Source organism: Orcinus orca, chromosome 6 (assembly GCF_937001465.1).
Source record: "Orcinus orca chromosome 6, mOrcOrc1.1, whole genome shotgun sequence".
Lineage (NCBI taxonomy): Eukaryota > Metazoa > Chordata > Mammalia > Artiodactyla > Delphinidae > Orcinus > Orcinus orca.
Genome location: NC_064564.1, coordinates 115,039,022 through 115,151,749, shown reverse-complemented (window position 1 = coordinate 115,151,749; position 112,728 = coordinate 115,039,022). Strand labels below are relative to the sequence as shown.

The 112,728-nt window shown below is 50.2% G+C and overlaps 2 protein-coding genes across 7 annotated transcripts; both read right to left on the bottom strand.

Annotated features, from left to right (window-relative positions):
• Positions 1–7,554: 7,554 nt before the first annotated feature.
• On the bottom strand, positions 7,555–22,277 carry PRDM12 (PR/SET domain 12). The gene is made up of 5 exons (XM_004269370.2): positions 22,055–22,277; positions 20,090–20,280; positions 18,464–18,619; positions 10,597–10,708; positions 7,555–9,207 (listed from the first exon to the last, which is right to left on the bottom strand). The coding sequence occupies exons 1-5, from the start codon at positions 22,275–22,277 to the stop codon at positions 8,801–8,803; spliced, it is 1,089 nt and encodes a 362-aa protein (XP_004269418.2). The 3' UTR covers positions 7,555–8,800.
• A 19,465-nt stretch (positions 22,278–41,742) lies between these two features.
• Positions 41,743–91,361, bottom strand: FUBP3 (far upstream element binding protein 3). Of its 6 annotated transcripts, XM_049711424.1 has the most exons (20): positions 91,191–91,318; positions 89,499–90,266; positions 79,304–79,409; positions 68,264–68,297; positions 65,840–65,889; positions 65,414–65,485; positions 64,072–64,129; positions 61,775–61,937; positions 60,393–60,491; positions 57,588–57,692; positions 56,409–56,511; positions 55,489–55,589; positions 53,329–53,470; positions 49,381–49,541; positions 48,549–48,622; positions 48,135–48,215; positions 47,927–48,003; positions 45,514–45,585; positions 44,141–44,268; positions 41,743–43,099 (listed from the first exon to the last, which is right to left on the bottom strand). In XM_049711424.1, exons 2-20 carry the CDS (start codon positions 89,559–89,561, stop codon positions 43,091–43,093), a joined length of 1,698 nt encoding a protein of 565 aa, XP_049567381.1. In that variant the 5' UTR covers positions 89,562–90,266; positions 91,191–91,318; the 3' UTR covers positions 41,743–43,090. The 6 variants fall into 6 exon arrangements, with proteins under 6 accessions (XP_049567381.1, XP_004269139.1, XP_033282836.1 ...); XM_004269091.3 differs by lacking the exon at positions 89,499–90,266 and having other exon boundaries at positions 91,191–91,361; XM_033426945.2 differs by lacking the exon at positions 89,499–90,266 and having other exon boundaries at positions 68,264–68,294; positions 91,191–91,361.
• Between the last annotated feature and the right edge of the window lie 21,367 nt (positions 91,362–112,728).

The window sequence follows — 112,728 nt, the reverse complement described above, 5'->3', positions numbered from 1 at the left end:
CACAGTGTTAGAGATAATTGAGAAATGGGCCTCAGAGTTTCCTTCCAACTCTAAGCTGCTAAAATCTAATTTTGGGAGGACTTCCCTGGTGGTACAGTGGTTAAGAATCCACCTGCCTAATGCAGGGGGATGCAGGTTTGAGCCCTCGTCCTGGAAGATCCCACATGCCGCAGAGCATTGACTGTGAGACAGTCAACGTCACAAGCCCATGTGTCACAACTACTGAGCCCGTGTGTTGCAATTACTGAAGCCCGTGAACCTAGAGCCTGTGCTCCACAACAAAGAGAAGCCGCCGCAAGGAGAAGCCCATGCACAACAATGAAGCTTGTTGCAATTAGAGAAAGCCCGCGGGCAGCAACGAAGACCCAACAAGGTCAAAAATAAATAAATTAATTAATTTTTTAAAAGTCCTTATCTTTAAACGAAGACCCAACGCGGCCACAAATAAATTAATTAATTTTTAAGAAGTCCTTATCTTAAAAAAAAAAAATCTAAATTTTTGGGCATGAGATTGCCCAGAGGATTAGGAGGGGGGATATACAGAAAACACCATTTGGACAGAGAGAAGAGCCCCTTTTCATACTGTTACTAGTGGCCCCTGTGTTCTACATACTGCTGCCTCGTGGGCGCTGGTTCAGCACCAACTATCACCTACAACCCCAGACAACGCTCCAGGTGCTGTTTCCATTCTTTCTCAAGTGAGCTGATTTCCCTAGTATTTCTTTTGAAAGAACAAGGAACCATCTAAGACATTCAAACCTTGCCAGAAGGATGTATTTGGCAGGGAGAACAAATGCACACATGATACGAAGATCTTCACTTGTATTTACTCATACAGTGAATTGAGCCAGGAGCTGTTCTAAGGGTTCCGTGATGAACAGATAGATGGTTGTGTGGCTTTACCTATGGGCCAGGAGCATTTCCCTCATTTCTCTCCCTGCTTCCCACTACCCTCTCCCTCACCTTTCCCCTGCATGGTTTATAGCATCCACAACAGACTGAGTTTCAACCTCAGGGAACTGGAGATGATAATTCTTCATGCACAGAGACTCTAAAGGGGATTCAATGAAGTAACTTGTGTCAGCACCACACATTGAGCCCAGTAAATCAGGTCTGCTGCCTCCTGACGGTCCAACAGACCAACAGATTGATAAATCTTCAAAAGGACAGCATTTCTTTCACCTAAGCACGCTCACAAACTACACTTGTCAAGAAAGCCAACCCTGTGAGACAGTCAATGATATAAATTCTAATGTCCCACAGGTCATGGGTAAGTGGACAGGCCAGACACTTGCCCTCCTCCTTGCCTGGAGGAAGGGGCTAGAGCCAAGAAAGCATGAGAAGGGCCCATATGTGGAGTCTGGCCTCAGCCAGAAGAGGGCGGTGCTGTCCTTTGAACCAGCATAGCTCCGTCCGCCAGGCAGCTAGGCCTGGGAGTGCCCCTAGACCAAGGCTGGGGTATAGTCTTGACATCATTCAGTTTCCAGGAGGGATGGACATAACGTGAACCCCTCCCATTCTCACAGCACTTACATTTAGGGAGCTTGTCACAACGTTGGGATTCTGGATCTGTCTTTGTGTAGTGGCGGATTCAGTGTCTGGTGAGAGCTCACTTCCTGGTTCAGATAGCTGTCTTCTCCCTGTGTCCCCACATGGTGGGCGGGGCTGGGGACTCTCTGGGGTCTCTTTTATAAGGCACTAATCCAATTCATGGAGGCTCCACCCTCATGACCTAATCACCTCCCAAAGGTCCCACCTCCTACTACCATCACCTTGGGGTTAGGATTTCAGTATATGAACTTGGGGGGGGACATAAACATTCAGTCCACTGTAGGTACCTTTTTAAAGAGGAGGAAACCGAGGCCCAGAAAGGACTAGAATTCATACAGCAGTTGGTAGCGGGGCCATGTTCCTTCAGACTGCACCTGCTTTATCCTAGAGCCCGCACGTCCTGAGGGACGGGTCCTTGGCTGGATGCTTTGCAAACATTACGTTACGAACTCCTTATACTCAACCCATCTTGGACGTAGGCATTGCTATCCTCGATGGACGTTTGGGACCACTGAGTGCACATCCTTAAGGGGCTTGTTAGAAATACAGATTCCTGAGCCCAGATTTAGGCACTGGGGCTCTGCAAAGTGGGGTCCACAAGTCTGTGAGGGTGTCTTAACTCCCAGTGTGATTTTTTTTTTTTTTTTGCGATACGCGGGCCTCTCACTGTTGTGGCCTCTCCTGTTGCAGAGCACAGGCTCCGGACGCGCAGGTTCAGCGGCCATGGCTCACGGGCCCAGCCGCTCTGCGGCATGTGGGATCTTCCCGGACCGGGGCATGAACTCATGTCCCCTGCATCGGCAGGCGGACTCCCAACCACTGCGCCACCAGGGAAGCCCCTCCCAGTGTGATTTTAATTGCTGATCAGGTCTAACATTCACCACTTCTTCCCATATCCTTCTACCTCCCCATCTGTGCATGTCCAGGGCCATCTCCCCAAGCCGATCAATGTCATCTCTCACCTGGGCGTCACCACCTAACTCAGCTCCCTAATTCTGTGTCTGCCCCTCCTACCACCCAATGTCCATACAGCAGCCAGAGGGAGCTGAACTTATCTATGGAACAGAAAGAAATCCACAGACATAGAGAACAGACTTGTGGTTGCCAAAGGGGAGGGGGAGAGTAGGAGAAGGATGGGTTGAGATTTGGGGATTAGCAGATGCAAACTATTATATATAGAATGGATAGACAACAAGGTCCCGCTGTATAGCACAGGGAACTACATTCAATATCCTGTAATAAACCATAATGGAAAAGAATAAAAATTAATAAATAAGTCTTTTAGGATACTCATAAATAAATAAATAAATAAAAACAGATCAGATTAAACCACTTCCTTGCTTAGAACACTTCTGGCAGCTTCCCTGTACACAAGAATGAAATCCAAACTCGCATTTCCCTGGCTCTGCCCATCTCTGACCTAACCTGCTCTATTACTCACCACAGACAATGCAGCCAGAGGCGCTGGCCCCAGGACCTGCGTGCTTTCGGTGCTCTCTGCCTGGAATGCTCTTCTCCCAGTCTTTGTGTAGCTGGCTGCTCTTCCTCACTTAGATCTCCGCTGAGATATCACCTCCTCAGAGAGGCCTTCCCTGACTACCTTATCTGGAATAATCCTCAGTCCCTCTTTTACCACTTGATCCTGTTTTATTTCTTGTCACTGAATTTTCTTTTTTTTGTTGTTTGTTTGTTTATGGCAGTCTTCCTCCACTAGAATGGGAATACTCTGAGAATAGGGCCGTTATCTATTTTGTTCATCTGGTACCTAGAGGGCAACCGTAAAACATTTGTCGAAAAAATGACATATATTTACTCACCATGTATCTTCCCCACAGGGTATAAGCCCCGCAAATGCCCAAACTTTTTGTTCACTGTCCAGTCCCTAGCATTGTCTGGGTACAGAGTAGGCTCTTTTATTAACCATATCTTCGATGGTAGTCTGATGTTTGGACATTTTGGGGCTTCCCAGAGCCTGGAAGGACCGCCCCTTCCAGGGTTAGCTGATCCCTAGAAATGGTAAACAACTGGCCCAGGAGTGTGCCTTTTGAATGCAAACCAATCAGTCCAGAGCCCATGCCCTCCACCACCTCTTTTACGGGGCTCTCAGACTCTGGACCCCTATGCGCCTGCCCTAATCCCCCCAGGGCCCCGTACCAGACAACTAGGGACAGGCCCTGTGCCTCAGAGCCTACTGAGATTATTCAAACCAGCCAATCCTAAACCTGCTTCCCCTGCTTCCCCTGGTCCTTCCTTTTGGAAACCCTAGCAAAGGCTCTTTCCCACGTTTTCTCCTCATTCCCGCTGCCTTCTGATCGGCCCCCCATGTGCTTCCCCATGGGCTCTGCGTGGTGCGCCGTGCCTCCTGTTTCTAGGCAATCTTAAGTACGATGAACTTCTCCCTTCAGGACAGTCATTTCCATGTTTGCATGTCTTACCATCCTTGATTAAAACACATCCCGGGTACCCTTAGAACAGCACTCAATAAATGTTTGCGGAACGAATGAATAAACTTATTCGGCAAGCATTTCTGGAGCATTTTCTGCCCCGGGCATCAAGGTGCTCGGTCAGGAGCTCAGGTTTAGGGGGGGGGGGCGGGCGGGGAGGACAGCAAAGACCTCCTGACAGAAGCGGCAGATGAGTGAGCCTTGAAGGAAAGGAACTACTGACACTGGGGAGTGGGTTGAGAGGGACAGATGAACTTCAAGTGAAAGTAAACAACAAGGAAATCTTGAAAAGTGTGAAAACAGAGGCAGCAGGAATGCTCTGGCCCTGAGCTCTTGCCCGATCCTGATCTACCCACTGGCTTCACCTTGTGTTCCATGAAATGGTAAAAGTAACTGCAGAAGTTTTCTCTTTTTTTTTTTTTGGCCGTGCCACGCGGCCTGTGGGATCTTAGTTCCCCGACCGGAGATCGAACCCATGCCCCTGGCAGTGGAAGCATGGAGTCCTAACCACTGGACCGCCAGGGAAGTCCCTTTTTTTTTTTCTTCAGAAAATTTCTATTCAGAGATGTGCACAAAGATTCCTGCCCAAGGACCCTCATCAGAGTATTTCCTTTTCCTGAAAACATAGAAATAGCCTTGATGTCTGCGACAGTTTTTATACATGCCCACAGAATTTTTGCTAAGTCTTCAATTAAGAAGTGCAGTCAGAGCCTCCTCGTCTTGCATCTGGGCAGGCTTGTGACTGCTTCGATAGCTGGCGCATGTCAGAAGTGCCTCTACGGGACTCCAAGGACTGGTCAGAATAGACCATGCAGTTTCCACCTGGTTCTCCTGCAAACACCTGCCCCTGAAGCCCTGAGACAACATGCGCGAAGTCTGACTTCCCTGAGGCAGCCATGTTGTAGGAAGCAGTCAGGATGGGTGCTAACCAGCTACCATCCATAACCTTTCCCACCCCTCACGGCCACACATCCCAGCAGACCAGATCCAAGGTGGGGAGGAAGCTGAAAGCTTAGGATATCTGTTCTTCCGCTTCAAGAGATCTGAGGATAATGGCTATAGGAAAGGGCAGGAGAAGAGGAGATGGACAGCTGCCTTAGATGCCCTCTGGGGGATGTCCAGTGAGGTAGGCGATAGAAGCAGCTACAACCCTTCTTACCCACCAAAGGCATCCATATGCTAACAACAGCTCCCATTTATTGAGCACTTACTACGTGCCAGATACCAAGCCATGTACTTTATTCATTAATTTATATTATCCCACCTAATCCTCACAGTATCCTGAGGAGCTAAGTAGCACCCCATTTTTCATTTGAGGAACTTGAGACACAGAGCCATTAATTGACTTGCCCAAGGTCACACAGCTAGTGAATGGCCGAGCAGGGTTTCAAACACAGACCAGTGGCCTCTATCTAGACTCCTCTACACGTGGAGGTCCTGAACCATGCAATAAAAAAGGCATCTTGATTGAAAAGGAAGAAATAAAACTGCCTTTATTCACAGACAACATGATCATGTACATAGAAGTCCTAAGGAATCTACCCCAAAAACCTACGAGAATGAATAAGTGAGTTTTGCAAGCTTGAAATATACAAGGACAATTTACAGTGCTGGTCTACACTGCATCCCTATGGGATACGCAGCAAGCCCTTCTGGCCGAATCTGCAGGCTGACTGGGCGGTGGTGTGGCCTGCTGGTCATGAGCATCGCTTCTAAGGTCAGTTGCCATGGTGAAACCTGCTCTGCCACTCATTGGCTGAGTGACACGGGCAAATGACTTCCTCTCTGCCACAGTTTTCTCATACTTCAAATGGACTTTAATAGAGCATGGGGGAGAAACAAGAAAAAAGAGTACCAAGCTCATGGGTTCACGGGGAGGATTCCTGGAAAGCACGCATGTAAATCTCTAAACCCCAAAATGACTGTGGCTGTGTTTGCATGCCTTTGTGGGGAGGAGGGGGCGTGCACTCTTGGGAAAGGGGCCCGAAGCCTCTTCTGGGAATGGGAGCAAGGTAGATTAGGCTTTGAGTACCAGGCCTCCCACCAGCGTGCAATTCTTCAGAATGATGATTCCTATCTGCTCATCCTAGCATCTCCAGCGCCAGCACACTTCTGGAGGAGAAACAGGTCAGCAGCCGGCAGAGCACATGCACTTTCGTCTGCAATTACAGCCTTCTGCCACCAGGCGGGTTCTGGAGCCCGCCCTGTGAACTGTAGCTGAAACTTCACAGAATTACCTACAGAGAGCGATTTAGATTTTTGATCAAGGGCCCCACTGACTTCTCTGAAGTCTGACACCTGCACTGCAGTGAGAGAAGGGTAAGGCCAGGGGCCGCCAGGGGCCACCAGAGGCATCTGAAGCCTCATGGTGAAGAATCAAAGGAGAGGCAAGATTTGTAATGGGAGGAGGGGTAGTACCACGGGTGACATCCCCCACTAGCCCAAGGAGGAAACCCCAGACCCTAGATGGGACCTACCAGTGAACACATCAAGTGTACATCTCTGCCTGTGCCCCCATCTGCCAGGGTGCAAGACCAGTCCCCCAAAGTGTGCGGTCTTTGGGAATACCTGAAGCTCCAAATGGGGATGGTCTGTGTGTACAAGTGTGAATTCCAGTGTCTTCAGGTGTGTGTGTGTGTGTGTGTGTGTGTGTGTGTGTGTGTGTGTACAGCTAGATGAGGGTGCACAGAGAGGTGTGCCTGAGGGATGTCAGTGGGTTGGAAGAGTGACAGCCTCACAGCCTTACATGCCGGAGCACAGGTGAGAACTCACACTTCCCAGTTTGTACACCTCCTCCTGGTCAGGAGGTCCTGGAGAGGAGAGCCAGGGCCTGGCCCTACATTGATGGCCTCCTTGCTCTTTGGTCTTCCTCAAGGAGGGACCGGAAATGGGTGCCCAGAGCATTTGGAAATTCTAGGCTTTGGGAGTGCACTTGGCGCCCATCGTGGTCCACCCACACTGGCTGCTTGGATTCCTCAAGTTGTCCATGAAAATGAAAAAAAAAAAAAAGTAAGTAAAGATTTGGGGCAGTAACAAAGCAAGACACTGATATTTGAGAGTCAGCTGGAAACCACGAGGAATCTGCCAGCCCCTTGGGGGATTTCTGATTGCTCTGTGCTGTGGTCATCTCTCTGGGAGCTGACACCCAGCTGTGCCAAGGGTGACTTTCAAAACCAGTAAGTGGGGCTTCCCACTTACTGTGGGAAGTGGCGCAGTGGTTGAGAGTCCGCCTGCCGATGCAGGGGACGTGGGTTCGTGCCCCGGTCCGGGAAGATCCCACATGCCGCGGAGCGGCTGGGTCCGTGAGCCATGGCCGCTGAGCCTGCGCGTCTGGATCCTGTGCTCCGCAACGGAAGAGGCCACAACAGTGAGAGGCCTGCGTACCGCAAACAAACAAACAAAAAAACAGTAAGTGGAACAACTCTTCCTGCCCCCTCTCCAACTTCTAGACATTTTTCCTTTTCCATATTTCCTTTTCCTTTTCCATATTTCCTTTTCATGCAGACAAAAGTGTCAATCCATTCAGATGCTAAGTGATAAATGTTCCAAGTAATTTTTATTTTAGAATACAAGAGAGGTACAAATGTATTTACAGTTGTACATATACAATCAAATAATATATATCACAGTTTCGTAAATATCATTTTAGATAAATATTTACAAAGTTAAAGTGACCATTTTCTGGAAGTAGAACACAAGTTTTTGAAAATTCTATACATTTTGTACTTTTCATTAATATTATAATAGTTTATTTTACAAAATGCCCTACAGGAATTCTAGTAAATGACTGCAAGGTGGGAAAGGCGACACCAGAGGGCGCCCACGGCCGGAGCTTGGGGAAACTTGGGACAGAACAAGGGCAGAACCTCCCGGGATCCCGCACAGCTCGGAGATGCTTTCCGGGCTGAGAAGCCAGTCTTGGCCTCCTCGGGTCGGAGAGTGGCGAGCAGGGGCAGGAAACTTCCTCTTTCCAAGCTTGATGTCAGAGCTGAAGGGGAGGAGGCATTGGTCCAACTCTCTCATTTTACAGACGGGGAAATGGTAAACGGAGGCCCAAAGAAGGGCTAGGCCTTTCCCGGGGTCCCCATAGTGGATTTCCGTTTTGCCTTCATTCTCAGCCTACCTGGCACATTTGTGCCTCGTCCATCCCCAAGGAGCCGACTTTCGGGGGAAGGTGGCCCGAAGGAGAGAAGGGCCCGCTTGGCAGGGAAGGGCAGGTCTCTCCGGCCTCTTCTGGCTGCCCCTGAACCCCTTCAGTCCCCAGATTTCAAGGTCGCGTCCTTGAGTTCTGACATTGCAAGATACCAGTCTCAGAGGGGGGAGGAAGAGACAGATGCGCGTAGTGCCCGGGCCCGCTGCCCACACTGGGACAGGGAGCTCCATCCCAACACGCAGCTCTCTGTGGGGGTGGTGAGGGCCCCCTTTCCCCGCTGAGGGCCCTCGGAGACTTTCGGTCCCCTCTCCTGGCACCCACCAGGGGGCTATCAGCCTGGACAGCCGACTCCACAAGAGAAGGGAGACTCAGGGGTGAGGCCGAGCATGGGGATCCCCTGAAGAGGAGGCGGCCGAGCAGCTGCACCAGCTGCGCGGCCCGCGAAAAGGACGTCGCCTCTCAGTGTCCTCATCTGCGAAACGGGGCGAAGAGTGTATGCCTGGGCGTCATTTCTGGGGCGCACCTACAGCGCCGGGTCCGGCGGCCGCGTGCCGCAGGGAGTGCGAGTCGCGAGGGAGAGCAGCCCCGCCGCGCGCCCCGGCGGGCTGGCCGGCGGAGGCGCGCGCGGGCGGGAGCGGGCGCGCCGCGGCGCTCACAGCACCATGGCCGGCAGGTGGTGCGCGGCGGCGGCGGCGGCGGCGAGCGCGGGCGCGTGCGCGTGCGGCGCGGGCAGCGCGGGCGAGTGGGCCTGCAGCGCGGCGCTGGGCGGCCGGTGGCGCGCGCTCTTCTGGTGGGCGCGCAGGCCGGCCAGCTGCGAGTAGGCGCTCTGGCACACCTGGCACTTGTAGGGGCGTTCGCCCGTGTGCAGGCGCACGTGGTTGCGCAACGTGGACGACTGGCTGAAGCGGCGGTTGCAGAAGCGGCACACGAAGGGCTTGTCCAGCGTGTGGATGCGCATGTGCGAGCGCAGGTTGCTGCGCGAGTTGAAGCCGCGGTGGCAGATGACGCAGCGCATGCGGCCCGAGGTGCCAGCCGCCGGGTCCGCCGGGTGGAAGTCCTCTGGCCGCGCGGGCGGGGCCCGGGGGGGTCAGGCGGGGAGGGGGAGAGAGAGAGCAGCCTCGTTAGAACCCGCGCGGCCGCGGCCTGGTCTCCCCGTACTCCTCCCCCACGTGCGCCCCTCCCAGGGCCCAACCGCCTCCGATCGTTGCTGGCGCTGGCAGAGGGGTGGTAGGGGCAGCAAGAGACCTGGCCTGGGATCACATAGGAGCTGGACTCCAGACCATGCTGCGAGATCTCAGGGACTTAGTGACTTCGCTTGCGGAAACCTCAACCTTCTCATCCGTAAAATGGGAAGCTACTACGACCTCACGGGGCTATGCACGACTACACGAGATGATCACAGAAAACTGACGTCTTTGAAGATTACTCTGTATTGATCACTTTACCTGCCTGAGGCCGGATATGGGGAAGTACCAGGTTTATAGTAACCTTCCATCAATGGTAGTCACTGTTATAACTCCTCCTCTCCCCCCAAAACCTTTCATTTATTCATCCCACAAATATTTACTGAATGCCAACTATGTACCAGTGAACTGCACCTCACTTTTCTCATCCCTGAAATGGAAGTAATAATAGCATCACGCCCAAAAGGTTGCTGTAAGGATCAGAGAAATGGTTTGTGAAACATTAGCTGCAGAGCAAGCTCTGGATAAACAGTAGCTCCTGAGCCTCAGGTTCATCCTCTAAAAATAAGGATAACCAAATATCACAAGGGTTTTATGAGGACCCATGTGGGATGACACCTGTAGAAGGTTTAGCCCAATACTTGGCAGGAAATAGGTCTTGAGCAAATGGTCTCTACCGTGATACCAGCGCCCCACCCCACCCCGCTGCAGCACACACACAGGCACACTCTGCTCTGCCTTCATTCAACAGGTTTATACTGAGCACCTACTCTGGGCCAGGCTCAGCACCAGGGACAGGGCAGGGAAATGTGGACTGTGAAGGCTGGAAGGGAGCTTAGAGATCATCTCGCCCAACATCCTTCCTTTACAGGTGGGTAAACTGAGCCATTTCCTAAGATTGCACAGCAGAACTGGGACTCAATCCAGTCTCCTACTGCCTGGCCCGTTGCTTCTCCACCACACGCTGCTGCTGCCTCCCCCCAATCTGCCCCCAGACAGTCTGTCTTGTCCAGAATCAGAACTGTCTTCCGTCTATGCCTGGACCATGGCAGCGGCTCCAGGGCCATTGGCCTCCTTGAACCAGTAAGTCCCATGTGCTTGATGCTGCTGGACGAGGAACCAGGGTCCCCAGAGGCCAGGAGCCTCCCTGCCAAACACACACACACACACACACACACTCACACACACACACTCACACTCACTGTCTCTCTCTCTCTGGCTTCTGTGGCTCCCTTGTCATTGTGGCCTCATGGGGACTACCTACCATGCTTGTTCTTTTTCTGCTCCTCCCCCAGCCCGGGCACACCAGGGATCCCCAGGAAGGTGTTGTGTGAGTTTCCATACCACACCAGCAGCTCCTGGTCTGGAGGGATCATCTGTAGGGAAGGAGGCAAAAGGAGATCAGGAAGGCAGCAGCCCGGGGGCGGGGGGGGGGGTTCCCTCACAGCCAGGAGGGGCTGTCCTGGTGCCCACCTTGGAGATGTGGATACAGTCTCAGCCCCAAGAAAGGCACACTTGGGTCCCTTTCCTCCAAGCTATCCCCGGCAAGCTTCACAGACGTGGAAGGCCTTGAGTTGCTCTGCCCCTCTGCCCCCCTCTGCCAGGACTTCTCACTGTCGCTGTCCTGGCTCTGCTGCTGGGACCAGAGCTGTCTCCTGGCCACACAGGAGCTCCCAAACTGACAGCAATGGAACAGAAACCTTGCCGCAAGCAGAAGTAAAGGAAGAAGGAAAGCTAGAAAACTTTTCATTTCTCTCCGAGGGGAAGCAGAGTCAGCCAGCCCTCAGGTCTGTGGGGCTGAGCCAGACGTTCCCAAGGAGAGTGGCCTGTGGGGCACCCTGTGGTTCTCGGTTACACCCTGCCTGATGATGTTCTGGAAATATCTCTTATCCAGAGCAACCACGAGGCAGCGCCACGTCACATACCCTTCTCTCCCCATCACAGGGCTCTGCCTGACTCCCTGTACGCAGCTAAAAAAGAAGCATTCAGTTCAGTGAACACCTCCACCTCCGGAAACACTGGGGCACACAGCCTTAAACAAGATGCGTTTGCCATGTCCTAGGTCTATGGCAGAGAACTCCACAAATGGTGACAGGGCTCTGCTGCTCCCAGGGGAGGACTGCCCCAGGGACACGGTGCCCGCGGTCAGGAGACAGGGCTTTGCAGTGACAATCCAGGGAGGCAGTGGAAGCCCTGCTCCTGAGGTGAGGCTGACCCCGCCCTCTGGGACAGCCCAGGGGCCCGCCACACCTTTGGTGGAAGCCAGTTATTCCTCAAAGCAAAGAACCTTCAGGCTCCAGCCAGCTAGAGCAAATGAGAGAGGGGAAGGCCCATCGCCTCCCAAGGCCTGGACCCCGGAGGAGCTAGCTGTGGCACCCACCCTGGGGGTCACTCTCTGATCTGCCCAGAGAAAGGTGGATGCCGCCCCCCCCCCCGGGCAATGGTTGGATTGTTTTCCTGGGGGGTCTTCTTTTAGTTGAAGTACAAAAGGTCACACAGGACTCCATCTAGGGCTGTCTGAAATCACACCAGAATAGGGCCCTTCTCCTTGGCCTCCACGGTCACAGAGAAAGCCCCCGCCCCTTCCCTTTTGTTCTGGCCTGAAGACCCCCGATCTGCTCGCCACACCTTCCCTCCTCTGGTCAGAGCCAGGAAGAGCCTCAGAGCATCACAGCCAGCCAGCCCTGCTGGACTCTGAAAGGAGAGGGAAGCAGAGACAGGAGGGGGCGGGAGAAGTGAAGCTCCAGGGGGCCTAGGCAACGTCCATCCTCCTAAGACTCGGCCAGGGGTCACTGTGCCCCTTCCCAACAGACCCTGCAGCCCACGGGGTGTCACATGAAGCCTCAGGGACAGTGAGTGACGAAGAGCCGGGCGGAGGGTGCCACACCAGCTCGGACTGACGGGGTTTAAATATGGAAAAACCAAATGCAGCCCCGGAACCCAAGGAAAATCAGGCAGTGCGTCAGAGAAAGCAGGCAGGTTAGAATCTGGCCCCACAGCGAGAGTCCTCGAGGCCTCTCTGGTCATTCATAGTCACGGCCGCTGTAAAGGAGGCCAGCGGGGGTCAGAGCTGGAGGCCCTGCTGGAGAAAGGGTGGAGCTGAGAGAGTTTTGTGAACCCCTTAGAAAAGAGGGTGATGGAGCTAAAATATTCAAGCTAAATTCACCGTGAAGGAAGCTGCTGAGAGATGGTGCCGGTGGGCCCTCGGTCGCCAGGTCCCTGGGTGACCCTAGGCAAACACTCTGTCTCTCTAAGCTTGTCTCCAGAAGTGAAGGGGGTGGAGAGCATGATCCCTGAGGCTCCCCCAACTCTAAGACTCTGATTATGTCACCTCTGACATTGTCCCAACCCCTGGCTTCAATTCTCAGACGACACCAGATGTTTATACGTCACGGTTCTTCTAAAGCAACCAACCCCTTGTCCAACTGTCTGTACACTCCCCTTCCTTCCGGAGACGGTACTGCTGAGGTTCCTGGCTCAGGGCCTGGGCTCACACACGTCGGGGTCCACTTGGGCTCCCCACCTGCTGAGCGTGTCACTTTGGGCAAGGTGCCTTCTGCCACTGGTCCTCAGTTTCCTCAACTGCAGAACAGGGACAGCCCCTTCTATAGCCTCACAGGGCGCTTGTCCGGGCTCAACGGGGCCACGCACTTAAAGCTGTTTGTACTATTTTCTGAGAGCTCATCAACCATTCAGAGAAGCTGGCGGCCATCTCTGGGACATGGGGTCCTTCAGTGACCATCAAGAGCGCAGGCTGGGGACTTCCCTGGTGGTCCAGCGGTGAGGACCCAGCGCTTTCACTGCTGAGGGCCTGGGTGCAATCGCTGGTCGGGGAATTAAGATCCCACAAGCCGCGCGGCGAAAAAAGAAGAAAGAAGAACAGGCTGGGCCCACATGCTCCCAGGACACCAGTGCCCCTCCGGTGCCACCTCTTCCCTGGCCCATCTGCCCGGGGGGCGGGGAGCACAGTTGTGGGATGACAGGTTCAGCAAGTCGCCAGTGGGAGCTGCATCTCCACCCCCAGACATGCAGTCTGGGAATCAAGTATCTAAGTCAACACCGGCCTTTTCATTTGAATTGACTAACAATTATTATTAAATATAAAACAGATATAACAGCAACAACAATCATGGTGGTGAATGAGAAGCCAAGAACGAACTCTGAATATTATTATTGAAAGTGGTGGTTGGGAATCATATCTTTAAAAGAAGAGCTTTAATACTGACTGCTTCAATATAGGCTGAGTCATGTATTTACTAACACATTTTTCAAATGTACTAAAAATTTTACTAGTGCATTTTTTTGTTGTTGTTGTTTGCAGTACGCGGGCCTCTTGTGGCCTCTCCCGTTGCAGAGCACAGGCTCCGGACGCGCAGGCTCAGCAGCCATGGCTCACGGGCCCAGCCGCTCCGCGGCACGTGGGATCTTCCCGGACCGGGGCACGAACCCGCGTCCCCTGCATCAGCAGGCGGACTCGCAACCACTGCGCCACCAGGGAAGCCCACTAGTGCATTTTAAACATTAAAACAGTGATACAGACACAAAGCAGTATATAAGGAAAAGTAACTCTCTCTCCCACTCAGGGCACCCAGCCACTGTGGCCGGTTTTCTGCGCACCTTTCCTCAGAAGGGTTTGTCGTTTTGAGACCAGTTTTTTTTTTAATGCTGATTTAAGATGCATGAGGAACAGCATGACGGAGCGGAGTGACTTTCATTTTCTACAAGATGCATCTGATTTTTTAAGAATTAATGAGCACATATTACGTTTGTACAAAAAAATATTTTTTAAAGAGAGAAAATCTATTAAAAAGAACCTACTAGAATTGAGAATGACACACACCCCCAGACAACAAGAAGCCTCCGGCTGTAAGGCAGCGCTGGGGAAGGCGGCCTCACCCGCACAGAGGCCGGGCACGAGAGTCTCTCTCTGCCCTTCAGAGCTCTGGGAAACCAGCAGCAGCTCCTGGCCTGGACCTCTGGCATCTGCTTGCTCCCAGACACCCCTCATGCAATGACCCCAGAGATGGAGACCAGGAGTGCCGGGGAGACCCACAGCCTCTTCCCTGAGATCTTAGTACCGTTGTCCAGAGGCTGCCAGGGTCCCATCAGCCAATCACCTAAGAGCAAAGAACGGCCACGGTCCCGTGCAGGCCTCCTCAGTAGCCCTGTTTCTTTATGGCCAACACTCTGGCCTGGCCCAGCCAGGGCTTTCCACGGGGGCTCGGAGAAGGAGAATCAGCTGCTCATCTACTTTTCTGGGGATCCAAGACTGGCTCAGGGTACACAATAAACACAGCAATTCCCAAAGAAATGAAGCCTGTCGCATAAAATCCACATCATCAAGACACGGGGTGAGTATCAGCGCCTGACTCCTTGGTTGACAAATTATATAATCTCCCAACTGGTGCCTCTTCACCTTCCCTGTTGGCCCAGAAGTTCTGTCCTGACCCATTTCTGAATTTTTATTATCAGTTGAAAACGTTTGGGGGTTTTGGTTTGTTTTCCTAATACAAATTCATGTCACAGTATTGAACGTGCTCCCAGGAGGCTCTGATGTCCTCCCCGTCCTCCCGGTGGTACAGAAGCCCTTGATTAGAAGGACCTCAGTGTCATCTGGACGAATATCAATTTCCATTGTACCACAGATGTCCCAACACACCAATTAATAGAGTTCCAGCAAAGAGATATTGGCCAGGGAGGTCCCACGGCGTGGTGACCAAGGGCTCCATCGTGGGGTCCCACAGGTCTGGATTCAAATCACAGCTCAACAATCTCCCAAGATCTCCCTGAACCTTAGTTTCAACGTCATTAAAACAGGGATAGTGATAGCACCAGACTGAGTGGATTCGATTTTTTCAAAGTCGCTAAGACCCTTAGCACAGGGCTGGCACGTGGTAACTGCTCCGCAGACGGTAGCATCATTAATTATGCTTATTATTAAAAACCAAAGTGCCTAACTGCACCCATCGGTGAGTAAGATCAAAAGGAAAATGGTGCTTTGCCCTCATAGAGCTAAGAAAAAGAGAGATGGGGCTATGAGGCTCCAGGGGAAAAAAAAACCCAAAAGAAACCTCAGTTGCCTGAAATGAGAAGCAAAGCAGCTGAAAGACAAAGCCCACGCTTCAGGACACAGTCATTTGCCAAAACCTCGGGAGGGGAAAAGCCTGGGAATTCTCTTCCCAGTTCCAAAATGCAAAATTTTCATAGTTTATTCCTAAATCGTTTTCTTGTGTTGAGTTTTGGGGTCAAAGTTCTTGCTTCCCTGGGGCAGCTGGTTTCTTTGCCGGTTTTGTTTTCTTGGGAGAAAAGGGTCCGTGTGTCCATTTTCAACCCAGCCCCCATCACCTGGAGAAAGACTTATTCATTCAACATTTAGTGCCCATTCGCTACGTGCTGGGCACTTTCTAGAAATGTCATTTTAGGCACCTGAGGTTGAAGATAGCGAGGGGAGAGCCTGGGATAACATGTTGGTAGATCTGCCTAGGAATTCTGCACAGACTGGCCGGCCTGGAGACCCATCACCCTCGTCTCCCTTTGGACGGCTGTTAATTTTGTATTTGTGGGAAATTTTAGAGCAGCCGTAGTATATTCTGCTTACTGAATGAAGATGTTTCTTCTCACTTTTTTTTGGCAAGTAATGGGTTACTGTTATGAAATATACACAGTGGTTCTGAGTGACGGAAAGATTAAGAAAACAGGTCATGGCACAGACCCTTCTTGGCTCACACACACGCACAGAACAAACAGCCCACGAATTCGAGAGGCGTCCGGGGAGTGGCCTGGAGCAGCAGAAATGTCTTCTGGACAAGCCCTGCTGCACGGTGCTCACACACACCTGGACACACAGCTGGTCCGGTAAGTGGCGTCTGACATTTTGACACACGGCTTTAAGAAAGTTGCCACCACGAAAAATGTACCTAACTTCACTTATTAAAAGTAAAGTGGGCGGTATTTTGTGTTTCCTTATTCGTCACTCTGGCACTCGGCTTGCTAACTCTGTGAAAGCATGAAGAGCTAAACCGGTGGTATCTACTTATCTTGATCATATACGGTAGATTTTCCCAATCCTCTTTTTTCAACTTAAATTCCTGGTCAGATGTCGATGACTTTTAAAAAAATCTTATAAACTTAGATTCCTCCATGGAGATGCACTTCAGCCACCTTGTCCTCCGACTCTGAATCTCTGTATAAACGTCTATTAATATTTCCTGACTCTGTTCAGCTCTCCTCAGCCAGTGTGACCTGAACAGCAAGATGAGACTCAGGCCTCCGTATCTGACGCCGTGGGGAGTCCTTTTGCCAGAATCATCCCAGCATCCTTACCCTCTCTCCTGTGTGTAAGCACGTGTGTGTGTGAGCGTGCGTGTGTCTGCGTGGAGGGATGGAATGATCGGGTGTCCCCCATCTCATCTGTTTCAGGGGGGCCGGGAAGCAGTGTGCAGATGTGAGGACGTGTGTGAGGTGGAGCGGGTAAAGGGGGGCGTTCTCTACCAGGGGTAAGGTTCAGCCACACATGAGGCTGACCCTAGGATGTCTAAGGGGAGGCCCTTGCTCCCATAGGGTGGCAGCCCAGCCAACAGTCTCAGGAAACACCTCTGTCCTCAGCCTGGGCCACCGTCAGTCCTATCCTCGCACTGTCCCATCTCACCTGAACCCCAGTCCAAGAACGGCTCACCTTTCTTTTTTTTTTCTTTTGTGCCGCACAGCTTTCGGGATCTTAGTTCCCTGACCAGGGATTGAACCCAGGCCCCAGCAGGGGAAGCACCGAGTCCTAACCACTGGACCGCCAGGGAAGTCCCAACCTTTCTTTACCCCTCTTGGTTCTCCTGAGGTCCAGCCCTTGGCTGGACCACACCAGGGCCCAGGCAAAGGCCATTCTGTTGTCACTCCTGGAAGATTCCCAGGGGCCTGGTTATTGAGGGACAACTGTCCAGTGCCCCTCGGGGCCTTAGAAAGACATGGGGCTCTGAGTTACAGGAAGAAAACGGACTAAAGGAAAGGAGAGTCATTCTCTGGCCTGGGGCGGGGGGCTCCTTCAGAACACCCCCAAACTCAGCCAAGCCTAGCCGCACCCCAAGGGGCACCGTGCTTCTCCCTCCACAGAGGAGCAGAAGTGTGGGGTCCAGAGGACTACTGGGGGAAGAGCCCCACCACCCGTGCAGAGCGCTCGCCACCAACCCGCCACAGGGAAGCTGGGCTGCCTGCCCCGTCCTGGGCTGGACGCTGAGCAAATGTCCTGCCAAGAGACAACGTGCAGGGAGAGTCCTAACAGCATGGCTGCCTCGGCTACCGCCTCCCGGCTACCACCACTCGGCCTGCTCTGTGCTCTCATCATCTCCCCGAACACTGTGAGCCTGTCTGCCTCTGCCCAAGCGTTTCCTCACTGGGGACACCTCCTTTTCCCATCCCGCCTGAACCTCTCCCTGCCCTGGGCCTGGCCAGCTCCTCTGGCAGCCCCTCCCACCCACCCCGGGATATGCTATTTAATCTCTCCCTCTCTCTCTCGTCTGAGAAGCTTCGCCCAGCTCAGACATTAGTGTTAGCGTCCCTCACAAATGCCCATGGAAGCCGCTGAGTCTGCCACTCATCAAGTGAGACCCAGCACACTGGAGGTAATCACAGAATCCTCCCTTGTGGATTCAACACGTGAGGATTAGATACGATAATGCACATACAGTGTCTAGGAAAAGCCTGACAAGTGATCAGGATGCGATAGATGAGATTAGAGCCGCACGTGGTCCACCCGTCACCGGTGATGGGCAACGCACAGCCAAAATGCTGCCGACACAACGCCCTCTCTCCCCCCCAGATGCTTTCCCTGGGCCGCCTTCTGGTGTCTTTCCCTCTGTATTTCTATGGCTTCTCAACCCCAGCACCCCCTCAGCAGTTATCCGGGGACCCCAGTGGAGGTGCACATGAGATCCACGATGGCATAAAGTGGAAAGTTCTGTCCTTTCTGATCTACGGCAGAAAGCTTGCCCTGGAGGTCGTGCTCCCAGAGACAGTGATGCATGGGCCTCAGTCCTCCAGCCTGGGCAGGGCCAACTGGGCCAGCGCGTACGCCCCTCTCTCCACCTCAGTCCCCCCGCCAGCTGCACGCGCCGCCCCCACATAGCAGCGCACACACTCACCTCAGCGGCTTTGTAGAAGATGCTGGTGCCGATCTGGACCACCTCCAGGTTCTGCTCTTGTTCGTTACGTGCGCACTTGATGTAGGTCATCCAGCTTCTGTGGTCCTCCTGGCTGGCGTCAATGAAGTAGCGCACCGTGCCATCCTCGTTGAACACCTGCGCGCAGGTGAATCGGGGGCCAGGTGAGGCGGGGCTGTGTCCTGTGTGCCGCCCGTGGCTAGGGCTATAGGCCCCAGGCTGGGCACAACCACACGCTCTCTCTCTCCATCCTCACAACAGCCCCAAGAAGTGGACGCAGCTATTATTGTCTTGGTTTTCCAGCCAGTGAAAGGGAGGCTCAGAGCAGTACAGTGACTCGCCTGAGGCCAGCTGGCTAGAAGTCGCCAACAGGGAGTCAGTCTCCAGGGCCCCACAGGCTCCTGCTGCCACGTCCTCCCCATCCCCAGACGCAAAGCATCTCCAAGAGATCACTGAGCACACAAAGTGACGTCCACTCCAGCTAGTTCTCCGGGGATGCAGAGGTGCTCCCCAAAGCCGCGGAGAGCACTGGCCAGGACCTCAGCGGGGGACACAGAAGAGCCTAGAAAGGGAAGGCTGGCTCACTGTGTCACCCTGGCCTGGCCCAGGCCCCCTTTGTGGGAGCTACCAATAGTACTCAGAAACCAAACTGGACCCCAACTTCCTAACCCAGCAACAACTGGAGATGGGAACCACGGCCCAGGCCTCCAGAGGTGGGAGGAGGTGAGGTTAGGGGAGGCCTCATGGCCCTCTGCTCTCTTCCTCTGATCCTGTGACCAGGTGCAGGATTTGGCCCATTCATCTCCTTAGTGGTCTGCCCGGTGGTGAGGAGCCATGGAGCAAGGAGGAGAAATGACATTAGGGAGAGGGTGCCTCAGCCTGGCCTCCTCAAGGTGAGACCCCCCAAGAGGAGGAAGTGCTCTGGGAGGGGCTTTGTCCCAGGGTGGGCCGTCCCTGGCATCTGGCACCGTTGTGGGGGAGGAGGGTCAGAAGAGCCTGGATGGAAGGTCAGTTTCCTTCTGTAAAATGGGAATAATAACTCGTGGGGCTGCTGAGAACATCTGGTGGAATGCAGGCCCCGCGCTCAGAAAGCTGCTTGCCAGTTAATCAATGCTCATTTCCAATGCCGTTATTCTGCTTGGCTTGGGAAGCCCGACTGCCAAGGAGCACAGGCTCCCTTCATCCTTCCTTCCAACCACCCTCACCCCAAGGCCAGGGCTGGCTTTGAGGGGCTTTCCTTGCTGCTTCTGGAGTGAGGGAAAGAATGCAGGTGGCTGGGCGGTGGCTCCCAGGAGTGGCTTGCCAGCTCTCCGTGGGACCCTGGGCAAAGGACATGGCCTCTCTGGGTCTCCGTGCCCTCCTCTAAGAAGCGGACCTAACAACGGATGTGATCCCTAGGGCCGGCCAGAGGAGAGCGCCTTCGCTTCGCGATTTGGGGAGGAACCTCCAGGCATCAGGCGGTAAGATCCGGCCTCAGGGAGCGTCAAGGCCTGGCCCAAGGCGCCCGCAGCTTCCAGCGAGGGCGGAAGTAGCGGCCAGACGCCAGGGCCCCACCCGCAGCCCGCAGCCCGCAGCCCCGCAGCCCGCAGCCCCGCAGCCCGTGCGTACCTCCCACATGAGGTTGTTGTTCTTGCAGATGTCCACGTGCTCCGGGGCGATGACGCGGCCGGTGAAGGGGCCCATCTCTGTGCCCGCCTTGATCCACGTCTTGGAGAAGATGCCGAGGCCCTCGCCGGGGATGGAGCTCTGCGCGATGATCACCTCGGCCGGCAGCACCAGGCTGGACAGCTTCTGAACCTCTGTGGCCGCCGGGCATGGGGACTGGGTCAGAGCCTGAGGCAGGGGAGGCCCGGCTCTTCCCCGGGGGTGGAGGCTCAGCGACCCGAGTCTCCTCTGATTGCAACCCGGGGACCCTCCGAAAGCAAGAGGTGCTTTGGGACTCATTCCGAGGAGAGCTTTTTGTTTGTTTGTTTGCGTTTGTTTTTGTTTTTATTCTCTCCACGAATTCTCAAAGCATCCACAACCTCCCCTGCCCTCCACCCCGGCAAAGTTTAAGAACTACTGAGCCGACCGCAGTGCGTGGCTTTACCAATGGGTAAACTGAGGCCCGCTCCCACGAGGGGGTGACGGCCCAGCCAAGACTCCTTCGCCCTGTCTGGTTCTGGGCCGATCGTGCGTCGCACGGCGCTCACTGCGCGTCGCGGCACCGAGCACAGGGCACTGTCGGAGGACCCAGGACGCGGTCAGGGCTTCTGACTCCTTTCGCGGTGCGGGGTGGGGCGGGCCTCGCGCCCGGGGCGGGCTGGCAGCGCCCGGAAGGGAAGTCTAGTTTCGAGGCGGCGGAAGCTCAAAAGAAACGCGGGCGACGGCGGGCCGTGTCTCGCGCTCTCTGGGTGACCCCGGGCGCGCCTGGATCCCTCGCTGCCGCCAGGATCCGGGGTGCCAGGAAGGGCAGTGCCCGGATCGAGGCGAGCCGCGCAGTCGCCTGTCTGGGCGGACAAGAGCCGGTGCGGCCCGCAACCTCCGGGGGTCCCCCCCGCCTGGTCGCGCAGCCGGAGTGGGAGCGGCGAGGCGCACAGGGGCGGCCTCCGTGTCTTACAAGGTCCCCCTCTAAGCTACCTGGGAAAATGCCCGGCCAGCGGGCCAGCTGAAAGGGGGGGTTAAACGGTGTCCATTGCGGCGCGGCCGGCAATTTGTCACGCTGTTAAAGTGATCGCATTCATTCGGCTCCATTCGAAAGAAATTGCTAATTCTAAATTCATTAGCCCTGGAAGAATGCTGTAGCAGTAAATTGTAGCTCAATGCGGAGGGGACTTGTTTAAAAGGGGCCGAGGAATTCCCCTTACAAAAAGGGGGGATTAGATGGTTGACATAGCGTGAATGGAAGTGGAATTAGTCTGCACGGTAAATTAAGAGAGGAACAGAAATCGTAAAGGGGGAAAAGGGGGCGACGCGCAGAGATGCCAGCGCCGGGGAAAGATATTGTTTGCGGGTTGATGAATGAGGAGTAAGAACTTGAGACATCTTAAAGAAAAGAAACTTTTCTTACTCTCTCTTTCTCTCCGTCGCTCTCTCCGCGGCTTTCTCTCCCGTCCGCCCGCCCTCCGCCCCCTCCCCAGCCCCCGCTGCCTTTTAAAGTTCTTGGTTTAAGTGGGAACTTTCGCGGGTCAAGCCCAAGTTAACTAAATGAATTTAAAACCCCTTCTTTTTGAGTCAACTGCTATTACACGCCTAGTAAGGCTTTAAATGCCGGGAACCCGCCGGCTCTAAGGGGTGAGGGGCGGATGGGGAAGCGCGGGGGCGGCGCGCCCGGCCGCCTGGACGCCGAGATCTCTTCACCGTGCCGCGCGGGGTGGAGGTGCTCCCCGCCCCCGGCCCCTCCCCGCCCGGGCTTGGCTGCTCGCTCCCTGGTTCGGCTCGCGGGAAACTGAGTCACACGCAGCATCTGGAACGCCCAGATTGGCGCGAGCTGCTGCGACGCCCCGTGTCCCCGCCGCGTCCTGCGCGTGTGGGCCCGGGAATCAGGGGCCGCAGGGAGGAGGGGACGCGATCGGCCTCGACGGCGCGACTCACCGCCCGAGAAGGACTGCGCCAGGACCTCGGCGGTGAAGGCTGTCTTGGGGCTGGCGTGGTGGCTCTTGTCTTCGAAGAGCTGCTCGCCCAGCACGTTGCGCCAGCGGCCGTACAGGAAGCTGTGCAGGATGTCGGAGGTGATGACCTCTGCCAGCGCCAGCCCCGGCGCCTTCAGCCCTGTCTTGAGCACCAGGGCCTCAGCCGGGAGCACGGAGCCCATCATGGGCGGCCCGGGGCTCGCCGGCGCCGGGGACGGACGGCCGGACGGCCGGGCCGAGGCGGGTATGTGGTGGGCGAGTGGGGAGCACAGGGGCGAGAGAAGAGGGCTGTGATGGGGGAGGACGAGGACGCTGGAGGTAGTGGGAGGCGGGGGGCGGGGTGGCTGGGAGGAAAGTGAACGAGGGGGAGCGAGGCAGAAATGAAGAGAGAGATGGAGAAATCTGCGGAGATGGCAGAGGCGGCGCGGAGGGCTGGAGAGCCAGGGGTGGAGGCGGAGGCGGGTGCGAGGAGGGGGGCGGTGCGGGGTGGGTGGGAGGCGGGTGGCTTCAGAGAAACGGCGGCCAGGGGCTCTCGGCCGCGCGCTCGCCTCTCGCACACCCGGCCCGGACGGTCTTCCCCTTGGCAAAATCTCAGCGCCTTTATAGGAGCCGCAGTGACCCTCCTAATTGGTTATTAATGACCCCCTGACGTCGGAGGACAGACTTGTTGTACCCGGCCCGGCTCGAGGAGCCTCCGCCGCGAGAGCTCAAGGGGCGGGGGCGCTCGGGCCGCTCGGAACGTTCCCCCCTGCGTCCTCCCGCCCCGCCCCGGCCCTTCCACCCCCCTCCTCTTCCTCCTCCTCTCCCCGTGGGAAGTGCCGGGCAGGGAGGGAGGCTCAGCCCGGGGCGAGGAGAGGAGGGGACAGAGCAGGGCAGGGGGAGCAGCGAGGATCGCTCGGACTCCGGGGACCAGACTAGGCCGGAGGGGACGCCTGGCCTCGGGCCCCGCGCTCAGCCGCTATCCTAGGCCGGCTCTGCGCTCAGCATCCCTGGCCGGCCGGGCCGGCATTCACCTCCCCTACGCTCCCTGGCCCGCCCGGCCCGCCGGGTCCCGCGCTCTCCCGGGCTCCACGCCCCAGACTGCGGTAGTCGCCCTGGAGCCAGCAGGCCCGGCGCAGGCCGCGCTGAACTCCTTCGCAGCAGGCGCTGCGGAGGCCTGCTCTTCGCTTCAAACGGGCCGCTGCAGCCGCCCTGCTCTCTGCCCGTGGCCGGCTGTCAAACTCCTCCCTGGGCGGACAGGGCTGCGGGGCGGGGCTGCCGTCGGGGCTGAGCTCGGCCTGAGACGGCTTCGTAGGCGACCGTCTCCCGGTCCTAGGGGGCTAGGTCGGGGTCGGGAAGGGCAGACCGAAATCCGAGATAGCCGCGGGTCGCTTGGAAAAGGCTTTCCTTACGGAGGCAGGGGGACCGAAAGGGGTCTCCGGACCGTCGTGAATGGGAGCAGCGGCTGTGCCCTGGAGCGAACGCCCTCCGAATCTGCAGGCAGCCCCGGACCAGGCCGCTGTGCGCCCTCGGCTTAAGGCTCGAGCCTCCAGGCTCGGAGGCTCCTTCGCTCAGCTGCGACCTAGGGAGGCCCGCTGCGCCCTGCACTCCTTCCTTCTTGCCTCCTAGCTCTCACCCTGTCTCTTCTGGCCTCCCTCTTCCTCTCTCCCCTCTTCCTTACTCGCTTCCGCACCCCACCCCACCTCAACCTCGTCCCACCGGTAGACTTTCTTCGTGGAGGTTCCGAGGTACCCAGAGTGCCAGCGCGGTCTTTCCCCGGAGACAGGGAGCTGCTGGGCCCGGAGCCAAAGCGGGAAAGGTCACCACTTCCTGCGGGCTTTGCCGCCTCCCAGGGTTAGCCTCATCCCCACCTCAGCCCCAGACAAGGGATGGGGAGCACAGGGACATCTCCATCTGCTGAACTCCTCAGCCCTCCCCCACGCCACCCCCCACCTCCCTGCAACGTCAGATTCCGATAATGGAGCCGGGTTTTCTGGACGTTCAGGGCAGTGCGTTGGGCTCACGGTTAGCTGGAGGATTCGGACTCCCCAGGCCTTGTCCTCAGAGAGGGGACTTGGGTGGAGGGGCAGGGGGCCTGGCCTTCCTACAAGGACTACCGTCCTCAGGTGCCTTGGCCAAGTGCTCCCTCCATCGCGGGCTCCTGCCTTTGCTAAGCCAGCCTCACACCTGGTGGCCGCAGACACCCGGGCTCTGCGTACCCCGTTCCGGCCAGTGGTCTCCTGGCATCCCGGGGTCTGCATCGGGGCATAGAGTAAGGAAGGCAGCAACCACTGGCCTTCAGACCCAGAGCCCGGGTCACCTCGAGTCTGATGCCCAGGAGAAGCCGCACTGGGCAGCAGGGACGACCGTCGGGCCCGGCGCCAGCAGAGGGCAGAGCTGCAGAGGAGCGAGGGCAGCCCACGGGTTAGGGTCCCGGAACCTCAACTTTCTTCCAGACGTCGCCGGAGAGTCACACTGGCTCTGGCTTGGGCCCAGAGTTCGCGTCTGAGGAGGGCGGATGGACTCCGGGCATGGGAGCCTCACCCGCGCCTGGGCCTCGGCTTCTACAAAGACTTGATGGAGGGGAAGAGAGTCACCAGGAGCCGCAACCAACCTCAGCGCCTCCGGGAGACCAAGGAGGGATGAGGACTGCTGTGCGTCCTTGGGTCGGCCCTTCCCCTCTCTGAGCCTCACTGTCCTGATGTGTGCAATGGTTTGGGTTGGACTTTGTGAACTGAGGTTTCTTCCCGCCTTGTCTCTCTGGGTCAGGTCACTTTCCTCTGAAAGCCCCGAGGATTCCCAGCCCACACCCCACTGAGAAAAAGTCCTCAGCTCTGTGCGGTCCCTCCGTCCTGCGGGTGCAGCCTGTGGGTCCTGGACGCTAGCTCGGGGTCAGAAGATGAGAGGATCGAGGGTCCGGACTGAGGCCAGGGAGCCCTCTTCTTTCCCCTGGACCCGCAAACCCCGGGAGAGGTGCTGGGGGCGGGGCAGAAGCGGAGCCGGCCGCGAGCGTCTCCTCTGCGCCCTCAAGTTTTGTGCTTCTGTTTTAGCCGCAGACCCACCCGACCGCGCCCCAGGGAAAAGGGGACCTGTAGGGAGCGCCCCAGTCTCAGGGCCCATTGGAATTGGGGAGCAAGGCCCCCCGCGCTGGCATCTCCCCTCGCTGAGATCGCGAGGGAAAACACCGCACGTTCTGGGGTTTCTCCGCGGATGAGCCGTGTAGATCTCCGCGGGGCCCGGGCGCGGAGTGTACCCGCGCCAAGCCCCCTCCCCTAGCCCCGGCGGCCTGAACTCGCAGGCGCCGCCCCCCTCGCGGCCGCGGGCTGCCGCTCCGAGCTCTCTTCAATATTCATGGACGTTAATAGAGAGGCCCCCAGTATATCGGTCCATTGTGGGCGGCTCGTAGGGCTTGAATAGGCCCCGGCCCCCTTTCTTCGGCGCGGCTTCCCGAGGGGCCAGGCCAGGAGTGAATGGCCCCGCTTCCCGCCCCGCGCCCCCTCCCCCTTGCGGGAAGAACATCTTTATCCCCGCCGCCGCCGCCGCCGCCCGGGCCCCCATTCACGCGGCCCGGGCTCCGGGCGGAACGAATCAATCGGCCGCGGCTCTTCGGAGGTCAGCCTCATAGCCCTGGCACCCCCGTCTCCTCGCGCCCACGGGAGTGGAGCGAGGGAGGCGGCGGCAGGCCGACGGACCCACGGGCTGAGGGGCATTGGGTGGGTGGGGAGGTGGCAAGGGCACGGGGACATCGGGAGGGGTGGCCGGGCCGGGGCAGGTGAAGAGGGCCTCAGTGCCCCGCGGCCGCTGGAAGCCGGCTGACCTCTCCTTGTTGCCCTGCGCAGGGCGGATCGCGGAGAGAACCGGGGCCGCTGCCCAAGCCCGGAGACCTGTCCTACCTCCCCTCGAGGCACCCGCACTGGCCCCTTCGGGTCCGGCGGCCGCACCCGCAAGGCCCAGGGCACGGGGTGGGGGGCAGCCTAGGACTCCCCAGGCCACGCTTCTCGGCCCGCAGGGCACTTCCGTTCTCGCCTGTGCGCCCAGGTCCGGACAGCGCTCTTCCAGGGGCGTTCGGAGGGGAGGCCGGGTTCCTGGCTTCCGCGCCCTCGCTCGGCGTCCCGGCCCAGGTGGAGGGGGCGCTCGTCGGTCAGGCGGGGCCAAGGCGCACGGGTCCCCGCCCCTCCCGCCCCGCCGGCCCTAGGAGGCGCAGAAAGGAGCCCATTGTCCGCCGGGAAATACTTTTTGGGGGGCCGAGTGAAAGCCCGTCTTTCTTTTGAACTTTAGAAGAAAGTCTTCTGCCTCGCCCCTCGGAGGGAAAGATTTGTTCCCACCTCCCGGGGGCCCCGCGCGCCTCCTCCTCCCGAAACATCTGCCAGGGGAAAATCCACCCTGGAGGGCAGATCGCGCTCGCTTTAAGCCCCTCGAACTCATTAAAAAGTTATTAGCGGCGGGGGCAGGTCCCGCGCAGGTATCGATCGGCCAGAATGAGCCAGAGGAAGAAAAGGCGAAGAATGTGGACGAGCGGCGCCCCGACCCCCTGCCCCGGTCCCCCGGCCTCCGGCGCTTCAGCCCCAAGGTGGGAGTGGGGCCCCTGCGCCGTCCGCGCGTCTCGCGGTCCGCGTGTCCGGCTGCCTCCGGCGGCTACTCGCCCCTCCCCTGCCCGGCGCCCCCGCCCCTCCTCCCGCACGCGAGTTCCCGTCTCCTCCCGCCACTTCCCTCCCCCGCTTCTCGCGCCGCCGTCGCGCGTCCCCCATCCACTTCTCTCCTCCTCTCCCTCCTTCCTCTGCGCCTCTCCTTTTTCGCGGGCACTCCGGCTCCCGCTCCGGCTTTCTCACACCCTCTGGGCTTCCTCCTCCCATTTCTCTGTGTTGCTGTCTGAGCCTCAAAATCTGTCTGGTCCCCACGCCCGCGTGGCCTAGGGAAATTCCTTCCCTGCGTGGGGCCCGTGTGCCCCCTCCCGCCTTCCCGCGGGACGATTCGGGGCTCCGGGGGCGCCCCGGCTCGCGCGTACAAAGGAGCGAGCGCTGCCGAGGTGGGGTGGGAGGCGCGGGCCGCAGAGACAGTTTCAGTCGACGTGACTCCGGCCGGCCAGCGCAGGGCCGCCGGGTGGAGTGGCGGCCGCAGCGCCGTGAAGGGGGACAGCGCCCCTTCCTCAATCTAATTAGCCTCCGCGGCCGCGGAGAGACAAAGGCGCGCCTCGGAGCGCCCACGTCGAGCGCGTAGGCGCGGAGCCGGCGCCCCGGCCGGCAGGTGACTGCCACGCGAGCCTCTCTGGGCGCTGAGGCCCGAGTGCCCCCTCTCCTGAGCCTCCGGGAACCTCCTCCAGCGTCTCCCAAGCCCGGACCCCCAGGCCCACCTTTGCCACCGCTAGAGTCCTGGCCGATCAAGGCGGCGGGACGGAGGGGTGAGGCATTTCGGGAGGCTGGACCTCCAGGGGGACGCGGCACGGCTTCGGGAGGCATAGTGGGGCCGAGGTGGAGGGAGACTGAGGCAGAGACGCCGAGATGGAAGGATCCAGATAAAAATCAGTCTGAGACCTGGAGACACAAGGACACAGAGAAATGAAGGAAGTGGAGGCAGGCATTCCAAAGGAGCCCGAGGCTTGGGGAGATTTCTTTGAGAGTTAGAGAGGCAGGAATGGGGAGGAATGGGGGTGCCTCAGACAGAGACTGGGGGAGGGTGTGGGAGTGGGGGAGGGGCCGATGAAAACAGGCAGGAAAGATGAAGGGGGGCGTCGGGTGGGGTAGGTGGGAGACGGGCGGGCCCCTTCCCTGCCCGTCTTTCTCCAGGCCCTCTCGCCTGGCCCCTCACCCTCACCAGCTCTCTGCCCCTCCTGTGAGTCTAGGGGCAGCCAGAAGGAACCATCCCTGACTCACTCATGCCCCTTCCTTTCTCCAGAGGCCCTTCCTACCCCACACTCAGCCTGCTGGCCTTCCTCCTCCATCTCCGGGCCCTTGCACTGGCTCACCCTACCCCTGGGATGTCCCCAGAGCAGAGAGGGTTGGCACAGGGAGTTGAGCCCTAAAGGCGCAGCTCCCTGCCACCACCACTGCCACCCACACCATCTCCGGCCTCATGGGGAATCCTGGAGGCCCTGGTCATTCCTTTGTTCCAGAAATATTTATTGAGTGCCTATGTGTGCCAGGCTCTGGGCAAGCCCTGGGGGGAGCAGGTGACCAAGGCAGACCCAGTCCTTGCTTTCTCTGACCAGCTTCCGGGGTGGGGCACACTCTGGTGGGGCCAGAGGTGGTGGCAGCCTCTCCCAGGCACCTCTCTGGCTCTGATGCCTCTGTCCAAGTGGCCTCATCTGTAAAGTGGGGACAATCACCTGCCTGTCTCATGCAGCCTGATGTGCCCGGTGTGGAGCTGACACTGAGGAGATGCCTGTGGCTGTCGTCTCCATTCTCGTCCCCTCTCCAAAGACCACTTGGCCCATGTACGGGTTCACTGACCCCATCAGGAGATGCCCCAGGCACCAGAGACCTGAGGATGCGAGTCCAATTCTGACTCCAGCAGGTACTGTCCGGGAGCCAAGGCACTCACTTTCCCTCTCTGAGCCTCAGTTTATCTGCAAAATGGGGATAAGAATAGAAACTCCATTGGGAGAGCTGTCATGAGAGAGAAAAGACATCATGCGTGAAAAGCTCATAGGATAGAGAATGTACTTGATATATCGAAAACATTAGCAACTTATTACATTTAAAAGTAACGGGCTTCTCTGGTGGTCCAGTGGCTAGGAATTGGCCTGCCAATGCAGGGGACACGGGTTTGAGCCCTGGTCCGGGAAGATCCCACGTGCCTCGGAGCAACTAAGTCCGTGCGCCACAACTACTGAGCCTGAGCTCTAGAGCCCGCGAGCCACAGCTACTGAAGACCGCGCACCTAGAGCCCGTGCTCTGCAATAAGAGAAGCCACCGCAATAAGAAACCCACACACCGCGACGAAGAGTAGCCCCCGCTCACCGCAACTAAAGAAAGCACGCGCGCAGCAACGAAGACACAAGACAACCAAAAATAAATAAATTAATTAATTAAAAAAAAAAGTAACACATGTCCATGCTTGAAATTTTGGGAAATATAAAAGTACAAAAGTGGGTACCAAATACCGCCTACAAAGGGACATTGGAAACCATATGCTAAGGAAGTTGATCACTATGCTAAGGAGTCTGTGTTCCAGTCCATGTCTTACAAAAAGCAGTTGGAATGAAAACCACAACCACCACCACCACAATAATATAATTAACATTTGCTGGGCACTCACTAAGTATCAGTACTTTTAAGTATTTCACATGGATGTTTCTCAATCCATCCTCACCCCAACACACTGAGGTAGCTGCTATAATTATCTCCATTTACCAGAAGGGCAAACAGGCACAGAGAAGTTTTAGGTGTCTTAGGAACACTTCTGGTCCCATCCACAGTGGACCTGACCTCAATGGCTCCTGTAGGAAGTGGGTTATTTTCTCACAAAACAGATTGCAGAGGTAAGTAGGCATAAGTTTGCTTAGCATGTCAAGGATGAGAGGCCCGAGGTTCCCTCTGTTCTCATGGTCACAAGGTGGCTGCTGCAGCCCTACCATCACAGGTGAAGGTGAAGGGGGCAGTGTCACTGACATGCCCATGGTCACACACAGTGAGCAAAGAGCAGAGCTGAGACTCAAACTCAGGCAACCTGACTCTAGGGCTGGGCCTCCACCACTGTCCCGTAGAGCCTCCTGGCTGGTGCAGCTAAATCACAGTCGTGACTTAGGGGACCCGTGCACTGTCTGCCAATGCCGAGAGGCTGTTCCCGTGGTCAGGGAAGCACCTTTCACTTGCTGCGGAGGAACTAGGCATGAAGTGTACAGAGGTGAATAGGCCTGCTTCCAGGCAGGATGGTGTGAACAAGCTTGAAGGACAATGAGGCCTCTGGACTTGCTTACCTTCTCTGGGCGGCATGAAGGAGCTTCTGTGTCCCAGCAAAGTGACATCTGGGGACAGCCAGCCCCTGTCAAGCTGGCACAGCCAACAAGCTAGGGGAGCTCGGATCCTCTGAACCCTGGGGCCCGGTTAGGATGTGGGAAGAGAGGCCGAGGCCCAGCCACAGATGCTCCCACCTGAGTAGACATGAGCCAGTGGGACTGGTGTCCTCAGGCCTGAGAGGCTGAGCCAGAGGGACCCACTGCTGGGGACCAGGCCCGCCCAAGGCTTTTCTTTTCCTCCCATTCGTCCCAGCCAGGGCCCCAGACTCCCTGGGCCTCCCTGCTTCCAGCCCGTATCCTGTCCACAGAGAGATGCCTCTCCCGTAGCACCTGATCACCACTGCTGTCCTAGTTCCAAAACCATCGGCAGCACTGAGGATAAAGTGGCTCTGGCTCCCGCTGAGAGCTCCTTTTGCTCCTCTGCTGCACTGGACCAGGCACACACACACGAGACTATGAACAGCTCATACAGCAACTCTGCAAGAGAGGTCCCAACATTCACCCCATTTTACAGCAGAGGAAATGGAGGCTACGCAAGTAATGGATGCTCTCCAAGCCTGGGCCCTTCCCTTCTATGCCTTCCCTGCTCTCTACAGCCAGAGAAGAAAGCCCTCGGGGTCGTATCATCATATCCGTGCGCCCCATGCAAGCCAGACAAGAAAGCCCTCCACGTGCCCCCATGCAAGACTCTAGAGGTGTCAGGAAATGAATGTTAAACTGGGTTGGATGGAGATTTTTTTTTTAATTAACTAATTTTATTTTTGGCTGCGTTGGGTCTTCATTGCTGTGGGCGGGCTTTCCCTAGGTGCTGTGAGCAGGGGCTACTCTTCGTTGCGGTGCGCGGGCTTCTCATTGCGGTGGCTTCTCTTGTTGTGGAGCACGGGCTCAAGGCGTGCGGGCTTCAGTAGTTGTGGCACGAGGGCTCAGTAGCTGTGGCTTGCTGGCTTAGTTGCTCGGCAGCATGTGGGATCTTCCCGGACCAGGGATCGAACCGATGTCCCCTGCATCGGCAGGTGGTTTCTTAACCACTGCGCCACCAGGGAAGGCCAAGATTTTTCAACGTTAGACTCATTTACATCCTCCCACCTCTTCCCTCCTCTTTGTCCAATGGCAGACGTTGGGCAATCAGGGAGGACAAACTCACCTGAAGACCAGTTAAATAAGGTATAGTTACAATGAAAGGGAAATGTGCTGCTCCAGGTGTCCAGTAAGTCACAAATTGTATTTATTCTGGAGGCTTCTGGACACCCCAGACTCTCAGAACATCATGTATTTATTTTAATTATGCAAATATTTAATGCACACCCACAGGGTGCCGGGCTGGACCTGGAGGCTGGAGCATCAAGAAAGGGAGTGTCGTGTCCTGCAGCGTCAGTCCAACCCTGGTAGCTTCCAGTCCCAGAGACGTTAGTTAAAGGTTGTTTAGTTCAACCAGTATCCACGAAGAACTTGCACTGTGCCAGCCCTGTCTGAGCATTGAGAGACTGAAAAGGACCCAGCTGGTCTCCACCCTCAAGATATTGATGTTTTCTGAGCAAGCCAGGCATATCCTCGTGCCCAGGCTGAGAGATACTAGCTGGAGTTGTAGAATTCTTCTCCATGGAATTTCAAGGAGAAAAGTCTCGCCTCCTTGATCTCCAGCTGCTTGGAATGTCCTCTTCTCTACAGCTCTCATGAAGCGGGTGCTCGGAGACACCAGCCAACTGTGCCCGGCTCTGTGACAGCTCTGTGTCCCCACCGTGAAGTGAGAAGGTGCACTTTCACATTCCTGGACGGGGGCGCTTCAGATGCTGGGTGAGCGGTGAAATGCTTTCTTCGGATGAGATCTTAGGAAGGAATCTAATTAGAAAACAGCTATAGGACTTCCAGGTACAGCTCCGCCATGTAGTAAACTTGGAAGTCATCACCCTCACCTTTACAAATGGAAAACCAGCAGTTTTTCTTGGACCCGTCAGAGAACGGAGGTTGCAAGGCAAACTGTCACGCTGCCATCTGGAGGGAAGGGGGACTCTGGAGGATCACAGCTGAGATCTGTTCGCCTGGAGCAGAATCCCTGGAGTCACAAACTGGTAGGAACACTGAATGGCATTTTTTTTTTTTTTTTGCATACGCGGGCCTCTCACTGCTGTGGCCTCTCCCGTTGTGGAGCACAGGCTCCGGACGCGCAGGCTCAGCGGCCATGGCTCACGGGCCCAGCCGCTCCGCGGCATGTAGGATCTTCCCGGACCGGGGCACAAACCCACGTCCCCTGCATCGGCAGGCGGACTCTCAACCACTCGCCACCAGGGAAGCCCCTGAATGGCAATTTTGATGAATTGCTGGAAGGCAGAGTATGGACTGGCATCAGGGTGAGAAACTCCTGGGGTGCCCAGTCTTGGGGGAGAAGGCTTTTGCACTTTCATGGGTTTTACCACCAGGAACCCCACCAGGTTCTCCAGGAGAAGATCTGAGAAGACCTCCTAGTGTCCTTGGTAGGGGGACAGGAGAGAAATCCTGGTGAAGTTCACCCAGAGCCTCATCCCACATGGGGGAAGGGAATTATCTCCTTCCAGCCCCCTCCAGACTTCCTGTCTCACCTAAGGGAGAAACAAACAAACAAACAAACAGGGAACAGGAATTTGCTTGGAATTACTGCAGCCAGAGAAGGGAGGGGGAGGCAGAGGGAAAAGCTCTACCACTGGAGAAGCAGCCCTGAGACACAGGCGCACTTAAAAGACTGACATTTAATTGGAAGATGATAGGATACTCCCCATCTCCTGCCCACCACCACAGCAGCAGCAGGGCCCCAGCATACTAATGGTGCATTACAGCTGAAAGAGCTGCAGGTCTTAGACTCTATCTGAGGAGGAGCACGTAGGGAAACCCAAAGTCAAGGGAGGAGACAAAAAAAGACCCTCGAGAATTTGAAGCTTCGGACACCTACAGCTACAAACTCCTAGGCAGGTTAACATGCATCTAAAAGCCTATTAACCTCATTTCCTCTCATCTCATACAACGTGTGCAGCTTCCAACAAAAAATGACAAGGCATTCCAAAAGGCAAGGAAAAATACGATCTGAAGAGGCAAAGCAATGATCAGAACCAGACTCAGATAGGACACCAAGCCTGGAATTATCAAAAGGGAATTTAAAATAACTATAATTAATATGTGAAGCGCTGTAATAGAAAAAGTGGGCACCATGCAAGAACAGATGGGTAATACAGGCAGAGAGATGGAAACTCTAAGAAACAATCGAATGGAAATGCTAGAGATTGAAAACACTGTTACAGAAATGAGGGATCCTTTTGATGGGCTCATCAGTGGACTGGACACGGCTGAGGAAAGAATCACTGAGCTTGAAAAAACGTCAATAGAAACTTCTCAAACTGAAGTGCAAAGAGAAAAAAGAATGAAAGAAACAACAGGTTAGGTGACCAAGAACTGTGGGACAATCTCCAAGGGTATAATGTTTGTGAAGTTGGGAAACCAGGAGGAGGGGAAGGAAGAGATGGAACAGAATATTTGAAGTAATGATGGCTGAGAATTTTCAAAAATTAGTGAGAGGCACCTTATTTATCCCTCCTAATTTAGGAGCTTGGGATAAACAACTACTCACTATTGTATATAAAATAGATAAATAACAAGGTCGGGGACTTCCCTGGTGGCGCAATGGTTAAGAATCCGCCTGCCAATGCAGGGGACACGGTTTTGAGCCCCAGTCCAGGAAGATCCCACATGCCGCAGAGCAGCTAAGCCATGAGCCACAACTGCTGAGCCTGTGCTCTAGAGCCCGCATGCCACAACTACTGAAGCCTGCACGCCTAGAGCCCGTGCTTTGCAACAAGAGAAGCCACCGCAATGAGAAGCCCGCGCACCACAATGAAGAGTAGCCCCCGCTCGCCGCAACTAGAGAAAGTCCGCGCACAGCCACGAAGACCCAATGCAGCCAAAAATCAATAAATAAAAATTAAAACAAAACCCCAAAACAAAGCAAACAAAAAGAAACAAAACATTTATAAAGAAATGAATGAAATAAATTTAAAAAAAAAACCAAGAGACGAAACAAACAACTACAAAAAAACAAACACACAAAAGACGCCACACTTTGGCATAACATATTCAAACTGCAGAAAACCAAAGAAAACAGATACAAGTGACATTTAAATAGCAAGAGATGAATAAGGTCACATCTACATCTTACTTGCCAGTCAGTCCACGACATCAGTGAGGCTGGTGATAGAATCAAAACAAGGAGTTTGGGGATGAGTTTCACGTGAGCCACAGCACCCACGTTATTTCTGAATCGGTTGCACCCTGTGGGTGTGACCTCGATTCAGACAAATAAGCAGTTGCTAAGGACAACAGTATTAAAACTGCTTTTACCTTGTTTGGTTTTTTTTGCGGTACGCGGTCCTCTCACTGTTGTGATTCTCCCGTTGCGGAGCACAGGCTCCGGACGCGCAGGCTCAGTGGCCATGGCTCACGGGCCCAGCCGCTCCGCGGCATGTGGGATCCTCCCGGACCGGGGCACGAACCCGTGTCCCCTGCATCGGCAGGTGGACTCTCAACCACTGCGCCACCAGGGGAGCCCTACCTCGTTATTTTAAATAGTCTTTAATAAATTCAGAAGATTCAAAGGGAAGGTGTAGGAAGAACTTTTTGTCTCAAAGCTGAGTTGCTAAGTAGCCACTGCCAGCTTTCCTGGATGGCAAGCTCCGTAAGGGGAGAAGTGGCTTTGCTTTACTCCCCAGGGCCAAGCACAGTGCCTTGAGTACGGCTGGTGCTCTAGCGATATTAGTTGTGGGTGTTAACTGCACAATGACCACTGGCCATGGTGAGATGATCTGCCTCGCTTCTAGCTGAGCATGGAACTCAGTAATAAACGGAGCGATGAACTTTTTGGTACGATTGTGCTGGAGCAGATACCTGCAGGCCTGAATTCAAAAAGCAGCCCAGAGCGAGAACGTTCCTCATCAGGAATGTGAACGGTGGTGGCATCACCCAAATGGAAATGGGTTAAGCTAGGAGCATGAGTGGGCATGTCTCAGGTCTTCAGTGGGTTAAATTATGGTGTCGATTATAGACCGATTGTTCTCATGAATATACATGCAAAAATCCTAAACAAAAATATTGGCAAATCAGTCCGATGATACACGAGAAGGATAGGTAACACATTACAACCAAGTGAAGTTTATTCTAGGAGTGCAAGGCTGGTTTAACATTTGAAAATCCATCAATGTGATTCACTATATTAAAATTAAAAAGGAGATTATTCACGGGATGCTGTCTATAGATGCAGAAAAAGCACTTGAAAAATTCCACACCCATTCATGATGAAACTTTTGGCAAACTAGAAACAGAAGGGAATTTCCTTACCCGATAAAAGGTATATACGACAAATGTACAACATATAATTAATGGTGAGTTATTGAAAGTGTTCCCTTAGAATGCAAACGAGACCAGGATGTCCACTCTCACTGTTTTCAGTCGACAATGTACTGGCAGTCTTGGCCTTGCGAGGAAGCAATAAAAAGAAACAAATGGCATAAAAGTTGGAATGCAAAAAAATGACACCATCATTATTTATAAATGACATGATTCTGAAATAGAAAAGCCAAATGAATCTACAAGTTGTTAGAATTAACAAGGAATTTAAGTATGGTCATTGGAATCAAGGTCAATGTGTAGACGTAAATTATATTTCTATCACCAGCAACAAAGAAATTAAAAATGAAATTTAAAAATACCATTTTCTTTTTTTTTAACATCTTTATTGGAGTATAATTGCTTTACAATGGTGTGTTAGTTTCTGCTTTATAACAAAGTGAATAAGCTATACATATACATATGTTCCCATATCTCTTCCCTCTTGCGTCTCCCTCCCTCCCACCCTTCCAGGCAGTCACAAAGCACCAAGCTGATCTCCCTGTGTTATGCCGCTGCTTCCCACTAGCTATCCACCTTACGTTTGGTAGTGTATATATGTCCATGCCTCTCTCTTGCTTTGTCACAACCTACCCTTCCCCCTCCCCATATCCTCAAGTCCATTCTCTAGTAGGTCTGTGTCTTTATTCCCATCTTACCCCTAGGTTCTTCATGACCTTTTTTTTTTTAAATTTTATTTATTTATTTATTTTTGACTGTGTTGGGGCTTCGTTTCTGTGCGTGGGCTTTCTCTAGTTGCGGCGAGCGGGGGCCACTCTTCATCGCGGTGCGCGGGCCTCTCACTGTCGCGGCCTCTCTTGTTGCGGAGCACAGGCTCCAGACGCGCAGGCTCCAGACGCGCAGGCTCAGTAGTTGTGGCTCACGGGCCTAGTTGCTCCGCGGCATGTGGGACCTTCCCAGACCAGGGCTCGAACCCGTGTCCCCTGCATTGTCAGGCAGATTCTCAACCACTGTGCCAGCAGGGAAGCCCCATGACTTTTTTTTTTTTTTTAAATACCATTTTCGATAACAGCAAAATATCAAAAAACCTGGGAGTCAATGGAAAGAAAGGTGTGTAAGACCTCTATACCGAATACTACTAAAATTATAGAGAGAAATCAAAGAACTAAACAAGAGATAGGGATATACCACATACATGGATAGGAAGACTCAATATTTTTAGGTTGTCAGTTCTTCCCATAGATTCAGTGCAATCCCAGTCAGAATCCCAGTAGCTTTAAAGTCATTTGTGTGGGGAGTAGGGGATTGATAAACTGCTCCTCAAATTTTTATGGAAATGCAAAGAGCTGAGAATAGCCAGGGCAATATTGAAGAACAAGAAAGTTGAAGGACTCACTATAAATGTACAGTAATTAAGACAGCATCTCATTGACACAAAGATAGACAAGCAGATTGAACAAATGGAAATTCAGCATATAACATACTTGAGTGCATGGTGTTTCAAAACATTATAATGGAAAATGTTTAAAGACATTTAATGCATTTTATTGGAATTGGAATTGAACAACTGGGGGACACTAACACAATTTGGAAACCACTGGTGTGGTCTGGTTCCCGAAGACAAACTGAGATGAAGAGACGTGATCTGCTCGTCACAGAGCAAGTGAGACATCCAAGCAGGGAACAAAAGCCAGGACTGTGGATGCCGCAGCTGCTCGCTGTCTCCCCTTGACTGAGGAAAAGGCAGGTCTGGGGAAGAACCTTTCAGTAAATACGCTCAGACAGGTGACCTCGTGGCATGACATCAAGCCCCAGGACAGAACTATGATCCCTGTCCTGTCCACACCCAATCTTGATCGTCAACCTTCTCTTAAACACAGAGCTGCAGCTGCAAGCATCTGACCACACCCCAGTGAATGGAAGGTACGGGGACGTTGGGGGCTTGGTCTGAATGCAGCAGAGTGGCTGGCAGTGAGTGACAGCTGGGACAGGTGGGGGGCTCAGGTCCCTGCTCAGGGGCCTAGGTACCTGCTTCCCAGCTAAGTCAGGATTAGAGAATCTGATGCAAGAGGGAGAGACCGAAGGATCACATATTCCTTTTTGATGTGCTTGAAAAGGTTTTCCTTGTTATTATTTTTAATTTTTTTGGCCGCGCCGTGCAGCTTGAGGGATCTTAGTCCCCCGACCAGGGATTGAACCCAGGCCTGGCAGTGGCACCGCCGAGTCGTAACCGCTGGACCACCAGGGCATTCCCGTAGAGGGTTTCCTTAAACGGCATCTTGTGGGCCAATACTGAGCAGCCTGGAATCACTGAACAACTGGCCCAAGCCGTCACCCACCCACCTGTGTGTTGGGGTCAGGGGTGGGCCTGGTCCTCAACCACCCCTCGGGGGCAGCTCCTTTCTAATGGCCTAGCTGCCCGGACCTCAGGGGACCAGCGAGCTGGACCTGAGATCATGTGCTCTGGGGGGACCAAGGGAGCCCAGGAGAAGCTTAGAGGGTTCGTGCTGAGGCTGACGTTTGTTTCAGGTCACACGGTCTGTCCTGGTGCTCAGAGGGGAGCAGAAGAAGCCATCAAAGCAGTCAGAAGCCCTGGACTCAGTTACTACTACGAGCTACCACTGTGTGAGAGCTTATGATAAGCCAGGTGTCAAGGGCTTTACATACGCGTCATTGTGATCGAGGAGGTAGTTATTATTCCCGCTGCAGATAAGGAAACTGTTGAGTAGTGGAGCTTGGGTTTGTACCTTTAAATCTTCCAGTCTGTGCCCCCCCCGTGGGCTGAACCCGTTAGGTCCCTCTAGAACCAACTTAGGTGTCCCTCGCATACGTGTCCGTTTCTGTCCTCGGGAGTGGCAAAGTGGGCCGGTTTTGCAGTCCGACGGAGGGCTGAGCCCTGCTCTGTCGCCTCCATAGCCAGGACTCTGGCAAGAACCTGTTCAAACCTGTTTCCTCATCTCCCAGGTGGGTCCCCAGGGCCATGAGGCTCTTACGGGAAAGTAAGGTGTTGGCCGTTCTTGTTACTTGCTGTGTGATGCTCTATAAAGTTGCAGAGAAACTGGACCAGCGAATACTGAACCCTTGCTCCTCAGGGAAATACAGGCTCACCGCATTTTTTCACCAACCAACCAGCACATAACTTTGCTTTATGTGTGTTTCTGTTTAAAGCCATCTTATTTAATATATATTGTCGATTCATTAATGTTGAACTCTCAGCCAGCAGCATTATAACTCACGCTTGAGCAAAGCTTGTCTAACACCTGTATCTTCTCTGTAAAGGACATCATTAGACAGCACTAGGCTTAGGGGTCATTTTAAACGCAAAATAACCAAGGGAAAGCACAAAAATGCAAAACACACGGCACTAAAGAGACTGCCGGGAGGACCCTTGCTTGGAACAGGAGCTGGAACGGGAAGGCAGACCGTTTGCCTGGTTCATTTCAGCTGGGAATGCGAGCAGCAGGCGACTCAATTTTTTTTTTTCTTTTCTTTTCTGGGAATGACCACAAAAGTGTGGTGAGTGTTGATTTTAAGGTTATAAATAAATTTTAGTGAGTAGGTGAATTTGCAAATACGGAATCAGAGATGATGATTGACTGCAATGCAGTGACAGGGCCTGACCCGTGGTTGGCACACGGCACTAACTTTTAGGGCTGTGTCCTCATCCTATCAACTGTCTCACTTGGTGGCGATGGCCGTGTCCCCCTGCTTGGCCATGAGCCCCCTGTGGGCAATCGTGATGCTCTCTGTTGAAGTCCTAGGTGAAGGGCAGCACTGAACTTGGCCCAGAACCCCACGTACTTGTGTGGATAAGGGCAATTGACTTAGCTTTGGACTCTGAGCCCTCGTCTGTGAAACGGGAAGAACAGACCTGCCTACCACCCTACCACCCTAGAACCTGCCTACCACCCTACCACCCTAGAACCTGCCTACCACCCTACCACCCTAGAACCCTAGCAAAGGAGATGCCTGGGAAGGGCCAGAACTTTCTTGGTAGATGCTACTAAAAGGCCCTCAAGACAAAGGCCAGCAAAGATTCCCATTGTTTCAGGGCTGTCTTCACTTGCCCTTCCACCCACCCAAGATGCGGACCCAGGACCGGCACGCCCCGCGGAATTGAGCGTCAACCCACTTTCTGGCCATTAATCTCGAAGAGTCTATCAGGGCCATTTGCATTAGCCCATCTTAAAAACCCCAGCTGGGCCCCAGTGGGCCAGAAGTGGGCTCGGGAAACAGTGCTGCCGTAGCCAGCTAGAGGCTGAGGCCCCGTGGCGTCCAAACTCCCTCTTGGACCAAGCCCTGCAACACGCCATCTGTACCCCAGCCAACCTGACTGTGGGGGCTGCAGGAGGACATCGTGGAGGGTCACCACTTGAGAGGGACACTGGGAAGACTGTACCTCCTACCTGAGACCAGGGTTAGTCTCTGGTTTCACACTGACTGGCGGACTCCCCGCCCTCAGCCCAAACTCTTGGGTGGGTTGGGAACAGCCCAGCTGGGTCTTTGGATCCAGAGCTTGGGCGGCTAGCAGAGCCCGAGCATGCAAGTGTGATGGAGTACGGGAGGTGGGGCGAGAGTTCTGCAGACAGACTGGGCACCCGCCCTCCTCCCCTGCCTCCCCCAACACACACACTGTCCCTTCCGTGATGACCATGCAGCTTTCTTAATGGAACACAATCGCTGAACTTGGTACATTTCAAGCACTTCAGCCTTCCAGGACACCAGACTGCTGATGAAAACCATCTTCCGTGGGCGCCATGTTAATGAGAGGCCAAATTTCATATGCTTGCAAACTTTCCCCCAGCCTCCTGCTGGACTGCACCCCGCCTCTCCTCCCCCGTGCCTCAATAAAAGGCTGCATCAGAGAGGGAGAGAGAGAGAGAGAGACAGACAGACAGAGAGAGAGAGAGAGAGAGAGAGAGAGACTTCCATAATTTATAGTATGGGCATTTCACTGGGGACAAGCGCTAATCTGTACTCACCGATACATTTAAGAAAATGCGTCCTCCTGCAAGCCTGCACCATTTATGACTCTTGGCACAAACCGCAATGCTCAGTCTTCAATTAAGGGACACCTTAGGGTTCATTATCACACAGTCGCTCCCTGTGAACCATGCCAAATGCTGTTTTGGCACAGAGCTTGGAAGATGAATTAGAAGGAAGCCTTCTCTGTAATGCCCTCTCCCTAATTCCCTTTCCCATCATCAGCGTTTATGCCCTCCTCTGGCTCGACCCCTCCTTCCTTCCAAGTGGCTTTTACTATTCAATTTCTCAACGTCAAACTCGATTCTCTAGAGGTGTAGTTAAAGATGCCACATCTCCTTTTTATCTTCCGGCTCTCAACAGGCCTCAGAATGGGCTGCAGATGGGCCGCTCTCCATACCCCTTTTTGGCCTAAAGAAGCCACAGATGCTTTTTTTCCCCTCCTCTTAGAGCCTGGGGTAGAGAAAAGAAAAGGGACCAGAACTGGAAACACACACATGAGAATGAGCCATAAGGAGGGTTCTAACAGGATCCTCCTAGCAGCACTGTGTCTGAATGAAGAGAGGCCTCCGTGTACAGCGAGCGGCAGAGGCAGGGCACATTCACAGTCAAGGGGAGAGCTGTGCTCAAAGCCGGTTGCTTCCATCAACGGGCAAGGAAGCAGGAAAAAAAGGAGTTGAAGGCCGATCTCCTTTGCTCCTCAATAACCCTGCAGTCCAGGGCCCACACTGTCCCCGTGTGCCCTGAAACCACAGGACCCTCCACGGTGGTTTCAACCTATGGGTAAGGACACCCCCTTTTTGTTTCCTTAATGAAAACAGTGAAACAAAATGAGCACAGTCGCCAGCACTTTCCAGCTCTCTCAGCAGCTCAGGGTCCCACAGCCGGTCCAGGGCTGAGAGTAAACAGCACCCACACAGGGAGGGAGCAGGCTGCGGGCCAGACTGACCGCTTCGGTCCCCACTCCTCAGGCGCACGTGTGGGGAGGTGTGTGGAAGGGACAGGGCGAGCCGCGCTGACCCCCTTCAATGAATCTTCCAGCTCCACTTGGGATGGCAGCACCTCTGCGCAAGGAACCTCGTGGTTGACTTCTTGGTGTCACACCCACATCAAGAGATGAGCAGATGTGACAGGTAAGGGGGGCTGAGGTAACCAAGGCTCTCAAGTTAAACCGTTAGATTATACAAAGCCATGAAGATAAAATTAACTTAACGAAGTAGCTACAGACGTAGGCTGTGCACCAGCTGGGTCGGGCCGACATAGCGCAAGACGATCGGCCAAGAGCGGCCAGAATCCTCGCCTTTATCTCGGGGGGCGGCGGGCAGGGGCAGCGGGAGGGACAAGCAAACGGAGAGCAAACAGACTAAAAGTACTTTGCCCACAAGATGTCTTGTGGAAATTTTATTATGTAGAGTGTAAAATGAATTGTCAGTCCAATAAAAACAACACTTTTTTTAAAAAACAACATGCATAACATTTTCCAATTGCCTTTTTTAATAGTTAGACATTTCAAGCATTATAAGGAAAATAAGGAGAAAAACCCCAGACACTGTAACTTCAGTATATCTCAAACGGAATGTCCCCCAGGTCAATTGAAAAACGCAAGAAAAAATAGCTTCAATTCCGTTTTTCTTTCCTTTAAAAATACATGTTATCTGTACAAGATACGCTACAGTAAACACTGGAAATCATATTATCCCTTTTATTAAATCAAAATTATTTAATTCATATTGTGGTTAATGCTAGATTTATTTATTCATCTAGTTAATTTGACAAATATTAAGAAAATATTTAAAAGAAAAAAGCAAAAAACACCTTGGAATTAAAAAATAGTTACTACATTTTTATGCGGTTTAATGTTCCACAGTGTTTGTTAAAAGTTATATTGAATTTATTTTTAATATTAAAAATAACAGTATTTATATTTCTGAGAGAATAGAGAAAGGTTTTTTTGTTTTGTTTTTAAAACAAGCTTGGAGGTCTTAGATACACAATTGCAATCGGTAGGTCATGGAGACATGAAAAAACGTCTGCTAAACACACAAACACATTTTTATATTATTACCCCTTTAGAACTCTAGAAATTATACAAACCCTATAAAATGCCCCCTCCCGAGCCCTGTTGGACAGCAATACAATTATCTGTCTCAATTCAGAATTCACATAATTAATTACAATACATAATAGTTCAGTTTTTTAAAAAATGCAATAAAACCAGACAGCCAAGATACAAGAAATTAGAAGTAAAACATTTAATGAATTTACACATTTAAGAATATTTAAATACTGTTTAAAAATTTGTTTAAAGAATTTGTTACAAGCCACCTAAGACTTCCAAGCCACTTTCTGTTGCAACAGAAAAAACTGTAAATAAAAAGACATGCAAACAAAACAAAACAAAAACACACCATGTTGAAATGTCACTGCTCTGCGGCACATTCTGGTGCCCGAATTTGCAGGTATTGCTCCAAAAAGAATCCCAGAGCTTACACATTTGAAGTAACAAACAAAAATAACAAAACAAAAATTATCAGCAATTTTTAGTAACTGATTTTCCCGATTTTTAGAAAAATTCTGTTAATCTAAATATAGTGTTTCACAGAACAAAACAAAGGTTCTTCATCAAAAGGTTTGCACATCTAAAAACCTCTGTTACAAATAGGTTTTGCTCACAATGGTTTCGGGGGCGGCGGGGAAAAGGGGCTGCAGGCCACTGTCCTACTGTTCCTGTGGAAGGAAGGGGGAGAGCAGTTAGTCTGACGGCGAGTTCTCAAGTGCTGGCCTGAGGTCGGGGGCTGTCTGCAGGGAGGTGACAGGAGCTGACACACATGCACGCACACACGCCTGCGGGCACGCGCCATCCTTCCGGGCCTTGTCATGGGATCTGGCCCAGACAAAACCTCTCTCGTACAGGAGGCCCCGGGGCACCTCCTTCCACAGGGGATGCTGGGCGGGGAGAGGGGAGTAAGCGAGTGATGCCTCTTCTCAGTCACCTACCACCCTGCCACCTGTTCCCACCAGGCCCAGAGGGCCATTTGGGCAGTGAGGTGAACGACTGGCCTTGGGTCCAGGGCCTGTGGTAACTGACACACTGTCCATAGGGACCAGATTGGCATCAGTCAGCACTGATGGCCTGAAAAATGCACCTGAGATGTGACCTGCGGGAGCAGTTGGTCCTCTTCCGTGCATTTATAAGAAAACCATTCTGGGCCTCTGATTAGACAGAGCCCTCCAGGCTTCCAGACAGGGCGCAGCCTTCAGAGGGTGTGGACTAGCCCTACTCCTGTTGCCCCTCTCTGCTGCCCGGGGACAAGCGTGACGGCCTGGCCACACCACCCTTTTCAAGAGCAGGCCTGGGGAGTGGCCCCAGCGCTGGTCTTACTCCCTAGCTGGTGCCACGCTTGCCCAGGGTCAGCTAAGTTCGGCACGCTCCTTTATAGCTGGGGGACCTGGGGCCCAGAGGAGGAAACTGAGTGCCACTCAGCACCGCGCTCTGGGTCTGGATTTGAGGGAAGATCAGGCTCGTCCTGGTAGGGGCTCTGCCCAAACAGTTCTCCCACTTGGCTCAAACCTGTCCTGTCTGGGGCGAGGAGGGGGCCAGGGAGGCTGCCGCGGGGTGCTGTGCAGACGGCGGCCGTGCTGAGCAGTGCCGGGGCCCACGCGGTTCCCCCTGTGCTCGGGCCCCAGGGTCAGGCACACGCAGAAGGCTTGCGGGGGGGGGTCGGGGTTGGTCTGGGAAGTCTTGGCAGTGCTGGACCGGCTACAGACCTGGCTGTGGGCCTGAGCCTGCCCTAATGTCTGCCCGTAGAACGCGACCTGCTGTCTGTAATACTCCGCCCAGGCCATTGTGTAGTCCGGCGGGGAGCTGGCCTGAGGAGCGGCGCTGGCGGCGTGACCTGATGGACAAAGCAAAGCACGGGTTACTGGGAGCAGGGACGCGCCTGTGGGAGGCAAGGACACCGTCAGCCTGGAAGGATCCCTTCCCAAAGCCTCGGGGGCATCCGGGACAAGCGCCCGATGCTCACGCTCTCCCTCCAGACCCCTCAGCGAGCTGCGCCAGGACTGCTCTGCCCGAGCACTGCTGCAGAAAGCGCGGTTATCAGCCTCTCCTCAGCCGGCCCCTGCTCCACTCCTACAAGACCTTCATGTCTGTCTTCTCTCTCCAGAATCACATTCTCTGCATCTGTCTGCCTGTCCTGCCGGCTCCCAGTCAGTGCCCTGGGCCGGAGGGGGAGAAGGGAGGGCGAGAAAGCGGGTGCCCCGCACGGGGGTGTGTGCACCTGCTGGGAATCTGGATGGGGGGCTCTGGGAAGACTTTCACCAGGTGCTCCAGGTGACGGTGACCTCCCTGACCCCCACCCTGGCCCCCAGAAGGGTACTGACCTGGTAATGATCCCAAACACAGGGTGAACATTTCTTTGACGGCCTATGACCTGAGCTCTTCCAACTAGCAAGTAACACCCTTCAGACTCAAGATACGTGAGACACCTCCTTCCAACAATACCCAAACATTCTGGTTCAGCAGTTTTGGGATTCACACCAGAGACCTTAGTACTAATTTTAAATGATTCACTTAGGGTATTTTTTTTTTGTTTTTGGTTGTGATTAGGTTTCCTCCTCTTTTTAAAAAGACTGGCTTAGTTAAGAAAACTGGCACAGTTAGGAAAAGAGCTTACTTTGGAAGAAAAGCAACTCAGCACCCGCTCCGACCCTGGACTCCCTGCTCTGAGTCTCACCGCGCCCTTCCTCTTCACCTGTCCTGAAGCGGCCTTAGAGCCGGGCAGCGGCAAGACCGCAAGGCAGTCACGAAACGGCTCCCGGCTGGTCTGAGTCCTAACCAGGTGGTTCTCAAGTGGACGGCCAAGGCCGGGACTGTCCCTGAGGGTAGGTGCCATGCCCTTCCGGGCCCTTTAGAGTCCAGGAGAGAAGCGCGAGGACTGGAGGACGGCAAAGGACGACCGCGCGTCTCCCCTCACAGGCACACGTGGGGAGAGGGTGGCAAAGGTGGACGCGGAGATCCAACTCACACAGGGAAAGCGGGAAAGAGAAAAAGGGGTCAGGGAGCCACGGCCTCTGAGGTCTACAGTCCTGGGGGCTGTGTGGCCGGGGAGCCGCTTGTTAAGAAGGACCAGCGCACTCACTCTGTTTTCTGTAATAGTCTTCCCAGGCCTTGCTGTAGTCGGGCTGGCTGCTCTGCGGCTGGCTCTGCTGGCCTGGGCGAAGAACACAAAAGCAGTCAGGCCTCCGGGCTCCCGGGGCCTCGGCCCCCAGCCCGCAGGCTCCAGGCTCTGCTCTCTGCACTCACTCCCTTGCCCCTGTGGCCCGGGGTGGGGGGGCTGGGGGAGGAGCCAGGCCGACCCCCAAGAGGGCCTCCACCCAGGCCAGCGAGGCTGGGGCTGGCAGACAGCTGCCCCGCAAGGCGACCAGCAGGCAGGGCCTCAACTCTCTTCAGTCGGGGACTCTGGGCTGCCACGAGCAGAGCCCCCGGGGCCAGAGTGCTGTCTGCGGCTCCCTGGATTGGCCTGCAAACCGACAAAGAGTCCGAATGGCGCTGACCACTCCCTTTCCCTGGCCCTTCTGTTCAAGGACTGATGGCTTTGCCTTTCCACGACGAGAACTACAGGGGACACACAGAGGAAGTGTCCAGAGACTGCGCTCAAGGTGACGACAGAAGACGGGGTACACACCTGACCCCCAGCCTCGCGCCTGTCCGGGGTGAGGGCGAGGACGTGTTGGGGGTCGTCCCCGCCCTCCTCTCCACATCACTGGGGGCAGAAAGGCTGGGCTGGGGGGAGCAGAGCAGCAGCCTGCCCAGGGGCACGGGGGGCGGGTAGTGTTTAAAAGACTTGACCACAGCTGGAAGTCGGGACCCTCCTTCTGCCAAGGGCACCCCCCGCCGGCACGTCCTTTTTTTCGGTTAGAATCACAGCCTGCAGCAGGCAGGAAGGACGTGCTCAAAAACACATTTCACGGCACAATGCTTTCCCCAAGAGTTAATTTCCTCAAGGCTGAGGAGGGGTGCAGGCACGAGGACAGTCGGTGTGTGTGGGGACCCCTCCTCCCCGCGCTGCGGCAGGACGGGACTCGGAGCTGGACGCTGGCACCAGGAGAAGGCAAGGCCTGGGCAACGCGGCAGCAGGAACTGCCCCCTCAGACACGGAGGCTGTGGGCAAGTGGGATTTTTCTTCGGACCCAAACCAATTCTCCATTCCCGAGTGAACCAAGCGACACCACAGGTGAAGGCTGGTGCGTGGTGCACGGCGCAGGCGCTAGCTGCGTTTTCTCTCGCTCAGCCCACATACCTTTGCCAACTCCTCGCCCGCCTAGCCTGAGGAGGCAGCGGGGCGGGCTCTGCGGGAACTGCCCCCTGCACGGAGGTGGACGTGTCCCCTGCAGCTTCAACGCAAAGCCTCCCCACAGTCTAGGGCTTCTCCCAGGTCCTCTGTCCTGGGCGATGGGCACTGGGGAACCCTATCTGGGTCGCCTCCCACCCTGGGGGTGCTCTCTGATGGAACAGGAGGAAGCGAAACACGCCCGGGCTGCGGGCTAAGTGAGCACAGTGAAATGGGGAGGGTGGAATCTGGGTGGTGTGTAGGTGTTCGTGGTGAAGTTCTTTAAGATATTCTGCACGTTTAAGGTATTTCGTAAGAAAGTAAGAAAGGGGGAAGAGAGGGAACAAACACAACCATGCAATTTCAGAGCTCACAAGTACTTTAGAAATCAAATCCAAACCCTTCATTTCACAGATGACAGAACTGGAGCCCTAGAGAAGCGGGGACATGCCTCAGGCTGCCCAGCACTGCTCCAGACGTGTGGGGGGGCTTCTCCAGCTGTGAACCTGACCAAGCGCCCCGGGGCAGGGTCTCACACCCAGCACTCTGCTCAAGGGGAAAGAGGTAGAACCCCGGGCCCAGCCCCTTGTGGGCAAAGCTGCAGCACGTGTCCTGCAGCCTGGCACTCCGAGGGGAGCCTGCAGATGTGCTGAACAGCGCTTTCCAAACACCACCAGGCTGGCCCTTCAGACGTCAAAAGAACCTAAGGTAAGTAAGGTTTTTGTTTTTGGTTGGAAGGCTGTGCAAGATGGGCTCTACCAGCAGTAAAACTCAAGGATGACTCCTGAAGCTGACGTGGGGGCCAGAGTGGGAGTGGGTTTAATTCCAACTAGAACCTTCTCTTTTACAATCAGTTTTCTTAGAGAGCAGATTCTCTAATCATGCGCTTTCTGGAAGTTCGGGAGATAGAGAATCCTTTTCTAAGATGGTGCTGGGGAGGAGAGAGGGAGAAGACCACCTTGAGGCCAGAGGAGGGGAGCAGGCGGGGCATCCATTAGGCGGGGCTGCTTGAAGAGGCTGCAGCGGTGGAAGGGGCTCAGGTCAAACCACACTCTCAGGGCCCACAGGCCTTTCGGACCCGTTTCTGGGGGACCAGAGTGACGGAAGGCTGCTGCTGAGAAGGTGGGCCAGGAGAGAGGTGGGCCCCCTGTCCCCGCCCAGCTGGAGATGAGCCCAGCAGGCCTGTCCCCGGGGGCATCCCACCTCCTCCCGAGTCACTTACTTGGAACCTGCTGTGTGGGCTGCTGCCACGCCTGGTAGGTGCTGCCCCAGCCCTGGGTCAGGAAGGCCGGAGGACCACTGCGGAGGACAAGAGGACTCATTCCAGGGCAGGCCGCACCCCACCCCCCAGCCCCTGCGCCCGCCCCCGCGGTAAGCACAGCGCCCTCTGCTGGAGACGCGGCAGGGCGGAGTAAAGGCGGCCCACCCACCTCACAGGCGCGCTGTGAGGGCTTCCGTTCACTTTAGCGGCCATGTTTGGGAAGCACCCTGAGCTCCTCGGAGGAAAGGTGCTAAAAGAAAGTGGAAAACAAATAAAGACGATACAACGGCTTTTGCAAAAACAAACAAACAAACAAAAACCCTCCCGCCACCCAGCCCCAGGGCGGTGAGCTCTCCTACGGGATGCTGGCGGGACCACAAGACCCTCCGCCCTCTGGGAAGGCTCTCGCCCCAGCACTGGTCACTGAGCAACAGACAGGCCAGAGGGACCACCAGTAAGACAGAAGGAGAGGAGTCCTGCCCACGCCCAGAACTTGCGGCTTTCGGCTGGCACTCCCTGGAAGTAGCTGGAAAAGGAGGACCCCTTGGGGGCAGTGAGTTCTTCCAGTCAAGAAAAGACTCACTTCTGATGCGGCGCGGCAGGTGGCTGGCTGAAGGGGCCCTGTGCGAAGGCTCCGGGCGCTCCGAGACTGGCACCCTGTCAGGACACAGAGGGAACTCTCACCTCCTGTCGGCTGCGCCTGCACCCTCTGCCCAGGCCCACCCCGAGGCAAACCACAGCTTTCGGGGAGAGAGACAAGTGAAGTGAAGATGCCCTGTGGCACTCGCACTAGCCTTCCTTGCCCACAGTGGGCTTTACTTGCAGAAACAGCTTCTGCCCCTTGAGCAACCGATACCACCACACAGCCAATACCGGCACCACCACAACTGCCCTAGCGTGTCGCCCTGGGGGTAGGGACCGACCTGCTGACTGTCCCGTCAATTCAGGCTGGCCCACGGCTTTCTGCCCTTCTACGTCCCCTTTGAGGTGAGCAGTGGCCAATCTGTCCTCCATCAACACTCCCTTTCTTTATCTGCTTTGAGGTGCCTGAAACTAAAGCCAGAGTCAATGAACGCTGCCTGCAGGGCTGGCCGCCGGGGCGATGCCAGTGGGAGTCCGGGGGCAGTGCTGGGGGAAGGCTGCCGGCCCTGGCTGCTCATCTACGCCTGCAGGGCCAACGGCTCGGGGCCTGAGCTGCGGTGGCCTGGGCGAGCTCTGCGCGTCTGGGCCTGGCCCTGGTGTCCCTGCGCCCCGACCTTCCCCCTCAGCAACGTGGGAGGGGGCTGTTGCCCTCACATCACGTGAGGACCAAGAGCCACAGGAAGTACAAGGTTCTGGGGAGAAACAGGCGCCTTGGACATCCAAATGAAAGCCCAGCTCCTATCTCCCAGGTGGGGAAAGGACCTTGTACGTACGCCCACTTTCTCGTCGATGAGGTGTCTGGCCAGCTCGATCTGCTGAGGAAGGCCCCTGATGGTGAACATCCGCAGGCTGGGGTCCGTGCTGGGAGGCGGGTTCCGCTGAAGCTCCACGTGCGCTCCTGAATGCTGGTTTATGCTTTTGATGTTCTCGCCCCCTGCGGGCAGGACACAGAAGAGTAGGTGACTACAGTTCCCTCCTCCGGAGGAGGAATGGGTATTTTCTGCACACCAGTGCTCGTCCTAAGAGTAGACAAGGACTTCCCATTTATACTTTAAAACAGCTCTTGTAAAAACCAGAGCTGTCTCATTTGTGAAGCCAGACTTGTGAAGCAAAGCTGAGGCGCAATGACACCACGTGGCACCAGCTGGTCTCCATCTCAGTGTCCTATGCAGAGGCCTGGAGTGGCCCAGAAACCAGGTCTGGGCCTTGGCCCACAGATCTGCACACAGTGAGCTCAGCTCCGGAGAAGGCACTCCATCCTTCTCAGCATGAGAATGGTGACCTGATGGCCCCTCCATGGCACAATGCGGGCCTTCAGCCCCGGTGTGGGCCACCGCACTGCTGTCTCCCGCCCTCCACAGGTCAAACAGACGGCCACAGGCCCCAACAATACCCAGAGCCCACTCAAGCCTTTAATATCCCATCCTGTCTCTTCTCAAGTCTCTTCTTCCTCCGTGGGTGGGGGACAGGTCTAGACAGAGCGGCAGCCTGAGAATGGAGGTCACAGAGGCCTGGGTGGAGTGGGGCTAATGAAAATGTAGTTGGACTCTTTGAAAAACCTGTGAGAGTCCCAGTCTCTTAATGAAATTTGCGTAACAAAAGCTCCACCAGTGTAACAATGGTTTCATTCTTCTCTTCAAATTTCACAGAACTTACAGATCAGCTCTGCTCAATTGGGGTGGCGGAGCCAGAAGTCAAGGAAAACTTGGAGCACAGAGTTCTGCAGAACTGGAAAAAGACGATGTGTATAAAATCTGACGCAGGGTACCAGGGAGCCCCAAAGGGTCAAAACGAAGACTAAAGGCCAGTCTCTGTGTCACCCCTCCCCACCCAGAGTCGAAACTAAGCTGCAGTGACATTTCTCGTTTCATTGTAACACGTCCACAATCCTTCAAACTCCCAACCTGCCCTCCACCGGCCCTGCTGGAAAGCCACGTCTGAACAAAAGCATCGAGGAGCAGGTAAGTAAGGGACACCAAGAGCAGGCACGGCTCATCTCATCCAGAAAGCATGATGGGATTCTACGAGGGTCAGGATGCAAAGGTGGGGCCTGGGTCCAACCATTCTTCCTGAAGGAAGTGTGAGCGGCCCTTACACCGTAGTAAGGAAACCAGGAGACAGTCGGCATTCAAGAAAGCTTGGTTCAAACGTTAGTCTGGGCAGGATGTTAGCTCGGTTTAGGGTAGTTTTAAATTTAAAAGCAACTTAAAAAAAAGAACAGCCCAGCAGACCACAGTGTTGTATGCATGGTTTTCCTAAAGGTCTGCTGCAGTTTAGGGGAGGGGTCCCTGTGCTGTCTACACCTTGAGCCTTGAGCAAACACGTGGTCTCAGGGGCAGCACCAGCCAAGGCAGGAGTCACAGACAGTCTTCAGCAGCTTCACTTTGCTTCCAGGTACGCGCAAGCCCCCCCAGCCCCACAACTACCCACCTTCACTCAGGTCATGGATTCTACCTCCTTGGCATCAGGAAAAGCCAGCAGCTTGGCTCCTAGGCAAGAGTGTTCTTAGGGAGCGCCGAGGAGCCAAGAGTAGGCGGACACCTTCCCACTGCACACCCAGCACTTGAAGGGACCCCCACCCCACCCTCTGCCCAGACCACTCGGTCCCCACGGGCCCAGACCGGCTCCCCTCCATCAGGCACTTGGACCAGCAGCCCCAGACTCCTCCCTGAGGCCTCAGGCCCATGCTAATAAGGCGAGGAGGCACCGCAAAACTGCACGGGGCCGGAAGGAGTTAATTTAAGTTCATCTTCCTTTAAGAGGAGGTCGCCAGCTTGGCACATGGTGGCCGTCTACAGGCTCATTCAGCAGCCTGCCCCATTCTTCCACCTGACGGGGGGCAGAAGCGACCCACCAGTGGCCCCCGGCTGGATGTGAAATCGTAAAGCAATTAATCAAACCTGCTAAAAGGCTGGGTTGACAAGAGCAGGGCTGGCCACACTATCTGTCACTATTGCTGTATTTATCATGGAAATCCAGCAGGGGCCCAGGGAGGTGCAGCGTCTGTCCAAGGGCTGCAGGGCCTGCCTGCGTGTGGCTCGCCTCACCCCGCGCCTTTCCCCAGAAACAGGAAGACCTCATACCCAGCCCCTGGGGCGGGGAGTTACAGAAAGGCCCCTGCTCCTGCCTAAACGAAACTTAGCCTGGCTTCCCAAGGCTGCTACTGGAGCACCAGGACACAGCATCAGTTACTGCTACGTTCTGCTGTCTCCTCCCTCTGGGGATCGCTCAGGATGACTTTGTAGAGGACAAACTATGAGCGACTGTCCTGTGAGTACCGAGGTTTCACTGACTAGGAGGAACTATCACAGTGAAGACAGAAAGGCGCTGCCAGGTCTAGAGACGACACTTCCCATGAAAACCTCGTTGACAAAATGGTTCTCAAAAAGCACAGAAAAACCTAGATCTGATTCTTGAACTCCAGGCATCAACTGGATTTAACCTCATGGCAGCAGGCCAGCTGATGGCCTGGGCAGCACGTCTGACTTATCACAGCATTTGGGCAGCCAACAATGTCCATTAAACACCTCCCAGCATGTACGCCCTGCCAGAAAATTAAAGCAAACCTACGTCGTTCCTACACCCCTGAGAGGTTAACCACCCAGGGACAACACGGATACAAGAGAGAAACATTTTAGAAGAGCATAAAACACACACTGTCCAGGAGTGGGACCCAGTGCAGATTCTGGGAGGTGAATGAGGGGGACAGGAGGAATTCCAGCCCTGTGCCGGCTCGTGAGGATGTGCCACGCCAGCCTCAGCTTTCTGCCGGTGAAGACGTTCCCAAGTCAGGTTCCACGGGATGCTAGCACCCCTCCAACAGCTAAGAGATGTCTGGTGATCACAGAAACTGGGGAAACTCTAGGGAGAAAACTGTATTTATTTCTTCCATATGTTGCCAAACACATACAAAGGGAATAAATAGGCAAATACAAAACCCAATGCTGAACATGAGTTTCCCACCAGGTCAAGGGCTTTGCTTAGAGAGCAGAGAAGCTAAGCCCACTGCTCCGCGAGCCCCAGACCTGCTCTCAGCAGCCTTCCTTGGTCAAGGCCAGCCCAGGTGAGCCAGCAACAATGGCCTAGAAACCTGCCTGCTCTCGCTCGCTCTTCGCTGAAGGACAGGAAGGAGCCACGTTAGCCATTGATGAGGGCTTCTACACAACGTCCTCTAAAATGCCTAGAAACAACTAACAAGTCAATTTTTATTTCCCTCCACAGGGTGCCTGATACTCTTGGTAAATATGTTGAAAAGATAAAAACCACTTTCACATGTTGTGTCAACAGAGAGCAAATACCCAAATCCAGTAAGGAACAAAGTGACGCACTCGTCAGAAAGCAATCTTCGCTTGAGGAAATTATCTTAACGGTTCCTCTAAGCTCCCTGGAGGTGAGTTAATCACCAATCAGTCGATCGACAAACACTCAGCGGCCCCTCACCTGTTCAGTGTGCCTCAACAACCTAAGCTGCTTCCACAGGCAGCGGGTCTTCCCGACCATCTGTTTACACGCTGTAATGAAGTACTGGCTTTGCCCCATTCACGAGGGCCCATGCAGAGGACGGTTCCTGCAGAAGGCAGCCGATGCCTCGGACCTGGTCCCCTCAGTCAAGGGCAGCAAACAGAAGGAACTTTGTGCTTCAAAGGTATTGGACGTGGCCTGTCTGCTCTCAGGTCAAACACCTGGAAGGGGAACGCCGAACTCCAGCAACCGCCTCTTACCTTTGCCTATGACGAGGCCGCACTTATCTGCCGGCACTGTGTAGGTTATCTCCTGGATGCCACCAGGGTTTCCCACGCTCCAGTCACCGCGGCCACGGCCTCTTCCTCTGGCTACCGCCAGGCCTCCGAAGCCATCTCTTTCCTGGGAAGGAAGCAAAGCTCAGGTGACATTTCTGTCACTGCCACCAGCACTATTTTTCATCTCCGGGGAGGAGGTTAAGTGACAGGATGTAATCAACGCCACACATTAGAACCTGAGCACCTTTCCACATTTCAGACTCTGAAGGCTCTTTACAAGTCGAATTAACACAGATCACGGGCGCATTCAAGAAGACGTGCGCGGATGAATCACGTGGTTACATAAACAGCACAAACACACCCAACTAAAACAGGCAGTCAGCTATAAATTCCGAAGTCTAAAGCCCAGTGCCCTTATCCCTGGAGTTTTAATTACTGGGCCTTAATCTACAGGCATCAGGAGCTGGTTTTCTTCTCAATGCTGGGCCTACCAGAAACCAGATATTAGATGCTGAAGAGCTATGAGCTTTTGGAAGTGACACATGAGTAGCAAGGATGACTTCTGACCCTCTCCCGACAAGGTTGCTACAGAGAACCATTCAGACACCGCTCTGAGAGTCAGAACACCCTGCAGTTCAACCAGCAACAAGAATAAAAGGGTTTTAAAGAAAAATGGGCTGTCTTGCTCCCCAAGAGAGGGAGGAACAAGCCAGGCCCATCCGCCCACGGTCCGGGGCTGGAGAAGTCTCCCGACTTATTCTCACAGTTTCCCCACCAGAGAGCGAAACCCACAACCAACACCTAAGCGAGGAAGATTCCTTTCACTCGAGGGCGAAACACCCCATTCCAGCCTTTGTCCTTTGAGTCACTTTGGAGCAGCAACATTTAAAATCTTGGAAAGGCTGAAGGCGAACCTGGTCAAGCTGAGAGCTCCTTCACGGAAGGGAGAAGCTGAGCAGGCGATCGGCACAGCCTGCTCCTGTCGATGAAGGGTAAACTGAATGTTTACCCAGAATCGAAACCCGCAGAAAGCCGAGCTCACTGGAGTGCTTTCTGTTGCACTCTGCTTTCATGAGCGACAAATGACAAGTAAACAAGGTGATTTTAGGGATTTACGCTAGAACACAAACACGTGGCCAACTTTCTGGGTATGCCACAGATCCTCAAAGACAAGCTGTCCCCTCATCATCTCACGGCCTTTGCAGTCCTGGCATCATCAGTTCTTACTACTAAAAAGGATGTCAGAGATGAGTTAGTGACGCTTCTCTGAACTTGTCTCATCCTAAGAACTGCCTGGGGCTGTGGGTGAGATCCAAGCCACCCTCTTGGATACTCTGATTCAGGAGATCTGGGGCGGGGGGTGGGGTCTATAAACCTGTTACCTCAGCAGGTGCCGCCAGATGACTTAGGGGATCATGTGGGGTGCATCACCTGGTACAAACCCCTTGGTTTGCTGCTGAAAAAACTACGCCAAGAGGAGTTCAAAGGTTCGCTGAAGGTCACATGAAAAGTGGCGGAGCTGGGATGGTGGTTTCTAATCTCTGGCTTCTTTCTTCAGCTCCTATTATTCTCAGACTTTTCCTACAAACCTGGGGGACATGATGTGCCAACCTGCCACCAGCTACAGTAGTTCTCCAGAGCAATTTGCAACGGGGGCAGGTGTATCCTAACAGCATCACACAAGCCTGCTCACATTCCAGAGGAAGACGTGCATGGAATCAAGTGCATGAAGACAGTGTCAGGATTTGGGCAGAACGTGGAGTGCCTTCTAGAGCTGAGATGAGACTTTACTTTTACACTAGGTACACTGGACTGTTTGAAACCGGGCAATCTGCACTGTTACATCCCACAAACAGTTTAAATAGTCAGGAACTTTGTGAAAAAAAATCTAGATTCTGAGACAATAAAGGCAGACGAATAATAAACTAGCAGGAAAACAAAAACAAAAATGAAGCCGGGAAAGAGACAGATGTAGAGAAGCCCATGGCTATAATCTTGGAGGGAGGTAACTGACAAGAGTACTGGTTTCCAAAACCGTGACTTGAGAGGGGGTGACTGCTCCAGGGTGTCGCCCCGAGAGCCCCAGGTAGCACCTGCTGCTTCTGCCGGTGAGATATTGAAGCTCCAGAGAGCCAGACCCACCTGGGCTGTAAGAATAAGCTCGTTGATGACATGTGCTGCGTGCTGGCATCGCTCTGGGGGTCCCATGACCTGTGCAGCTCTCTCTGGACTAATACCATCATCTGTGGAACAAGGTGAAAGATGGGATTAGGAAAAGCCCAACTTCAGAAGGAAACAAACGTCAATCTGATTTGCAATCAATGTTCCAACCAGTGCCAAAGAGGGTAGTAAGAACATCACCGTATCAGGGAATCTTCTGCACAGGGAAACGTGCGCGGCTACATCTTTTTGCGTGATGCACGTCAATACTCATTTCTTATGCAATTACAGCCATTTAAAGAAGATATCACTATAGAAACTAAATTAAACTTAAAAAAAAAAAAAGTGCCAAGGAAAACAGAGTTGAGCTACAGCAGTATTTTCCCAGAAGTAGTCCATCATGATGTTTTCCCATCTTCAGAGAAATGAGTGAAATAAAGACATTGTAGATGATTTTGCTTGTAAAGGTAAATTTATAAAATTTAAAGAACGGTCCTTGATTTTACGATTTTTTTAATGGTTTTAAGTTATCTTTAATTTTATGAAAGCAAAATAACAGTTTTTTTTTTTTTAAGTCTTTACTTGGCAAAATTAAAAACTGGAAATGCTATGTTGATTCCCCCCAATTTTACTAGTCCAAGGAAAAAAAGAAAAAAGCCTGGACACCCCTGGGCTAGAGTGTTCTGGCACAAGAAGGGTGACCCGGCCAGCAAATCCACAGAAAGAAATGAGGGACCAGAGGACAAACCTAAACTGGAAATTTGGTAACAGAATGTTGCAAAAGAGAGAGAGGGTGAGGGAGAGCAAAGAACACAAGTGGGCTAATAACAAAGTCCTTGTTTTGTGAGGTGTTCTTTAATCCTTCATAATGCTGAGGACTTCTGAGAACCATCAAAACCTACCTGGTTTGAACTGAATTCTCACACCGGCATCATTCTGGATCTTTTTGATCATTTCCCCATTTCTTCCTATTACAATCCCAACTGCAAACCTAGGCACAGACACCTAAGCACAGAGAAACAAAACATCAGAGTTTTTCTGCAAACCTGGTGTGTGTGTGTGTGTGTGTGTGTGTGTGTACATACAATGATTTTTATCACAGTGCATTTCTGGAAATGATACAATAAAGCATTTTTTTTTCCTCTTAGGAAAAATACTGTGGTTGATGGCTGCATTCCTGTCCATTAAATGCATCCAACAGGTCTGAGACCTGATCAAAAATAGTTATAAAGATGAAGTAAAGTAAGAATAAACCTCATAGATAAAAGATTAAAAAAAAATTTTAAGATTAAAAATTTATCTTCCAAATTTTATGAAATAAACATTAATGTACCATACACATTGATTATACTATGGTCCTATAAAATGTTTTTCTTTTCCTTCACTCTTTTATTGTAGTAAAATATATATAACATAGTATTAATCATTTTAACCATTTGTAAATACACACTTCAGTGGCATTAAACACACTCACAATGTTGTGTAACCACCACAGATGTCTACACCCCAAACCTTTTCATCATCCCCAATAAGAACTCCCGTGAAACCACAGTGCTTCCTTCCCCAGCCCCTGCTAACCTCTACTTTCCTTTCTGTCTCTATGAACTTGCCTATCCTAGGTGCCTCATGTAAGTGGAATCATGACAAGGTTCATCCTTCTGCACCTGGCTTATTTTACCAAGCATAACGTTGGCAGGGCCCACCCTCGCTGTAGCCGACATCAAGGATGTATTTCGATCCCATTCCACCTCATCAGTAAAACAGGCTTAGGAGTTTGATACTATCACAACATAGGTCACCACGAAAACCTGGACTTGGGTCTTCATCTGGGCAGTGGGGTGCGCTTTGAAGCACAACCCCCAACCAGGGGGAACGGCCCCATTCCCTGAAATGCGTGCAGCTGGCGCTCCTCACTACAGCTGGCTGTCCCACTCCTTTCTCACACCCACCCTGTGAAGCCAGTGTACTAGGAGGGTTTTGCAGCTGAGATAAGAGTTAAATAACTTGCTCAAGGTTAAAGAGCTAACAGAAGCGTGCCCTACAACCTTAAACTTGCCTACTAACCTGTAACTCAAGCATACCTCTATACTGCCTCCTCCCATTCGGGAGCTGAAATCACCGCGTACACCTCGAAAATCAGCTTGGTCTTTTTCTCGGATGATCTCTAATACCATTTCTCTTGCTTGCTGCATAAACACAGATAAAAGGCATTAAGGAAAACAAAATCCTGAAAAAAGACATGACATCAGGTGAAAAGATCAAACCCTCTTAAATTGGGCTTAAAGCCTCAGGAGGTGCTCAGTGGGAGAACTCACTATATTATGTTACTATTGTTACATGGGACACGGGCAGGCTGCTACTGAGCAGTATATCGTGTATATCACAACTTCAATGACGTGTTCCTTACACTGTCCAAAATGTCCACACAGATAAGGGTTCACAGTCTTCTAAGCCACAGCTGGGTCAGCACATTGGTGCTGGGTCAGAACTTGATGACGGTCGCTCCACCGTATTTCTGACGTGCCATTTCTTTCTAGTGGGCAAGGGTGGGGTCTGAGAGCTCTGACAGTGGGCAGTTTCCATGGGAAGGAAGACATTAACAATGCATCCCATGGCAGAGAAGCTCCAGGGAGGGAAAGGGAAAAGGCCAGCCTGGGAGCCCGAAAATACCTCCTGGCACTGAGAGCTCGAACGTCTTACCAACTGGCAAGAGCCTCCCTCAACACCTGACTCTAAGGCGCATTCAGTGTCCTCACCCCCAAGGACGCACCTGAGTCAGTCCATCCCGCCCACGCCAGCACTGGCCCCCCAGGAGCCATGCTAAGGAGCAACCGCGCACAACTCAAGGTCATGTGAGAACTGAAACAGTCCCAGTTCTGGAAAAATCAAACCAAGCGAGAACAAGAAAAGCCAAAACAGCAACGTCTCACGACATCTGGAGAAACTGGAACATGGACTGACTATAATATGATGTTATGGGATTACCGTTATTTTCTTAGGCCTGGTTTTATAGAAGCAAGTTTTATTCTTAGGAGATACATACTGCAGGATTTGGAGGTAAAAACTCACAGTATCTGACACTTACTTACAAATGGTAAAGCAAAAAACTAAAACATAAACACACAAACAAAACAGTAAGTAGGTTGAAGGTATTCAGATGTTCGCTACACTATCTTTTCAACTTTTCTCTATATTTGAAGTTTTACAAAATAAAAAGTTGGGAAGAGGGAAAAAAAAAAGAAACTCAAAGAACAATATACCCTAAATACAGCAGACAGCTTCTTCATAATAAAAAACATGGAATACACAGTTTTAAAATAAAAAAAATACTGAAAACCTTTCTTTATAATAATTTCCCTGCAAATTCATGAAACATCAATGAAATAAGCTCTTTACCCAGGTATTTTTTCTACAAAAGACAAAGCCAAACGTTCCACTGGAGAAGGCAGGAGTGGAGGGCTTCTGGGAGGCAGGCTTTCTGTGTCCAGCCAGCTCTCCCCTCTGTCCAAAGAGCTCTACAACACACAGCAGAGGAGTCCCAGGCTGGACTGCGTGAGCCGAGTGAGGAAGATTAGGTGCAGTCTGTTTTTTTTTTTTATTAAAGCCCACCTGTTTACATCTAAAGAGGTTAGAAACTCTAGGGGACCTGACAGGGCAGTAGATAGTGAAGGGCTGCATTGCTGACGGGAACCTAAGCAAAGCAGCCACTGTAATCACCGGCCCTCAAACCTGTTCTAAAATCATTACATATAGAAACCTTGACCAAAAAAGAACTACCAGTGGTATCATTTGAGTTCAGCTGAACGACAGCATTAAGAAATACAGGAGGGGCTCCCCTGGTGGCGCAGTGGTTGAGAGTCCGCCTGCCGATGCAGGGGACACGGGTTCGTGCCCCGGTCTGGGAAGATCCCACATGCCGCGGAGCGGCTGGGCCCGTGAGCCATGGCCGCTGAGCCTGCGCGTCCGGAGCCTGTGCTCCGCAACGGGAGAGGCCACAACAGTGAGAGGCCCGCGTACCGCAAAAAAAAAAAAAAGAACTACGGGAATTCTTTTGCCAGAGACTGGTAACCTCTGCTGGATCAAAGCCCCAAAGCCCCTGCAGAGGGACAGCTGTCGCTGACGGGCCGGCTCACCAAGGTGTGTCGCTCTGGAGCTACTCTAAATGCAGCGAAGGTCAGGCAGGCTGAAGCAGGCAGAAAAAAGAGCGTTCGTGTCTCACGGGGACAGACACACTCCCACACCCACAGCGCACACACATTCCTGCTAATAGCCCAGGTGCTGGAAGATGGAGCACCTGGGTGATTTAGACCTAAGCCCCTGCTTTCAGCACCTGCGGTTGTCCTCTGAGGCTCACAGGACGCTTGCCACGAGGGCACACACGTGCCTTGTGTGGTACTGGCACCTTTGGTCACCTCCCACCTCAGCCAGTGATCTTGTAAAAATGGGTTGAGAGAACAAACAAATAAAAGCCAGAGGGAGACTGCATCTGAGCTGACCACAGCTCCACCTCGAAAACTGCATCTGATCAGAGCTGTGCCAGCCAATAAAACCTTCTGCGTTTACGGACAAGTTCTGTACGTGGGCTGCCCTGATGGCAGCCACCATCCACATGTGCTCTGAGCACTCTGAGCGCTGAAACGTGGCCAGTATAAATAAGGAACTCACTTTTTACTTAATCTGAACAAATTCCAACAGCCACGTGGCCAGCAGCTCTGGTACTGGGCAGCACAGCCCCATTCTTTGCATCACCAAACTTGGTTTGGGAAGACAGCTCAAGGAACACCCACCCAGTTTTATAATTTCTTGAACGACATAAAAGCTCTACAAGTACTACCAAGTGATACCGCCACACCCAGGACCTGCCTGACCCATGGTTTCTCTCCTACCTGTACTTTAAATGGGTCTCCGGTGATGCGCAGAGGCTTGTCCGCTCCCGTGGGCAACGGGCCGTCCTGGATCATGACCATCTTCACGCCTGCCCGCTCCTGTGAGGGCACACACACCGGTACAGCCCTCACCGTCAGCAAGAGGCACGCAGGATGGCACAGCTGCACGGGTCGGCTCGTGTCCACAGCGAGACATGCCCCACTAGCAAAGGCACTGCTCTCTGATCCGGCCCGTGAGGCTGGCCTCCGAGAATGCTGAGGTACACGCCGTGCTTGAGGGCGTCCAAGCCTGACCGAGAAAACCGTTTCCCAAAACTCTCCTCCCTTTCCGGTCCTGGAATATCTAAATGTGAACGAGCTACTTTTACAAGATGCTAAGCACCGAGCTAGACAATCTATTTAACGTCACGTGGTCAGAGCTCACGCACAGCAACGGGAGGGAAGGGCCACCACTTCCTGACCTCACAGAGGAGAGCTCTGAGTAAGCTACTGAAGGCTCCAGAGCCGATGAGCGCGGCACCAAAATTTGGATTCTGGGACTCTATAAAGTCTGAACTCTTAGGACTCCACGGCAGAATGCCTTCCACATCCAAGGACTGGGCTATACGAGAGCACACAGGCAGGCCACAACTCCGACCCGCAACTTTGAAAGCCCAGAGCTCGGAAAGAAGAGTTTGCTCCGAACTAAATCTGGCAGCAAAACTAACCTGAACTCACGTGAGCGTACTTCCAGCCCTCCTCTCATGGAGTGTGACTGTTAGGTTTAGCCATGAAAACCTGCACTTGTTACGGGATGCAGCCCCAAAACTTGCTGGGGGTATTAAACCTACAATACATTTGGCCCAAGTGTCTCACGTGAGGGATTCTGGAGCTCAGAGCAGCAAATGTTCACGGAGCATTTACTCAGTGGCAGGCTCTGCACTAAGGGTCTCATGTAAATCACAATAACGGGTATTATTTTAGCTCATTACAACAGCGAGGCCGGCACCTCCCTGCTCTTACAGACGAGGACCCTGAGCCTTAGAAAAGTACATGAGCGTAACTCCGATCTCACCACTAACGAGCAAGAGTGCTCCTGGCTCAGGGCCCTGGCTCTGGACACAGGATTTTTATCTGAGAGTCCTAACAGGGCTTCATTGCCACAGTGGCTGCTGCCAGTTCACGGGGACCCCAGGCCTTGGCGTCACAGCTGGCATCGAGCCTGGCCACAGAAAATGTTCAGATCTGCAGAGGCACTCGGGCAGAGGTTTCGTGGGGAGCTCTGCAGCGTGGTGCACAGCCAGCCCGGCTGGGACACGCCAAAGCCGCACAGAACCTCCCAACCCAGGAAGATGGAGGAGGATGAGGGCTGTCGAGCGCCGCTCGGCCAAGGGCTCACGCACCTGCAACTGCTTTATTGTCTCCCCTCCCTTGCCGATGACCAGCCCCACTTTAGACGCAGGGATGAGAATCTCCTGGATCGTGCTGTTGCCGTCTATGTCATTATGAAAGCCAGGTCCATTCCGACAGCGGTCCACAATCTGTCCCAGGAGCCGTTTGGCTTGTCTTTGGGAGGGAAAAGAACCACAAGAGAGCCAGCATTAAATGAATGCTCTAGGCGCCCAGGAAGGGGAAACAGCACCGGGGGAACACGCGAAGGAGTCAAGGCAGCCCTCCATCCAGCTCCAGCTCCTGCCCTCACAACCCAGGAGGTCTCTGCCATCCGCCACGCTACTGGGCTGGAATTTAAAAGCAACGCACACCACAACAGCAACGTTCCAACACAGCCCCTCCACGTCTGCCCTCTGCTCGCGCTTGTGTCTCGCGTGCACGCCACAGACACGCCTGTCTCCGATTCGAATGTCAGCTGCTCTGGTGGCAGCTGTCTACCTTTGACCCCCTGCATCTCTTGCTGCTCCCCGATCCAGCATAACCCCTCTCACAGAGCATACGCTCGACAGATATTTGTTAAACAAGAGCAGGAGAGAAAGCAATGAGAAAGACGGGAAGAGAGAAAGCAAGGGTTAGTAATCATCATTTGAATTCTCAAACTCCAAATTTCTTCTCCATAACCAACCAGACTGCTCGATGACTTCTAAGCTACGGCTACAAATCACCAGTTTGGTTTCAAGGGGTGGGGAAAAAAGGAGGCAGATGCAGCTGTACAGTCATATACACCTGCTTTGTGCTTTCCATGTCAGACTGTCAAGAGCCTGCATTTCCCGTGGGATTTTATGCCGATTCACCTGGAGACTGGGGAGGGAATGGCAATGCTGGAACAGAACCACCCAGCCTGCCGAGGTCATCTGTTGGGCCAATTGCCTTTTCTGCACCAGAATTTCCCCTGGCTGTTATTTGCAGTATTTATTCTTTAAATCACCACATACAATCTATTTTGTGGTTCTTCGCGCAGGCTCAGCGGCCATGGCTCACGGGCCCAGCCACTCTGCGGCATGTGGGATCCTCCCGGACCTGGGCACGAACCTGTGTCCCCTGCATCGGCAGGCGGACTCTCAACCACTGCGCCACCAGGGAAGCCCTCGTGGTTCTTTTAATAGGGAAAAATTCAGCTACTAAACAGGCTGGCTATACTGCACACTGAAGAAAAAACTGTTTCCTCCTAAAGTTACAATCCCATTGCCTCCACTGCTTGGGTAGAAGAGGAAGCAGGAATGTTTAGAAGAGCAGGAAGAAAGAAGCGAATGGCAGGAAATAGATGTTGCCTTCTGCAGTCTTGAGCCTTTGTGTATCTTCTCAGTTACAGCAGCTTTTTAATATTTTGCTTGTGTACTACATTAACCTGCGTTGGAAGAAAAGTGCCTTGACTCCAGCAAAAGCATCCTGCTTGCCCTATAATGCACACCTGCCAGTGATATTTATTCTGGTTCACTGCTTGCAATGTTACAGCAGAACAAGAAAATTTAAACTCATCTAGACTCCCTGAGAAATGGAAACAATAAAACAGCCCTACCTACAGAGCCAGACATAATCTCAGCACTCCTGTCCCCAAATGCAACACTACTCGGTAGACTGAAAGAGGAAGGAGAGCAGACTCTACGTTAGTGCCTCCCCTTTCCCCAGGGGCTTCTTGGATTTACGAGGCCTGCATCTGGTACAAGGCTCCAAGCATGCGTGTACCAGGAGAGCAATGCTAGTCTTAAGGCTGCAGTAAGGGCCCAAAAGTCCAAACAGCCTCTGGCCAGTCCATATGGCCCTCTGAGTGGAGCAATGGCCACAAAGAGTAGATTCATCTGGTTCACCAATATCAGAAGGGCAACGGGATCAGCCCCAGGCAAGAGACCTGATGCCAGGATTCTCAGTGCTTCACAGAGTGGGAGGCTTACTGATCCAGACCTGCTCAGGTGAAGGAGGCATTAACACGGAAGCAGCGAGTTAATGAGAGCATTCAGGCAGGGTGAAAGTACACTCTCGAGGACCTGGTTTATGAAGCAGATGTTATGACAGCTGTGAGGAATTCTGTGGGGTTTGAAAAAAAGGTGATACCTTATGTGTTTAAGGTAACAGAACAACTCCCCTGGCGTGGCAACCTCCCAGATCCTTCTCTAAGGAAGCACCTGCTTTCGTGGCCAGATTGCCGCACAGATCGACAGTGCTCAGTAACAATTCTGCCCTTCCATTTCTCCCCACCTGGGGAAGGAGGAAGAAGAGTGAAAGGAAAAAGTAAATAAAATAAACTTACTCAATGCTTTCTGGGGTTCCGGTAAGTACACAGGGCCTCTCTGGAATCCCAGAACTCTCTATAAGAAGAATCAAGAAGATGAGGTGTGTTGGTGGGCATCAGGCAACCGTGCGCCTCCGCCTCTGTGTACGGACTGTCTCCCCGGGCTGGTTCCTAAACCAGCCCCACAGAAGGCCCGGCTCCCAGAGAAAGACAGCTTGCTTCCACTTGTGGAGCGAATATCAAGCTGGTAGCTCCACCCTAGATTCTCCAAATGAAAACAAGTCCTGCAGGGGAAGCTGGGAGGACGCAGCAGAGGTCTCTGAGTTGGTCCTGATTACCAGCCTCAGCTTCACATCTGACCCGCTTGCGTGCTAGTAAGTGCCAGTCACTCAACCCGCTGCTCCTCAGTCTGTCCATTTGCAGTGTAGTTTAATGGTTATCTGTCTGCAGTTCTGAGGCACACTCGTAAGGAGTTTAATGGCATGCACATCAGAGTTATGACCAGTAATTGCATGAACACTTCAAGAGAACAGTGACACCCACGTGGAACTGGTTCCAGGCCATTTGACAAGAGAGGAAAAAAATCTTACTTTCCAACACCACACACGACGCTTTATTTTGTTCCTAAAAACAACTGCCTCTGAAAACTCATATTCAAAAAAAATTAAAGAGAAATAGCTAACAGCAGTAACTGCTTTCAAGACACTGTACTAAGTATCTTTCAAAATGACAAACACTTCTGTGGTCGAATGTCCTCCAAATCCCATCCTCTGCTGTGGAAAGAGGTCAAACTCAGATGATGAAACTTAGAAACGAAAGTAAAAACTCTTCTTCCTCAGTCTGTCTCTCTCCATATCACATGGTCAAAATGCACCAGGCTGGGAAAGGTCCTGAGCCGTGTTTAACATGTGCTAATTTAGCCAGAACCTTCAGATGGCCTCTTTCCACAAAGGGCAGGGACGGTCTAATCCAGGGGAGCCGGCGAGCAGTCCCCAGGCATGAGCCCAGAGCCCCAGGTCTCGTCCAGGCCCCACTATGTCTGGCATAACATTCTGGTGCAGAAAACAGAGGTCCTAGACCAGCAGGTGTTTGGGAGGGGCCACACCGGGCCCAGAGCTGCAGAGGGTCTCCCCAGAGGCCAGACGGGCGGCATCATCTCTGGGCCCACTTTGGCTCTGGTTTTTCTGGTTCTCAACTGGGAGGTCAGCTCCAAAAGTGCAAGGAAAACAGCAATCACATATACTTACCCAAGCCCCTAAACTTCTAAGCAACAAGCAAAGGTACTAAATATGAAAAACTCTGTAAAAAAAAGACTGATTTCTACCAAACTGAGATCTATGAAAAAAAAAGTAGTCCTTACCCGAGGCAATCTGAATTTTGCAACCAGATTCTGCTTGAATCCGTGAAATCTGCTCACCTCCCCGGCCGATAACTGAAACAAATTAAACAGGGTGAGAACATGCCCCCTTTATTCCATATTTAACTACACATGTGTGACAATTAATTCAGCAAACATTCACACTTGGCTCACAGCACAACAAATCAGGTTGGCCTCAGCGAGCCCACAGGAATTGCATGTGAAACACAGCCAACGACATGGGGTTCTCTAGCTGAAGTGGGGGAGGGGGGGACCCAGGGCCCAACCTTCTGGTCTCCCTGCAGTGCTCCGGGGCTCTAGAGAACATGATGTGCGGAGCATTCTACCATGGGTGACACTCCCACTGAGAGATTAAAATGAAAATAAGGAACAGAAATGAGGGAAAAAGTAGATAATGTGGATACTTACTAAATCCAACCATTTTATCAGGCACTTTGAATTCTTCTGTTATTACTGCCCTAAAAACAAAGAACATTTTGGAAAAATACACAGAATAAAGAATTCTGCAGTCATTTTAGGTTCCCCAAATTTCCCATATTGGCAATGTTAGAAGATAAAGGCTTAAAAGAAATCATGCCAATCTGGCTCACAAGCCCACAACCATCCACAAAGACTGTCATCTAATGAACCCCTTGGTCCATCACTCCTTGAAGAGATCCAAGCCTCCCCTTTCCTTGTGTCAGAGGAGGAAACCTCTATTTTTTTCATTAAACCATCAACTAACTGCACTAACCACTGCCTTTTCTTCCTACAGCTACCCTCAGTATTGCTGAACACCTGAAGATCCTCTGGGGAGTGGGGAGTGTTTTAGACTTCTATTCAAGTCTCCCTAGATGAAGAGGGACAACTACTCTTCAATATTCCTTGTTTCCCAATCTTTTTATTGCTTTCTGGCCTCCCTCTAATTTATCTGCCTTTTAGGGTGAGACGTCCCAAATGGAACCGGTATCCAACCGAGGCCTAATCAGTGCTGACCAGTACAGAATAATTACCTTGCTTACTTGGCAACGTGCTTCTGTTAAATGCTACCCCATCCATTACATGTTTTTTTTTTTTTTTAAAAAACCAACTATTGCACTGGCTCTTTCAAACAACTCTTCAAATTTGCTGTATGGTGTATTGTGGACAATATCCAATTTGCCCAACACCCCAGAAAGCAATTAAATCTAAACATTTACCTTAGGAGGAAGCTAAATGCAAGTAGTTTTTTTTTTAAAAAAAAAGGTAAGCATTTTTAAACATCTCTCACACTGCTGGATTTTTACCCATCATGGAAAGCAATGAATAAGTGCATGTTTTCAGGGAAAGTGCAGCACTTAGAAGAAATGCAGTATCATAAATAGCACTGCCACTGTATCATTCTGATGTGAGCAAACAGTCTTCTTGTGTTTACACCCTCAGATTACATATGCACAGGGATTATCTCTACCTCTTTATCCAAATTCACACCGAAATCAGGCAATTCCCAGCTTCCTAATCAGTAAGAGTGTGGCTGTTAATGCCAAGGCTCGGCTGGCCTAACAGTACGTCGTACAATAGACGGGGGGTCCCTGTTGGGATGTTTCCTGATGGTAGTGAAGGGTAACAGTGCTTCTGTATGTGTAGCCGCCAGGCTGCTGCTCACACGCAGCACAAGCTGTCTACTCTCAGGAAACAGTACTGTGGAATTTACTAGAAGGGGTTCAACACCAGCACAACTCAAAACTCAGGCAGCTCCTCAGCCCGCAGGAACAATTTTAGCAGACTCTCTTTGAGGAAAAAACGTATTAGGATAAACTGCTTTGGGCTTCCTGGAAGACAAAGCTCCATTCTAAATGCAAGGCTGAAACTGGTCTAATGCACAAAGTACAAACATTTTGGAAAGTAAAATCCTGATTAACTACGGCTTTATAGGAAAGTTACATTTGATACTGACACAACCTCATTTCAATGACTATATTTCAATTCATTAAAAAACAAAGCAAACAAAGAAACAATAACTAAAAAACCCCAGAATAGATCTTTTGGTTATCTGATGCCTGGTGATTTCTAGAAACTCCTAAACATTTGCATAGAACACAAGAGGATACAACTGTATCATTGCTGGTGAACGTTAAGGATAACATGTTACAGTAACAAATACACAGCATAAAATTTCACCCCTTAGGGAAGAGAAGCCTTCCTGGCGGTTTCCTGTATATTTTATCCTTTTTTGAATGACAACATTGTGACCACAAATATTCCATCTTACAGACTGGTCTTTTTAAAGCCCAGAGGTCTTTGTCTCTCTCTAAATCCTCAGTGTTTAAGGGAACTCTGTGAGGGGAAACTAAGGAAGGGAGTCAACCGGGCAGCCATCCAAGGTTCTGCTGCCAGGCCTCTCACTACAGTGGGGGGACCTGGGCTCCCGCCTCCCAGACCGTGATGACTGGAGCAACACAAGCTCCATCTTGTGAAAGCCCAGCAAGTCACACTTCTTCAGCACAGCTCTGCTCAAGCGAAGAGGTCAGGGTCCATAAAACAAATGCTGGGAAAACCATCCAGCCAGGAGGACAATTCTCACATTCTCTACTTTTAAATTCAACGTATGTGGGCAGAAAGAGCAGCGCCAACATCCCAGAAGTCTTCTAAGTTTACACAGGATAACGGCTGCGTTTTAATACCTTGTATTAGTTTATCCTTTCAGCTTACACTGTCTTGGAAAGGACTACAAAAAAAGTTGAGTCTTAAGGAAATCTAGCCCATGTTTTTTCACACTCTCAACCTCTGACTTTCTAACACTCTAGTACAGATGGTGGATCAATAAACAATTAGAAATGATCAATAAATAATAAAACATAACCCACTGCTTACCTTTGATGTACCAAGGCCCCTAACTGGTTAGCTACTGTGGCAAAGAGAAAAGAGAAATCAAAGCATTAGCACGGATAAACTAACTTCACCCTTACGCGAGTTCTTACCGTTTCGGGGGGGGAGAAAAAGAAAGGCAGAAAGAAAGCAAACAGTAATCTAGGCTCAGTGGCTGAGATGAATGTGTTATACGATATGAAACAGGAGGGGACGTTGTGATCAACACAGTCTCTAACCCAGTGTCCAGCTGAACGCAGGATAAGAAATTGATCTGTGTGTCCACATGCTGAGAGGCCTGGGAGAAAATCCTGCTCGCCTAAATCCCTCTCTCTTCCTACCTCCCTCCTGCTTGGGATCCAAACTCAATGTAAAGATGGCGAGGGTCCCTTCTTTCTCTTTTGAAAACAAATGAGAAGATTTAACCTCCTAGCTCAGAAGCATTGTTAAAGACTGCTCCGTGGCAGCTGCAGTCACTGAGAAAGTGCACATATGTTCCCGCCGGCCATGCCATGGGGCACCCCCTCCGCTCTCCCTACCCTCTCAAGAGCATGAGCTTCTCAAGGAGAGGATCTGGCCTCCTCCCTCCCCGGGCCTTTTCGCTGAGCCACCACTGCCGTCTGTATACAGCGGACACTAAGAGTCAGCAACCGCCTTTCAAGCCCATTTCACAGAGACAACGGTGCCCAACAGGCTCTAATGATGAAAACCAACTCTGCAATCATATCCCCACAACACAATTTTATCTACGCTTTTTGTTCGTTTCTCCTCTTTCAGCTATTGATGAGTGTCTCCACCAGCCATCAGCAAAAAATGATTCTGTGGTGTTTCCCTTTTGGAAAATGCAGCCCAGGAAACACGGTCAGCAGACAACAAAAAAGTATAAATCCTAACTGTCTTATAAGGAATTGAATGAATCTTACAATATGCTAACAAGAGCTTTCAAAAATATGTCTCTGGGGAAAGTTATAAGAAGGACAGATATGCGATAAGTGGGGAAGGATCAATTACATCAACCTCAGAACAAAGACTGAAATGGTTTGACATCCGAAATCTAGGTCTCCAATATAGTCTTCTTTCTGCTTGAACTTAACCCTGTCATTCTCTGACCGGGGAGGAGCTGGTCATAAAACAACAAAGGAAAAGAAACCAGATCATGATGTTTTAAAAGAAGAATAAAAAGCACGGAGAAGCATGCTAGCAAAAAGTACACGAAGCTATTGAGTCAATACCACATTTCTCCCGGATCAACAGCAACACAATGGTCTACAGCCAAAATATTGACATTACGTACTATTAACCTGCTTATCTCAGGGATAACAGAATTGTTTTTTACTGAATCTTAAAATTTTCTTTTTGCATTTCCAGTTTGAATATGACAAACGCCCTCACCTGGGATAGGCACTGTTCATGGTTCCCATTCCACGTGAAAGGTGGACATTGTGAGAGGGGACGCCCACACTTAGGGCAGTGGGTATGAAAACAACACACTGAAGGAGAAGGTCCACGACAGAGGGCTGCTGAGTGTGGCTGGCCCCGTGTTTCTATTTAAGGGTCAAGCTCAGCTTCCCTGCTTACTGTCAGAATTCTTCTCTTACGGGTAAAGAATCCAGGGAAGACAGAGGAACTAAAATGTCCTGAAATGATGCAAACACAGAAGGGAGGTGCCCAGTCCCCAAACGCGGCAACGTGGCGGGACCTTGGCTCCTGGTCTCCTGTGCTGTTTGGTAAGAGGTGTCAAAGGGCTGATGATTTTCTGATATTTCAGCCAGAAAAGCCGCAGAAACACAGTCAAGGGCTACACTACCATAAAGAACTTCATGAGATTCACAAGAACATTCAGAGGGCTCGTGGTCAAAAGCCATTTGAAATTTTGTGCTCATCAAAAAAAGGAAATTCCTTTCTGTTGGCAAAGTACGTGTGACGGGCGTCACGCACACCGTATCATTTCTGACAGCCAACTGCTTTGCTGCCAAGTGGAGGTGCCTACAGAGATCGAAAATAAAAGTGCACACACCACTATCCCACAAATAGACGGACTGCTGAGAGCAACACACAGCACCAAAGAATGAAATCAAATTCAAATCCAGATCCAACTCTTTGAGCTGGTGGACTCTTAAGCGGGCAAATCGCCTCCCTCCTCCACGCAGGTGCTGTAGCCGGAGGCTGCAACGCCATTTAAAGTTTCATTCCCTTCGGAAACATTCCCATTTGATGCCTAAAAATGAAAACCAGCAGTTAGATGAGGGGCACTGGGCACTCATACAGCAAACCGCTAACGTCCGACTCCACGAATAGGGGCTTCTCTGCGTCTTCAGGATGAAAAGGGGCAGGCGAGGGAGGCAATGGCAACGCCTATCAAGCTCAATTTATGGTAACTACCGTCATTTACTGTAAAAAAGGAAAAGTGCTGAATAAAATCAGTCCTATTTCCTGTTAATGGCACCTGCTGGTCGACCACGGTTCAGCCTGCCTCCAAAGTTCCCCTCGGGGCAACACGCGCAGGTGTGGTTCTCATGTATCCTGCGCGCTGTGTAATGGAAGGCCGCCCGGGCGATGGCAAGATGAGCTTCCTAGAGAAAATATTCACGCTACAATATGAGAAATCCTTTCTGAAGAGTAACCCTCTGCCAGTTTCAAGCATGATCTTTGAAAAAAATAAGGCACTGGACACATTTTTTCCCCATTAGTGAGGAGGAAAAAAGTCTCCATTTTCTTCCCCCCAAAGAAATGCTATCAAAATATCACTGGGGAACACACCCAGCTTTATAATACACAACAATCTTAACGGTTACCCCCTCCCACTCCCCTTCAAAAAGGCTCAAAGGACCAAAGCGTCCGTCATCCCAGTGCAGACAAGACCTGGGATGCACAGAGCAGCAGACCTGCAGCAGGTGAGCAGGCAGGTCCGGAGAGGAAGTGCCGGCAGTTCTTATGTGACCCATGACCAGCAGAACAAAGCAATAAACCAAACCTTCCTCTTCAGCCTCTGAACACAACCCTCCTGCGCCCGTGCTTGGATTCCAGTCTCCGCGACTCTTGACCGATGCCTTTCCAAGCCCCGGTTAAGGTCAGTGAGACTTGCAGTCAGCTGCAGGGACATCTGCAGTTTCCAAGGCATTTTTTAAAAGCTTTTCTGCCAAGGACAATACGAAGGCTTCCTGTGTTCTAAGGCAGCAGCGCCCATCCCAGAGCCACAATAAACTGACACACTTAGCTCAGCTCTAAGTCCCTAGACGCATAATCTCTAACTCATTTGGCAAATTATTATTTTTTAAAGGCGAGAGTAAATCCAAGTTTATCTCAATAATGTCACTTCCACTTGCAGTTGACATGCTCTGCGAGTGGAAGACCACCACTAGCTTCAAAGGGCGCTCCTCTAGGTGCCTCACCTGCAAGAACCCACTTAGTCCTACAAGAGCCCTGCGAGGCAGATGCTGTCACTACCCGTCCCATTTGACCGATGGAGGCGCGATCACACCCAAGCCCTCAGAAAAGGGCACAGGTGAGCGAGTGCCCGTGCCCACGTGACCTCTGAACCGTCATGCCTTTCAGGCGCTGGGCACTGTGCCGGGTCCGGGGCGTGAAATGGTGAATGAGGTCATCTTTGCCTTCAAGGTGAGAGTCTCATGGGGAAAGCAGCAACCTACCCTGGTCTCCAGGAGTGCAGAGGTGTTAGGAACCCCACCTGCACCCCTCCCCAGTTCCAGTGCCCACCCAAGGGTCTCGGGAGAAAAATTAAGAGGAAAAATAAAGGGTATGATACTTGTTTACAGTACTGTGCCTTATTTTCATTTCATCCAGCGGCTATGAAATCAATTTAGGGGGTCACGACCAGCTTTATTAAAAAGTGAAATAGAAAACTGAAGGGACCATGGATACTAAGGGTATGTATTTCATAAAGTTTTAATTTCAATTACACACGTGATTTTAGTATGTGTGTAGTCAATAGTTCTGAAGGAGGGAGATATGAGTATTTCTTACATTGTAAGTAGTATTTTAAAAGTGTGAAAATCACTTCTTACGATCCTGATGATAATTTCCTGAGGTAAATATTATCTCCATTTTACAGGTGAGGAAACAGACTTAGAGAAGTAAAGCAAGCTGCCCAAAGCCACACAGCTAATAACACGCAGAGCTGGGATTCAAACCCCAAACTCAGACTCTGGAGTCTCCATTCTCAAGCATTCCCTATTACAGCACGTGAGACAGGGACCCAGTTTCAAGTCTTCCTTCTGCCACTTATCAGGTACCCGCCCTTGGTCAAACCACTTCTCCAGACACCTCTACAATAAGGAGTTCAGGCTCCAGGGCTCCTTCCGGCCTCTTCTTATTCTGTACGGGCCCTCCCACCACTCCATCTCTAAACCCTGGCGATCACTAATCTATTTTCCGTTCCAAAAATGTCATGTAAGTGGGATCATACAGTATGTAACCTTTTGGGGTAGGCTTTTTTCACTCAGCGTAATTTCCTAGGAATCCATCCAGGTGGCTGCAGGTATCAACAGTCTGTTCCTTTATACTGCTGAGTAGTATTCCATGGAGACCATGGAGGTACCAGGTTGTTAACCAGTCACCTGCTGAAGGACATCTGGGCTTCAGTTTGGGGCTATTATGAATAAAGCTGCTATGAAGATGTGTGGGCAAGTTTTTGTGTCAACACAAGTTTTCTTTTCTTGGGGATAAATGCCCAGGAGTGTAACCGTGGCCTGAATGGTAAGTGCATATTTAGTTTTGCAAAAAGCTCATCAGGGGGCTTCCCTGGTGGCGCAGTGGTTAAGAATCCGCCTGCCAATGCAGTGGACACAGGTTCGAGCCCTGGTCCAAGAAGATCCCACATGCCGCGGAGCAACTAAACCCGTGCGCCACAACTACTGAGCCTGTGCTCCAAATCCCGCGTGCCACAACTACTGAAGCCCACGCACCTAGAGCCCGTGCTCCACAACAAGAGAAGCCACCGCAATGAGAAGCCCGCGCACTGCAACGAAGAGTAGCCCCCGCTCGCCGCAACCAGAGAAAGTCCACACACAGCCATGAAGACCCAACGCAGCCAAAAATAAAAATAAAAAGTAAATAAAATTAAAAAAAAAAAAAGCTAATCAGGTGGTTTTCACATACAGCCAGGGTCAAGAACCACTCTGGGTCATATATTCCCTAAAAGAATTTTGAAAAACTATGAAACCCTTTTGATTTGACAATTAAGTTATTTTCCTAGGTTAATGGGTGCAAATAATATATCAGGTATTGCACATGGCTTCAGTTATATCTCTGCTGCAACACTGATACTGCAGATTTAGCTCACTTGTTTTCATGGAAGATGTCTACGATTTCATCTACTTGGCTAAGCCAACTGTCAAACCAACCAGTCAGATCATACTCTGCCAGGAAAAAAAAACTCACTTCCCTTTTCCAACTCACACATGTGTTAATATGCACTCACGTGACGACAACTCACTTCTGAATTACAATCCTAAAACGGACGGGTCAGGTGGAGGGGAGGAGGGGACAGCATGAGCCTCTGCCATGAGCTGTTACCTGGATAAAATAAAAATCTTCTTACCAAGACTCTCATGCTTTTATCGTCTTGGGATTCCCCACTCAGGATCCCGGACTCACCCCTCTTGAGGCAGTTGAGGATTTCACCGCTCTTGGTGACAAACCGCCATAAACTAAAGAAGGGTGATGTGAAAAGGGGCGTGGAAAGGAGTAGGCCCACGTGGCATCCCCAGCAGAGACACAATTCTCAGATCCATTTTAGGGGAGAGGGTGCACAGAAGCGTAAGAGCTGGAGAAGGATCCCGTGAACCTGTCCACACCCACCTAACCCTGGGAGGACATCATGCACCCCGGCTTGAAGACTACTGCTTGACAACACCCCTGATTTACTTTCCCTACTTTGCAAAAGGCAGATCTTCCCCCACCCCCTCCAACCCTCAGGGACCGGGTTTTAGTCTTGGCTCTTCACCCCTGCAGCATCATTATTACCCTCCATACAGGGAGAGTATGAGCATCCCTGAGATGCATTTTTCTCTCTTTCCAAAGCAGAGGCTCTGGCCCTTGCAGGATCCTGCCTGAGGTGGTGCAGGCTCCGTGCCTGCAGCTGCACGGACGCCCCTGCCACGCAGCTGCAGGCACACTGGCCCTCGCCACTCCCGAGCACGGGCACCTCTCATCCCCCTTCTCTCTCTGAAAGTCTGGAATTTAAAACATTCTTTCCTCCTCACTCTTTTTTCCTCCTTCTCCTTGCCCTATGCCACAAGTGCTGAAATAAAACTTGGGAAGGACCATAGAGATATTCTATTCCGATCTTCCTGTAAATCATTCATTTGGTAGTACCCCTAAAAATTCTCCTTCCTTCATTCCACAAGACGACCAGAAAGTGTGGTAAATCTAAGATGGTATTATGTAAGTATCAAAGTCTCTGGTAGAAAAGGCAGGCATATTTTCAAAGTCACTAGCATAACACTCCCTGCCCCCCAACCCCGACCCTTTGCAATGGCAGGAATGGTGCTTTATTCACCCCAAGTTCTGATTTTGGTGCCATTCTTTACAGATTAGACAGGAAGAGAGTGTGGTCTGTTTGAACTAAAAGAGCTCAAGGGGACGTGATTACCTAAAACTCTCCCAGAGTAAAAAAAAAAAAAAACTGGAGAAGATGCTTTCATTGCCCCTCGAAATATGGCGGGGACAATGGGAAGAGTGCCTTTTCCATCTGTCAACCAGCTCTACGTAAAGAGTAGAAACCACTTGTTTTCTCCAGCAGTCAAGACAGAGAGTGGAACCTGAGACAAGGAGATTTGTTTAAGGAAATTAGGGGAGTGGGGACCCTCTGTACACCTTCCTAACTGACGATTAAGCAAGTATTAGAGTTAATCATTTGACAAGGCTGATTTGAGATCAGAGGTTGGCAAACTACGCCTGAGGGCCAGCTTTCCACTTCTGTAAACAACCAGTTATTGGGACACAGCCATGCTCATTTGTATACGTACTGTCTAAGGCTGCTTTCGAGTGCCAATGGCAGAGCTGAGTGGGTGGGACAGAGACCATACGGCCTGAAAGCCTAAAATATTTACTACGTGGCCCTTTAAGAAAAAGCCTGCCAACTTCTGATTTAGATTAAAGTTAAACTTGCATTTCTACATCAGTGAGCTAATACTACTCTCTTAAATCTGGAGCTTCCTTTTCACACAATTTCCTAAATGCTATCATAGGATACACGGAGGGAGAACTCAGGTATCAAGCATTTATTCACTCACTGCATGAGGTAGGTAGGGAAATAAACTGTCTTTATGATCATGGCACGTGGAATCTGGTAGGAGAGGGACGTGACGTCCCGTCACCTGCAGAATAAAGAAGATGAAATGCGCCCCAAGGAGGGGACAAGTGAACTGCTGTCGAAGTTCAGAGCAGAGTGCCATTTATTATTTCCTGATGAGGTGGGCGTGTGAGAACGGGAGGAAGAGGGGGAACAGGGAGGGAGGGAGGAGTAAAGGGGACGAAGGAAACGAAAGAAGGGAGGGGGCACCCTGAGAGGGCAGGCGAGCGGGGCACTGAAGAAAGTCAAAAGGTGAGGATGAGAACAGGTTGCCAGGAGGGAGTCACATCACATCCGAGACTGAGCGTGAGCAGGAGTCAGTCAGGTAAAGGGCTGGGATGGGGGAAGTGTCTCTGGAAGAGCAAAGAGAAGGAAGCTGACTAGGCCGCTGCAGAGCGCAGAACGGGGGAGCGAGACTGGAAGGGCAGGAGGCGGTGGCCAGGTTAGGAAGGGCTGGGCCCCCCATTACCGGAAGCTGCCACAAGTCATAGAGCAGAGGGATGGAACTGGTTCGATGGGCTCCAGCAGAAGCATGAAGAAAGTACTGGATGGAACCACTGTCACACCAAGACCAGCAGGGAGCTTCTCGAATCCGTAGGGTGCACCTCAAAAACCGTGAGAAAGCGTGGGTGCCAAGACGGAAGACGCTGACAGCGAAAATGACCTGACCCAGAGGGGGAGGGCAGCAGGATGACTGCTCTTCCCAGATCAGGGACCGAGGCAGGCTCTGGACGCTGGGTGCAAATCTCCTGCTGGGTTCCAGGTGAGCTCATGAACTGGCAGCTTGACGGACAACTCACCACTGCCTTGGAACACAACTAACCCAAATCGCTTTCTACATCAGAACACAACGAACTCAAATCGCTTTCCTCCTGTTTTACTGCCTAGCACTTTAAAAAATCCTCCCATTCATACACGTGTTTGCACATCTCAATGTCCTGAGTAAGTCCTATGTTAAAGTTCTTTATGGTTGACTTAAGAGTTGAAGTACCTTTAAACAGACCCAAATAACACCTCCAAAAACTTCTAGGGGACTGAACTTTAACCTCCCAGAGGTCAAAGAACCTGGCTTCACGGGAAAGTCTGCAAGTTCATATTGCTAAAGAGGTGATCTGATGAATGTCCCTCAAAAAATCCCAAGCCAAAACAAACAAAAAACTGCAAAGCCCTCGGAAATCTTTATTGCTAAGAAAAAAGTGCCGGCATTCCTGCTTGTTGTTCGTCTCTGCTTTTCTAAACTTTCATCTCACAAACAGCAAGCCTGTGACCCTTAGAAAGCTGTTGGGTAAACACGAACATCACTTTCCTTGACAGGGTCTGTTTATCCACATATTTATTCAAGAGAACAGAACTGGCCCAGTGACCTCACCCCTGTCAGGAGACAACTGACAAGAGGCTGGGGCAGGCCCCAGATGCCCAGCTCTCCTTAAGGTCCACAGCAAATCTCAAACTCTACACAAAGAGACCAACTTGGAGAAAAACAATTTGTGTAATTCTGTTATTTAAACAGAAGAGAGGATTAACTTTATCAAACCGTTATGTAGAACGTAAAAAGCTGAGAGAAATTTCTCATACTTCCAATACAGTCTGTCGTCATGGTAAAACACAGGCCTGGGGATGACAGGAGACGCGGTTCAAGGCGGAAAGGGTCTCCCTCGGTTCTTTCCTACTAAAGGAGACTTAATATTTGGGGGGAGGAAAGAGAAAAAGTGTATTTATTCTCTAATCACAAGAACTTAGTCCCCCAAAATGCAAAAAATTATGGTTCTCAAAAAAAAAAAAGGTGACGATACACATATAATAATGAACTGGAGTTTCAAGTGAGACTCTGGACTTACTGGTGACTTAACGAGCAACTTTCTTTCAAATGGGTGTGCAAAGGATTAATGCGAGAAAAAAAGTCTGCAAGATGCCAGAGGTTTCATTTGCAAATTTTCAGGCATTCATTATGCAAAGGACATAGTGATACTCTTCTCTGTGGGCACAAGTTTTACACTTCAACTCCACGCGGTGGGTGAAAACAAGGCTGAGAGTTGTGGAATGTATTGATCTCAATTTCTGGAAATGGTGGGCCAGAGAGACACACTGTCCATTAATGAGACATATGCTCAGAGCCAGACAACTTACTGTTATTTTTATATTGATGTCCCATAAGAGGAACTGAAACATGATTGCCCCGAAAAGGTAAAAAAGGTTGCTTTGCATGACAGCTTTTTGCTAAGGCAAAAATGCAGATAATACAATCACTCATGTTTGGTCTAAGAAATCACTAATGCCAATCAAATATAAGATGATCACAAGATACCGTTTCAGAGTACGGGAGGAAGAGGGGGAACAGGGAGGGAGGGAGGAGTAAAGGGGACGAAGGAAACGAAAGAAGGGAGGGGGCACCCTGAGAGGGCAGGCGAGCGGGGCACTGAAGAAAGTCAAAAGGTGAGGATGAGAACAGGTTGCCAGGAGGGAGTCACATCACATCCGAGACTGAGCGTGAGCAGGAGTCAGTCAGGTAAAGGGCTGGGATGGGGGAAGTGTCTCTGGAAGAGCAAAGAGAAGGAAGCTGACTAGGCCGCTGCAGAGCGCAGAACAGGGGAGCGATGTTCACCTTAGTTCCAGTGGCCCTGTGGTAGATTTTCTGTGAGTGACCATAAACATTAATAATTTTTTTAAATAGACAAGAACTTTTACACCCAAATTGCGGGTTGTTCCATTAAAATCTGCACCGTGTGAGTCTATATAATTATTCCAAAAAGGTTCCCACTTACAAAAACGATGGCGATTTCTCTTTTAGAATCTCCAAAGAGACCAGAGCAATTAGTCATGCCAAACTACATTTTTTCTATGAACATAAAACATGCACTTTTTTTTGGGAAAGGAGATTACAAAATATATACTGTTGTATACCTTGACTGTTTTTCACTTAATAAGGTATCACAGAAATATGAACACACATACGTGGCTGGGTACATATGCAGATTGAGGACAGGAAGAGAAGACACTGGCCCACCCACTACGTGCATATTCACGTGCCATCTAGTGTATTTCAGAATCCCTTTTACAGAGCTACTTTGTGGGAGATGAAATATGATAAAGGAAGTCCAAGTTCTCTGCAGAAACACATCTGATACTCTTTGCCAAAGTGCTGGTAACGACGCACTTCTAAGTGGTCTCAAATTCTTTTGGGGATGAGTAGGGTATATCAACAAACCAATGAAATAAATGAAGAATGAGTGAAAGAAAAATGGATGCTGCTAGAAAGAGCCTGTTATAAATGGGAATGGTGGAAAAAACCCAGCAGATAAACGGAAAAAAGGTCATCCCTCCCCTTTCCTTTCTTTAAGGTCAGTATGTAGCCACAGCCTCCACAGGGCCATGCACCAAATCTCAGCTTTTCTTTGGAGGAAGGTGGGAACTTCAATTCCCACGTGCGCACTGAGGAATAACTGAGGGCTAAATCAAGCAAAACTCTCCAATCAGTCCAATTATTTCCAAGCTGATGCTCGAAGACTTTTACCTTACAGCCCAGCCGAAAAGACTTCCCGTATTATCAAGGCAAGTAAGAACTCAAATACCGTAGAACTGCTGAGGAAAATCATCTTAAATACTTCCCCACAAGCATTCTTCTTCAGAGAATGACGCTGGAGAAAGCTGTTAAGGAAATGGCTGACACAGACTCCAACTTAACTGGCAGGTTCACTACCACCTGAAAGGCAAAGATATTTACAGCAACTTACCTCCATCATCCAAGGGCCGTTTTTGTACTCCATAGCCATACACTGAGGGGTCCACTAGAGGTGTGGAATTATTCAAGTGAGGAATTGAATCAATTTTAGCAGCAATCTACAGAGAGAATCAGATTTAAATACTCAGTAACAAATCATGGCTCCATCGAGGGAGAAAGACAAGAGTCTTCTTTAAAGGGCTGTTACCCCATTTCTCCCCCCGACGGAGATTAACGTAAAGCAACGTTGTGACAGGACATGGACTCTGCACTATTAACTGAGTTCCCTTTTGGTCTTAGTAATAATGTGTCTTTAGAAATGATACTTCCAAAAATGTGTCTTCTACAAGCAAATTTTCAAGTCATCACTTAAAATATAGGTATACCACATTTTAAGGAAAAAAGCAGGCCAAGAATATGAAGAACTTTGTTCAAAAGGTTTCAGCACAGGATTCCCTTAAGGAACAAATTCCGCAGCAATATTTAAAAGGCCATGTTTGCTCAAATGTTGACAGCTCTTTAGGTATATATTCGTCCTATTGACTTTAACCCCTATAAAGTGATGATGTGATCTACAGAAACGTAAAACAACAGGCTGCTCTTCACTGGAAGTTCAAACAGCAGGGGGATGACCATCTGTCCAGACTAGTTTGGAAGGATTCCTGTGCTGGAGAAACCGAGATAACCTCTGAGAGCTATTCTAACTTCTAACATTCATCATCAAAGAACAGAACATAGCTATTCAATTTTTCCCCTAGAAACAAATGCTATGTAGAGCTTCCTACACTTATCTGCTTTGTTTCCATTAGGAATTAAACTTGATTTTCACAATAAGTTAACTCTTTGATTTAATCGAAGGAATATTTACAACTGGTCTTGATGTTAGTCCCTCAGTTACGCCTAACAAGCAAGGGTGGATTAAGGGCAGCCAGCAGAGATGTCCCAGACCTATGTCTTCAGTGGTAGTTTTCCTGAGGTTGTCCAAATGTGCCCAGAATTCTGAGACTTTCTGGGACCAACATAAATTAAACAAATAAACAACCAAAGACAATCATGATACTGAAAACCTAAGGCAGAATTTAAATGGCAGGTATCCTGGGTCAGGTCTCGTCCTTTTCATTTCCCAGTTCTGCGGTGTTGGGCAAGTCCCCTTCCTCTCTGCCTAAGATCCTCTGGGTATAATACCATCTGCTTCATAGTTTTTGAAGAGATAACAACATTCTCTGAACACAAAGGAGCTCTGTACACGAGAAAGATACCAGCCCTTCACAAATACCAGGGCTGTAAAAGAAGGCCACTCACCCAACAAGTGCTGAGTGTCTATGTCCTGGGCTCTGCAGTGAACAAGAATAAGCAGGTCCTTACTCTCCCAGAGTCGGCAGTCAGTGGGGAGTCACAGGTACACAAGCTAATCAGTAAACTGATCATTTCAGCTGGTGATAAGCATGATACTAATAAGAGAAGACAAGGACATAGAGTCCTCAGGAGAGCTACTTTAAACAGGGTGATCAGGGAAGGCTGCTGTGAGGTGAGATGTGATCTGACACCTAAATGATGAGGAAGAGCATTCTAGGCAGAGGGAACAGCTTGTACAAAGGCCCTGAGGCAGGAGAAAGCTTGATAGGTAAGTTGACGTCACTAGAACAGAAAGAACTAGATGTGTTCCAAGGGGTGGGCAAGGGCAGTTCACATAGGGCTTCAGAGGTCATGGGAAGGGGCTTGGATTTATTCACTTATTTATTTATGTTTACGTATGTATTTAGCTGCACCTCGCAGTTTGCAGGATCTTAGTTCCCTGACCAGGGATGGAGCCTGTGCCCCCCTGCAGTGGAAGCATGGAGTCCTAACCACTGGACCACCAGGGATTCTGGGGCTTGGATTTTATATGAAGGGTGATGGAAAGCAACTACAAGGCTTAGTAAGGGGAGTAACCTGCTGAGTTATGATTTAAAAAAATGCCCCTGGACAAGGAAAATATCAATAGATTCTAAGGGGACAAGAGTAGCAGGACCATTTAGGAGGTATTCTAGGCCAGGAGTCAGCAAACCCCAGCTGGTGAACTACCTGCTTTGGTAAATAAAGTTTTATTAGAACGCAGCCACACCCATTCACAGAGATCATATGGTATGGAGAGAGAGAGAGAGAGAGAGAGGAGAGAGAGAGAGAGAGAGAGAGAGAGAGAGAGAGAGAGAGAGAGAGAGAGAGAGAGAGTGTGTGTGTGTGTGTGTGTGTGTGTGTGTGTATATAAAATTTACTACCTGAACTTTTTTTTTTTTTGGCCGCACCACGCGGCTTGTGGGATCTCAGTTCCCCAAAAAGGGACTGAACCTGGGCCCCTGGCAGTGAAAGCGCGGAGTCCTAACCACTGGACCACCAGGGAATTCCCACTATGGACTTTTGAAGAAAATGTTTGCCCTGTCTAGGCTACAGATGGTGGTAGCCTGGACAGGTGCTTGTTGAAAAACACTATTTTAAGTTAAATAATTAAAATACTAAGACTGCTGATAGAAACCCCATCTCTTATATTCAAATTTCAAGGCAAGTGGGCATTTGCTCTAAAACAGAATACTGTATAAATCTCGCCTAACAGCATTCTACCACCAACTTTCAACCTTGCTCTCTGTATGTGATTTGGATAAACTTGTGGAGGTTGGTTACTTACTTAAGATGCAAAACTTATCTTTAAGGACTCAGCTCGGGAAGCAGGCAGATTAAAAGGTGAGAACACTGCAGTGGCTTATGCCCCACCGAGACCCTTTCGTCTGCCCAATAAACTGAGCAGTAAATGGCCAATGTGAGGGTTTTCAAGATTACTGGCCCAGTTGTCTGTTTGAAGACAGACCAAAACATTGGCAAGAGACAGTAACGACGACCCCAAAACACAAGAGAAAAGGTTATGGTTATCAGTGGAGTCCCCCAGTAGTGTGCATGTCAGATCACCCTCAAAGACAGGACCCTAAATGTAAGCTCCACATATCTGGCACTCTCTCTACCCTCTTCTGATGAGACCTCTTAGCTTCCAGACCTCTTCCCTCCCTTCCAAATTAGCTCAGATGTCATTCCTGAGTCCTTGGCGTTCCTTATAGTTTATATGGTATGTTTCATATACTGCTGGAACGTAATTTTTTCCCCAAAGCTGATATGCTATAAGTGTCACAATAGTTTTCTATTCCTAATTTTGATTAAATCAACATGCGACCTTCTAAAATGTGACTGAGGATTTCAGATTTGTTTTCAAATCATGTTTGCCTCAGGTTATCTATAATTTGGGAAATTTTCACTAAGAGAAAAGCATTACAGGATAATGGTTAAGAGGTGTAGCTCTGAAGTCAATAACTGCATTTGAACTGCGGCTAAACAAATGTTAGATGTGAGTTTAACATTATAATATACAATTATACCATAACTTACATTGATATCACATTATATATTACAATATGCTATAAAGAAACAATGTATTCCTTTATTCATACAAATGCAGCCTTGTTCTAAGACATGATTTTAAATGCCTACTAAAATAATGAGTTAAAATTCAATGAGTGCTTACTATGTGTAGGCACTCTGCTAAGAACATTTTAAAGATGCTATCTCATTTATTCCTCATGATGATTCTTTAGGAGGTTAGTAGTATTATTTTCACTTTAGGACAAGGAAAAGTGAAGCTCAGAGAGGCTGAGTGACCTGCCCAAAGTCACACATCTTATAAATGGCAGAAACAGCATTGAAGCCCAGGCCTGCCTGACTCCAGAGTCCATGCTACTGACCACAGCACTAGGCTAACTCTCTTTCCTCCACCTAATACCTTCTTAAACATAGTCACTTCCCGAGGACTTAAAACCTAATGATTTCCAGTACACAGAAGTCAAGTAATTCCTCACGTCCATAACTGACCATTCTGAACAGTAGCTGCTTAAGGGAAGTGAGGTACATTTTCAGTTAATAATGGTGTAGGCCAGAAAATAGTCACAGAAGCCACGATATTCCAGGAAAACCAAGGCCACTCCACTGCTTATCTGAAAGCAAGACCTTGAGGGGACGCTGCTACTGATTTTCTGCTACTTGATTCACTTTCCCCCCTTTCTGGGGGGAGGCAGCAAGAATGGGTTACCTCACTACCTGTGCTATTTTCAGCACAGCTAATAGATGAAATATAAATTAACGTCATAGACATTTAACCTCCACTGCCAGTAGTCAGTGGAAATGTGGAGGAGCGGAGCACTGGACCAGGAATCAGTCAGGAGTCCTGGTTTTCCAGCTGGCTCTTCCGGTGTACGACCTTGGGCAAGACCTTCAGTGGTCTTGCTCCCTGTAAAATGCAGGGATGAACTAAACCAGTGTTTTCTAAAGAGTACAAAGCAATTCGGGGAGGTGCATGGATGAATGTTCAAAAATATTTTAAATAAATCTAAATTTAAAATGATTTTAAAATACAAAGTAAATAGAATACTGAGGGTTCACTGATATGACAAAAATCATAATAAAGGTGGTACACGATTCACTAACGTCAGGAAACGTGGCAATTACTTATTCCCAGTGCACATCTTTAAGTTTTGTAATCAGAGTAGCTCACCCTATAAACCCGAACAGAAAGCTGTGAATATTTCCACAACTTCACATTTAATAAAACTTTACACTAAATGGAAACAGGCAAAGCTATCTGAATGGCGGCAAGTCATCCACACGCTGATTGGGTCCATGTCATTCAACATAGTCACTGTCGATTCTAAAGCAGAGGTGAGAGCTCACACCACCACTTAGGGAGGAGGAACCCAACCTGCCTCCCTGGAACCTCTGCTCTAAAGTCACCCAGGGTGGCCCCGCCCTGGCGAATCGACAGACTGGACTGAAAGTCTCTACTCCCCACAGCAGGAAGACACAGTATGTGGCCAGAGCGGTCAAGCCCAGTGGCTGAGGGTGAGCAACTCTCAGAGGGCAGGTCTGGAGCCACGGTGCACAGAGGCAAGTCCTCACTCTGCACCCACTACCTAGGTTACTATGAAGACGGCAGTGTATCAAATTCATTGTGCACTTACTAAGTGCCTGATGGTGCCGTCATTTCATCTTCACGGTGACCTCAGACAGGAGCTCAATTCTGTGGGATCTGGAGCCAGTCTGCCTGGAATTGTACCCATGGGGATACCAAGATAACAATGTAAAGCACCCAGAACAACGCTGGGCACATGGTAAGGAACGAGAAATGTTTGCTAAGTTTAACCTTCTATTGAAAAATAATAATACAAAAAAAGTACATGGGTGAGCTGATAGCCTGAATTTTCATGTACTAAAATGCCTGTGCAACTAGCATCCGGATCAAGAAACAGAACATAACCAGCAGCCCCGAAGCTGCCTCACGACCCCTTCAGTCACTACCCACCTCCACCTCCCAAGGGTAACCTCCTAACTTCTAATGTTAGCTATTCCAAAAAATATCTATCTATCTATCTATATAGATATAGATAGATAGATATAGCCACCATTAATGATCTCCCTTTTACAGATGAGGAAACTGAGGTTTAAAGATGGTAGATAACTTATCCAAAGTCACTAAGCTAGTGATTGGCAGAATTTGACCTCATATAGACTGAATCCAAAGCCTTAATAACCACTGCACTATACTACCTCTTGGGTATTCTGCAACCATCAAATGAGAGAACTTATACGAAAGTCCTTGCCTGGCACCCAGCACAACACAAGCTCAATGAATGGTAGCTATTGTTGTCATTAGAGATGGGGCCCTGGCTGATTCTGCCCTGTTAACTGGCATTAACCAAAACAAGGAATTCTATATGTCAATCGAATAAGGTATCAGCTCTTCTTAGTAGCTTTTGCTGACAACTTCATGCCACCCACATTTGGGGAGAATTAAATACTCCCTTATCTGTTTGCAAAGCACTTTACAAACTACCTTTAAGTAGCGTGACCTCACTGAGAAAGTTGCTGGTTATACTGTCTCCCCATTACAGGGAGCTCTTTGAGGTGCGGACCTGTCTCAATCATCTTGGTACAGCCAGGACAAAGGTTCCTTGACTGGGAGCTCCAGGGATTAGCTTTAGAGAATTCATGAAGCTCCTGAAATTACATAAAACTATTTAAATATTTCTGAGGAGCGGTTCAAAGTTTTCAAGAGTCTTAAAAAGGTCTATGCTCCCAAACAAGTTCAAGAACTTCCCTAATGCACAGCAATGTGTTTGGCACATAGAAAGCACTCATTAAACGTTTGCTAAAATTAAAGTGAATATGGAGAAGCCTGTCGGAAAAATGCTAAGATGACCAGCTGAGGCTCCAAGCTAAAATACTCTTCCAGCTAGGATCCCCCCTCCAAAGACCCTCAAGATGACATGACCATTAGTTTTCTCCCCTATGTCCCATCTAATTCCACCAGCATCCCTTTGATGCTTTGAAGATTCTGCTGCAGAATTCTCATTGAGATGGAAAACTACCCAACTACCTCTGCAAAGGAACTGAGTCCCTCTTAGAATGCAGAAGACATGGGTCCAAGAACTACTGCATATATTAACTGTTTGTGTGCCTCCGAGAATACTGCTTTATCTCCCTTTGGCTTATTATTTCCAAATATAAAATGAAAATTATAACCCTTGTCCTGACTATTTCACTCGGTTGTTGTGAGGATCTAATTCCACGGTAAGATAAAACCAGCAACAAACTTGTCTTATTTATCTTTACACTGGCCCGGCATCCAGCAAGAGGCCTTGGACTCAGCAGATCCTCAAACAATAGCAGGCAATCCCCATCACAATTTCCATGAACACTACTCAGTCTTGCAAGTGATCTGCTATCACCTGATACTAGGATAAAAATGTAGTTCATGCCTCCAAAAGTACTGGCTATTCTTTCTCAAGTGTCTTTAAACAAAACTCTAAATGCAAAACATTTTCAAGAGGGATGATTAACAGAGTTAAAGAATTGCACAGCAAAGCTAGGGAGAGGGGAGCTTGAACAGACACGCAACACAACACATTAGAAAGTAAAAACCAAAATAATATGGCCAAAACTTTTTTCAGATCTAGCTGGATGGAAGCTCTGAATGTTGGTGAGCTTGAAGGGACCACTGAGATTATCTAGCTTAATATTTCCTGAAGTTTGATCCACAGACGGTGATTTGGTTTTATGAAAAGAGGGTATGAAGTGACAGAACTTGGGTATATTTACAATGCATATCTCAAACCCTAGCAGGACTTAATGCACAGAAGCATACTAAGGGCTCTGAGAAGTCCTGCAGTAAAGAAGCCAATTCACCTTTATTTAACCCTGTATCCCCCAAACTTCTCTGTCCATGAGCCCTTTTCCATGGAAGATCTATGAACAGCTTGTAGATCAAATGCTGGGAAAGGCCAACCTAGCCCAAGGTCATGCAGCTACTTGCAGGAGACTCAGATCCCTTAACTCTCCACCAGAGCTCTTTCCATTAGAAATTTAAATTATTGTATGGGCTCACAATTTGGAAAAGGATGAGGAAAAAAAGCTGCTGACTAGGCATCCCGATGGGCAGTGCAGAACAAAAGCAAAGTGGTGAGAACAAAGGCAACTCGAAGAGTCAATGCCCCGTGCAAAGGGGCAGCTGCTACCCAGCTCCTGCCAAATAAAGTCACTGCAGAACATGGGAGCAGTATGGCCAAGTATTAGATAAAAATCTCACTTTTTACGTGAAATTGTTCTAGTTTCTAAGTGTTGGCAGCGTGTGGTCAAACAAAGCATGCCTGCAGGCCCGCTCTGAGCCTTCTCCAGCCACCAGTGTGAAAACTCTGGTCTACGCAAATTTTTATTTAGGACTTAAGAAACCTTACTCTGATGATACACATAGGTTATCAGATTTTAAAAGAAAGATAAAGAAGTCCCAGCTGAATATCAGAAAAGCGTTAGAGGCATACAGTGGAATGTACTGTTCATTTACCATCTACTTTTCAATACCAAATATGAAGTTCAGTGCTTCCATTAAAGTGCGGTGACCCAGGGCTTCCCTGGTGGCGCAGTGGTTGAGAGTCTGCCTGCCGATGCAGGGGACACGGGTTCGTGCCCCGGTCTGGGAGCCGCGGAGCGGCTGGGCCGGTGAGCCATGGCTGCTGAGCCTGCGCGTCCAGAGCCTGTGCTCCGCGGCGGGAGAGGCCACAGCAGTGAGAGGCCCGCGTACCGCAGGAAAGAAGAAAAAAAAGTGCGGTGACCCGAATGGGCTCAGTCACATCATGAAAACCCTTAAACAAGAACTCGCTCTCTGTAGGGTACTCTACTGGGTCCCATCAAAGCAAAGACACAGAGCAACCCACAGATGTCCTGCAGACCCTGGTTTTCTTCAAGTGTCTGAGAAAGTTCAAAGGAATGTACACCCAGGAGTTAGTCCTTGTGAAATGATGATCTGAGCTACTCAACCACTGGGCACGTCTAAGACAGTCTCAGTGGAGTAAACTTAAAGCCACTGAGCATTCAGCACACGTGGCTCTGCCATGAGGCACAAGCATCACATATGAGGTGAGCAAAGGCAGCATCTCTCGAGGAGTGCCCGACAGTAATGAACACAGGCCTTTTCTTTAAATGGTGGAGGCGCATTCTTTTAAAGGAAATGTAGTGTTTCTATACAGCACACGTGCCAAACCATCTACTGCTCAGGCTCGAAGTGTGAAACAGCAGCACTGGGAAGCATTTTCTGCAGGACTGTGGAACTTCCGAGGCCCCACACCAACCAAACAGTTCCAAAAAACAGTGCTAGTAAAGAGTAGGCTCTGGGCCTTAAAATCTGTCAAAGGTTACTTTCCACTGACTCTTCAGTGGCTTGGTCACAATCATTTGAGAGCAGAATCACCATGATGCCCAACTCCATGAGGTACCAATTAACACTGTATTTATGTGAATAGAACACTCTAGAATTATGCAGTGCAGAGGCAATGACTGGGTCTAGGTCAAAATAGGAGCTTAAAGTCCTAAGAAGCCCTAGCAGCTTGATAAGAGAACGCCTATTTGGGTGATGACTGGCAGGCGGCTGGTCCAGCTCGTGGAAGGAAGGCTGCTGGGAATGTGAAGTACACTGTGGTGTGACGTCGTCCTGTTAACATGCGAATGGGTGCACCTGGTGATGGATGCTACTGAACTATCAGCAGTGGGCTTTCCAGGAACTCTTATATTTTTAGAAAAGCTAAACAAAACAGATTTGTATCTACTCATCCATAATCTCCATGAGGTCCCCTTGAAAGCCTGACAGACAGTAGTCAGCTTAGAGGTGCAGTGTGGCCACAGAACAGGATAATCTGGCTTTAAGTCCAATCCCATCTTATTAGGATCCTGCGCTCTCTAAACAACGAGTTGAAGAACTGAAGAAACACTTTATTTTTGCTAACCAGCCAATGACTTCAGAGAACTGGACATGATTTTTTTTTTTTTTAACACCCAGCAGTTTTAGATCTTCACCAGTGGGACTGAATCAGATCACATTTCTACATTTGTGTACTTCCCTACAAAGTGGCTATGTTATCCCTTTGGCCAAACACTATTAGCTCACTGGACTTCACACTGCTGCAGAAATTTTAAATTTTACATGACATCTTCAGAGACTCCCTTCAGATCTAGGAATACCATGCTTAGAGTGATCTAACAGCAACAATTGGTTCCCTTTGTTGGAAAGAGTCCAAAGGATACAAAAGGAGGCTTCAACATGCCAGGAGGGAAGCTTAGTGGATTAGGTACTGGACTCTACATATCAGACTTAATAGAAACTGCAGGTTCAAATCCCATCAGGGTCAACTCAGACTCTGCTGTGATATTCTGGGTAAACTGGGCACCAGACAGCTTACTGCTCCCTGACAAACTTATGAGGGCCTTACAGACTGCCCCTGGTGTTTATGAGGACACCTAAGAGGAGAGAAAGCTTTCCAATCATTTAAATAAAGAAATGCACTGTCTTTTATCTCCAGTTACTGGGGGGAAAATCACATTTCTGCAACATGCTGTGTACACAATGGCAAGGCAGAACCACCATCATCAGATGCCCAAATGATATGAGACCCTCTGAGGTAAGTTTTACTATTGATATAAGTACACAATATTTTAGATTTCTAACATTCAATTCTTGCCCAATGCAAATCTATAAATAAACCTAAAATTACCCACAAACCTGTGTTTTCTTTAGTTTTTAAAGGCCATCAAATCCTTGGAGATAGTATCGCCCTCCAGCTGTTAATATTCGGAAGTAATACACTTACAGCACTGTCTCCATTGGGCTTACAACTGCTCCAGTCAATGGTGCATTTCAGAGCTGGGAACATTTCCAGTGAAGTTTCCTCTGCTAGTAGTAAACACCACTGCTTCAACAATCCACATTAGGTCAGCATTTAACAGAGGGTCTCCCTCCCTCTTGAGCAGGTTGTCCAAGAATATGAGTTCAACCACTGGCTCAAGAGAAGCAGAAAGTCTTCTCAATGGTTCAAAATTCATTTTATGTTCAACTACAGGCCTTCTGCAAACTGAGGATCTGAGCTCTTTAGGGTAGTGACTATAATTCTTCCTGGATACAGAGGCCGACAAGGTGATTGTCACACATCAGCACAGAGTGAAAGCCATTACATATTAGTAGCCAGTGAGAAACAAGGTTCAGGACCCTGTACTGTAGAGGAGAGCAGTGTAACACGCCGGCAAGCAGAGTGCTGGAAGGGGAGCTGGATGGCACTGTTCATCCATTACAGCCACTGGTTGGCTCTGAAGTCTAAGTAAGATGGATACTCGCTATATATTGGTTGGTGCCTAGGCAGTAAGTAACAAGTCATCGGATAAAATTTTAGGCAGAACCACAGGTTTGGAAACTTCTGGGATCCAATGTAATGTCTATAGGAGCATCAGTATTACAGTGAAAAGTCAGTATCTGGGAAACAGGTAGGGTTCCCTCCCCTGGAATACTGGAAAGAGGTGTAAAGACCATATCTTCAAGCGACCGAGTGGAGGCTTTCTTCTAATACAATGAGTCCTGTAGCTTTCTGTTAGGAATCAAGCAGTAATTAGTTATAGCCCAACTTTTAAAGTATCCGTTAGTATGCCTACAATTAAATAGGAAGAGACGATGAGTATAAGACACTCAGCAGAAGAAATTTAAGTGTTAGAGCTAACACTTAAGTTCAGTAAGCTTCACACACAATACAAGGACATGTTCTGTTCTAAACATCATACCAGAAACCAAAGAGTATTTCTGGCAGGTCCCACATGCATTCTCCAGGGAAGCTTGCAACCTCTTAAAAATCAGTTTATTTAACTCTGACAAAATGCACGACATTGTCAGATGGTCAAGTTTCACTGCTGGAATGACTTCATATCACATGCTCCCTGAAAGAGGAAAAACTATTGCCCATAAGGAATTTCTACGTCTTATGGACCACCCACACCTATCTAACACCTTTCTTTCTCTCCTCTCCCAGAGCACCCTCGAAAGTAAAATACCCTCGAATTCCTTCCACTCCACCCTCGAAATATAATAAGTCTGAAGAGGATGTTTTCCAAGTTTTAAAAAGCTACTGGGCCTGAGACAGCCCCCTTCTGTCTAGACCGGGTCCTCGCCGTGAGCTCCCCTAGCCCCCAACCCCCGTAAACCTCAGAACCCCACGCTGGCTGCCCTGCGGGTCCAGCCCCGGCGTGGGGACGCGATAAGGCCAGGCGTCCTGGACAAATCCTTTCCCAGCGGCTGCAGGCACCTGGGAGACCGGCCCGACAGGCTGGGCCTGGGCCTCCCAGTGGCGCCTCATCCCTCGGCTCCTCTCGGCTGCAGGAGCCACAAGGAAAGGCCGAGCCCAGCTGGGGCGTCAGCCCAGGTTACCTCCCGCCCCCAGGCCGGACCCCCTTCTCCCCATCAGGCCCGACCCGGCCGCGCCTCAGGCTCCCGTGCTCCTACCAGCCTGCCGCGCCCGTACCTGCCGGACCCGGTGCAGAGCGTCCACGAAGCCCTCGGCCTTCATCCCCACCGGAGCGCTCTGCCCCTGCACCAGCTCCGCCATTACCGCCCCCGCCGCCGCCGCCGCCGCCGCTCGGCTCCCCCGTCGGGCCTCCCGCTCCGCTTGGGGACCCGTAGCCGGAAAGGGAAAGTCGCCCCACTTCCGGCGGAAGGGGAGCCGGGACGCTCGCCGACGCGAGAGGAGCCGCGTCTGCGGGGCGGGGTCAGGGCACGTGACCGCGGTCCGGCCGGAAGTGGGAGGCGGGCCCTGCGAGCGAGGCTGCCATCTGGTTTCGAGGGATGGGTTGCGATCCCGCCATTCCCAGACGCGGTTTGGTCCAGGGCCGTCGATGATGTCGTGACAGACCCTTGAGGCGTGTGTGTGTGTGTGTGTGTGTGTGTGTGTGTGTGTGTGTGTGTGTGTCGCGAGGTGTCCGGCTGTCGACCGTTTGGAAACCCAGAGAGGAGTGACCTGGCTTTCCCTAGACGGCACCCTGGCTGCCCCTCTCAGAAATGACCATCGATTAGGAATACTGGGACTGAGCGCTTTGAAATGGCACCGTGAGGACCCAGAGGGAGGCTGGAGGGCAAGGAACAGCACCAGAAAATAGTGCCCCACGTTTACGGAGTCCTGGGCCCGAGTTCTTGCGTCGTAATCGCTTTCCTCGAGGATGGATGGGCTAATGCCACACCTGGGGTTGCCTAGCGACACAGCTTAGGAAGGGCGCGTCTACTGGAAAGCCAGCGCGGTGTCCTCTTACACATTCCTTCACGAACTCTGGGACTCTGGGGATACAGGAAATACCACAGGACCATCATTGCTTCCCTGCCTGCTGAGTCAAAACAGTATTGCAAGAGGGCTTCTTGGAATGCTTAAGTAACTTAAAAATGATGGTAACTAGATATAGATATTTCAAAGCAAGGGAAGGAATCTTAACGCTGGAACACACTTGAGCTTTTGAGGTGGATTTTACAAATGAGCAAACAGCTACCCCCCACCCCCACCAAGAAACAAGACTTAGGGGCTTGACACACATTTTGCCAGTGGCAGTTCCAAATAGAGGTGCCCCTCTTTGGATTAACAAGATTGCCCTCATGATTAATATTTCCAAGCTCTATGGTGCCAAGGAATCGAATTTAATGGAGAGTCATGTTGTCAACTATTTTATGCCCATCTTGAAGTTATGAAGGAAGATGAGCACTAAGAAAGGGGAAATAAAGGAGTAAAATCCAATGTGACTTCTCTTGAGCTCTCATGTCAGCATGATAGGAGAACTTTAGATTTTGGAAAGTAGTATGAGTAATAAATGGCCAATAATCAAAGAGCAGTTCTTCATTAGATTCACTACTAGACTGTGAGTTCCTTTAGAGCAGAGACTGAGTCTTATTTTCCCCTGTATCCCTAGGTGCTTAGGAAACTTATTTTGAATTGAATAAAGCCAAATCGGATTAATTCCTAGATTATGGTAAAATAAAAGAATCTGGCAAAATTGCAATATTGGAGAGTATCGCTTTTGGACAAAATGTTTCGAGCCATGTAGGAAAGCACATAGTTGGCGGTGTTGCTGTTGTTGAAGTGCTATTGTGAGGCAGGACCGACACATGCCACCATATCTATCTGTGGTCTGGCTTGGGTGTGTTGAGTGTTTTAATTTGCTATCCTTGTAAAAATCAAGGATATGGCATCAACCTTCCCAAACAGGGATGGTTCTGCTGACCCAGCATCAGTGATACTTGAGTTTTGAATACTTTCAAAAATCTTAGGTGAGTATGTGGGTTCATCCAAATTCCAGCTGGTTCTCCCTATGAGTGAAAACAGGGTTATTGGCCCAAATATAAGGCACAGTTCAAGGTTTGGTCCAAAGATCACAGAATGCCTAAGTAAGAGGATGAGGTTCTGGTTCTTCCCCCTTTTAGTTGTTGAGTAACTCTGGGCAACTCACTTATTTCTGGGGGCATCAAAGAGGAGGATGACCCAGACCCAGTCAGGTCCAGTGTTCTATGTTCTACTAACACCGTAGACTTCATCATCTTAGCATTTATCGTGACTGTTTTTAAATCACTGTGTAATTGTTTATTGTCTGTCTTTTCCACTAGAATGAAACCTCTGTTGAGGAAGGGACCGCACCTGCCTTGTTCATTGCTGTTCCCAGTACCTAACAAAATGCCTGGCATTTTGTTGGCTCTCAATATTTCTGAAATGAATGAATGAGAATGATTTTGCCCAAACTCGTTAGGAAAAGATTCTCAGAGGTTAAAAAAGAATCCACGTACTCTGGTTGTGACTCGCTTTGCATATGAGACTGTCACCTAAATAAGCCATCCCACCCTGGGATTTAGAGGTACATTACTGATGACATTGAAATTACCAACTAGAAGCCACTCTAAAATGAAATTTTATCTGTAAGAGTCTAGGTTATGCTTGAGTAACAAACGTCAAAATATCAGTGGCTGATAACAAGAAAGGTTATTTTTCACATGAACGTGAACATTCACGCTACGTGATGAACATCGCTGGTAGGTTGTGCCTCTGCTACACATTGCCTTCACTCTTCAACCAAAGCTGATAGAACAGCCTGTCTCAAACATTAAACGTCACTGAGGCAAAGGGAAGAGAAAGTGTGGTAAAGCACGGACTGTGTTTTAAAGCTCCTGCCTCACCTCAGAAATGCTATGCATTACATTTGCTCACACTTCATTGACCAAAACAAGCCAGTGGTCAAGAATTGGCCAAATGGCAGAGAAATATAATCCACCTCCAGGGAGAAAAGGCGAACATTTCTGAACAGTGATATGATTTTCTAAAGAAATTAAGAGGAACAAAATATGGGAATGTTGTATAGTAGACTCTTACCCTGAAGGATATAGTACGGGTATTTCCAGTATGCATTATCCTAAGGTTCCTTGACATCTGGTCATTTGTAATTTGGGGAAGGCTTGCATTCCTATCGCGGGTTCTGCACTGTCTTTCTTTCTCTCTGAGGTAGAACGAATTCATAGCAGTAACTCTTTGTGAGTGGGGTGTTCTCCATTTAGAGGTTTTCATAGACCCCCTTTCCTATGGTCAAACATCCACTGGAATTTCAAATGCAGACTAAAGAGCATGTCAGCATCAAATCTAAAAATCAAGGAGAGTTACTAAGAATCTCCAGCACTGATGAGGAATAAGGACATTCCTTAGAGCAACGTTAAGGCACAGGTACCCTGTGTCTTACCATCAGAGTAAGAGTACCAGTCTTGCCCTCATACCACCCTACTCTTCATAGGGTAGTGCTACATCCTCAAGTAAGTTCCTATGAGGGTACACGCAGTAGATATTCTGGGGCCATACTTGTCCAAAACAATCTTTATTCTGCTGTCTCAATTAACAATTTAGATAGTTGTAGAAGTTGGTATTGCAAATAATTCTCCTTTAGGACACTGAAGTCATCATTCATTGTCTTCTAACATCCAGTATTTTTTTACAACAGTTTTATTGATAAATTTTGATATATAATACAGAACAAAAAATTTTGATATACAATAAACTGCACATATTTAATGTGTATACTTTGACACTGTTTTACATATACACCCAAGAAACCATCATTACTATCAAAGTCATGAACATGCACACACCCCCAAAGTTTCCTCATGCCTCCTTCTAATTTTTCCATCCCACCCCTCCCTGTTCTCCAGCCTCCCCACCTTTGGCCTCCTCATCCACAAATAACCACCAATCTATTTTCTGTCACTATAGATGAGTTTGTGTTTTCTGGAATTCTATATAAATAAAAGCACACGGTATGCACTCTTTTGTCAGAGTTCTTTCACGTCACATAATTATTTTGATATTCACGCATGGGATGCTGTGTGTCAGTAGCTCACTCCTTTTCCTTGCTGAATAGTGTTCAGTTGAATGGGTATACCACAATTTGTTTATCCATTTACTTGTTGGTGGATAGTTGGACAGTTTCCAATTTGGGGCTGTTATAAATACAGTTGAATATCAGTCTTTATTATGGACATACACTATTATTTCTCTTGGGTAAATACCTAGGCATGGCTGGATCATATGGTAAGTGTACATTTATGGTGAGTTAGTGTTTAATGGGTACTGTTTCAGTTTGGAACGATGAAAAAGTTCTGGAAATGGATGGTGGTGATGGTTGCACAACATTGTGAACGTTCTTTTTTTTTTTTTTGCGGTACGCGGGCCTCTCACTCTTGTGGCCTCTCCCGTTGCGGAGCACAGGCTCCGGACGTGCAGGCTCAGCGGCCATGGCTCACGGGCCCAGCCGCTCCGCGGCATGTGGGACCTTCCCGGACCGGGGCACGAACCCGTGTCCCCTGCATCGGCAGGCGGACTCTCAACCACTGCGCTACCAGGGAAGCCCAAGGGGGCTACTCTTCATTGCGGTGCACGGGTTTCTCATTGCAGTGGCTTCTCTTGTTGCGGAACACGGGCTCTAGGCACGCAGGCTTCAGTAGTTGTGGCACACGGGCTTACTTGCTCCACGGCATGTGGGATCTTCCCGGACCAGGGATCAAACCCGTGTCCCCTGCATTGGCAGGCGGATTCCTAACCACTGCGCCACCAGGGAAGTCCCTCTATTTCTGTTTTGTATATAAATTCATTTGTATCATTTTTTTTTAGATTCCACGTATAAGTGATATCATGATATTTGTCTTTCTCTTTCTGACTTACTTCACTTAGTATGATCATCTCTAGGTCCATCCACATTGCTGCAAATGGCATTATTTCATTCTTTTTTATGGCTGAGTAATATTCCTTTGTATAAATATACATCTTCTTTATTCATTCATCTGTCAGTGGACATTTAGGTTGTTTCTATGTCTTCGCTGTATATAGTGCTGCAATGCATGTACCTTTTCGAATGGGCAAAAAATTCAGACACATTCCAAAGGAAGATGAATAAATGGTCAATAAGCACAAGAAAATGTGCTCAACATTATTAGTCATTAAGCAGATGCAAGCTAGAACCGCTACACACCCACCAGAATGGCTAAAACTAAAACTGAAAAGATATCAAATGTTGACAAAGTATGAAACAACCAGAACGCTAACACATGGTTCTTAGGAGCGTAAAATGGTACAGCCACTTAGAAAAAAAGAGTGGAAGTTTCTTAATAAATTAAAAATATACCCACTCTTTCACCCAGCAATTCCACTCCTACATATTTACCGAAAAGAAATGAAAATATGTGTCCATAAAAAAAGTTGTATGGTAATTATCATAGCAGCTTCATAATAGCCTAAAACTGGAAACAGCCCAAGTGGAAAGATCAGAACAGTAGTTGCCTCTGAAAGTTGAGGAAGGAGATTGAGTGGAAAGGAGCATGAGGGAACATTCTCTATATATTGATAGGAATTTGGGTTACACAGTATATACAAAATTCAGCATATGTCAAGATTTGCATATTTTATTGTATGTAAACTTTATAATGAAAGAAAAAACATGCAGACAAATATTGTACTCTAGTCAATGATACACATTTAGGAGGAAATGTACTGATGTCTGCAATTTACTTTGAAATGCAACAAAAATAAGATGGATTAATTGCTTGACGGAGGGACAGATAGATGGATAGACATGAGATAAAGCAAATGTAGTGAAATGTTCATAGTAGAAACTAGGGCGTGGGTTAATGGGTGTTCACTATTGAATTCTTTCAATTTTGCTCGGTTTGAAAATTTCATAGGAATATGTTGGAAAAAAGATTACATAAGCCATCTTGCCGGGAGGAAGTTGAGTCATGGATCTCAGCCATAGTGTTCTGAGAGCTCAGAGATCTCAGAGCCATAGATATTGAGAGGGAATGAAGGGATGGAGGAAAATATAACTGTTACTAGAAGAAAAGTGGATACAATGGAAATAAACAACTCTTGTCCACTAAAAATGGTGACACAAAACCAGTTTGAGCGTGTGGGAGAAGAAACAGATTTGGTTGAAAGAGGATGCATTCAAATGGGTCATGCTCAGACAGCATTAAAAAATATATGTGCTCTCAGGGAACTATATTTAATATCTTGTGATAAACCATAATGGAAAAGAATATGAAAAAGAATATATATATATATATATATATATATATATATATATATATATATATATATACAGGAGTCACTTTGCTGTACAGAAGAAATTAACACAACATTGTATATCAACTATACTTCAGTAAATTATGTGTGCCCCGCTGGTCACATCCATCCTCCCTCATCCTTAGCTAAGACTTGGATGGACTTATCTTCTTTCCTGGCTAGACCAACACAAAATCATTTGATTGCCTATGAAACTGTTTCTTTTCCTTCTGCATAGAGAGTAAATAATGACTGCTAGGGATTGTTACATTAAACTTTCTCCCTTCCAACCATCCATCCATCCATCCATCCATCCACCCATCCATCCATCCACCCATCCACCCACCATCCATCCATCCATCTATCACCATCTATCCATACACCCATCCATCCATCCACCATCCATCAGTCTATCCACCATTCATCCACGCATGTATCCATCCATCCATCTACCCTTCCAACAAAGGCTCTTCCTGTGGATGGATTATTGAGGTATGGTCTCTGAAAGGCCCTTGTCTTCAATAATCATCTTCACCAAGATGGCATGATATCAGGAAAAAGATAGCTAGGATGGGGGCTGGAAATGAAATCCAGGAAGGAGTTGCAAGGAACACAAGATAATAACCAAACCATAAAGAAAGCCTGCAACTGATATCTGTGACAGGAAAGAGACATGAGTCAGCAGACAGAAATGGGCTGGAGGGGTGGTGGTAGCAGTGACGAACACTGCAAAGAATAAACTAGGCGCGGAGGCTGAGTTGCTTGCTGTAAAGGAAAAGAACAGTTTCTATCAGAACATATGCTCTATTTGTTACACAGAGATTTCTAGAGATTCTCAAGCCTTTTGGTCCCACAAATTAGGGATAGAGTTAAAAGTGTGTGTGTGTGTTTGTGTGTGCACGCGCGCGTGTGTGTTGAATCTGGTTGAGCCTGGAAGTATCTGGAAAAGAGAGAGGCAGGTAGGTAGGCTTCTCTCTCCCAGTCACATAGGTGTCCTGCTTCTATTCTATGTCCATTTTAGGAACACCAGTTTTCTGCTCTGTGGCTTGGTTTTTTGTTTTTGTTAACTTTTTTTGTTGTTGTTTGTTTTTTATTTATTTATTTATTTTTAAATTAATTTTTATTGAAGTATAGTTGCTTCCCAATGTTGTGTTAGTTTCTACTGTAAGCAAAATGAATCAGCTATACATATATCTCCTCTTTTTTGGATTTTCTTCCCACTTAGGTCACCACAGTGCATCAAGGAGAATTCCCTGTTCTGTACAGTAGGTTCTCATTCGTTGTCTATTTTATCTGTGGCTTGGTGCTTGACTCAGCTCTGGACCTGGAGGCCAGGGGGAAAAACAATGACTACTTCACTAGAACCAGGCTGCCATGAAGCAGGAAAAATGTGATACTTCCAAAGAAAATTCTTCGCCATGTGGAAGCAGGAAGTAACCTGGCTGCATGTTCAACAAAATGTCACTCTTGGTTAAGGGCCTTTCATCCCTAAGACAAAATCAGCGGCTGGGATTGCCTCAAGGGTCAAAAAGTCTTAAAGGCCAGGTGCCACATGAGAAAGGGTTATCCTTTCTCACCCCAATGCCTGGGACAAGGTCTGATTCCAGGGTCAAATCACAGGCTGCTTTTGTAATATTCGGGTGTGTTTTCCATGCTTCGCAGTGACACATGTCTTTCTGGTTTTTCTTGTTGATGATCACAGCTTCCAAAAACTTGGGGCTCAAGAAAAGAGGCCTTGACAACAGGCCTGGGCCTCGTAGCCGCAGACCCTGAGCTGTCTTTTCATAATCTTGTAAAGAAAGCCTCCCACCCACTGGCTGGGTTGGATGGATACTCTGGTCCGACTGAGTGGAGAGAAAGATGTTTTCATGTTTTCGAACCTGAGGCTTGCAGGTGATTCAGACAGAGAACAACTGTGGTTTGTTTGCAAAGATAAAACAGATAAGCCACAGGGAGAGCAAAGGTGAGCCCAGCAAATTCAAGTGTCCCAGTGGAATGACTAGTCTGTGAGCTGCAGTCTTTGGTCCTGAAGTTTCCAGACCTAGGATGCCCATCCTTCTTCCTTTCTCACTGACATTAGTAAATCGAAAGAGGTGTTATTGAGTAAAAAAAGCAAATAGTAGAAAGATATGATCGGTCTGATCCCTTTAGGCAAAAAGCAAATCAAATGTACTGCACACACATAAATTCATGTGCTGACAAATGCACAGGAAAAAAAAAACGCCCAAGGCAGAGGCAGCAAATGATAATAGAGATTACCTTTGGAGAATGATGGGGAAGGATGGGGTGGGGAGGGAAGGGATGAGAAGATGGCGGAGCCTATAGGACAGGCACTCAGAAGAGACTTTAGTCTTACCTAGAACATGTGGCACATATATATGCAATGGAATATTACTCAGCCATGAAAAGGAACGAAATTGAGTTATTCGTAATGAGGTGGATGGACCTAGAGTCTGTCATACAGAGTGAAGAAAGTCAGAAAGAGAGAAACAAATACCGTATGCTAACGCATATATATGGAATCTAAAAAGAACAGTACTGATGAACCTAGTGGCAGGGCAGGAATAAAGATGCAGACGTACAGAACAGACTTGAGGACCCAGTGGGGGAAGGGGAAGCTGGGACGAAGTGAGAGAGTGGCATGGACATATATACATATATATAGTTTTACCAAACGTAAAATAGATAGCTAGTGGGAAGCAGCCACATAGCACAGGGAGATCAGCTCGGTGCTTTGTGATGACCTAAAGGGGTGGGATAGGGAGGGTGGGAGGGAGGCTCAAGAGGGAGGGGATATGGGGATATATGTATATATATAGCTGATTCACTTTGTTGTACAGCAGAAACTAACACAAAAATGTAAAGCAATTATACTCCAATAAAGATGAAAAAAAAAAAAAGAGACTTTAGTCTTACCTATAATGGTAGTTTTTTTAAAACAAGTAGTATATATTTGTGCATTGCTCATATAATTAACAGTCAATTAAAGATATTTCCTTTATTTTTTTAATTGAAGTATAGTTGATTTACAAAGTTATGTTAGTTTCAGGTGTACAGCAAAGTGATTCCGTTTTATGTATATATAACTGAATATTATATATATATTCTTTTTCAGATACTTTTCTATTATAGGTGATTACAAGACATTGAATATAGTTCCCAATTAAAAATCAATTTTGAAAAAAGATCTTATTCTTTAGTGCATAGTGAGAATATCTAACCAGGTGAAAAATATATTGTAGGTCAGATAAAGGAAGGATAGAACTGAACATTTGCCTGTTGTTTGCCCCTCATCATAACAAGTGACAATGGTGACGGTGGTGAGGATAATGTTGAGTTTATTGAACTAGGGGCAACTTTATCTAATTTAAGTTTTATGACCTATGAGTTGGGTACTCTTAATTATTCCCGTGTTACAGATGAGGAACCTGAGACTCAGAGAGCTGAAGGGATCTGCCCAAGGTTAGTACACTGCAGAGCTAGATGTCAAGGCCATGTCTGCTGGACTTCACAGCCTCAAATTTTAACGACAATGTTACACCATCTGGTAAAAATTTCCCCCTGCTACTCAGACTCCCTTATCTTCTAAGAATGTTAGGAGAGCGATGAGAGTGGGGAAGGGAGGAAGAAGAAGGAGGAGAAAGAGACAGGGCAGAGAAAAGAGGTGCTGGGAGCCCTGTGGGGTGAAGCCTCAAGAATCCCGAGGGTCCTGAGCTGGTTGGAAACTTCCACCAGGTGCCACACCTGGGCTGAGGCAAGGTTGCCCAGTGGCTAGGAGCACAGGGTCTGGAGACAGACCCGGCTCCAATCCCAGCTCTGCCACTTAGTAACTAAGTCACCTTGAACAAGTCCCTTAAGTCTCTGACTGAGCTGAGCCATCTCGCCTGGAAAATGGCCACGTTCCAAGGCTGCTCTAGGAGCGCACATGGGATGCTCGCAGAGCACTCCGGCAGACGATGGCAAGAGGATGCTCGGAAGTGCCCGTTATTAGGATTGGCATCACCGATGAGGCTGTGGGTTGGGTCCTGAGCAAGCACCGAGCCCCCGAACTGTGAGCATTTCCACTCTGTAGCAGAGACCAGGGAGGACGGGGCCTGTAACACAGCAGCAGGAAGGTACTCCCATCCCTACCAGGCCTGCCTCTGTTGCCTGAGGGTTCTGAGAATGGGAGCTTGAGGGCAGGGACTCTGTCTCTCTAGTTTGCACTGTAGCCGTGTGCCTGGAACAGTGTCCAGGGCACAGTAAGTACTCAGGGATTATTTTTAGCGGAGCAAGAAGGGTGGGCACTCAATTATGTTTCCCGTGTGAATAAATAAATGTATGAGTATATAAATGAAGACTTCTCTGTGACAGCCCAGTCCACACAGCCTCCCCCTTCTCTCGGGAGGTCTCAGCATTTAACACCCACAAAAAGGCACGTCTCTAAGTCTCTCTGGTTTATCTTTGCAGCCTTGGTTTTATCTCTAAGGAGTAAGGGGTTCCCAGTAGCGCCTGTGTCTACAGGAGCTGAGCTATCAAACGAACTTTATAGTTCACATTTTTATATCCCTCCCATGCTTTCTACAAAAAGGACTGAACAATCAAAAAAAATTTTTTTTTGTACAAATGAACCTATTTGCAAAACAGGAATAGAGTCACAGATGTAGAAAACAAACTTACGGTTACCAAGGCGGAAAGGGAGGGGGAGGGATAAATTGGGAGATTGAGATTGACATATACACACTACTATATACAAAATAGATAATCAACAAGGACCTACTGTATCGCACAGGGAACTCTACTCAATACTCTGTAATGGCTACAATACATGGGAAAAGAATCTAAAAAAGAGTTGATATATGTATATGTATAAGTGAATCACTTTGCTGTACAGCAGAAAGTAACACAACATTGTAAATCAGCTATACTCCGATAAAAATTAATTAAAAACTTTTTGAAGATGAATTCCTGATTTACACACGTAGCAAGTTATTAAAGGAAAGGTAGAAATGGCTGTTGCTAAATCCTGATTCTGTGACAATGATATATGGATGGATTAAAATTGCCAGAATGTAATTCATGACTCTTGCATCTGTATTTGTAAGACACATAGTCTGTGATTTCCTTTTTTTGTGCTGTGTTACCATTTGACAATGAAGTTACTGCAAATTTCATAAGATAAGTTGGGATGCTTCCATTCTTTTCTCTGCTGTGGAAGAGTCTGAATCTTGGGATTTACTTATTCCATGGATGTCTGAAATAATCCAGACATAAAACTATCAGGGCCTGGATACTTTCTTTGGGGAGGGAATTCTTGGAGAAAATTGTCTACCTCTTCCACAGTTAATGTATTATTTGGTTTTCCACTTCTTTTAAAGTCAATTTTACTAATTTTATAATGTCTTGGAAACTGTAAATCATTCATTCCATCCAGATTTTCAATTTTACTAGCCAGATCTGTACATGGAATCCCCAATCATTTTTTTTTTTGCGGTACGTGGGCCCCTCACCGCTGTGGCCCCTCCCGCCGCGGAGCACAGGCTCCGGACGCGCAGGCTCAACGGCCATGGCCCACGGGCCCAGCCGCTCCGCGGCACGCGGGATCCTCCCGGACCGGGGCACGAACCCGCGTCCCCTGCATCGGCAGGCGGACTCCCATCCACCGCGCCACCAGGGAAGCCCCCCAATCATTTTTGAAATCTCCTCCATCATTGTATTCCCTTTCCCATTCCTAATGTTTATATTTATTGTTTTTCTCTTTTCTTCCTTTTTAGTTTTTTTTTAACGAAGCTGAGTTTTCTTTCTAATGTACAAAAAACTTAAATTGTAGTGAAATATACATAACATTTGCCATTGTAGCCATTCTCAAGCGCACGGTTCGCTGGCCTTAAGTACATTCATACTGTTGTACAACCATCATCCCCATCCATCTCTAGAGTTTTTTCATCTTGCGAAACTTCATTCCGCATTCTTCTTTCCCCCCAGCCTCTGGCAGCCACCGTTCTACTCTCTGTCTGTATTAATATTCAACTTCTGTAGGTACCTCATGTACGTGGAATCATACAATATTGGTCTTTTTCTGTCTGGTTTATTTCACTTAGCATAATGTCCTCACGATTCATCCATTTTGTAGCACGTGTCAGAATTTCCTTCCTTTTTAAGGCTGAATAATATCCCACTGTATGTATATCCCGCATTTTGTTTACCCATTCATCTGTCAGGGGGCGCTTGGGTTGTTTCTACCTTTTGGCCGCTGTGAATAATGCTGCTATGAACACGGGTGTGCAAATATAGAAGCTGACTTTTTTTTTTTTTTTTTTTTTTTTTGCGGTACGCGGGCCTCTCGCTGTTGTGGCCTCTCCCGTCGCGGAGCACAGGCTCCGGACGCGCAGGCTCAGCGGCCATGGCTCACGGGCCCAGCTGCTCCGCGGCATGCGGGATCTTCCCGGACCGGGGCATGAACCCTTGTCCCCTACATCGGCAGGCGGACTCTCAACCACTGCGCCGCCAGGGAAGTCCTAGAAGCTGACTTTTGAAGCCTTTGTCATGGCGGGTGGTGCGCGGAAAACCAAGAACTCCCCCTGCCGGTTCCTTGCTGGAGAAATCAGAATTAGGGGAACCCCTGGTGGCAAAGACCTCATCATTTCTTCCACAGATGAAGAATTGAGGCTCAGAGGGGACAAGCAATGTTACTGAAGCCACACAGCCAGGAAGTGGAGGCCTCAAGGTTTGGACCCAGAACTGCCGCAGGAGATGCTGCTTCCCAGCCAGCTGGCCTCTCTTGTCCATCCTTCCAGGCCATGCTGGTGTCTGCTCAGTGATGGGCCTGGCCCAAATGTATCCTGGGGAGAGCTGCTTCTCAGCACTGGGCAAGCTGGCTGAGGGAGTCTGAAAGCCATTTTGTTCATTACAAATGAAAAGCAGATGAGACTTTAAATGTTATGCTTTGGCCGCCAGTGCTGTGTGGAGCAGGGCCCCTGTGAACAGTCACACCAAATAAAACATATTATTTAGGAGTGATTGGAAGGCAGATAAGCTGAAAACATTGTGCACGGAAGGACTGCTGCTATCTGCTCACGAGCATCACTTTCCCCAGGCTTGCATGTGGACTCACCTTTAGGGCAATTTCCCTTGTGGTACCACAACTCCGTGACTAGACTTGGGCTTGTGGACAAGTGATTTCCCAGCCACATGGCCTCCAGCCCCAATACAGAGCACGGGGCTTGGCTTCCTGGGTCTGCTCTGATGCTGCCTGTGGAGATGTCATCTCAGCACTCAAGACTCATCCTCCCAGTTTCTGCTGGGATGAGAATGGTGGGCAGAGCCTTGACCCCAGACATCGGTTGAGCACTTACTCTGTGCACCGTAACCAGCAGCCTGGCCCTAGGAGCAGCAAAGCAGGAAACTGAGGCTCAGAGAGGTTAAGGTGCACATCCAAAATCACAAAGCTCCCCCGAGGATCTCCTAAATGGTAGGAAGGCAGGGCTGGCCAGCAGGTGTGGTCCTGTGTGGTATTGGCACCCCTCACACAGACATTTAGAGAGAGGAGGTAGGGTGACACTGCCCAGCTATGGCATCTGACTCAGGGGGTTCTCAGGGCCTCTGAAGCCAAATCCTGGGAAGCCTCCTTAGACCCCTGCATAGGAACTCTGAGCCTGGGGTCTGAGGCATGGCCATAGTTTGGGGAATCCTGCAGTGGATGTTGACACATCTTTCTCACATCGTGAGTGGAGGCAGGGCTGAGTCTACAGCTATAGGGAGGAAGGCTACTGAGGCCAGGAGCCACCAGACTGAGCTATCCCTGACAGAATGACAGGGAGCCCAGCTCTTAGAGACTGGAGGCCTGGGAAGGGGACACTGACCCGAATGCTGGACGCAGGTACACAAGGCATCTGATGTGTATTTATGAGCAACCGCTATGTGTCGGGCCCTTGGAGCTCACACTCCAGCAGGACAGAGATGTGGAACAATGATGGTAACTCATTAACCAGAACTTCATAAGCACCAAGTGCTGTGCTGAGCACTTTGGAGAGATTCACCCTTCAGTCCTCATGAGAGCTAGATGGGGAGGGTGTTCATAAGAGCAGGCTAACTATCTTAACAAATAACCCCACAATAAGAGCTCATTTCCTGCTCATTTCATAGTCCAATGTGGGGCAAGGGTGTTGGGTGGGGACTCTGTTCCATGTGGTCATTCATGGGCCCAGAGTAGAGAGTGGGAAGAATGGTGCAGGACGTTTTAGGAGCCAGGCCTAGGAGTTGTGACATCACTTCCTCCTACTTTCCATTGGCCAGAACTCTGTCACATGGCACCTGCAGGGGGAGCCTGGGAAACATAGTCTGGCTGGGAGTGCCTGGGAGGAAAAGGGAAACAGCTTGGTGGACAGCAGCCAGTATTTGCCACTGGTAGGAGCCATTAGTGTTCCAATTTTGCATTGAGGAGACCAGCACTAGGAGTGTCCTATGGCTCAGCTGGGAGGGGATGGAGCTGACATTCAGCTGTGGGCAGCATGACTCCAGAGAGCATGCCCTCATCACCAGGTACACTGCCTCTCTGGAAGTGAGTGCTGAGTTAAACAAATGGGTATTGTGGGGGGCCGTGTGTGTTGAGAGTGAGGGCTCTGTCCCAAACCTCCTGGGTTCAATTCCCTGATTCCACCTCTTACCAGCTGTGTGATTTTGGGCAGGTCATGTAACCTCTCTGTGTCTCAGGTCCTGGGGAAGGGCCCTGGCCTTTTCTAGGCCCTTTTCTGCTCTCTCCGAGGGACAGAACAAGAGAGGAAAGCAGGACAACACAGGAGAAAACCAAGCAGCTCACACTAGGAGCCTGGGTGGACCAAGGAGGAAGAAGGGGATTGAGAAGTAGGGGCTGGCCCTCCACCTCGTCCACGTCCATCCTCATTTGGTGACTCTGGTCCCAAGGTGGCCACTTCTCTGCAGCCTCTGTGCTGACACACCAGCTGCATGGTGGGATGTGTCCCAGAGTGGATGTATTGTCACTCAGCCCCCTCAGCTAAACAGTGTTCTGTACGCCAGGTGCTCTGTGAGGGCCATTAACCAAGGGGGCAATGGGGGAAGAGCTGGGGAACCAGGAGATAGCTGACCTGTTTCTTCTCTTGACAGACTCTGGTGGGGCCCCATGAGAGACAGGCTGCGTTGTGAGCCCCAGAACCCACTGGTGAGTAAACCAGGCCTGCCTGACTCTGGAGCACACGCTGAAGGGGAAGAGAAAGTAAGGGAGTGGGAGAAAAAAGATGTCTCACCCCCAGTGCTTTCTTTGTAACCAGGGTGTGCATTTAACAAAGCTCATCCCAAAATGCAAATCAAAACTACAGTGAGGTACCACCTCACACAGAATGGCCACCACGAAAAAATCCACAAATAAAAAATGCTGGAGGGGGTGTGGAGAAAAAGGAACCCTTCTACCCTGTTAGCGGGAATGTAAGTTGGTGCAGCCACTGTGGAAAACAGTATGGAGGTTCCTCAGAAAACTAAAAATAGAATTACTGTATGATCCAGCAATCCCTACTTCTGGGCACGTATCTGACAAAACTATAACTCAAAGAGATACATGCACCCCAATGTTTATAGTAGCACTATTTATGAGAGCCAAGACATGGAAACAACCTAAATGTCCATCGACTGTTGCATGGATAAAGAAGATGTGGTACATATATACAATGGAATACTACTCAGCCATAAAAAAGGAAATAATGCCATTTGCAGCAACATGGATGCAACTAGAGATTACCATACTAGGTGAAGTAAGTCAGAAAGAGAAATACAAATACCATATGATATCACTTATATGTGGAATCTAAAATATGACACAAATGAACTATCTACAAAACAGAAACAGAATCATGGACATAGAGAACAGACTGGTGGTTGCCAACGGGGAGAGGGTTGGAGGAGGGAGGGAGTGAGAGGTTGGGGTCAGCAGATGTAAGCTTTTATATATAGAATGGATAAACAACAAGGTCCTACTGTATAGCACAGAGAACTATATTCAATATCCTGTGATAAACCATAATGGAAAAGAATATTTTAAAAAAAGAGGGACTTCCCTGGTGTTCCAGTGGTAAAAAATCTGCTCTACAATGCAGGGGATGTGGGTTTGATCCTGGTCAGGGAACTAAGATCCCACATACCGCGGGGCAACTGAGCCTATGCGCCACAACTACTGAGCTCGTGCGCCTCAACTAGAGCCCACGTGACGCAAAGTACAGAGCCCGTGCGCTCTGGAGCCTGTGCACCACAACTACAGAGAGAAAACCCACATGCCGCAACTAGAGAGAAGCCCGCGTGCCACAGTGAAGAGCCCATGCCTCAACGAAAGATCCAGCATGACTCAACGAAGACCCCGCATACCCTAACGAAGACCTGACACGGCCAAAAATAAAATAAATAATAAATTTTAAAAAAATCTTAAAAAAAAAGAATATGTATATGTATACCTGAATCACTTTGCTGTACAGCGGAAATTAACACAACATTGTAAATCAACTATACTTCAATTAAAAAAATTGAAAGAAAACAATGTTCATCCCATCTCACCCCCTTTCTGCTTAAAATGCTCTCGTGCCCCCCCCACCCCGCTCTCCAGATAATGTCTCCAATTTTGCAAGATCTGGCCCTGCTGTATTCCAGCCCCACCCCTTTCAAACTCCCAGCACCCACCTTGCTGAATCACACGCACTTCTCAGAACATGTTGTTTCATGCTCCCCAGGCGTATTAGTTTACTGGGGCTGCTGTCATAAAGCACCGCAAACTGGGCGGCTTCAACAGCAGCATTTACTGTCTCTCAGATCTGGAGTCTAGAAGTCTGAGATCAAGGTGTCCACAGGGTTGGCTCCTGAGGGCTGTGAGGCAGAACCCAGCTTCTGGTGGTTTGCTGGCTCTCGTTGGACTCTTGGGCTTGTAGAAGCGTCACTCTAATCTCTGCCTTCATTTTCTCGCGGCCTTCTCTCCCTGTGTGTGCGTCTGTGTCATGTTGGATTAGGGTCCCCTCCTACTCCTATGTGACCTTATCTTAACTAATTACATCTGTCAGGATCCTATTTCCAAAATGGTCATATTCTGAGGTACTGGGGGTTAGGACTTTGGCATAGGAATTTGGGGGTTACAGTTCAACTCATAACACTAGGCTTTGCCCATGCTGTTCCCTCTGTGTGGCACTCCCTTCCCTTACTTGTCTGGCAGGCAAGCTTCCTTTTGCTTCCAAAGGTCAGCTCAAGCACCGCTCCTTGGCAAAGTCTTCCTAGTGTGACCTAGCCTCCACTGTACCCCACTGTCCTTGCACAGCCACCGGCCAGCACACCAAATGCTTTGTACCAATCTGTCTGCCTTCCTGACTCTACCAGATTGTCGTTTCCTCAAGGGTAAGGATTGTGCCTGCTGACCTTCATGTGTCCAGAACCCTGGCAGGATGGGCACGTAGGAGGCGGCCCTGGCTCAATGTCCCTTGAATTAATGCATAAATTAAGAAGGAAAGAAAGATGAGAGAAAAGATGAGAGAAATGGGGAAGAGTGCGCCAAATCAATGTCACTTGTCCCCGCTGGCCTTCCCTCTACCAGGGGAGACGTGAGTGGTTCCCATGCTTCTGATAGAACCTCAAGCATCAGTGTTGTGTTTGGGGTCTGGGTTTTCTCTAGTAGATGGCTGGGGTCGGGGTGGGTGGCGAGAAGAGAATGGTGGGAGTCCCCGAGGGCTCAAGGTGGTGGACCTGGGGGTGTGCATGGGGGAGGGGGGGGAAGCTGGAAACCCACAAGGCCAGGCCCAGTTTCCCACAGAAGCAAACCACAGTCCTTAAACACTCCCCAAACAAATTTATGATGTAAATCTGGTTTCGAAATAATAACAAAAATGATAAATAAAAAGAGTGAGTGGGTGCGAGAGGGAGGGAACGGGGGCTCAGCCAGGCCCCTCCCCTGGGACACCAAGGGGGGAAAAGCACATGGAAAAATTGAAATTAGTTGTGACAGCTGAAATTCTCTGCTCTGCAGACGACATTTGACAGGGTACTTAAAAAAATAAGAAGAAAAGGGAAAGTGGATTGGGCTGCCCGGGGAAGGGGGGAGATGGGGGGATTTCAAGTGACACAAGACGCATATTTCAAGCTTCTTAGATTGCAAAAGCTCTTCTTACCTACGGGGCCTGCTGCCTTTATTTTTATCCAAATGGCTCAATTACCTCAAAGCCCCACAGAGAAAATTACCGATGTTTGCCCCTATTTTTCTCCTCTTGTCTCGACAACTGTAGATATTTTGTTTTCCTTCTTTCTCTCGTGCTCTCTCTCTCTCTGTTTCTTTTTTTTTTTTTTTCTTTTTTGTGGTCGGGAGTGAAGAGAGTAGGGGGGTGTTCAGATGGGCTAAGGGGCTGGAGGCTTTTGAAATTGCTCCTCCAAGCCCGCATCGCACGCGCGCGCACACACACACACACACACACACCACAGTCTTAGGCCACACCACAACTGGTCTTTGTGTGCGTGTCCATTTTGACGTTTGTCCTTTCCATCTTCCGATCGTGTCCGATCGCGCTGTTCCGTTATCCTCCCTGTGCCTCCTTTCCCTCCTCGGCCTCCTGCCCTGCACCAGTGGCGGCAGTTCCCTCTGGCCTCCCAGCTGCCCAGTGGGCACCCCGCCTTGCGGCTCTCTTTTCATCTCAGCTGTTTCCAAACCCTGCAATAGACACAGGGAGGCGCCAAGGTGCCCATTTTCCAACCTTCTTATTGGGTCTCCATTTGTCATTTTCAGAATTGGTGCTCCAGGGAGCCGGGCCTAGACGCTGCAGCGCTCACACCTGCCTGCTCTGAGACTTGGAAGCTGCCTCTGGTTCCAGAAAGCTCCGTTTGGGGCTCTGGGGGTCCAAGGAATGATGTCTGAGCATCAGGCTCCAGGACCCTGGTGGGTGGGCTCTATGGGGGATTTGACCTCTCATTTGACCTCTCACTTGACTGGGGCCTGTGCCTCCCTCTCCAGCCCACTTTCCTGGCCTTCTTCTCCTCACCATGGACCCAGCCTCCCCTTCCACCCGTCTCCCTTCCCCCTTCTGGTCCCTCCCACCAAGCCAGGACCCTCTCTTTCCTTGAAACTCTTCTGGTTCTTTGACCTTGGGATAAGCCCTTCATTGGCCTGGCTTTGGGATAAAAACTAAATCTCCCCCCACTCCCACCCCTCAAGGGCCTCCTTCCCTCCAGCTTCATCATGGAGTCTCTCTCCATCCCCTCCCAGCACCTTCCCACCCTGGGCCTTTGCAGCTGTGTCTCCTTCCTCCTGGCTTGTCTCTCTTCACCCACCTCACTCTCACTCAGCCTCAGGTATCCCTGAAATGCCCCCTCCTCAAGCAGCCTTCCCAGCTCACTCCTGTCCGCCATCAGGGTGGGCCCTCAAAGCTCTCTGTAGCCTCTGCACCTGGGGGTACCACACAAAATCCTGAATGGCTGCATGGACCAGGTACAGCCAATCACAATGGGCGCTGACTGCAGCCCTGCAGCGGGGGCCTGGAGACCCCCAGGTGGGCAAGCTTTAACTCTTTAGTTAGTGGGCCTGGCGAGGCATGTGCGGTGGGTCCCAGGGGACGGAAATGGACACAGACACATCCCCATAGTTCACCCACCATTTCTGCCAGTGAACATCAGCTTGCCTGTCCTTGTCCAGCGTGGCTCTCCACCCACTAGTCATTCTTGGTTTCATGTCCATCACCTCCACGAGCTGTAAGCCCCGTGCGGACAGACCGTGCTCCCTGTTGTACCTACAGGGCAGTGCACAGCGCAGGTGCTGGGTAAATAGCTGTTGACGGGGACTCCCCTGGCGGTCCAGTGGTTAAGACTCCGCCCTTCTGACGCAGGGGTGCGGGTTCCATCCCTGGTCGGGGAACTAGGATCCCACATGTCGCGCGGCATGGTCAAAATTTTTTTAAAAATTAAAAAAACAAAAAAGCTGTTGATGGACTGAAAGGCCGTTGGGACAAGGCCCTTTCTGGGGACCGTTGATTTCTGTGCCCACCAGTCCCCTCTTACGCCTGCATGTAGCTTAGCTGCGTGTGGGCAGCCAAAACGTAAGCAAATCAAGTGGGACAGGACATGGGTAGGACCCATGGCATCATAGTTGCTCTTCAAAGGTTCAGGGTCAAAGGGCCTGGATGCAAGTTCCAGCCTCAGAGCTCTCTCTCTCTGGGTGGCCTTGGGCCATTGATGGAGCCTCTGTGCCCTCACCTGTAAGTGCTCAGGGAAGATGCTATTGTGTGTAAGTTACTTAGCTTTTTGTGCCGGCTTATAGCATTTTGGTTACTGAATTAGCTTTATTTCTTATTTTCTTATTTCTTTATTTCTTATTTTCTTATTTTCTTATATTTCTTATTTCTTATCCTCCTGTCTTCCGTAATCAAGAGGGATCCCTGGTCGATCCCTGCTTGCCTCTCCAATCCACTGTCTACTTCTCCATTCACTTGACATGTATTTACTGCACGTCCATTATTTCCGGGTGTGAAGATGCTGCAGTGAGCAAGTCAAGCAAAAAGCTGCCCACAGAAGACACCGTCCATGGAGCGCCCACTGCACGTGGGTCCTGGGCTGATGGCTTCACACAGTGTCTCAGTGACTCCTCTCCACACCTCCTGGTGGTAGAACCTGTGACTGTCCCCATTTTATAGCTGGAGAAACTGAGGCTCAGAGCTTGAGCAATTTGCCCGAGGTCAACGGTTAGTGTCAGAATTGAGATTTGAATTCAAACCCTTCTGAAGCCAGACCCTGAATGGTCCTCCACTAATCATGCATCTGAATTGGGCCACGCTTTTGCATCATCCTCCTGCATGGCCTCCATACTCCTGAACTCGGCCCAAGGGGACAGCAAGACCTGACCCCTGCCTTCATTTTCTCCCTCAAGTCTCTCCTGTCCCCCCGAGCCCCTTCACCCTGGCTGGGTACTTCCCCCCAGCCACACGGATCTGTCAGGTCCCCAGACAGGTCTATGGCTTTCTGACCTCCTAGCCTTTGCACGTGCTGTTCACTCTACCCAGAACACCCTTCCCCTCCTCTTGGTCTGGTTAACATTCCTTCTCCTCCAGGTCCCAGCCAGACCTAACCTCCTCAGGGATGCTCTTCTCCTTTCCCTGAGGCTGTTATACTAACTGGTTAATCCCTCTACTAGCCTGTGTGTTCCCAAGGTCAGGACCTTGGTTTGCCCTTTTCAAAGTTATATCCTGAGCACATAACACAGGGTCTGCCTGGCACACAACAGGAGCTCAATAATATTTGCCGAATTAACGAACCAATGAAAAATTGCCGAAGTCACTCTCCTGGCCTCTTCTCACCCATGTGCTGCAAAAGTGAGCTGTAACATAAACATAGGGGATAGTTTTTTATGAGAAATGAAGATGGGCAGTTGTTTACAGGCTTATTGACTGTATATAAACTTGACATATCTGGGGAACAGGAAAATAAGCATTCCACTAGC

Excerpts from the sequence above, each read along its gene's own strand:
- PRDM12 (XM_004269370.2), bottom strand. The coding sequence starts at position 22,277 with ATGATGGGCTCCGTGCTCCCGGCTGAGGCCCTGGTGCTCAAGACAGGG. Across the intron at positions 18,620-20,089 it reads ACAACAACCTCATGTGGGAG|GTGTTCAACGAGGATGGCAC; the intron begins GTACGCACGGGC and ends ACCTGCGCGCAG. Across the intron at positions 9,208-10,596 it reads GCAGAAAAAGAACAAGCATG|AGGACTTCCACCCGGCGGAC; the intron begins GTAGGTAGTCCC and ends CCGCGCGGCCAG.
- FUBP3 (XM_004269091.3), bottom strand. The coding sequence starts at position 91,274 with ATGGCGGAGCTGGTGCAGGGGCAGAGCGCTCCGGTGGGGATGAAGGCC. Across the intron at positions 64,130-65,413 it reads CAAAATTCAGATTGCCTCGG|AGAGTTCTGGGATTCCAGAG; the intron begins GTAAGGACTACT and ends TTCTTCTTATAG. Across the intron at positions 53,471-55,488 it reads AGCTTATTCTTACAGCCCAG|GAAAGAGATGGCTTCGGAGG; the intron begins GTGGGTCTGGCT and ends CTTCCTTCCCAG.